This window comes from Nannobrachium achirus, assembly GCF_963921795.1.
Source record: "Nannobrachium achirus genome assembly, chromosome: 15".
Lineage (NCBI taxonomy): Eukaryota > Metazoa > Chordata > Actinopteri > Myctophiformes > Myctophidae > Nannobrachium > Nannobrachium achirus.
In genome coordinates this window covers 18,102,332-18,211,439 of record NC_137822.1, presented here as the reverse complement: position 1 = coordinate 18,211,439, position 109,108 = coordinate 18,102,332, and the positions used below count along the sequence as shown (strand labels likewise).

General features: G+C 40.2%; 6 protein-coding genes across 6 annotated transcripts; all 6 read left to right on the top strand.

Moving 5' to 3' along the window:
* Nucleotides 1-699: 699 nt before the first annotated feature.
* LOC308299656 (protein MIS12 homolog) lies at nt 700-12,499 on the top strand (the record flags this gene model as incomplete). The annotated part of the gene is given in 5 exon segments (XM_080743448.1): nt 700-987; nt 7,178-7,280; nt 7,283-7,392; nt 9,940-10,134; nt 12,443-12,499. Coding segments are annotated over 5 exon segments (753 nt in total).
* Nucleotides 12,500-34,940: 22,441 nt separating this feature from the next.
* On the top strand, nt 34,941-51,626 carry myo1hb (myosin IHb). The gene is made up of 31 exons (XM_080742583.1): nt 34,941-35,276; nt 37,495-37,610; nt 38,098-38,296; nt 38,850-38,930; nt 39,038-39,217; nt 39,509-39,607; nt 40,316-40,429; nt 40,540-40,611; nt 40,687-40,806; nt 40,954-41,021; nt 41,119-41,224; nt 41,526-41,606; nt 41,741-41,832; nt 41,929-42,023; nt 42,627-42,673; nt 43,961-44,041; nt 44,127-44,232; nt 44,924-45,041; nt 45,522-45,635; nt 46,310-46,386; nt 46,490-46,558; nt 46,648-46,732; nt 47,081-47,243; nt 47,862-47,945; nt 48,529-48,622; nt 48,728-48,783; nt 49,027-49,162; nt 49,339-49,409; nt 50,001-50,098; nt 50,540-50,639; nt 50,728-51,626. The coding sequence occupies exons 1-31, from the start codon at nt 35,151-35,153 to the stop codon at nt 50,752-50,754; spliced, it is 3,075 nt and encodes a 1,024-aa protein (XP_080598709.1). The 5' UTR covers nt 34,941-35,150; the 3' UTR covers nt 50,755-51,626.
* A 5,757-nt stretch (nt 51,627-57,383) lies between these two features.
* Nucleotides 57,384-69,040, top strand: susd2 (sushi domain containing 2). Its single transcript, XM_080743203.1, has 16 exons — nt 57,384-57,876; nt 57,981-58,179; nt 58,780-58,931; nt 59,070-59,237; nt 59,349-59,523; nt 59,919-60,123; nt 62,299-62,384; nt 62,582-62,850; nt 63,114-63,257; nt 63,703-63,861; nt 64,874-65,119; nt 65,697-65,880; nt 66,446-66,540; nt 66,656-66,832; nt 67,573-67,669; nt 68,863-69,040. The coding sequence occupies exons 1-16, from the start codon at nt 57,810-57,812 to the stop codon at nt 68,915-68,917; spliced, it is 2,478 nt and encodes an 825-aa protein (XP_080599329.1). The 5' UTR covers nt 57,384-57,809; the 3' UTR covers nt 68,918-69,040.
* A 4,877-nt stretch (nt 69,041-73,917) lies between these two features.
* On the top strand, nt 73,918-75,104 carry LOC308298797 (heat shock protein beta-1-like; the record flags this gene model as incomplete). Its single annotated transcript, XM_080742473.1, has 3 exons — nt 73,918-74,296; nt 74,548-74,611; nt 74,942-75,104. 3 exons carry the CDS (start codon nt 73,918-73,920, stop codon nt 75,102-75,104), a joined length of 606 nt encoding a protein of 201 aa, XP_080598599.1.
* A 6,146-nt stretch (nt 75,105-81,250) lies between these two features.
* Nucleotides 81,251-96,629, top strand: taok3b (TAO kinase 3b; the record flags this gene model as incomplete). Its single annotated transcript, XM_080743839.1, has 8 exons — nt 81,251-81,379; nt 82,851-83,087; nt 83,629-83,757; nt 84,599-84,802; nt 88,445-88,684; nt 90,712-90,924; nt 92,785-92,967; nt 96,468-96,629. Exons 2-8 carry the CDS (start codon nt 82,902-82,904, stop codon nt 96,627-96,629), a joined length of 1,317 nt encoding a protein of 438 aa, XP_080599965.1. The 5' UTR covers nt 81,251-81,379; nt 82,851-82,901.
* Nucleotides 96,630-103,303: 6,674 nt separating this feature from the next.
* On the top strand, nt 103,304-104,038 carry m17 (IL-6 subfamily cytokine M17; the record flags this gene model as incomplete). Its single annotated transcript, XM_080743447.1, has 2 exons — nt 103,304-103,429; nt 103,574-104,038. 2 exons carry the CDS (start codon nt 103,304-103,306, stop codon nt 104,036-104,038), a joined length of 591 nt encoding a protein of 196 aa, XP_080599573.1.
* Nucleotides 104,039-109,108: the final 5,070 nt, after the last annotated feature.

The following is a 109,108-nucleotide window of genomic DNA, read 5'->3' as shown; positions in this document are numbered from 1 at the left end:
CCAGAAAGGATTTATGTCGATTACGTCACGTACAGGGTCAGGCCATATGACAGGGGGCCACTCAGATGTTTCTCCTGTCAGGAGTACGGTCATGTTGCGGCGGTTTGTCGAGGAAGCAGAAAGTGTCGGAGATGTGGGGAGGAGAAATGTAGCGAGACGTGTGGCACTAAAGAAGAAGAACCAAAGTGCATTCACTGCAAGGGAACTCATTATGCAGGAGCGTCTGAGTGTCCTAGAAGGAAAAGGGAGGATCATGTTAAGAAGATCCGAGCAAGAGATGGAATGTCTTATGCGGAAGCAGTGAGGAGAGTGGAGGGGAACAATGACATGCCAGAGGCAGCAAAGCGTGAGGTGGCGGAAAAAACAAATAGAGAGGGGCAGAATATGTGGGTGGACAGGCGAAAGTTTCTGGCGTTTATCGCAATGGTGATAAACTGTGCAATTGAGATGAAAGGGAAATCTGAAAGGATTAAGATGGTACTGAACGCGGCCAGGATATTCCTGGGCATAGAGGACATTTCTGGAGAGGACATTGACAGTACCCTGAGGGAGGGGTTCGCGACTACTCAGACCACTGAGTCTGGGTAGTAGATGGACTGAAGAGATTACAGTAAGGGGATAAAGTGGGTGGGCACTGTAAATAAATTGCACTGAGGAATCACAAATTAGATATATTCCCAACCTGTGGAGGGCAGCAATATGTCACAAGGCATCCAGTCTGCCGGAAACTCACAAGAAGAAGAAGAAGAAGAAAGCAGATTCAACATGGCGCGGGAAACAACAACACGGGAGGTTGCTGCTGAGATGGCTGCTACTGTTGGCCGTAAAGTCCAAGACGAGGAGACCAGGGCTGTTTCTTTGGCCGATGTGGACGACGCTAAGCTGTACGAGGCCCAGTTCTTCCGCTACACCCCGGACACATGCCTGCTGAGGATCTGTGGGGCCTTCCAGGAGAGTCTGTACGAGATCCTGCTGGTCGTGGAGAAGGTGTGTGCACTCACTCGCTGCAGTGGTGTAAAGTAACTAAGTACATTTACTCAAGTACCGTACACTTTTGAGGTAATTGTACTTGAGTATTTTACAATTCCCAATTTTACTTCTACTCCACTACATTTCAGAGGCAAACATTGTTTTACTCCTCTACAATTTCATGAAAACTTTAATTACTAGCTACTTTGTACTTTTGTATTATTATTACAAAACATACATTAACCACTATATTCATTTTGGCCAAATATTTAGAAAATAGCCGATCTACAATTTTTACACATTTGAAAACTTGTGGAATGGGACATTCTGCACAATTAGTACTTTCTACTTATGGTACTATAAGTATATTTTTATACCAATAATTCTATGTACTTGTTTTAAGTACATTTTGAATTCTGTACTTTTACAGTATTTCTACATTGCAGTTGGAGCGCACACAATGTTCTGATAACACAAACCCATACCCAAGACGAATATGGGTAAATTCTCCTTCTAAAACACTGCCACCCAGGTGTGGAATTCCTTGACTACCTCCCTTAAAACATGTAGCTCGCTGTCATCCTTCAAAACTACCCTGAGTGTTGTAGTGCTAAATTTGGAAGTGTGGGCACGCACCGACGCACGCGCGTGCACGCACATTCGTGCACGCGCGCCAATGCGCGTGCTCGCGCGCCAATGTGCACGCGCATCGCGTGACGAAATGTGTTCAAAAATGCGCTATTTTAACGATTTCAAAAAGGAAAATACACCAGTTTTTCCCCATAATAAAGTGCCATATTTACACATTAAAAACAATAAAACTAGGAGAAAGAAGAATACAAATGTTTTCTAAAAGAAATGTGTTTTTGCAAAGAAACGGTGGGATTGAAATGATCAGTCTGTAATGTGATGCGCTGCCGCCAGGCACGTGCGCACATACAGCAAAGGGGGCTGGAGCTCTTAACTTTATCAACAGAATTGTCCACCAAAAGTCCCTTCAGCCCATGCCTCTCTAACATTCTGTGCACTCCCTGTCTGTCGCCTAACAAAACGGCCGCAGCGAGATGGCTCGCATGTAGAGCAATAACTTTCAATCGAATGACTTTAAACTTAAAATAGTACAGTGTCCAAATCAAAAGTGACCATAGCAGTCAATGCTAGTTAGTGCAACAAGTTGATATAGACCAGTGGTTCTCACTCAACCAATAATTTGATGACCAGATCATCAGCTAAACCATGCAAAATAGCTGCACAACTGATATTTCCAATTCATTAATCCATTCTCAATTATTCTATTACCATCTGCTGTGTCAATCATGCTCATTTCAGCACGGCAGGCGAGCCTATTTCAACCAATTGCTGGGTCAGAACGACCTGTAATATAATATCAATATTTCCTATAGACACAAGAGATATTTCACAATTCACATGGTTAATGCACGGCGGCATAACAGAACCGTTTTAGGCTTAATATAACCCACTGAGCATTTTGAGGTGTATTAGTTGCCTAATAGTCGTGTTTTTATCTTCTACACCACGCGTTGAAAATCAGTGTTGTAAAGGTATAGATTTGATATTTTTGACTAGTTGTTTAGTCGGCTATATTTACACGGGTTGCTACATAGACCACTATTAGTCGGATACAAAAAGTCTACATTTCACCGTTAGCGCCCGTCGAAAGTAGTGAAAAGTAGGGCGACGGTGAGATTCAATCCAGGGATCTCCCACACTCAAGTCGGCGACACTATCCACTCGGCCATCAATGCTGATATGATAGTAAAGACTTTCTATCCGTATTAAAGGGTGACATTGCCCACCTGTGTTCATTTTAGGGTAGTGCGCATTGTTGAGGAAACTACATGTATTGGGCGCCTAATAAGGCTATAGCGATTAGATTACAATTATTTTGTTTAATCAATACGTATGTGGCGGGGGCGGCGCCGCGGCTGTGTTTGACTGTGTGTGTTGCTGTCAGAAATGTAATTCAGAGTAGCTGAATTATCAATCAATCAATCAATGGACGTTTCCACTTTACAGTGAGTGACTACACACAATCACGGTAACACTCTACCGGCTTACCGCGCCTTAGTAGCCTATACCAAGGATAACTTTTACATGGTCTAAAGATAGTCGTTGAAAAGCTGTATTTAAAACGACTACACCCAGACCGTCCAGACGTATACCTTATAGTGATGAATGGCTATTCAAATAATTTTACACCAATATTTCGAGATCAGTTCTGCAACATGGAGTTGTTTTTTTAAAGAAATGTTTATTGAAATATGGATTAAATCTAATTGTCTAAATTCGGTGTAAATATAAACGTTGATACGGCGACTATAATTAGTTGGCTAAATCACGGCTAGATCTAAACTATACTTAATAATGATCAACGGATATTATAATTATGTTAGTCCAATATTAGGAGATCAGTTAAGCACCTTAGTGTTGTTTTTTTTAATAAATTGTTATCGAATCATGGAATAAATAGCAAAGTATATTTTCGGTGTGAATATAACCGGAATCTAGCCGGGTGAAATTAAGGCTAAAAAAAAACTAGTGGTGTAAAAAACGACTATTGCTCAGTGGGAATAGTTAATATAGGCATTATGTCTTACCTAACCAGCCCTCCAATAAGAATAAGACATGTTTATTTACTCACGTGTAGCACGTAGCACCATGTTGCCGTTGTACAGACAGTGCTGGTATAATACTTGGTAGCGGGGCAGTTAAGGAGAACAATACTTCAATTCTGGAAAGAAGCACCAAAATTTGACAGAGTGTACCTCTTGGGTCATTCTTTAGAAAAATCACATTAGACACTTAATTTTCAAAATGGCCACCAGTTTTAAAGATGGCCGCCTTTTCGGAAATGTTTTACAGTACGCCAGCCAGTTAATCGAATTTTCATAATATCAGAGTTGTTTTGCAGGTTTTAAAACATCCTGAGTTCATTTATTACACTTTTAGAGCAGCCAGAATGACCTTTCTGACTTTTGGTTGGGGTCTTTCCTCACCTGGGACCCCCAAGACAGACCCCTGAGCCTATTTCAGTAATCGCTCTGCTCCTGCTCCAGAACAATGTTAAATTAGATCTGAAATATGCTCTGAAATCAAAAATGAATAGTAGCAAATAACAGAGGTCTTCCACGGGGGGTCCGGGACCCCTGGGGGGGTCCTCAGAGCTACTACAGGGGGCCTGCCAAATCTCGATGAGATCTTTTTTTATTTTTTTATTTTTTTATTTGAAACTTCGAATGTTTTTATGTATCCTGGTTTTATGTATTGTTCTTTGATGGTTTATTAGTATTCTCAGTATTATTTATAATGTTTTTGTGTTAAACAGTTATGGTTGACAGCTGTTACTGCAGGGATTGCAATAATGAAGGTATTGCAACTTTTCACTTTGAGCACATTTATTGCACTGCACTCACACTGACCACACACACACACACACACACACACACACACATACACTCACCCCAAAACCCTCACCTTATCCTCTTATAGAGCCCATGGTCAATTACGCCTAAAGAGATTCACTACAATACAGTAACTTCAGACATGCAGGATATATTTGTCTTCATCATCATCATCTTCAATGTCCAACCTAATAGTGTTGACACAGTCTCCACCATAGCATAGAGTGAAAGGCAGGTTATTTGAGCAGCTGCACCGTCCCTTACAACCTGCTTTGCAGACACATTTGATGAGCTCATGTACTGCCTTTGGAGCAGGGAGAGCAAGAAACCTGACTGGAATATACCCTCCACTCTCTGAATTCCATCTATTTTCTTCGATTGGTGGAAGCACAGGGCAATTTGTCAGGTATGATTTATCCTGCATTGTGACGGAGTTGGCACAGAGGTAATGTGATAGCAGTGCAGCACGAGTTGGAGGTAGCATCTCACCCTCCAAGTTCTTTGACAGAAATAGTTCCCATCTGAGTAATCCCAGGGTTGTTGGACCTTTTGAACTGTAAACATGGCATGCAAAATGTTCCGACTGCAATGTTGATGGAAGCTCAACATTTATAAGCTCAGGAGGAATGGCCAATGACCTTGCCAAGGTCTTTGAAGCGGTTAATGGCTTGGTCATCATCATCATCATCAAGTAGACATTGACCCATGTATTTTTGGTGATTCCAACAAATGTTCTTCCCCAGTCAGCACCTGAAAAACTATGTACGCAAAGGAACCCTAGACATTTGTTACATCCAATAACTTGAACTCACTCGAATATATAAATTTCCTTTTTTTGTACCGGAGGCAAGGAGGATAAAGCATCGGGGTATCAGCCTCTTCATGTGTTTGCACTTCTTCAAAATCATGTCCCTTGATGAAGGTATCGTATTATGATGCCTACTTTGTCATACCTGACAAATTGCCCTGAGCTTCCATCAATTGAAAAAAAAAAGATGGAATTCAGAGAGTGGAGGGTATGTTCCAGTCAGGTTTCTTGCCCTCCCTGCTGCAAAGGCAGTACTTGAGCTCATCAAACGTGGCTGCCAAGCAGGTTACAAGGGACAGTGCAGCTGCTCAAACAATAACCTGCCTTGCACTCTCCGCCCTGCAAATGCTATAGTGGAAACTGTGAACACTATTAGGGAGGACATGTATAGTAGTGAATTTCTTTGGGTACAATTGACCTTTACTTTAAGAGGATATAGGGTGCGGGTTTTGGGGTGACGATAACAAAGAGGTGTGTGTATTGTGTTGTCAGTGTGAGTGCAGTACAATAAATGGACATGTTAGACTGCGCGCCCAAAGTGAGAAGTTGCAATACCTTAATTCTTGCAATCCCTGCAGTAACACCTGTGAACCTGTCTGTCTAACACACTCATGTTATAAATAATACTGAGAATACTAATAAAAACAGTTTCAAATGTAAAAAAAAAAAAAAAAAAAAGAGAGAGAAAGAGAAAAAAAAAACGTCCCCATCAAGATTCGGCAGGCCCCCTGTAGTAACTCTGAGGATCCCCTAGGGGTCCCGGACCCCCTGTGGAAGACCCCTGGGTATTTGCTACTACTCATTTTCGCTTTCAGAGCCCAGTTAACAACTTTAATGCTTCAGTTATGATCTAATCTAACATTGCTTTGGAGCAGGAGCAAAGCGATTACTGAGATAGGCTCAGGGGTCTGTTTGGGGGGTCCCAGATGAGGAAAGACCCCAACCAAAAGTCAGAAAGGTTATTCTGGCTGCTTTAAAAGTGTAATAAATGAACTCAGGATGTTTTAAAACCTACAAAACAACTCTAATATTATGAAAATCAGACATTAACTGGCTGGCGTGCTATTCAGAGGCAGCCATCTTGGAAACATGGCAGCCATTTTGATTTTTCAGTGTCTAACGTGTTTTATCATAGGAACAACCCCTAAGGAGTACTTGTGAAAAGTTTTAGGTTTCTTTCCACTTGTGAAGTATTTTAGTGCAAAAATGCATTTATCTGCACCGCTATGGGTAGATAATCCAAGGTAACAAAAATTCACAACAAACAAACAAACTGCTGCAGGCTACGAACCGCTAAAAGTTTGAAGAAGTAAACACAGACAGTGTAGTTGGTTGGTTGGTTGGTCAGTGAGTCTTATCCCATAGCCCGAAGGGACAGTCAGCTTGCTGGTTGGTGGTTGTCATGGCGATATTACAACCAATCGGTGGACGATCTGCTCTGTACTTGCTGTCTGCGGTACTGTAGGTACTTGATGACACGGACCCATAGCGCACGGACCAGCAGCCAGCCTGCCGGCACGCGCATCACTTGTGCACGCGCGTCAATGCGCGTGCACGCGACGTGAGAGAAGTGTGGGCACGCCGTGCCCACGCGTGCCCCCCCCACTACAACCCTGATTAAACTCACCTTTCAGGAGGCCAGAGAAGGAGTTAGTTATCACTTCTCCCATAGACAGGCAAGAAGTGAGCACCCACCCCACACACACACCTTAGCCCTACCCCCTTGTTTCCCCCATCCTCCGATATTATTGAATGTTTTCTTTGCTTGCTATTTGTTATGTCCATGAATTAAATACCCAGGACTTCCAACGTAAAAAGACCGTAAAAGGTCTTATTTGGGATGTTCCTTTTAGGCAGGGTGTTTAACTGTACTTGTACTATACTACATTTCTATTATATATTGGCTATACTTGTACATTTTTGTCTAATAAAATAATCAATCAATCAAAACATTTGAGTACTTTTCCCACCACTGAAGGTATTTGTGAGACAGACCAAAAACACTGAAGCAGAAGGCGAGGAGGTGCGCAGGGCGAGGGAGTGCAGCCAGAAGCTTCAGCAGTTCCTCGAAAAACAATTTCAGCTCTGGCGGATAGGATGAAGACGCTGCTGGTGAATAACTGCTTTACAATACCACCCAATGTGCTGTTGCCTGAAGACCAGCCACACAGAAAGTACCCTCAAGACGTACAGGTAAGGTTGGACGATCACACAGTTGATATAAGGCAGTGTTTTTCAACCCTTTTCATGTCAAGGTCCATTATTTATTCTGCATTTGGCAAACGTAGATCAAAATAGCAATTCTTCTACATTCTGTAATTCTTCTTCTACTAATTGTGTAGAATTCTTGTAAATTAAAGGAGCTATAGTCAACCTTTTCATTGTAGGGCCGACACTTTGTTTACATCCTAGTCTATTAGACTAGAATGTAAACAAAGTGTCGGTCTGACAATGGCCAAATGATTATTTTATCATTATTTTACGCTTTTTGTGGTCATTTTTGAATAGAAACACATTAAATGAAGCTTATTTTTTATAAAATATTTTCAAAACATTATTTTTATTTTAGCATCTGTTTTTCAAGAAAAAGTTGACTATAGCTCCTTAAAGTAATGTAGATATTAAACAATAATTTAACTCTTGAGAGTGTAAAATGAAACCAAATATTTTACGCTCTCAAGAGTTAAAGATCTAGGCTATTGGGGACCATTTGGTTACCAACTCCCATCATTTAGCTGGGGACCACCTGGAACCCCCTCAAGGACCACTAAGGAAAGCCACTGATATAAGGGGATGAAACCCTAGGCTGTTTTTTAATTTGTTTTCCGGTTAAAGAGCTACAGCGGGGTAAAAACATGGCATGCTGCCGATAACTGACTTTACAGTACACCATGATGTAAAGCATGCCTGTTTTGTCTGTGGCAAACTGACAACTCCCTTGGATGGTATTTTGATCCAAGAAGCCACCATTCTGCTGATGCATAACATAAGGTCTGTGTTCAAAAGGTGTGTCAGTCTTAATTGCGACCGTAGGTCGCATTTACTATCAAAAGCTCCAGGGCCTGTCTGTCAGTCCGTCAGTCAGTCACACTTTTGCCCTGCTCATATCTCCACAACCGTTGCCCCGATCCATGCCAAAATTTCCACACAAACTCCTTGCCTGCCAAACTACAACCTCCAAGGATCCCCGGAGTTCCAGGGACCCCCAGGTCCCTGGGGACCCCCAGGTGTAAAAACATTACCACATACACGTCACACTTTCCCCCTACTCATATCTCGGCCACCGTTGCCCCGATCCATGCCAAAATTTCCACACAAACTCCTTGCCTGCCAAACTACAACCTCCAAGGACCCCCGGAGTTCCAGGGACCCCCAGGTCCCTGCAGGTGTAAAAAAAATACCAAATGTGCAAAAATGACCAAATGACCACCCCCACGGGGCTGCTCACGGGGAATTCCCGGGGACCACCCACTCCTGGTACTCCAGAACGGATGCAAAAGTGGTGGCGCCCCCAGTGGAGGACCCCCTCCACTGCAGCTCACATAAAATGCCCTAACTCGGCCTAGGAGCGTTCGGGAGAGCCGGGGCCGGTACCTATTCGTCCGCCAAGGCAACGCGGAGACCCCACCCCTCATTTCTCACATGGCCCTCTTCTAGCGAGACCTACGGTCGCTTATCTCCCGATTAGGGAGTCTTACTGGTTCTCTAGACTGTTGTGTTCCTCCCTACAACCACAGACAATGAACCCCAGCAACAATTGGTTGGTGTAAATAGTATTTACATCTAATAAATTAGTTTCTTGTGTGTAGGCAGTGGGCACATTGGCATTATTTCGATAGTCCGACGCCCCATTAGTCCGACGGTGGTTAGGGTTTGGCTTAGGTACCGTAGGACTAATGGGAAATCGGAAACAATGCTACACTCCCAGGGACAATACACATTGTATAAATGTCAACTGTAACATCAGGCTATGTACCGTGTCATTTAGAATAACATACATGAGCAAGACAATATACACCGCACCCATATATATAATTATTGCATAAATAACCTAAATAACCTGCAAGAAAATAATAATGCCCGCATCAACTCCATGTTGACACCGAAGGAGGTATACTTCTATTAATTCACAATTTCTGTGAGTGTTTATGTCCGTATCTGTCCTTTTGGGTCGTATTTGGGTAACGAAATCTGATATGTGATTTGACTGGTCCTATTCCATCCAAGGAAGCTCTTTCTGAAGGAAGGGAAACACGTGACCTTTTACACATACATACCATGATGCGTCCATGATGCTCCCATGGACGCTCCCCATGGGTTCCAAAACTCGCACTGGAAGTGCGATGAAATACGTGACAGTGAATGGTGGCGGCTAGATCAGCTCATGAACAAACCTGGAAAAAACACTATTTATGAACGACTGAGACCGTTGTCATATAATCTGTTCAGGAATATAAAAGAACAATCACTTGCTTTTCGATGTGTACAGTACATACCGGTAAAGAAATAATAATAACAGTAAATAATAATCGTTTCTGTCTCCGAGCTGAGTATGTTATAAAGGTCTCAGAAATGGTGTTTATTCGTGAGCTGCTCCCAGGCTGCTCTACAGTCTTCCACTGACTCCAGTGCATTCTAACAGTTTGGCAACCATGGTGCGACCAATCTGCCGGTTGGAATTGCTAGACAGCGAAAATGACATTGGTGTCTTTACCTCCTATTTACCTTGATTCCATCCAGGAGGTGCTGAGGCTGGAGTCCTCCATTGCAGAGCTCCATAGGGCCTATGAGGCAGAGGTGTGTGCCAGACGGGCCCTACTGGCGGAGCTGGAGGAGCAGAAGGAGACACAGGAGCTGCTGGATGTGAAGTGGATGGAAGAGACCACCAAGATTACCAAGGATGGAACGGGAAGGTTCCAGGACGGCATCCAACAGGTGAAGGGAGCCGTTAAAAAACTTGAGGACTGTGTAGCGGAAATCCTATCGCAAAGCTCCCCATTATGTGTTTCAAGAGGTGCAAAATAAAATGAGTCGGTAGGTTAATGGGTTTTGATGTGGCTATTCTGGTGTGGAGACGGTGTTTTGTAGTTGAGGAATTGTGATGCTCAATTTATTATGTAAAATGTACAGTTCATCATTCATGCGTTGCTTAATTCAGTAGAAGAGTGAAAATAAACCTTGTTTAAAATATTTGTGTTAAAATATGAATAAATATAAATAGCCAATGTACCATATATGGGGTTAACGTAGTTAAACTGATTTTGATGCTACTGTATATATTAGCTAATTTTGCTGGGGAACCCCTGCAACCCTCCTGAGCCCTAACCCACTTGTTGAGAACTTGAGATACACTTTTCTAACTGCAAATAATCTCCAGCAGAGGGCCCTCTCTGCATGTTGAATGTTGATATAACTGGTCTACTACCTTTTCATAGTGAGTGTGTGTGTGGTGTATTTTAACTTAATAGATAGTATAACCTCTAGTCAAGTGTGGGTTTATTTAATTTCTCTCAAAATATTTTTGTTCCCTGTTCCATTATAAGATTTGATTGCAGGTTAATTTACAATTTACAACAGTAGCTTATTGCAGTTTTTTTTTTTATATTAACCACTTGAACCCTAGTGTCCATATTCTGAGAACTTTGGCCAAAAATAGCACATCTACAAGCTCACAACGCCTCACGCTGCGAGGCGTTGTGAGCTTGTAGATCGGCTATATTTCGTTAAAGTTCTGGTGTAGAGGTTTGGTGTAGAGGGGAAAAAGAGCAGACTAAGTACAGAGTGAAAGGTCAAGTTTATAAAGTATTGACGGTTCAAGTGGTTAAATATCTGAAAACACAAATTTACATAAATCGAAAATACACTGCTGATTGTGCTGTCAAACAATGAAACTACAGTATATGGAATCTATGAAAAGGTTGTGGGGGTCCCTACTTCATCTCTCACTCAACTAAGGGGTCCTTGGAAAACGTTGAAGACCCCTGATCTAAAGATTGGTGTGTGGACAAAGTGTAAGGAGCTGGTAGTTGTGGGAATTTACAGCATGGGTGGGGTTTACAAAAAAATAAAAGCTCAAACATTCACTCTTGGTTTTCTTGTTTTTACACGAGACATTCTAAATCATGCAATATGTTGTCCTATTAAATGTAATTTCAAATGATTTTGCACATTTGGGGAAAGCTTGAGTTGGTTCCTTTCATTGTGTGCTTTAGTTACATTACAGTTAATTCTTTGTTTATTATTGTTATTATTTATTATTTGTTGAATAATGCAAGAGGGAAATATTTAGAAAATAGCACCGTGAGCTTCTTTTTCTGAGCTATTGAGGTGACAGGCCCCCTTTAACTATTGAAAAATAGCAGATATACAAGCTCACAGTGCGGCACTCGCTGCAAGCTTGTAGATCTGCTATTTATGAAAAATCGTGAAAATTTGATTTGAAAGACTTTGAACATTTCAAATCCAAAATTTCTTTTTGTTTGTTTCTAGTCAGTGGTGCTCAAACCTTTTCATGTGAAGGACCCCCAAAATGATATGTATTTGGCCACAGACCCCATCGCAAAATATTTAGTTCCAGCGTAATCTCTGGAGACAGCCTCAGAGCGCTAAGAGAGACAGACCGATAGGTGTCGCCCTGCCTCAGAGCGCTAAGAGAGACAGACCGATAGGTGTCGCCCTTTCTTTGACGATGGGTTCCCAGATTGTTTCCAGGGAACCCCCAGAAGCAAAAAATTGAGTTACAAATGTTTGCTTAAAAAATACATATATTCAAAGAATTGCACACATTTTCACGACTTAATTCTTTTTAGCAGATCTACAAGCTCGCAGCGCGGCACTCAGAGCCGCGCTGTGAGCTTGTATATCTGCTATTTTTCAATAGCTAAAGTATAAAATAATTGAGGCCCCTCCACCTTGGGCCCTAGTAACTCAGTCCCACTCCCCCCCCCCCCCCCCCCCCCCCCACCCCTTGTGATGCCCCTGTGTGCAAGTGTGGTCCAAGTGTGGGCAGCACCCAGCCTACCCCTTTCCCAAAACCCAGGCAAAGTCAGAGGGCCAAGTCTGACCAACCCCATATCCTGGACAGTTTGTGTTGGCCAAAAAATAAAAGCTTCTTAACTCGTCTTTGGAGTCGATAATTATAATTAAATGCAATTCTTTTATTTCAATTTGTATAATGGAAAAGCATTTACAAATACAAGGGAATTCATTTTGTATACTTTTTGTGACTTATGACAATTTGAAGCCTTTTGAAGTGGCAGAGGTCCAGATGTTCAGCCCATCCTTGTCGACCTCCAGATGACCTTGGTCAGTGAGAGTCAGCCGCATCCTTTGGGATCCTTCACCAGCTTTCTTCTCAGTGGTCCAAACGGCCCTGCTGTGTACATCACCAGATTCATGTCCTCTTGCATAACCATGCGTATCCCAAGGCTATTGGCTGTGTCTGTGTGCCAGGTAGGCTTCTGGTCAGGCTGCTTGTCTTCATAGATGACCAAGTTACTATCAGTCTGTGGGTCAAAGGACAACAACAAGGGTTCATATTTTAGATTGTAATTGAAGAATATAAAAGATGAGTTAAAATTATTTCATTTACTTCTTTCTATTGTTTTAGAGATTCTTATTTCAGTGGCTGGGGGCATGCGTACAAGTGGCTAAATATGTAATTTTACACAGAATAAGCCCATTCCCAAGATACAACGCAACCTTTCATGGTTGGATGTTACTTATGGGGGCTAGAAGTGTTACTGTAAATAGCAATAAAGAAACTGCTGGCTTATTGTGTCTAAAAAGTCATATTTAGCCACTTGTACGCATGCCCCACATTTTAGCACTGTAAATGCGATAAAACAATAGAACGAAGCAAATGAAAACATTTTAACACTCACTTTTTCTTTTCTCTAATTACAATCTAAAATATGAATGAACCCTTGTTGTAAAAAAACAAAGTTGTCCTTTAAGGACAAGTGCTTTGTATGAGTAGAGTATATTTGAAACTTAACCACTTTCCCTCTGGTGTCCCTATTTTAGGCATGTCATAGTAGAAAATGAGATTTAAAAAATACATTTTTTGAATAGGACTGGATAGTTACTACATTGTGCGACGGTAACGACTAGCCTGAGAATCACTTGTACCATCATACTACGGAGTATGAATTAGGCTTTAGTTCAAAGTGTCTAGTAGGATTTGTTGGGGGGGAGGGCGGGCTAAGTATATACCTCCAGTTTCTGATAATTTACAGTTAATGTCATTCGCTCAAATTAAAATGGAAATATTTATTGCTTATTTATTAAACATGTGCAAGTTCCTCTTCCTTTTTCAACCCTTTTAATCTGTTAATTACATCTTAATATAATTCTATATCTCACCTGGAAGATAGCCTTGTATTTCCCATTGACACTAGTGAGGAATTCCCCCTGACGAATCTCCTCGTTCGTGGACACAGAGTTCTTGTTTAGAGTTTACTAGATGTTTCTTTTCTGTAAATCACTGGTGACATACACCCATATTTGACAGTCTGTTTTAAAAACTCTAAAATGGGTAAACAAAACTACTAGCTCTTTAACCCTCTCACAACCACACATATAGATATTACAGTGCTTCTCAACAATCTTTATGGACCCCCAAACAAGACGGATACCAGTAAGACTCCCTAATCTCCTGTCACACTGCTGACATCAGTATGACATCACACCGTACACAAATGACCCTTATATAAGACCGGCATTATCTACCGACAGATTAGTAACAAGATGTCAAAATCATTGAAGGTTTACCCTACTAACCAACTGTTTACCATAGCAACCATGTTTTTTACCTTAGCAACCAACTGTTTACCCTAGCAACCAACTTTTTACCACAGCAACCATGTTTTTTTTACCCTAGCAACCAACTGTTTACCCTAGCAACCAATTGTTTACCATAGCAACCATGTTTTCTTACCCTAGCAACCAACTGTTTACCCTAGCAACCAACTGTTTACCATAGCAACCATGTTTTTTACAGGGCCTGGGATTGATGACATCAGAAATCTCCATATATGGGCATGAAAGGGATTTTGTTTCTGGAAATATGTCTGTGGGGTGCCACATTTGGAATAAAACACTTACATCACACATCTGGATATCCATACAGCCCATCTAGTTTGCCTGTGTCCATTTATGCCCATATATCTGATGACATTGGGACAATGATCTCCATATATGGGCATAAAACTTATGTTAATTAGTAAAGCCTGGGGATCTCCATATATGGGCATGAGGGGTACCCTAAAAGGGCATCATCTGGGAATAGCAAATATAGTTATCCTAGAAAGTGAAAATCTTACATCAAAGGCCATAACTACCTACCTACCACCATACTGCATTCCTCATTAAACTACCTACCAGTAAGATGCCTAAGGGAGAAAAGCAAAGGGCGAGGTTGCACCATTTCTTGGTCTTCTGGCCAGTGATGTATATCGGACCATTTAACCATATATGGAGACATCTGGTACCCAAAGATATTCACAGATATGGGCTTAATATTGATGACATAAGGGATCTCCATATATGGGCGTAAAAGGGATTTGGTTCCCCTGGCATCACAGGGATCTCCATATATGGGCATAAAATGGATTTGGTTACCCTGGCAACACGGGGATCTCCATATCTCCATATATGGGCATAAAAGGGATTTGGTTCCCCTGGCATCACAGGGATCTCCATATATGGGCATAAAAGGGATTTGGTTCCCCTGACATTACAGTGATGTCAGTGGCTGGTTCTACAGAGGGGATCTCCATTTATGGGCATAAAAGGGAATGTATGTATGATGATGTCAGATATCATAGACGTCATAGGACTTTCACATAACGAATAACTGAGTAAGCATGTAAACCCGTAAAATCTATATTTGGGCATGGCTGATTTATGACCTCATCATGATGACACGAGCAAACACAGCTGAATTGTATAAATGATCAGTGCAGAAACCAACAGAAGTATTTGACCAAGACTCTTCGATTTAAACATCAACAAAGGTGTGACGTTTGTTGATGGTCACGTGTGACGTGTGACGGACGGACGGACGGACGGACGGACGGACGGCCGGTGGAGGTTTTCATAGTAAACTGCTCCCTGACGGTCGCAACAAATAGCCTTTTTTGTGTATATTGTATCCTTTTTCTGTTTCTTTTATTTTTTTAATTATTTTTTAATTCACTTCAGAGCATTTATTGTTTCTACCTAAGCTATGCATGCATTATTAGATTGTCTTACTTTAATTCAATTATGGATGTCAAGGCCATGAGTGAAAATTGTGATAAACAGACTACTTACTCACTCACTCACTTGCAGGTTATGATGTTATATGTCGTTGTGTTGTGACTTCTGCCTTCGTCTTCGTTGGAGCAGACCAGAGTGCTTTTCCCTTTGACACCTGCCGTGACCGTACAGGATGTACAGTAAGTACAGAAGTAGCAATGTGTTTCAGAATAGGCTTGTGAAACAAGGTTATGACTGACACACACACACACACACACACACACACACACACACACACACACACACACACACACACACACACACACACACACAGTTCAATTCAGCCCCCCACACACACATTTCCCGAATTTAGGGTTTACACATAATTCACACCAACTGGTCTGGAAGCCATCCAATACTGACTGACTTCTACTGTTCAACTTGAACAGAAGGGGGTTGCTCAAGGTCATAACTATTACACTATACTACTGTGGGGGGGGGGGGCTACTGATGTTTCAAAATTAACTGTTAAAACGTGTGGAGATTGGGACACTAGTCGAGAGTTTGAAGCACATATTCGGAGAATTGTACCTTTCAGTACATTTGTTCGTTTGAACCCCAAATGTAACAATTGGTGCCAGGATATGAACTGTAACTCTAAATGCTGTGCTTCATCATGGCGACTGGTTAAATGTCTATATTTAGAACATTTAACTTCATAAGGATATTATTTATGATAGATATTGTAGATTGCATACAGATTTGGAATTCTATTCTTGTGTTGTGGAATGCATAAACAAGACCTAGTGTCATTGAAACCATCACTGAAACCACATTGTGAGTTATCTTTCTAAACGTTTTAATAGTTTTGTAATCCATTTATTTCAGGATATGGATGAAATTATACAGATCAACTCTGCTCTAGTTTCATTTTTTTCTTTATTAGTTTTTGATTTATTTGAACCTGTATCTATTCTAACCAGTCTCATTGAGACAAAAACATTTTAAAGAGAGGCCTGGCTAAAATAGACAGGCAAAATTACATTAGGCTTAATAGGATTAATACAGACTACAAGTTCCTTACAAATGCCTTTCAATTTGTTCTTCTAAAATGGCCCCTTACATTTACAATTTACATTTCTCATATAAGTTAGGCAACACTATTCACAAATTCTGATCAACAAGTTTTATTTTAATCTGAGGTAACAATAAAAAAATAAGTTGCTGACCTAATGCAGGGGTCTTCAACAAGGGGTCCATAGAGTTACTACATGGGGTCCTCCAAATCTTTGTGTGATATAAACTTTTTTCCCTCCTTTTTTATATTAACCATTTGAGCCCTATTGTCCATATTCGGATTCTTTTTGGCGAAGAGGTTTGGTGTAGAGGGGAAAAAGAGCAGAATAAGTACACAGTGAAAGGTCAAGTGTATTAAGTATCGGTTCAAGTGGTTAAATATCTGAAAACACAAATTGACATGAATCCAAAATACACTGATGATCGTGCTGTCAAACGATGAAACTATATGGAATTTACGATAAGGTTGTGGGGGCCCCTGCTTCATCTCTGTCTCAACTAAGGGGTCCTTGGCCTGAAAACGTTGAAGACCGCCGACCTAAAGACTCAAATAAGTTTCAGCAGCATCCAAGTCAGCAGCATGGTACAAATAAGTGAATTATGTTTGCTCTGGGACCCAGGCTCCATCAAAACATACTGGGTTGTCAGGCCTGCAACTCATTTTGTATCCAAAATAATAGTTTGAGGAGTCAAAATGTACAGTGTACAATCCACATGGAAAACCACAGAATGTTTTCCAAGTCCCAGACAGGGTAATTTCTTTAGTCTGGAAAACGGCTTTGATGTAGTTAGTAATGACTGCTCTCTTTTGAACACTCCATTGACGAAGCAATCGTCATATTGATTTTGTTATGCAGACCTGACAGCAACTGCCACGGTTGTCAATCAGTTTATTCAATTAACTTGTTTTCAAATAGCCTCAGATCAATTAATCAAGTTTCCATTGAGATGAAAAATATGATTTATATGGCGTGGCTCTGAAAGAGGTAGCCGACTAAGGCTCTTTATGTCTGTCTGGAGCTAATCTCACAAACCACTGAACAGTGCCAAATTACCCCATTCCTTGTGCACACTAATAGGCTAACGCAGAATCCCACAAGTCTTTGTTCACATAATATCCTATACTTCTTTAAATATTTATCTTTTTATCTAAAAATAAATAATAATAGAAGTCAAAGGGAGTTGAATTGTCCAAGTTTGGGCATGGATGCCATCATTGGCTGGCCACTTCCAGAGCATTCACTACCATTCACTTCTATGAGAGGAAGTTAATGGCAGTTGAATCAGGCTGAAACTTTGCCCAAATATGGTGTCCGACCTACGTCATAGATACATCATAGACAACTATAGTCATACCGACCACACAAAGTCTGAGATCCAACATTATGCCACACCGTTATTAGACGCAGTCTTGTATATATTCTAGGATTTGGGTTGATAATCAGCCAGTGATCCAGCTACAGACAGACACAGACTGAGGCTAGTATGAACTACTGTATATTCTATCTACCTTGTGTTTTAAAGAGAAATACAGTACATAATGAGTGTCAGTGTCAAGCAGTACAATATCTGAGACGGGCATTCTTTTAATGTCCCTAAAGTCGCATATATCTCTGAAAAAAGCAACTGTCAGTTGACAAACAGATTAATCTCTCACCAACCCATAACATATTTTGCAAGCAAATCATTGATTGTGTCTTAAAACATCCCTTACAATCTATTAAACAGACTTAAGGTCTTTGCACACTGCTGCGTTTTTCGGGCCGAATATCGGAGTGAATTTCGGAGCGTGTGAAAAAAAAAAAAAAAATCAACCTCACGTTATGTCAATCACGTTTGCACACTGCTGCCCGTTTCGTATATATTTTTGGACCTGGGTTGTTTTTTTCCGATTTTCGCAGCTGTCGCACTGAGTTCCTTGCTCTCTCTCTCTCTTTCCTCTCTCTCTTCCTGGCCTGCGGCTTTCGGATTTCCAAAACGCAACGAAAACACGCAGTGCAGTGTGCAACCACCTTTAGACTAAGCAAAAACATGTTCTACTGATTTATTGAGGATACACCACATGTAAATTGGGCTTTGTGCAAAAAGAAGCATGTGTTGAAATTATGTCTCAACAGTTTACACTACTGGCTGATGTCCTTTTGCAGCTGTAAGTGGGTGATATTCTACATAGAAAACCCTGAGTGTTTAACTGTGCAAGTGTGACATTCTTTTTTTCTTTTCTTTTGTTTTTTAATATTATTGTGTGTGTGATGTGTTCAAACCTGCAGACTGGTTCTGTGCATAACTGTGCATAAAACTGTAGTCCCAGTTTTCAGGAGGACAGACAGACAGACAGACAGACAGACAGACAGACAGACAGACAGACCTTTATTCATCCCAGATTCCCAAGGGAAGTTCAGTTGACATTGCAGTACATGAAAGAATGAAACAATGTTGTCAAAATTCAGTCTCAGTTTCTCATACAGACTGCTTAACTAGACCAGGTCACCTGGTCGTGCCAGACCCGCAATGAAAACCAGTATGGCACTGAACTAACACATGAACACACAGGATTTTATAGTCTCAGCAACAAAGCGTAGTGAGCTTGTAGATCGGCTGTTTTCACTAGTATGGCACTGAACTAACACATGAACACACAGGATTGTATAGGCTGAGCAGCTGGAAATGTTTGTGAACTTGTAGATGGGCTGAGGAATTTATAGTGTCAGCAGCTCGTCAGCCAACTCAACTCAGCTGGTCCTGTACAGGTGACGGCACTCAAGGCAATCAGCCCAGCAAGGGAAGGGAGGGGCAGATGAGCAGGCACACTGAGGAAAAAAGGGACAGGCACACTGAGGAAAAGAGGGACCGACAGACCGACAGACCGACCGACAGACAAAGCCTTATGTAGGCCGACCCCCTGGGTCTGGCAAAAATAGGAATCTAACCAGATGTCTTTTAGTATTGTGTTGTCATCATTCTTAATTGAAACTGATGGCCATTATTAGTTGCAAGTGTTTCTCATTGTAACAAGTAGGGGGCAGCATCTGCGTGTTTGAACTAAATACTGGTGGTCTTTAAAAACTGCCCCTGGGAATCATCATTCATAGTAGGATGATTTAAGTAGGTTGTTAGAAAAACTGGAAACACATTTATTCAGCATACCTGAATGGTTACATATTGTATTTGGAAAATGACAGAGGCAATTTAAATTGTTAAATATAAATAATAATACTAATAATAATATATCATATAAAAATAATTCATGATAAACACAAAAGAAGATTGGTTGACCCACTGGGGAAATTCAGTTGTCATAAAAAAAGAGAGAAAAAAAACATTGATTAGGATCGAGGGTGCATGGAGAAATACACTTCCATGCAGCTAAAATGTTTTGTTACAAGATGCAAATGAAGCAATTTAAAGAAGTCCTTTAAAGAAGAAATTGAGTAAAAACTCCTTCTTTGAAACTACAATTGTATAATCTAAATGTGGTCGAGACATCATAACAGTGAAGTGAGAAGAGTTTATTTAGCTGGAGACAGAATCACTGTCACTGCTGATGTCAGCGATGTCAGATTTACAACTTTAACAACAACACAAACAATTCAGAGAAAGTAAGACAGCAGAAACGGCAACAATAACGGCTCCAAAACAAACACTTAACATTTGCTTTTAGCAGCAACATTCCTTTTGGAGAGCTTGTGTGCGTGCGTGCGTGCGTGCGTGCGAGAGAGCATGCGTGTTTGTTTGTTTGTTTGGGTGTGTGTATACACTCACTGCCCTGCTGTGATTGACATGTGGAATGACCAGTCCAGATGGGGAGGTGTGAAAAGACAGTTGTGTGTGTGTGTGTGTGTGTGTGTGTGTGTGTGTGTGTGTGTGTGTGTGTGTGTGTGTGTGTGTGTGTGTGTGTGTGTGTGTGTGTGTGTGTGTGTGTGTGTGTGTGTGTGTGTGTGTGTGTGGTTCCACGTTTGTCATCTGGAGATCAGACCTACACCAAGACTCCCCCTAAGAAGTAAAGTAAAACATTTTCAGAAAAGAATAATACATTTTGCAAGAAAAAGGTCTTTGCCATTGAATAATTTGAATTTCAAAATATGAGGAAAGCAAACAATGGGTTTATTTTCTATTTCAGAACACTTTGACATGTTTCCCTTCCCACTGTAAACGTTTTCCGGCAATTTTGCATTGTGTTTTGTTCCTGTTACTTGTCAGTATCTTGTTTTGTCTCCACCAGGCCTAAAGACATGGCCGAGACTATGTTTTGCACCGTGTCTGTCTGTCCGTCCGTCCGTCCGTCTGTGAACAGTTCATCTCCGGCACCATTGGCTTGATGGCAGCGAAACTGTGTACATACTAGAGGTTTGCGGGCCTTCGGCCCGCTCACATCTAGTTTAAAAAAAAAAAAAAAAAAAAAAAAAAGTTTAAAAAAATAATAATAATAATAAAAAAAGAAAGTTTTAAAAAAAAAAAAAAAAAGAGAAAAAAATATTTTTTGAGAAAAAAAATTTTTTGAGAAAAAAAAATGTTTGAGCAAAAAAAAATTGAGAAAAAAAGATTTTTGAGAAAAAAAAAATTTTGAGAAAAAAAATGTTTTGAGAAAAAAAGGTTTTTTGAGAAAAAAAAATTTTTTGAGAAAAAAAATTTTTGAGAAAAAAAATTTTTGAGAAAAAAAAATTTTTGAGAAAAAAAAAATTTTTGAGAAAAAAAAATTGAGAAAAAAAATTTTTTGAGAAAAAAAAATTAGGATAAAAAAAAGTTTTGAAAAAAATAAAAAATAAAACGTATTGGTGATGTGTGCGTCTCTCTCTGTGCATTTCCCCCCCCCCCAAAGTGTGCGTCTCTCTCTGTGAAGTCCGTTGACTGTGGACTGCCCTGTGCCCTGTGCCTATGCTCGAGTGTGGGCATGTCTCAAAGTCCGTTGACTGTCCTGTGTCCGTTGACTGTGGGCTGCCCTGTGTCCTGTGCCCTGTGCCAAAGTGGGCTGCGGCCTTAAGCCAATTGTAAATATAAGATACTCAGGGGTGTTGCACCAAATTCTGGGCCCTGTGTACAAGGATTCACTGCAGGCCCCCCATGAATGTTCTTCATAGGGGGAGGGGGTTTAACCCATTTAGACTGGGTATGCATGATTACACATTATTTTGTGCTTTTATTTGTGAGCTTGTAGATCTGCTATTTTTAAAAAATCGTGAAAAGTCTTTCACAGCACAAATCACTGGTACAAGGTCAACTAAAAGGAGATCCTAGAAAGCCTTACGGCTTATTTACACAGGAACCACTTTAAGTATCTCATACAGTATAACATTCAAAGACAGGCGGATAGAACATGATGCCCCTGTACACACTCACTGGATGCCAGAGCATGCCCTAAATCTTTCACATGGGCCTGTTATAGCGCCAGCAGGAGGAAGAGTTGTGCAAAACACATTTTTGTACAGCATTCCTACAGATTTTGTCCAAAAATCACGGAAATTGGTACACAGTATCTCTAGTCTTTCAGACTTTTCATACTCCATTCTAATTGGCTACGATTGGCTTTCAAGGTTTGCAGGTGTGCTCTGTTTTGAACAAAATGCTTAAAATCATGAACACTGCATGTGCATTTTGCATAATTTGCATGCATTCCACTAGGCCAGAGGAAAAAATGCCTCATGGTGGCGCTATAACAGACCAATTCGTGTTTTACCTAAAACGCCTCTGATCAGTGTAAAACATTGTAAGTGCACTCCCCAGAGGCACCGGTGTGTATTGGCTGGCTGATGACGTATTTGAAATCCTTACCTCAAAATGTACAAGTCAACTGAAATCTCAAATGAATGAAAACTCAACTCATCATTTTATATGGCTTTTTGAAAATAATTTGGCATCCTATTGGATTGCTGCAAATTAAACATATTTCCGCAACTTGGATTTCTTATAACCTTTAATATGTTGTTCTGGAAAAGAATCTGTTATAATTACTAGGTCCAAAATTGGCTAGTTTACCTGTACTATACCCGCTATAAAAATAATTGCTCAATGCTGACAGTCGGTCAGCAGGTGGTTTCAATAATGTATGTATATAGACATTATTATAGGCCAATAAAAAAAAAAACAATATACCAACATCTGTTTATTAAAGTTTTCCTTTTCATGTATATCGTCCTTAACAAATAATTGACGAATTCTGGACATTGCTGGCCCACAATAACCTACCCGACCTGGCGTTTGACCTGTGCTTCGAGGAGCACTTTTTCTATTGTTTTTAACTTTTTCTTTTACTGTGAGTTTTAGACAGATGGCTTATGAGTTTGAGGTCGTAGGCCTACATCATAGATACAGTATTTCATAGATTATTGGTTCCCAAACGTTTAAGTTCTTTTCAGAAATATTTCTGTGGAATTGATTTTGTAGCAATTTTAGAAAATCTCTTGAAAAAAGAATTGAAAACTAAATGTGTGAAAAAAAAATAAAGCGATATTTACTTGTGACCCATGAAATTCGGCCCGCGACTCACTAATGTGTCCCAAACAACCACTGTTTGGTAAACGGTGTCATCGGTGACTGACATTACAGGCTGGCCACATGAAGTGTGAGACCCACATCGGCTCTTCCCATTTGGGATCCACATGATTCCATTTCTGAGTTACATAAGGCCAAAACTGATGGAGCACGGCCCTCAAGGCCCTATGGGGGCCATAGCTGAATGGGTAGAGGCCTCCTGCATGGGAAACAGAAGGTCCCAGGTTTGATTCCCAGCCCTGAAAGTGTTCATGAGTGCTCAATATGAATACCTTCGGGCGGCCGAGCGTCTAGTCGGGAACCGGCCTACTCGGGAACGATATAGGGAATGGATGCCCCACCCTTTAATGTGAACGACATTATACCTGTTGCGGACCTGTTTTGACCATCTGTTTGCCTGTGTCCATTTAAGCCCTGTCTGTGTCCCTTTATGTCCATTATGGACATCTCTGTATCTGTCTGTGCCTCCGACTATGTCAGACTATGTTGCAGACACAGTGCTGGTTCCGGAATCCCTGATGTCGTCGCTGACGTCAGCAAATCTGGACAGCCTGTTTTGAGAACCCGTGGGATGCTTTTAACCTCCACCTTCCCAAAACCAGAGAAAGACACAACGGTCAGAAATGGGACTTTGTGAGGATAGAAGGTGCTAGTGGGACCCCAAAAAAAGTTTTTAAAATAGGAAAAGTGAAATTTCATGGTGTATCACCTTTAAAACTGTTGTCATAGGACCCGTTTTGACCATCTGTTTTCCTGTGTCCATTTATGCCCATATATGGAGATATCTGTATCTGTTTGTCTGCATCCATTTTATGCCCATATATGGAGATCTCTGTATCTGTCTGTTTGTGTCCCTTTTATGCCCCTATATGGAGATCTCTGTATCTGTCGGTGGTCTGTCCCTGTCCCTTTATGCCCATTATGGAGATCTCTGTATCTGTCTGTGCCTCTGACAGTGTTGAAGACACAGTGCCGGTTACGGAATACCCTGATGTCAGACATCCGCTCCGTATACAGAGATTCAGAAACTTTTGCGCCGGTGGGACGAACGGTTCTCGAGATACGTTGCGCACACTCACATACATTTCTCGCAAGATAATCATTCCTGCCTTGATTAGTCGCAGTTATTACTCTCTCTCTCTGTGTGTGTGTGTGTGTGTGTGTGTGTGTGTGTGTGTGTGTGTGTGTGTGTGTGTGTGTGTGTGTGTGTGTGTGTGTGTGTGTGTGTGTGTGTGTGTGTGTGTGTTGTGTACAGTACACCCTAACCAGGTGTATTCTTTGTATGTCTAAAGGCACTGCCCCCTTTGTGTGTGTGTGTGTGTGTGTGTGTGTGTGTGTGTGTGTGTGTGTGTGTGTGCGCGCCTATAAAAGACATTGTGGAATCGCTACAAGGACACAGCAGCTGTATGCAGCTGTCTGACAGTTACATACACGCCGGCTGTTGTCCAGCCGCTGGCTTCATGAGCTTGACAGCTGGAGCTTGCAGCTGGAGAGACTACTGGCATGGAAACAGGCCAGAGACAAAGAGAGAAAGGAAAGAAAATGATGAAAGCTCCAGGAAGGTGAATTTAGAAAGGTAAAGAATGGCTTAAATGGTCAAGTCAGTTCCATACACTCTATTCTCATCCAGAGAGAGAGAGACAATAGAGTAGACCGTGGTGGAAAGTTATACAACATATAAAGTTACAATTTAGTACAGTAAACTGAACTAGAGTATGTCAATTATTTTATACTTCTGCTTCTACTCCACTACATCTCAGAGGCACATTTTGACTCCAATAACTAAGTTACTTTGTAGATTTATATTGTATAGTAATTAAATGATTTATTAGCCTATTACTTTTGTACTGTAAGTATATTGATGCCACTTGAGTAAAATATTGAATACAGGCCTTGTACTTACAACACATTATAGGATATTGCTACTTTTATTTAAGTAAAACAAAAAGTACTTCCACCACTTGTGCGTAGACTGCATCAGTGTTGTTTTTGACAGCAAATTTTGATTTAGTTTTAGTCATAGTCTTGAATAAAATGTCTTTTAGTTTTAGTCATAATTTAGTCACCTGAAAAGTATTAGTTTTAGTCTAATTTTGGTCGACTTAAATATACGATTTTAGTCGACTAAATCTACAGTTGATTTAGTCAACTGAAATGTATTTTGGCAGGCCTTGATGGCATCGTAATGACTGATTTTACACTTGGTTGCGTGATGAAAATAGCCGATCTACAAGCTCACAACGCGTCGCAGTGCGACGCGTTGTGAGCTTGTAGATCTGCTATTTTCAGCATGCAAAACCTGAGAGCAACCAAATATAAAATTACTCTCTTCTCCACTAGTCCCTCCCTAACGTAGATCTGCTATTTTCAGCATGCAAAACCTGAGAGCAACCAAATATAAAATTACTCTCTTCTCCACTAGTCCCTCCATAACGTTTTAGTCTAGTTTTTATTTTGTTGATGAAATTGTCAATATATTTAGTCTTAGTTTTAGTCATCACAGCTTAGTTTTTATTTCGTTTTTATTTAGTTTTCGTCAGTGAAAAAAACGCAGTCGACAAACATTTTTAGTCATAGTTTTAGTCGACGAAATCAACACTGGACTGCATGTTATAGCCTTTGTGAAACCATTAACACCCCTGTTCTACTGAGCTGTGAGTGCGTGTATCTATGTACATTACAGTATGTACGCCTAACGGGTTAGATTATTATGTCTGTAGCTTTAATGTTATGTAGGCTATTTGTTTTTATATGAGGGTTTGTGTGTGATTGTATTTGTAATTGTTTAAGTTGCAAGGCGTGTGTGTGTGTGTGTGTGTGTGTGTGTGTGTGTGTGTGTGTGTGTGTGTGTGTGTGTGTGTGTGTGTGTGTGTGTGTGTGTGTGTGTGTGTGTGCGTGTGCGCGTGCGCGCGTGCGCACAGCCGCAGACTGCTGCACGCACAATCACATGCATTATGCACTCACATTTACGTGTGTGTAGGTGAGTGTATGTGAGTGAAGACAGCATATGGACAATGCCCTCCCTTCCTGTTGGGAGGGGAACAGCGTGGAACTCTGGGAACCACAGGTTGACCCCTGACCCCGTTAGGATCTCACACATACAGAGAGAGAGGTGTAGAGAAAGAGACATAGGACCTACTACAGTATGAGAACACACGCACATACACACGCAACGTATGCACGCATGCACAGTCAACCAGACATGCCTACTAAGTACCAGGGCCCAGGTAGAGAGAGAGAAGGTGAGAGGAAAGAGGACGGACAGACACACACACACACACACACACACACACACACACACACACACACACACACACACACACACACACACACACACACACACACACACACACACACACACACACACACACAGACAGACAGGCCCAGGTAGAGGCCATGGCCGCCGTTGCCCCTCAGTTTAACCTTGTGCCCCTCAAACCAATGGCATGACCACAGTGGCCTCAGGAAGGCCTCCTCTGTCTCTTTCATGTCAATATGTAGACACCAGTCAGTGTCTCTTTCTTGTCATGTAGACACCAGTGTCTTTTGTTGAGTTAACTGAGTCCCCATCTTTAAACCAATCCAGTGGTTTTGATTGCTGCAGGGCTGAGCATGGATCAGATTGTAAATACCATAATTTATCTATTTCACTGCAGATTAGGTTATCATCCCAAATCCTGAAATTCAACAAATTCTTTCAATGGACAAAAATCTTGTTTTATTTGATGGCCTTCCTGCCCTGGCATTTGGCCTTTGTGCCCCTCAAAAAATGGACAACACCAAAGGCCAAGTGGCCTTGCCCCTAAAATTAAGAAATTCCAGGCCTGCCTGCAAGTCTCATTATAATCCTGCATTATTTGCAGTGGACAGCAAGGAGAAAAATTACCCTATTCTCACTTGATTAATTAGCTCAACATTTTCCTAATAACGAGTTCATGTTTTCAGTCACTAGTTCAGGTCTTCATCAATACAAAATGATTTATTGAATTAGAAAATGATGGTTTAGAGTTAGACATTAAAGCGCAGTATGCATTAGGTTGGCTATGTTTTGTAATTGACAAGTCACTATCAGGGTACAGTCAGTGGTGAACAATAACTAAGTACTCTTAGTTACTGTCCACTATATCAAAGAGTATCTTTACTTGAGTAAAATACAAATATTGTACTCAACTTACGTTAAGGACATTATATAATATCAGTATTGTGACATCAGAGAATTCAGAGATCTCCATAGTCCATACATGGGGCATAAAAGAGACACAAACACACACAGGCAGACAAACAAACAGACAGACACGCACGCACGCACGCACACACACACACACACACACACACACACACACACACACACACACACACACACACACACACACACACACACACACACACACACACACACACACACACATATATTCCTGGATGTATAAATAAAGATAGATTTGATAGGTGGACAGGTCAAGGTGGCACAGTTGGACAGACTATTGTGTGAGTGCAACGCAGATGGGTGTCTAAAGAATGCTGTTTTTTACATCAGGGATTTGACTGTAGCTGCTAGAAGCTTTCTGGCTTCTGCAGTCCTGCAAAAAAAAGAATGAGGGTAACCTAAAAAATGCTGGAAATTAGGACACTATGACAGCAAGCAGAGGCTATTGCATTGTGGGATTATACGTACATTCACGTGCTATGATGAACTACGCTGCCCCCCCCCTCCCCCCCTCCCTCTCTCTCATTAGATACCCAGTCCTTACTAAGAATCTATTCTGTCCTCAGTTGTCCTACAAGCTCTGACTTCGAACACAATCATCAGCAATAACTGGACCTGACTTTGACTGGACAGAGCAGAAGAGAACTTCACCAGACTTGTGATTGATTTACACCAGACTAACAATGTATAAATCCTCAAAGGTAGGTTGTTTATCTTGTTGAATGGCAAAATATTGTGACTGTAGGGATAGAACTCTTATTTTCATATGTAGATGTAAGATGGGAAGATAACTATATGAAGAAAAAGAAACAAACATATAATGTGTTAAACTGAGGTAAGGCATGTTAATTTAAATAGCTAAAGGGTATAAGGAGACATGAATTTGATAAACTAATGTTCACTGCTAAAGGGTAAAACTGTGAGCTGCAACACCAAAGTCACCACAAGTGGGACAGTAGCATCACAGTGCATCTTGGTCCCCACTGGTCACTCAGAGGTCTATTTTGTTCACATGAATAAAGGATTAGTTGAACGTTTAGTTGTTCCGGACTAATTTGGCCTCTGAATATTTATTTGGATATCCTGTGATCCACCTTGAACACTGTCAAAATGCTCTGTGCTCATTTAAAGCCTTTGTAAGCCCCACTGTCTCAGACATCAAAGTCATTTTGACAAGGTTCATGACTGACTGTTCATGACTGAATGTGGAAAAACTATGTCTCTAACCTAATAGTTCAGGTTTATTTTCATTTGCATTGTATGTACTGTAAGAATGAAATAAAATCAGTTTGAAAAACAAACACGGAACCTATTTGAGACAATTTATTTTCCATTTCCAAGCTGGACACTTTAAGATAATGCAGTTTTCATCTCTACATTGTTGGCTGATGTCTTAAAGGGGACAGAGAGAGAGGCCACCATATATGCAGGTCAATGCATGTGCGTGCATGCGACGTGCGTGCTTGCTTGCGAGCGCGCGTGCGCGTGCGTGCGTGCGTGCGTGTGTGTGTTTGTCTTCTCTGTTAATTTCAAGTGCTCCTCTATTTCATTGGCCATTTCTCCACTTTTGAATCACCTTTGTTTTACAGTTATAATATTGAGTCCTGTTTATTTTTGTCAGTCTGTGTGTATGCATGCATCCGTATGTTTATTGTTGTTTATTGTACAAATACTAGAATTCCACCGCTTCTTGTCTGCCTGTCTAAAGTGTCTATGTGTGCATGTGTCCTTCATCTGTGCTTTAATCTGAGAGCATTGACTGTTTAATGATTCAATGAAGCCCAGAGAAACCCACAACTATTTGCATAATGGACTGCATCATCTTAATGACAATTTTCCAGTATAGTCTCTCATGTCATGTCTTTCCTGCCGCTGTCTGGAAGAAGTAATGTAAGATGACCTTGTTGATAGTGACCGGATGCACAGTGTTAAAATTTAAACAGACTGAACGAGAGGGCAATGTTACTGTTACCACAAGCCAGTCAAACCTAATCACCTCAACCACCACCTGACAAAATGTGCATTAAAAACATTGTGTGTGCAAGTGGAAGCAAATGGACCATGGATCATCCATTTGGTTCCATTTGTACAGGAGTTATATGAATACGGAGAATTTTACTGTGAGCTTTATTATGACTCCATTCTGGCCAAATGCATACATGAAAATGATATTATGTTAATGATGTTGGAATGTTGACTGATATTATTTGTTAGAATGTACATTTGTTTTTATATTCATTATTTATATTCATTATTTATTTACACAGTAAGAGTGATAGGAAAATCATACACATTTAGAGTGATGAGAAAATCTTCCCGGAATGAAACAACACACTTATACACACTAGACAGATCTAATGCATGAGGATTATACATTTAAAGAATAGGCAAACAGACGGTTCTAATGAACGGTTGGTAATTAGGTAGAAATGCATCAGCCTAATCAAAGATCAGTAATTGAATACCTGTGCTGTAATTTTGTGGGGAGGAAGAGGAGGGGTCCGGGGTGGATAGAGTTACAACATCCTTGTATTACATACCTGCACACACACGCGCACACCGACACAGTCAGAAAAACACACTTAACAATTAACTCTGTGGACTTTGCGGTGCAGACATGCAAGTGCACATGCGGTGTGAGCGTGCATGCACTCATTCACACTCATTCTCACACACACACACACACACACACACACACACACACACACACACACACACACACACACACACACACACACACACACACACACACACAGTGCCTGTGGCTGTTGGACACTCCAGTGTAGCACTGGAGGAGGCCTTGCTGCCTGGTCCTCATGAATGATTAACCTCCTAGTGCTTCCCGAGCCAGGTAGCTCATTACTGGTGTGGTTCATCACACACAATGCATGGACACCGGGCCAGCAGGAAGTGTCAGCGGTACCCGTGTCTTCTTCAAGACTCGCATCCCGTGCATCAGAACTGGGCCCGGCATGCCAACCAAACGGTGATGCAAGCCAGAAGACACAGAGGGAGAGAACGTTTGGGTGATGATAGCCTGCGGGTCTAAGCTGAAGAGGCTCTAGTATGGGACACCTGCTTGGCTACTGAAGTAGCCACCTGCGGCTGTGTCTCTTTGTATTGGCTACCGGAGGACTTTAACTGGAAATAGTTTGGATTTATAAAGTCAGTTTCACAAGACTTGACCATGACTCACAATACTTTGGAAGTGACAGAGGTAATGACCTGGAGTATGTATGTGATGTTGGTTGTAGTTGTAGATTTAGTTGTAGATTAGATTGCTATTGTATCCATGCTCACTTGATTCATTTTATACTTGTTTGCTTTATCCACCTAGTAAAAAAAGCAACAAGTTAGGTCCTACACCATATACTGTACAGAATATTTTATTTAGCAGCCAACTAATATTTCAGTTATTTTGAACCTGTTGACATTTTTGTTCATCTTAGTTAAACCAAGGCTACTCTATAGTATTGTTTACACTCTGACATGTCTGATATCAGCTTCTAAATTACATCTCACCTACACGTGAGACTATGCTCAAGGGATTATGTTTCTGCATGTTACTATGTTATTGCTATTGTTCATTATACAGTTATCAGCTGCTATTTAAAAAAATGTCCTTGTTTTCTTTTTATCTCTATTCTTTCCTCCTTTCTTGAAAACTGCAAATGATGGGAGCTTGTACGACAAAGAATTCACCCACTTCTTAACACTTAACTGCTGTGATGTGACCATTAAGATGAAGTTGAAGTTGAAGTCGATGAAAATACAGTAGTGTCCGAGAGGGTACTGTCCAATCCAATCCTCAGGTTTCTCTAGACACCTGGAACCCCCTAAATGTGTGTTGCCCTGGGTGATGTATGGTGTCAGTCAATGGCCCACGAAGAGTGCTATCTCTTTCAGGAATCTAACTGCCACTTTGTGCCCAAGTAACAGGATCCTATGCAATAGTGGAGAGTCATGGACAAAGGAGTGTCCTCTCGGGTGATGGTCTCCAGGTCAGATAGGCTTTCATGTTCCGTTTTAAACTGACATAAAACCTTTGGTGTCTAGTTGCCCATTTTTCAATTTTTCCAATGTAGACATAATTTTTCCCTCTCCAAGTACCCCATGTTTCCTTCTATGGGTTGTCACCTGTACTGTATGTCATCCCTCTTCTCTACAGCCTGATCTATATTTAGAAATAGCCAATCTACAAGCTTGTAGATCGTCCCTGGCTGCATGCTTCCATTGCTTTGACCGCAGCTTCTCAATCTGATTGAAGCATTGTGTTAGCTGCTGCAGAGACTAGAAGAAGAGTCCCGTTGAAAGAGTGTTAAATCTCTGCCAGCTCTGTGCTGTGCCAACCTGCCCATCACAAACTGCGTGACAGGACCAGGTGCTTTCAGAGCGATTGTTTTGGTTTCCAGAAATCGGTGTGGATGGAATTTCCATCCCATAGAGAAATGTAATCGTATTACAATATAATCCATATAATAATAATCTGCATTATATCTTGAGAGGTATGTAAGGATACTTTTGGTCTCAAAATTAATTAAGTATTATTAATGCTGTGACACCTATCTCTGAAATTGTCTTTTATGCACCAGTATGTTGTCACTTAAGGCCAATCACACAAGCAAATATCATCTGTTGGACTATATTAGTCCATTTGAAATGTCAACAACCGAAATAGTTGTTTTCTATGAAGTTTTACTTTTTTGGGGTTAGGTTAGATTTTTATTCATATCCTAGAATGATTTTGGCTTGGTTTGCCATTTGGACAATTTGCATAATCAAAGATGGCCACTGAATGGCGAGAAGAATTACGCTCGAACCGCTTGTTCTGCCCTGTGTTCATAACAAAACTATATATATATATATTAGTGCTGTCCAACGATTAAATATTTTAATCGCGATTAATCGCATGATTTATCTAGTTAATCGTGCGATTAATCGCACATAAGTCATACGTTTTTATCGGTTCACAATGTACCTTAGAGGGATATTTCTCAAGTCTCGTATACCTCTATTAACATGGGAGTGGAAAAATATGCTGGCTTTATGCAAAATTATGTTAATCTTTTATTGGAAATCAATTCAAACCCCAAATAAATCATAATGGTACGGCATTAAACAGGCAGCAGCAGATGTGTATAAGGATCTGCTTAATTTGCTTAATCTAAATGTACTTAGTAATATGAGTTCTGTAGTAGTTTGTTGAGTAGTTTTGTCACAATGAAAAAAAAAGAAAAGAAAAACATTTTAGAGGTATTAATAAAATAATTTAAATTCAATAAATTGTCACTTTAAAAATTTGCAGATCATTAAGCTGATCATATGGGGACCTCCCCCTCCCCAAAAATAATTGCTGTAATAACAATAATGTTGAAAACCACTGTCCTAAACCGCGGTTAGGCCAAATGGCTAAAATAAATAAATATGCGATTAATTGCGATTAAAATAATTAATCGCGATTAACATAGCGGTGAGTTAACTGCGATTAAATGAGTTAATTTGGACAGCCCTAATATATATATACTGTATATATCAGCCTGGTATAGAGGGACTGTGTGGTGTCTTGCAGAAACACATTGGCCTCTCGCTGTATTTTGGTGTTTTCACTGTTTGTTTTGCTTGGCCAAAGACATCCTCATCTACTAAAACAAGAGTGAGCGCACCAAACAGAGAGAATAGTGGCTGATAACTGCTGATACTGTGTGAAATGAAGGATTTATTGTTTTATTGTGTAAACACAGGGAAAATTTGCCTTTAAATCCATCACTGTGATGTTCTGATAACAAGTAGACCTACGGTATAAGGGCTGTGGACTGTTGAGTTTTCTGCATATTTCTAGCTCTTTGAGGAAACAGTTTAGTTTTTTTACACCCTTGATTCTGATGATGATTCTGAATATGTCGGTATTTGGTTCGCTCAACAGTCCTGCAGGGAGCCAAAATTGTATAGTCACTGAAATGTCTTTTGACTGTCCATTCTAATGATACCTTTGTCAACTCTCTCTCTCTCTCTCTCTCTCTCTCTCTCTCTCTCTCTCTCTCTCTCTCTCTCTCTCTCTCTCTCTCTCTCTCTCTCTCTCTCTCTCTCTCTCTCTCTCTCCCTCTCTCACATAATAATGTAGGCTAATATGTAGGCTACACTACAGTGTCAAGAAATCCTCTTTCCTCTTCCGTCTTTGGGAAATGGTACGAGGGCAACAAGAGGGCAACAATAAATGTGATGAATTAGCTTGTATTTTGTGCCCTTGGCCTATCTTCCACCCTGTATCTGGGAATGATAGAGCTTTCCTGTGTTTTGGGTTAAAAATATCTCAGTTTCCTTCTTATAGAACGTGTCCCCATGCACTTTTAACAAAAATGTTAATACAATAAAATGTTAGAAACATTCTATAAGACAGGTGATACCTCTAACATGTCCAGCTTTATACACACCTGCTTTCTTTCTCTGACATTATTAATGGTTTCCTATTGGAGGAAATGGTGGCTGTAATATATCAATGTTTCCTGCCATACTACTTTTCTTTCCCTTTGATAAAGCCAAAAATGTTCAGTTCAGAAAGGGAACTGAGACACATACTTTACCAGGGTTCATTAAGGGTAGGAACTGACAAATATTCTGGCAACACTATGTTGGCTATTTCCATTTTGAGACCATCTTATAGTAAATAATATTGTTGTCCTTTTTTGGTGGAGAAATCTTTTACAACATGCCTTTACTTGAATTGTGAGTGTCGCTTGAGATATGATTGGAATTTTGGTAGAGGTCAATTTGACAGTAAGTAAGTAAGTAAGTAAGTAGGTCGGGAGTGGCTTATTGTCGGTATCAGCCGGTAACACGCGGGAGTCTATCCCCGTTACAATGCGCTAGACCCCTGGGAGATGGACTGCTGAGGTGGAGCGCCACACTATTGAAGTGTAATACTCATAGCACTGTAATAAAAGTGCATATGTATTGTGAATACTGGTGTATTGTGACTGTATTTCCACACAATATTAGAATACATCGCATATATTTACCAGTAAGACGCCCTGTGGGCATTCCCAGATATGGGCTTAATATTGATGACATCAGGGATCTCCATATATGGGCATAGAGGACGGACAAGGACATAATTTCATTTTCAAGAGTGATTCGCGTCACGTTTGGTTGTTTAAGTTGGCCAAAATGTGGCCACAGACGTCATAGACCACATGAGACTGACACAATATGTCCATATATGGGGTTGAGGCTGACGCACACACGCACATGACTGCAGGTTTTCATACTAAATACGACCTACGGTCGCGATAACTCAGAGTATACAACACTTTATGCCATACAGTTGGTTTGGAAGCCTGTGTTATATTTATGACTTGAGTTGTGTATCTGTGGCGGTGAGGGATTGGCCTTCTCCTGATTAGATGATGAATGAAGGATGAGAGAAGTTAAAATTGTCATGGGCTTAGAGGATGTGGCCAAGGACACATCACATCACTGACTGGAAGTGAATGGAGGCACGCAGATATGGGGACAAATGCAGAGGAAATGAGTTGTCTCCTGGGGAATGAATGGTTTAAAGTTGTGTGTGTGTGTGTGTGTGTGTGTGTGTGTGTGTGTGTGTGTGTGTGTGTGTGTGTGTGTGTGTGTGTGTGTGTGTGTGTGTGCGTGCGTGTGCGTGTGTGTGTAGAGAGATAGAGAGAGACACAAAAAACAGATAACTCTGAAGAAAATAGGACAGAGGGGGACAGGGCAGGTCCCTGTGTTGACCAGTATAGAAATGTAGGGATACAGTAGGCATTGTAAAGTTAAAATACAGAAGAATACTTCCTCTGAGAATTGAGACTTTGTCAAATTAAGTTGTTAAAATACATATTTACTGTGTTGCAATACTGTATATCACTGACTTCTGGTTCCTGGTTGGCCACAGAGTCTGGAGGTGCGCTGTAATCGGATCCTGCGGAACATGGAGGGTTCCCTGACAGCCCGGGATCGCGTTGGCCTCCAGGATTTCGTTCTGCTGGATAACTACACGAGTGAGAGTGCCTTCCTCGACAACCTGAGGAAGCGCTTCCATGAGAATCTCATCTACGTGAGTCTATAGGCCTACTGTAGCAGTGGTTTTCAAACTTTAAAAATCTCTATAGTCACATCTCATATGGTTAAAATAGCCCATCTATGTATATATAAAAATGCTGTATAAAACAAATTACATTTGAATTAAATACTTAAATGTAAAAGTATTGCTATTGCCAAATTTTGGGTTATAGAATTTGCCTCTATATTGGGAACTGAGTTGCTCAAAGTACTTTAGCAGGATAACATGTCCGTAGGTCGAACTCCCTTTGGTCCGACCACCTAAACCTAACCTTAACCCTAACCTTAACCTCAGTAAAACTATGCCTAAACCTAACCCTAACCCTAACCTCAGTCGACCCAACGGGAGTTCGACCTATGGGGCAGTCCTATGGGGCAGTGTTTCTCAAACATTTTAATTTCACAGACTCCCATAACTCTGGGAGCATACAATGGTCCACGTGTACACTCTCAGAGTTACAGACATGTCAAAGGGTCCATTTGGAACCCACTCAAGGACCCCTGAGGGTCACGGATGCCACTTAGAGAACCACCTCTATATAGGAGCAGTAACTTTTACACATTTTATTATGTTTTGAAATCACACTTTAACTATACATATTTTGAGTAACTACTGTGTCTGTGAGAGCAGCCAATGACCATTGTCCTTTGATGTAGTGCGAATAAATAGAGATAGGCTTAATTGAATTGAATATGACTGCTTGACAATGCATACTGATCACAGCAGTTGCAAGCCACTTGTTTTGGTGCTTTAAGTTACATACATTTTCTTTGCTAAAATAAGTGTTATAGCTCTATTTTCTGCAGGAAATCGTCACTTTAGAGTGTTTGTTCATACTCCATCTCTCCAGCTCTTAAAGGAGTACTTCACCACTTTTCAACCTATCTTCATTGCGACCGTCAGGTCGCAGTTTAGTATCAAAACCTCCACCGGCCGTCCGTCGGTCGGTCGGTCACACGTCACACGTCACACCTTTGCCCTGCTCATATCTCCGCATCAGTATGACATCACACTGCTTGGTGTGTGCCGTCAGGGTCATTTGTGTACGGTGTGATGTCATACTGATGTCAGCAGTGTGATGTCATACTGATGTCAGCAGCTATGTCTCTATATATGGAGTTATATGTTGTTCGTGTCCAAATATGGGGCTTGTGATGACCTAGTGAGATTCGTCGGTTATCTCCATATATGGAGGGAGAACCAGCTTATGAGCCGATGAGTTGTGTCAGAGTCGAGATCCTGCTTGCATCTAATCTGTCGGTAGATAATGCCGGTCTTATATAAGGGTCATTTGTGTACGGTGTGATGTCATACTGATGTCAGCAGTGTGATGTCATACTGATGTCAGCAGCTATGTCTCTATATATGGAGTTATATGTTGTTCGTGTCCAAATATGGGGCTTGTGAGGTCAGACTTAGTGAGATTCGTCGGTTATCTCCATATATGGAGTGATGTGTTGGTTATCTCCATATCTGGAGATTCAACCTTCAACGATTTTGACATCTTGTTACTAATCTGTCGGTAGATAATGCCGGTCTTATATAAGGGTCATTTGTGTACGGTGTGATGTCATACTGATGTCAGCAGTGTGACAGGAGATAAGCGACCAACGGTCGCTTATCTCCGATTAGGGAGTCTTACTGGTATAATTGGTCCTCACAAAAAAATACTTTTTTTTTTTTTTTTAAGTTGCAATGTTAAAGTAGAAGCCATTGTTCTCACGATAATAAAAATCTAAATATTCTTTTCAAAAATATTGATTAATCTTTTTTTTGGGAAAATGATGATGTCACAAGACGATGGATTTCTGAACTTCCCACAGCTCTCCTAAGAGACTTGGACCGAGTAGATTTTTTTTTTGCTATTTTGTTATGAACATTAGTGAGGACCTATTATATGAAGATGGGTTGAAAAGTGGCAAAGTCCTCCTTTAAGTAAAGAGAAATTACATTTTCAGGTCAGGATACCAATTTCATCCAATCAGGAGAAGTATTCAGGTTACAGGATAAAAAGTATATACTGTAGGAAGTGGTGACACAAAAAGATTTGCAGACAAGATTGGAACTGGAACACTATACAATTGAATGGATTCTTTCATCTGATTGGATGCCATTTTCACCTCAAAGACAAAGATATCTCAAAAGACAATAAAATAAAAATAAATTGCTCTGTATAATAGACAATGTCTTCTTTTCTTTCTTTTTTCTTTAGACCTACATTGGAACTCTTCTGGTATCAGTCAATCCCTATAAAGAACTAGACATCTACAACAAGACAAATATGGATACATACATGGGTGTAAACTTTTTTGAGCTTCCACCTCACATGTAAGATGCCTCTTCTTTGTATAACACTTTTCACAAAAGGTTCTAAAATACTTTTTTTTTTAAAATGTAACAGAAAACTAGAATAGATAACAGAATAGATAACAATATGATACAACATATAGAAATATTTTGATAAACTGGATATACTGACTTGATATGCATAACTGGACAATGCCTGGTATTCATCATGGAACATTTTCAGATTGCCTTAAGAATAACCGAAAACCTCAGAGATCTTATACTGTTCTTTGGCTTTAATGTAAAAACAAGAGGTACTGTAGTGTAGACCTGACCAATTATTACTTAACCCTCCTTGTAAGACTGAAGAAAAGCAACTTAATCAAACTTTTGTTCTACTTTGGATATTACATTAAAGGACAATAGTTTGTCCACTGTTGTCATAAGATAAAGCCACCCCACAAATAGCCACATAAAAGCCTTAAAGCCAAAAAGGTATAGCTGGCAGTAATCAGTCACTGTCCTTCAGTTATGCCCTGGCAGACAACGTGTTTCGCACCATGCTGAGCGAGGTCAACAACCACTTCATCCTGATCTCAGGGGAGAGTGGAGCTGGGAAGACGGAGGCCTCCAAGAAAATCCTGCAATACTATGCTGTCAGCTGCCCCAGCACAAGACTCCTGAACAATGTCAGAGACCGACTGGTTCTTTCCAATCCAGTTCTTGAGGTGGGTTTCATTTGACTGGATCTTGAGTACCTGTGGCATCGCGGCTTCATTTATAAGATGTGGTCCAAGTAGGCCTACCGTAATACAAATCTCAAGCATCCCTATTTTGGGCTAGCCTAGCCCCATCTGTGGCCTCCCCCTTCGCTGTAGCCCAGGGACTTGGTGAGCTGCAGATTGGGAATGCACTGCCAAGTTCAAATCCGTCCAGGATGTTTTCCCAGCAGATTTTATTTTGAACACCATGGGGCTAAATAGATGTTTTTATTGAAGACATGTGAAGGAAGTTTGGAAGAAAGTTTGGACTATATACTACATTTTGATACGACAATACAACATTGGAAAATAGGTAAAAAATACACTGTTACGTCTGGCACCCACTATTCTGGATGGCAACATAAGACAGAGCCCCGAGCTACAGCGTGAAAAAAAGGGTTAGATCTAATCTAATAAATGTAATTAAAAAAGAAACATAATCTTTCAATTTTTCAAAAATAGTCTATTATACTATTACTACAAGCTCACAGCTTGTGTAACACTCCCTTTCCCCTGCCAGGCTTTTGGAAATGCCAAAACCCACAAGAATGACAACTCAAGTCGCTTTGGGAAGTACATGGACATCCAGTTTGACCACCAGGTTAAATTCAATTACTCCAGTCTATAATTATCTGTACAATTTCAACATGATGTCTGTAATGGCTGTTGGGACCATAAGTATATGAATCGAGCATCATTCCCCCACAGGGGGGAGCTGTTGGAGGCCACATCCTCAGTTACCTGCTGGAGAAGTCTCGTGTGGTAAATCAGAACCATGGAGAGAGGAACTTCCATATCTTTTACCAGCTAGTGGAAGGAGGAGATGAAGAACTGCTGCGTTGGCTGGGCCTGGAGAGGAACTGCCAGCACTACAATTACCTGGTACAGGTCAGAGGACAACACCTTATTTAAGTTATTTTCTCAGTGTCTATCGATTTGGGTGGCTGTAGCTGAGAGGGTAGAGAGCTAGCCCTCTGGGAGTCAGAGGGTCACTGGTTCTACCCCTGGCTTGAGCCTTCTGAGCAGCCATCTGCTCAGTGAAGCAATAGAAGTAAAATTCCCTCCCCCAGGGACCAGAAAATACTTCCCCTTTGGACTCAATTATGTGCTTCAATTTGGAACCAGTAAATGTGGCTATATCTTTGTATCTTTAATTGTCATCCTCTGTGTCTCAAAAAGGGGGATTGTGCCAAAGTGAGCTCCATCAACGACAAGAGTGACTGGAAGACAGTGAAGAACGCCCTCACTGTCATAGAGTTCAGCGAGAATGACGTGGAGGTGAGGTTCCTTAATTCTGCAATAGACTATAATGACTTTGGTTAGAAAAATAGGGATGTTGATTGTAAGCAGTAATTTATACCTCGGCCGTTGACAAAAAATATAGATTTTCAATTGAAAATCTTTTATGTTCGATGAGTGACACAGTTGTGTGATGAAGTATGAATTAGATAAAAATTCTATGTCACAGGGGGCTCATTTCCTATTGGGCCCCCTCGAGAACGGGGCGGTACTTTTTGGGAGGCTATATTCTGTTGAGACTATATAGGTGGAGCCATGAGGTAAAGTGGTGCTAAAATTGGAACGAGAAGATTACGATTGACTCTACATGGTTCTCATTGTGGTTCTCTGTATCGTTTCAATTTTAGCCCAAAGACAGCACCCTGTTGACAACAAAGGGCATTAACCCATGAAATTTCAATGTCTGAGTGGTTGTTTAGGCTAAAACCTGTATAAAGAAAATATATTTTTTAAAGCATGGTGGGGCCCCTTTAAAGGTTTACAGAGGAGCAAGTCACTTCAGCAGTCAACTCAACAGTCCAGTCCTTCAATTCTCTTATAGGATCATTTTAAGTTCATGGTACTTCAAGGGGGGAAATCATGCCCAGCTTACCATAAGCATTGTGGGATAGGGGCCTGTTTACGTACAAAACTAAAGTTCAATCTTTCTGGTCAATTACAATGTATTTCTTCCTGTGTATTATGCAGCACCTGTTTGGAATTATTGGAAGTGTTCTCCACCTCGGAAATATTAAATTTGAAAACGATTTTCGAGGATACGCCACCCTCAACAACAATCCAGAGTTACACTGGGTGTCGAAGGTGAGAGACCCCAGTACATTATAAATCATTGCACCCTCCTCTTTCAAAAAGAGAGCTACTACTGTAGGTATTTGGTGCCATGTGTTTGCTTGGGTTTTTCCTTTGTGCAGTTGCTGGGAATTCCTACTCAGGTGCTACAAAAGAGTTTAACCCACAGAAAGATTGAAGCCAAAGCAGAGGAGGTGAGATAACCACCGACCAATTTTTATGTTGGTCTACTGTAAACCACTCATTTAACTTGGTGTTCTATTGTTTAGCTGTTCAGTCCCTTCACAGTGGACCATGCAGTATATGCCAGGGACGCCCTAGCCAAAGCCATCTATGGTCGGACTTTCAATTGGCTGGTCAACAGAATTAATGAGTCGTTAGCTAACAAGGTGAGTATACATAGGCTATATCACAGTGCGCAGACAGAAGCAATTTACTCTCTCTTCTACCATCAGGTTTACCTACTGTACTGTACTGTCAGTACTGTCAAAACATGGTCGAGATGGAAGTGTCCTTTCTATATGATTTATGTATAGGATACCACCAGGAAGACAGTGATTGGTCTGCTGGACATCTATGGATTTGAGGTGTTTAATGTGAACAGGTGAGGACTTGCTTAACAGGACTGGTTCCTTGTAGAGTGACTACTGACTATATGAAACAAATAGCTTGATAATGACACTGGCTTTTGTTTATTTCAGGTTTGAGCAATTTTGCATCAACTACTGCAATGAGAAGCTCCAGCAGCTCTTCATCCAGCTGACCCTAAAGTCAGAACAGGAGGAGTATGAGATGGAGGGGATTGAAGTAAAGGCTCCTATACAACTCACTCACATAGCAATTTCCAATTTAGACGATTATCAGACATTGTCATTCAGAGTGACTTATAAAGTGTGGTAAGATTAACTATCAGAAACATTTGTCAAACAACAGGTTAAGTGCCCATGGTATTAAGTTAAGATGCAAATATGGTAGTTATGCGAGATTGAGTAAACTACACCCAAGTAGAAGTTAAAAATGTAAACATAAAGATTACTGTACAATAATTAAAATCAGGCTTGGTTGACATAGGGTCCACATTGTAACCCATGATCTCTGTTATGTTCAGTGGGAACCTGTGCCATTTTTCAACAATAAGATAATCTGTGACCTGGTGGAGGAGAAACACAGAGGCATCATTTCCACATTGGTAAAATCACAATTTATTGATTGATATATTGGCAGACTGACTCACTGGCTGACCGACTGACTCAATGACTGATGGCCAGCCAGGCAGATTAAAAGATTATTCACAAATTAGCTCAATTCTGTTTGCTTAAATAGGATGAAGAATGTTTACGCCCCGGTGGAGCCACGGATCTTACCTTCCTGGAAAAGCTGGAGGAAAAGCTGAGCGGTCATCCACATTTTGTCACGTGGGTTCAGTTAATTCATTGTAGTTTTCTGAATTATGGTCACTATCAATTTACAGAACAAAAATCATTCTGTCTACACCTTCGTACTTCCTGCAGACATAAACTGGCAGATCCAAAAACCAGGAAAACACTGGAACGAGAAGACTTCCGCCTTGTGCACTATGCTGGGGAAGTTACATACTGTGTGACTGGTGAGCAATGCAGCACACACTGCATGTCAACAAGCCATCACTCTCTCCTAACAATGTCTCATCACAAACTACAGCATGTTCTTTGAAGCATTTGAACATTTGATTGATTGATTGAATACTTTATGAAACAGAAATGCAAAGCAGCATGATTACAGTCAACATCAAAAAAGTCCTTGCTGTCTTAAGGGGTCCATCAATGACCCCCCAATTTATACAGTTTAGGCTACAGACCCTTTCGAAAAGACGTGCCATGGACGCTCATAAGAGAAGATTTTTGTTGTTAGATTAGATAAATCTATGGCCTAGAGGCCCTAGACCTAATAGTAAATGTTCATAAATTTCACTCATTGGGCTAACTTTGGGATGTTCTTTTCGCTGGGGAACCCATCAAGGACCCTGGGGTTCCCCAGACCCTACTTTGACAACCACTGCTATGAAGCAATACAGCTCAATAAAATAAATACTGTATGCTCTTGTACACACACACACACACACACACACACGCACACACGCACACACACACAGTAAATACTGTTGTAAATAGTGCCAATAAGCTACGGTCGGTTATCCCCTCAATTGTGCTCTTGAACAAATATTTTTCAGGGTTCTTGGACAAGAACAATGATCTGCTGTACAGGAATGTTAAAGAGGTAAGGGGTGCCCATACCCACAGCTAAAATTGGAAATGGAGACTGACATCGGTTTCCTGCCAAACTTATGTATTATTCATTGTTAAGCACACCTGTGAATTATAGAGGAGCTGATTGTTAAGCATTGCTTTGGAACAGACTGACAGGACTTTTGAGGGAAAAGATATTTGTTCCAGGCTGCAGAAGCGATTCTTTAACTCCTATCTGGGATTTCCTTTCATAAATAGCACTTTTAACCATTATACGTCAAATAGTGAAAATAGCTGATCGACAAGCTAACAATGCGTTGCAACAAGATGCACTGTGACCAGGTAGAACGGCTATTTTCACCAATGTTTGCCATATGTCCTTATTAGGGGTGTAACGATATAGTAACTGCATCGAAATATCTTTTCTAACTTAAAAAATCGAACCTCTGTTCGAAGTGGAGCTGTGTGTGTGTGTGTGTGTGTGTGTGTGTGTGTGTGTGTGTGTGTGTGTGTGTGTGTGTGTGTGTGTGTGTGTATTGCAGTTGAAAACAGCGCCCCTCCCTTAACATGTGTGGTCATAAAAGGTACTACACCACAGGCTTGAGGCTACATACAGACAGACCCACATACATACAAACATACATACCTACACACACGGCCACGTATAGGGAGCTTGTGTTCCACACAGCTCCAAAAATCGAAGTATATCGAAATGAAAACAGCTAAAATCGAATCGAATCGTTTAATTTTGTATCATATCGAATCGGCAGTGCAAAGAATCGATTGTATCGATACTACCTACTTGGGCATTGTATTTAGCATTTTTAAGAAGAAAAAATGAAAAGGAGGGGTTTAATTACTTTTCCTTTCCATATAGCTACACTGGTCTATCGATAAATGTGTGTAATCTCTAGGTTCATGTCAAGGTGCAGGTTTGTCCATATACAATGTCCATGTATTTAGCAGACAATCACTGTTTACTTATTTATATCCATAATAATACATGTTTCCCTTAAAAACCTGCACTATCCACACCTTTCACACAGATTTAATTTCTTTGCTAAATAGTTACTATATCGATTTTAAATCAATGAATCGAATCGTATCGTATCGCCATGAATTAACCAATATCGTCCATGTATCGTATCGTCAACCATGTATCGTGATATGTATCGAATCGCTATTGTATCGTTACACCCCTAGTCCTTATACTTTAACTGAATGTTATTCTGTAACTATTACATTATAAAACAGCATTAGTAAAGGGTATACGTGGTTAGATACAGTATTTTTAACAGATATATTTCATTCCCCTAAGGTCATGCGTGAGTCCAAGAATGCCATCATCAAGCACTGCTTTCCTGTGACCGAGCCAGACAGCAAGAAAAGACCTGAAACAGTAAGAAACACATTCAGATATTGCTGATACTGTAATGGCCTTATCATTGCTTACTAATTGTTATTGTTCTGCTACATCCTTTCAGGTAGTCACCCAATTTAAGAGCAGCTTGGTTGGTCTAACTGAGATCCTCATGTCTAAAGAGCCCTCGTACGTCCGCTGCATTAAACCCAATGATGGCAAGCAGCCAGGTGAGGGATTGTCCCATTTAGCGCCACCTTCAGGGCGATTTTTTAAAACACATTTTTGGACACTACTCCTACAGATTTTGCCCTAAAATCACGGAAATCGCTACACAGTATTTTTACACTCATGTCATCAACATGGATCTGTCCCATATAGCGCCACCATCAGGCCCATTTTTTTCAAACACATTTTTGGACACTACTCCTACAGATTGTGCCCTAGAATCACGCAAATCGGTACACAGTATGTCTACACTCATCACATCAACATGGATCTGTCCCATATAGCGCCACCATCGGGCCGATTTTTTCAAACACATTTTGCCCTAAAATCACGCTGACGGTCGCTTATCTCCCGATTAGGGAGTCTTACTGGTAATAATAATATTGTTACCTTAAAAGACGTGGAGCACTGGAATCCAAACAACCTTATAACGAAACTGAGCAAACTTTGGTGGTGAAAACATTTGTTTCATTAACATGAATAGTTTCAGCATGTGACTAAAAGTAGGCAAATACCATAGCTGAGAGCATAAGACTGTTGCCTTATGCCTGCTCATGTAACTCACATAGTTCATAGGTCGCATAAGTTCTGACAACTTCACCCATGTTCTGTCGGGATGTTGGCAGGACCATGGGCTTTGTTTACAGTGTATAACCTGATGCATGTTGCCTTCTGACCTGGCCTTGAACGCAGGGCGCTTTGACGATGTTCTGGTGAGACACCAAGTGAAGTACCTGGGACTAATGGAGCACCTGCGGGTCAGGAGGGCCGGCTTTGCTTACCGCCGCAGATACGAGCTCTTCCTCCAGAGGTACCTAAGCACGCCACTTAGCTCACTACTCTTGCTCTTATCCATTTGCAGTCAGTGAAAGTGCACTGCTTTACTCAGATGCAGAAAATAAATTGCATTTTGCCATACAATAGTTGTTAATTTGCTATGAAGCATGTTTGGCATTGTCACATAGATTGTTCCAGTGGTGTAAAGTAACTATTTCTCAAGTACTGCTATTTTAAAAAGGGTTTTGCAGAATGTGCCATTTCAAATTGTCAAATGTACAACGTACATTTTACAATTTGAAATGGCACATTCTGCACAATGAGTACTTTCTACTTTTGGTACTTTGAGTACTTTTGTACTTTTACTCAAGTCAATTTTGAATACAGGACTTCCACTTGTAACGGAGTATTTCGACATTGCAGTATCGATACTTTTACTTAGTACTATTCAGTAGTAAGAAATATGAATAAGTTTCCCACCACGGTCTGTTTTCTTATTTGTGTGTCCTCTCAGGTATAAGCCTCTCTGTCCAGACACCTGGCCTAACTGGAAGGGAACTCCAGCAGATGGAGTGCTGTGTCTGATTAAACACCTAGGCTATGAGCCTAATGACTACAAGATGGGCAGGTGAGGAGAACTTAAGGGAGAGTGTTTCCTGCAGGTCTTTCAGTCCGAGTGTATCAAAGGGTGCGTTCGGAAATGTGCACCGGGTCTGGTTAGGGTTAGGGTTAGGGTTAGTTTTAGGCATAGTTTTACTGAGGTTAGGGTTAGGGTTAGGGTTGGGTTCAGGCATAGTTTTACTGAGGTTAGGGTTAGGGTTGGGTTTAGGCACTCACTACACTGAGCACACACCCGGTGCGCATTTCCGAACGCACCCTTTTATACAGACTGAAAGACCTGCAGAAAAGAAAACACTCTCCCGAGAACTTAATGGACAGGACCCATTTTATCTATACATAGGTATACTGTAGATCACTGCTTCCCAAACACTGTTTCGGGACCCATTTGTGGGTCACAGACAAATATTTATGGGTCACGGCCAATACATTGCATTTTCTTTTCCTAGATTTAAAAAAATATATATATTTCAAAAGTTTTTTATATATATAATTTAAAATAATAATTTCATACATTTTAAAACAAACAAACAAATCTACGAAATTCCATGAATAGTAGTGAAAATAGCCGATCAAGCTTGTAGATCGCAGATGAAAACATCTGATGTCTCTTTTGGGTCTCGACCTGAAAGGTTTGGGTACCACTGCTGTAAATAGTAACCACATTTTCCTGTTCTCCTAAAGGACCAAGATCTTCATACGCCATCCCAAAACTCTGTTTGCCACAGAAGATGCATTTGAAATCTGCAAACATGAGCTAGGTGATTTATTGCTCTCTAAATGTTTTGTTATAGGATACAGTGAGGAGTAATGTAACATTTGCATCATATCATATGATTGAATGTCTCATTAACTATCTCATAGCAACACGGATCCAGGCCAAGTACAAAGGCTACAGGGTGCATGGAGAATACCAGAGACAGAGAGAAGCTGGTGAGACATTCTTTGATGAGATAAATGTTTATGTGGCGCCTATGCGATTCCTAAAAGTTACAATGAAATAACTTGTTTCATTTTATTAGCCACAAAGATTGAGAACTGCTGGAGAGGTATGAAGGCAAGGCAAGAGAAGGAAAAAAGGCAATGGGCTGTCAAGGTCATAAAGAAGTAAGTGATACATATCATGAATCGCCCCCATCAGGCGGAAACCTTGTATCTCAACATTTACTTTTGTTTTTTTTGTATGACAGTATTGTGCAAAAGAAGCAAAAATAGCTGATCTACATGCTAAACAATGCATTGTGAGTTGTGACTGAGCTTGCAGATCGGTATTTTCTCTATTTTGGATGAATAATAACTAGTTGGATCCAATGGAAACGTATGTACTTTTCCCCTTTTCCTGAAAAAAGTCACGGTTTTGGATATACAAGATTTCTGCCCGACAGCGACGAAATGTGACGTGATGTACAGAGATGTTACATCTCTGCTAACGTGATGTTGTGTCAACACACATAGGTTCATCAAAGGTTTCATGAACAGAAATGCTGAGGTTTCCTCAGACAACAGAGATTACCTTGCATACGTAAGGCAGAACTACCTGACACGTCTCAAGGAAAACCTGCCCAAGACGGTCCTGGAACGGAACAACTGGCTAACCCCTCCTCCGATCATGAAGGAGGTGAATGTGACTTCTGCTACCTGCACATTGTTAACAGGGTGCTAATGATTATACTCAGGGGTGGACAATAACTCAGTACATTTACTTGAATACTGCACTTACAGTACATTTAGTTAGTATCTGTACTCAACTAGCCTGACGCTCAGCCTGAATTGACATTTCGTTTCACTTCATTATTCCGCGATTCAGGGTCTGGAACTAGGCTAGTACTCAACTTGAATAAACTTTCTTTTTTGGGGGGGAAACAGAATACTTTAACTCCACTACACATACACAAGACACATATTTATACTTTTGACTCCACTACATTTCTAGGAACAGACCCCCGGCCAGGACCCAAATTTACATTTGTCCCGAGCCTATTTACATTTGAATACTAGCCTACAGCATTTTTAAAGCATGTACTTGAATACTATTTTTATTTAACTCAAGTAAAAGAAAATTACTGAGCAATTTCACTTGTATTTGAGTAATATAGTAAGTATCTATACTTACTATACTAAACTGACGCAAGTACTGGGGTTAAGTACTGGGGTTGAATACATTGTCCACCATTGATGATACTGTGTAAGTGCATCAGGTCAATCTAACTCTGCTGCTGACTCAATGTTTCTGTAGGCCTCCGAGATCTTACGTAAGATGTACATTCGCCACATGGTACAGAAGTATGTTCGAGCTATCACTCCACAAAGGACAGCGCTGGTATGGTCCAATCTTTGATTCTAAGATGGAAACTTGCCATTTTTGACACACTGCTAAAGCTATACAATCCAGAACATCTATTAATTTTACCGAATGTCTGTCCGTCTGACCTCTGTCTGCATGCTGACATCACAGATACTAAACAGTGTTGCCACCTCGGTAACAGCCGCATGCTGAAACAGTGCCCAAATTTGGTGATGAGCATACTGACATCACTGACATCACTGATACTAAACATTGTTGCTACCATGGTAACAGCCGCATGCTGAAACAATGCCTTATATAGACGGGTTTCTGGTCCACGTTACACTGATAAAACTAGATGCGTGCGCAGGGTCCGTACCAAAATTAGCTAATGAAACCAGCGCTCCCCAAAACAACAGGTTTGGGGATTGGACGGAATTGATTACATGATACAGTCAGCTGTGCATTTAGTCTCAATGTTTGTAAACAAGAAACCCGTCTATTGCAGAGTGGAAGAAATGGTCTCTCATGTGGACCAGGGTTTGACGTGAAACTTATAGGGATTGCAGCTTTAAAGACTTAACTGTTTTCATGCTGTTTCCCACGTTCTACATTCTAGATCCAGATGAAGTTGCTGACCAGCACAATGTTCAAGGGAAAGAAAGAAAACTATCCCTTCAGTGTGTGCAGGCCTTTCGTGGACACCAGGATAAGTAAGATTGTAGATTTTTTTTTTTTTACTTTTTCATTCATATTCATTATGTACTTTTGTACGCACATGCTATTTCCAAATACGCTTGTCCTGTTAATTTGTACAGGTGAGGAGGACATCAACATCAAAGTGCTTCAGCTGATTCGCCATGAGCGTATCAAGGTAAACTCATTTTATAGATTACTCAGGGCCTGCATAATATTGAGCTTTAACCACTTTCAAACTGCCGTCCTTATTTAGTGCCGGTAAAAAAAAAGAATGTCTGAAAAAACTCACACCATGTTGCGATGCGACGCATTGTGAGCTTGTAGATCAGCTTTCGTGTGACACTGTCATACAAGTATAAAATAGTGATTAATTGTGCTAATGACCTTATTTGATTCTTTGTTTGCATTTGTCACACAGTACAGTGTTCCTGTGGTGAAGTACGACCGGAATGGGTTCAGACCTCGTCTCAGGCAGCTCATCTTCACTCAGACTGCAGCTTACCTGGTGGAAGAGGCCAAGATCAAGCAGCGAGTTGAATACAATTCTCTGAAAAGTACAGTACTGTGATGATGAGATATTGGAAAGCTATTACTAATCCTACCCAAACATATAGAGGACATGTGTGTGCAAGTGTTGGAATAGTTTTGCTTTATCTCTGTTAAGTACCAGTATATTATCTATGTTTTTTTTTGTTTTGTTTACATCCTCAATAATTTTCTATTTTCATAGGTGTGTCGGTCAGCAATCTCAGTGACAACTTCATCATTCTTCATGTCACATGTGAGGACATCAAGCAAAAGGTACAGTAGACAACAGTAGTTTAATAGTAGTCAATAGATAGGCTGGTGTCTATGGTAGGCAGGCACAGATGAGATTAGTTAATGGGCAATTCTTATGTGTAGCTCCTCAGAGCTGAGCCGCCTAGAAGAGTGTATGTCTGTCTGTCTGTCTGTCTGTCTGTCTGTCTGTCTGTCTGTCTGTCTATCTGTGTGTCCGGAGCTAATCTCACAAACCGATGGACTGATCAGCACCAAAGTTCTCGAGTTTCTTGACATGTTATTGCGTTACACTTTCTGAAATATTTAACTTAAATTATAACAGAAGTCAATGAGGATTGGATAGGGATCATACCATTTTTACCTGACTGAGAATCAACTTTGTCACATCACAGGTTTACAGGTTGAAATTTGTTATTGTGCAAGCTCTATCCTTATCTTGTTTTCCTCTTATGGACAGCTATCGTATTTCAGAGCCATGCCATAAAAACTATATTGCATTAATATTTGTGTAATATCACTATTACACAATTTTACAAACATACTCCGTTCCAGACCAAGGCATAACAAACTCACATCTGAATAATCTAAGAATGATCATTTTGATTTATTCAGGGGGACCTGGTTCTGCAGTGTGACTACCTGTTTGAGGCCTTGACTAAGCTGACTGTCATAGCCAACAATCAGACCTGCATCAAAGTGGTCCAGGGCAGGTACTGTACCACATGTTCTCAGCTGAATCCTAGATTGTAAAACATGTGTTTTTGTTCCGTATGCATGTCTTACCTGGGATTTGAACCCAGGTCTCACACACAGAAGAAGATAAAATGTCTATCACTGAGCTAAGACACTTGACCTCTTGGGCAGGGGAGATATTGCAACTTTGAGCTTCAGTCAGTACCACTTGTCAACCAGTAGGTGTCCTACCTTCCCCACAAGGCCAAATGTGTTTAGTTGTAAAGCAGGAAGGCCACCTCCAAGCTCCAAGCACCCCAGTTGTGTTAGTTATAAATATTGTATGTACCAATGAGTCAAAAATAACACTATATTCACTAAAATAAGTTCTGGATTGCAGTTTTAAGTGGTAGACAATTCATAAAATTATGCTTAACATTGATGTTATAACCGAGTAAAACATTATGTCATTATTATAGTGTACGGTTTGATATCCAGCCTGGTCGAGAGGGGTTCATTGACTTTGTGAGCGGTCAGGAGTGCATGGTCTACAGGGCAAAGAATGGCCATTTGATGGTGGTGAGTATGAAGTCCAAGTTTAAGTCAATCTCATTCTTATTGTTCATACTGTATTATGTTCTATAGAATGTACACCTTGCCTTCTCAGGAATCTACAAGAGCCAAGTCAAGATGATGACTACACTGATGCTGAGAGGATGTTGCTCGTGTTCCTTATCGAGCCACTGCAAATTCCAGCCATGTGTAGCCTATACGGCAGTGGTTCTCAACCTGTGTAGGGTCCCCAAATTATTTTAGGGGGTCCCCAGATGATTAACTTAATGTGCAACAATGTTTTCTCTCTCAACAGTAAACAAACCAACATAGATTTTAAGTGTATAGCACATTTCTAAAGTGACAATTTAAGGACTTTTCAATACCAAATTGTCAAATATTAGAGGCAGAAATTGTGAAAATAGCCGATCTACATGCTCACAACGATCTGCTATTTTCAAAATAGAACCGTGTTATACAAAATGTAATGCCTCAACTCTTAGTGCTTGTCAGTGTGTGGGGTCCCCAGTCCCCAAATATGATTATTTTGGGGGTCGCGGCCTGAAAAGGTTAAGAACCACTGGCCTACGGGACAATCCAGCCTCGTGTTACTAGTACAGTAATATCTGTTTAATGTTGTAAATATAAGGCATCTCGATGATCTTGTGACAATGCTATACTGTATAGACAGTGGAGCGTTTTGTTAGTTAACCACAGCCAACACTTTATTTATAGACAAGAGACAACATGCATAGAGTAACCTGGCCAGAGTACATGAGTCTAATTGATAAAGTATTTGAGTAAGTAGACGCTGAACCTACATGATACATTTTTTTTATTAAATGAAAAGTCCTAACATTAAGTTACAGTCTAGCATTTTTTTCTTCTTTTTTTTACTAGATGAAACTAATGTCCTGTTTTATACAGCGGTAGAGAAAAAAACACTAGAATTTGTGAAGCCATATATGTCATAACTTTTATAATTTCTCACAATTTATGTACCTTATTTATACAGTAAAGGACAATAAAGCATAAAATAAATGTAAAACTTCAGCATGTCTTTTCTTCTAGTTGCATACCATACACTGAAAAAGCATGAATAAATCTGATCTGATTGATCTGAGCTGTAAAAGACTATTATGAGGGATTTCATTTCATTCTTTTTTTATGTTGGAACACAGTAATAGCTTAATGACACTGCTAGGTCCCCAGTAGCTTGGAGTAGGTTGCCATCTACAGGATACTTTTGAAACAACATCAAATAAGTACTACTGTACTTGTACTACTACTGTACAGTGTAGTACTGTGTGTAAAATAACTTGGCCCGCTCTTGGTATTTGACCATATCATAACTCAAGTTGTCGGAAGGAATCTTGCTGTCTGAGATTTCCTGTTACTCTCATCTTGATGAGCTGACTTAAGAATTTCAGATGGCCTGTCTTTAACATGTAACATTTCTATACATCACTGTCTTAGTTTTGATAGCAATGAAAACATTAGTGCAAGCTTTGCAACTTCTTTTAGGGGAACAAAAAAAAAAAAATGATGATTTTGCTGCCAGCTAAAGATTAAAAATCATCTAGGGCAAGGCTGACTTTGGTACAGCTGCAGCAAATGTAAATGATGGTGATGATGGCTAAGCTAAGACTAGAATACAGTAGAATACTTTTATTGGCAGTTTAATACAAAATCACAACGATGTGGATTATACACAAAAAAGAACAAAGTGTTTTTCCATTGTGGTCCACTTTGAGACATAGAACAACACGCAACAACTGTACAAACAAGCGTAAAACAAAGAAAATGTAATCCTTATATAGTATATAAAGTTAGAAGCGATACATATAGGACAAGTGGTACACGAAGAGAGGAATCCAATGCAGTCAGAGGAGTGGGCTATCCGGGGTATGGATCTAACTATGACCAGTAGTGTTAAGAACCCTTAGATTTAACCCATTTAGGACGGGAACCCCCTTTGGGATTTTTACCTTCCAAGACAGGAACCTTTTGAATAAATATCTTAAGTTTTTCAGAAAACTTAGGTCAGGATTTAGAAGACTTTCTTTTAGAATCAGCCTCAGTCCTAAGGTCATTCTTAAGTCTAGCAAGGAGAACATTTGGGGATTTCAAGACTGAAGGGAAGGCATTCCGCTGATAGTGAACCTGGCGAGCCGAGAACAAGAACATCTAGGATCCTGAAGACCAGACACAATGAAATCTGAGAATGGGATACTTTCTCCTCCACTCTTAGCCATCCCAGGCTACTGAAGAGGATGGAGGTTTCATGAGCCCTGGGAACGGTTCGGTTTTTTCCCCTTATTTTGGGAGGTCTGCAGCTTTGTCTTCAGTGTGATCATTCCATGTCAATAGTTAACAGTATTATTATGTCGTATTACCAGCATGCAGTGAAAGACAGTAGGCTAATGAAGCACATGGAGTATAGGCCTAGTATTCCTTAACATTTATTTGAGTGTCTTCACTTAACTTGGATTTTTGAGCTGTTGAGCAGCCTTCAAGTGGCACTACTAGTGTTGAGAGGACCATTCACATGCACTGAGGGCTATAACTATAACGAATTGCCACTGGCCACCTAAGGCACCGCTCACTTCACACTGGGTGTGATTTTTGTTAAATGAAATTAGTACATTTTGCCATAAAAAAGCAGGCTGCTCAACAACACCGCTGGGTGGCTGCAGCTGATGTTATCATACTCATGCGGACATATGGGCATGCATCACACTCTGTCAAATGTTGGTGCGGCAGGCAGCCCTCAAAAATGTAACCTCGCATCACCAGACTTTCCACCAACTTGGAGGAAATGTGAGTGATCCAGTGACCTTGCTTCTACTGCCACCGTCAGGCTAAAACGTAAACTTTGCACACATGATACAATCATGATAATCTAACAGGCAGATTGCAAGATGAACCTTTCTGATTTTAGTAACCTCATGGCCTTTCCTCTGTAGAGACTCCTTAGGGGAATATACAAATATCAAATAACAATAATAACTAGAAGCAGTACTCTTCCGAGCACAGGTCTCCACCAGACCGTGCGTCCTTGTGAACTGATCGGTGGAGTTATAGGTAAAACCACAAATCAGCCTGTTATAGCGCCACCATGAGGCTGATTTAAAAAAGAATACGTGGCATTTCTTCCTCGGCCTAGTGGGAACGTGTGTGCGCGATTTCATGATAATTGCACTTTGCGTTTGTGATTTGAGGCATTTTGTTCAAAACGGCTCAATCCTACAAACTTTGGAAGCCAATCTTAGCCAATCAGGATGGAATATGCCAAATCGGAAAGATCCGTGTCGATCACATGACTGTCGAGATACTGCCTAACGATTTGTAGGATTTTTGGACAAAATCTGTAAGAATAGTGCACAGAAATGTGTTTTGCAAACATCGGCCACTAGGTGGCGCTAGAAAAGGCCCATTTAAAAAATTTAGGGCAGAGGTTCTAGTTTGGCATCCAGGGAATGTGTGTGCTCACTTTGGCAGCGACCGGGCCAACGGCGACTGAGATTAGCTGCTCACAAACTGCGAGGACGCACGCAATCCTACAAACTTTGGAAGCCAATCTTAGCCAATCAGGATGGAATATGCAAAATCGGACAGATCCGTGTCGATCACATGACTGTCGAGATACTGCCTACCGATTTGTAGGATTTTTGGACAAAACCTGTAAGAATAGTGCACAGAAATGTGTTTTGCAAACATCGGCCACTAGGTGGCGCTAGAAAAGGCCCATTTGAAAAATTTAGGGCAGAGGTTCTAGATTGGCATCCAGGGAATGTGTGTGCTCACTTTGGCAGCGACCGGGCCAACGGCGACTGAGATTAGCTGCACACAAACTGCGAGGACACACGGACGGACACACATCGGCCACTAGGTGGCGCTAGAAAAAGCCCATTTGAAAAATTTAGGGCAGAGGTTCTAGATTGGCATCCAGGGAATGTGTGTGCTCACTTTGGCAGCGACCGGGCCAACGGCGACTGAGATTAGCTGCACACAAACTGCGAGGACACACGGACGGACGCACGCACGGACGGACGCACGGACGCACGGACGGACGGAGGGGAAAACATACTCTCCCCTCAGCCTTCGGCTGGTGGAGACAATAATAATTGCAGGAGAGAGAGAGAGAGGGGGGGGGGGGGGGTTACAGTGTCAGACAGTGGGAGTGTTATTACTGGGCATGCCTCCTAGCAGAGATTTGCACTCCACTGAGCGCACATTTCTAGTTAACCTTTGGATGGCAGCAAACAAACAAAATTAGCAAGTGCCTCAGGGTTTAGTTTTCCTTTAAATTTGAGACCTTAGGTTGCAGCTAACTACGGTCATAGTAAGGACTTAAAATGCAAACTTTAATATGGATTTACGAATTCCTGGTGAAACCCAATCTAGAATTCACTGTAGTCCAACAAGTATCGTATCTATAATATAGATATATGTATTTCTTTAAACTGAAGCATTTGATTACAAGAGTTTGATTGATTGATTGAAGGCTTTATTAGAAGTTTGCATAGGAAAATGTACAGATTCATGACGGTACAGTTCACTGGTACAAGGTCTACTAAAAGGAGATCCATGAAAAGACTAAGCTTATTTCAACAGGAAACCATTAAAGTATCTCATATAACATTGAATGACAGACAAATAGAACACAGTACTATGCAGTAGATATGTAAAGAAAAAAAGAAAACAGTAGGTCTATACAATCAGTAAGTACAGTATATACAATATATACAAGGAAGGGGCAGGTAACAGTAAGTCTAAACAATCAGTATGTACAGTATATACAAGGAAGGGGCAGGGAGGGTAGGGTTGGGCTAGGTTTTTACCAGTTGTGAACGGCTGCTGCCTGTAAGTGGTTTTTTAGGGCAATTTTAAAGGATGCTAGTGATCCACACTCCTTTATGGCCTTCGGTAAGGCATTCCACATTTTTGTGGTGTAGCAGAAGAACGAGTTCGACCCTTTCTTTGAGTTGACTCTGGGTTGAACGTGATCTGTGGCACTGCCTCTGGTGTTGTAATTATGGACATCCTTAACGTTTTTAAAGTATTTTGACAGGTACTTGGGTATCATAGTGGTGTAGTGTATCTTGTACACCAGGCCCATTGCAAGTTGCTGTACTCTGTCATCTACTCTGAGCCACCCCACTCTTAACTGGTGAGTAGCGGTGAGGTGAGTCTGATTGGGAAGGTTAAGCAGGACCCTAATTAGTTTATTTTGGGCTGTTTGGAGTTTAGTTTTTAGGGCTTGTGGGGCGTCACGATACCATACGTGGACTCCATAGTCAAAGAGGGGCTGGATTATTGCACCAGCTATGGTCTTCAGTGTGTTGAAGTTGACCATTGGGGCGATCCTCTGTAGGAAACGAGTTCGTTGGTTGATTTTTTGTATTACTTTTGAAGTCATCTTTTCGCTGGAAAGATTAGCTTCAAGGATACATCCTAAGTAGGAGATTTCGTTTTTTCGTGTTATGACCTTGTCACCCACTTTGATTGTGAAGTTCTCTACCTTTTTGAGGTTATGATTTGATCCAAAGAGGATGGACTCGGTTTTGCCCAGGTGAATTGATAATTTGTTGTCGTTAAGCCATGTGCAGATCTTACTCAGTTCAGAGTTAAGTGTCTTTTCAACCTGCAAGTGGTCCTTGCCCGAGACTAGGAGAGCCGAGTCATCCGCGAACAGGAACAGGTTGCAGTCGCAAGCAGATGCAGTTGTTACAGCCCCAGCTTAGGAGAACCAAGGTGCAACAATCTTAAAAGCTCCCAAAAACCACCAGCAACTAATATATATATACATCCATATAGTAATACGTATGCAAATGAAAGTAAACCCAAGACAAATCCTCAACTAACAAAACAACAGGAGGAAAAAGGTGATCAGACACAATTCTGTTAATTCAAGATACACTATCCATTAAAAAGAGAGCTGGCAGTCTGTCTGGGAGTGGGAAAAGAAAGGTAATTGCTGCCATTTGCTATAATTTAGTTGTTAATAAATAATTTAGCTTAATGTAAGTGCAATGATCAAAGGGGTTGTGGAGAAGTACAAATTCAGCTGACAGAATATATTTTTGGCTTGGCTCAATCTGGCCCTACAGTTGTCTTTGACGGTAATGAGAGACCAAGTTACAGGTAACGAAGTTACAGCATTGGTCAAAAGTGACCAAGTTAGTGGTCATGGGCTAGCTTCATCCCTCCAGGCTATGGTATTGAAGTCACCTAGTTGTCATCCCTCAGTGAATATGGGATTGTGGTCATTAAAAAACGTATATGATCAGAGGGTGGGATAAGATGAGAGGGGGGGGCAGAGGAAGATGGAGAGCGGTATAGGGAGAGAAAGGGAAGGAAAGTGAGAGAGGGAAAGGGAGTGAGAGAGAGGGAAGGGAAGGACTATACAGAGACCAGCCAGGTATCGAACCGTGAACATGCTAATCGACACGTTATCAATGCAATAACCCCGGCAACAAAAATGTTTTGTCAATTTGCGTTAGTTTTTTATCTTGTTACTGTAGTTTTACTTAAAGGAGTAGTTCACCCCCAAAATGACTTTTTTTCTATTGCCATGGAGAGTACAGTTCAATAATATTTTTAGTTTTTTGTCACATTCCTAAGACAAAAAATGTATTTGAGTAAATTTACCCCCATTGATTCCGGATGGGGACCCGTTTCGAAACGGGTCTCCATCCGGAACGAATGGGGGTAAATTTATTGTTATCACATTTTTGTCTTAGGAATGTGACAAAAAACTAAAAATATTATTGAACTCAAGTCTCCATGGCGAAGAAGGCGAAAGATGGCGTGACTAATCAATAGAAAAAAAGTCATTTTGTGGGTGAACTACTCCTTTAAATACAAAAACCCTGGCACCTAGTGTCTACAATGTTTTCCATCATCAGAAGACCAAGGATCAATATCATCCTCACATGTTCGTCACAAGACATCTTAACACAGACTAGTAGTAGTACACATGATAACAAAGACAGTAGGCACTCACATTAGAAGAAATTATTCCACATCATTATCACATTGACCTTTGCTTGTATCACTCACCACATATGTTAGTACTAGAATGGCAGTGACAAAAGGGAGTGACAAGTGGGTCAAGGTTTAGAAAATGCTGACTTTGAAGCAGATCAGCATTCTCACATGAGCAGGATCGTGAACCTCAGTTGGTGAATCATTATGGAAAGGAACACTTGCTCTGCTGTGATTGTCCTTCTCTTGGTTTCAAATTTATGCACATCATTAGGTAAGTGAGTGAGTTTCAATGCAAATTTCAAGTGCTGTTTGTGACACATACTGTATCTACACTGTATATACTGTATAGTGTATATCTTGTCTTATCTTTGACAGGACAGACATGTGCAGGAAACTGTGGTGCCAGATTAGACTTGTGTTCTTGCCATCCAACGTGTGTGTCGCTTGGGAGCTGCTGTACGGATTACAGTGACTACTGTGTGAACATCCGTCCCTATTCTGGGTCCATTTTTGGTGGAACTGATTTTGTTGTGCTTGATACAAGTTTCAATAAGAGTTCCCTGATTGTGTGCAGGTAAGACATTCTATTTTACCCTTCAGTTTAACATATATGCATTCCTGAATATAGTGCACCATGCTTTGTAAAATAGAACATCTTGAAGGGATTTGACACATTTCTTTCCATCATGTTTACAGCCTAAATACCAGAGGAGGCTGGTTTACGAGGCTTTAAATGAGGGGCTTAGTCATTACATTTTACCCTCTTAAACCCTACACGTACTTATACTTGGTCAGCTCCTTTGCTCCTCTACACCACGTCTCTTTGGCAAAAAAATAGCAAATCTACAAGCTCACAAGTCACAACACATCATGACACATTGTAAACTTATAGAGATGCTATTTTTGGTGAAGATATATATATAGATATATTCTATGTTGGCCATAGAATAGGGACGCTAGGTTTATGCTTAATGTATAGTATGTTTCATAATACAGAATACAATTATATGTGTTGTTTAAAACAAAAACATTACATACCAATATATATATATATATATATATATATATATATATATATATATATATATATATATATATATATATATATACTGTATATATTTAAAGTATATATATATATTTTTTCCTTTTTTTCCCCCTTTCCATATAATGCTAGGTTCAACGATAACATCAACACGGTGGGGTATGTCGATGAAAACAGCAGAGGCCATTGTATCTCACCCCTCTTGTATGAAACAGGATGGATTCCTTTTCAAATCTCTTCAGATAATGGCACAACATTCAACAGAAATGGAGCATGGCTATCAGGTATACATAAGTGTGCAGATGAGGCATTCTTATTATTCTGTGGTTTGGCCTCAGAAAACCCTGTACTACAGCATCTTTCTTTGAGTTCATATCATATGCTGAATGTTTTTCTTTTTGAATTCAAATGCATCCCAACAGTGCATACTGGCAAATTAAACGCTCAATTCAAGGCAGTTCTGGTCAACTCAACAAAATGGCAGTACTATGGCACACCTAACGTTGGAGGCAGTCTTCACATGACATGGACCCCCAACTTGGTCCGCGCCGAGAGGGTCAATATAGAGGTCTGGGGTTACGCGGAGACAGGTGAGTGCCAGTGAGTTGGTCCAACTCAATAACTTGCCTTAATCAATATAAATATAATAATAAAAACAAAGAAAATCATGTGAGAAATAGCATGGACTCTTATCTCTGTAGGAGAGCCCTACTCACAACATTGGCTGGCCAAGTGGGAGTACCTGTATTCTCTGCACAGGGATCATCCAAACAATGGCACCTTCACATTTGTACCAACACCAGCAGAAAAAGGTTTTTCAACGTGGGAGCTTGGCTCTATACGTATTAGCCCCAGCAGCTACTCAGATGGCATGTGGTATGTCTGTTTAAAATGGCATGTGTAGTCATAAACAATAGGCTATTTATTCATACTTAGTCGATCAGGGGTCCCCCTTTTTTCCACTAAATGTCTTTGCCAAAAATGGTCAACATAGAGCTGCTATTTTCACTGAATGTATCCCTCAGAATAGGGACACTAGTGGTTAAAACAATTACTGTAGCACTCTCATTCCATGAACACTTGCCCTGTTACAAACCTGTCCCTTTTCTCAAGTCAATGTGCAAAAGAGTAGCTTTAATGCCTCATTAGTAAAATGTCATATATGGTGTGATATGAATTCATTGGAATAGGTATTTAGTGATTTAAGAGATACTATATAAAAATGTGCAATGAATGAAGCTAATGAGGGATCTTTGTTGTGACTGGCCTAGTAATGTGCATGCTGTGTGGAGTGAAGACCATGCTCTTGCCTGGCATCTGGAGGAGGAGTTTAGGCAGGATTCAGCGACTTGGGCCTTGGAAAAGTGCTTGGCGTGGGACCAGCTGGAGAGGGAGCGTCTGCCTTACTTCCTCAATGAGACCATAGACTGTCCGTGCACTTTGGCCCAAGCAAGAGCAGACACAGGACGATTTCATGTAAGTATGCTGCGTAGAAAATGAAGATTTAGGTTAAAATCATTTATATTAAAGTCAGAGGCTGTCTCTCACTGCCCTGTTGTAAAACATGGACAACATTTAGTGCTCTTTGTGTATCCAGTGGTTGAGAATTGTCATTTGAATTTTCCCCATACTTGCTTATTATACTCAGAACTAAATGCATTAAGGTATTTTACTGGAAGCTCTCTGGTGAAAAGGTGTTCCCATAAAAGCAATTGGCAGATTGTGGAATGGAATTTGAGATAATTTAATTGTGACATTGCATACTTAAAACAACAAACACAGTGAAATGCACCTACGGCAGGGTTCCCTAACGTTTTTGGCTCGGGGCACCCCTATAAATATTTTTTTCATCCGAGGCACCCCTACATTATTATATTCCTAATTTTCACTCCCAGCACCTTATATTTATAGCATATTTTAGCGATTATGTTAGGTTAGAACTGACTGAAAATAACTTTGTACTTCAAGTTCAAAATGACTAAATATATTTAAAAATTTCCAAATAAATGTCAAATATTATCAAATCATCTCGCGGCACCCCTGGACTGCCGTCGCGGCACCTCAGGGTGCCCCGTCACCCACTTTGAAAACCCCTGACCTACGGAAGTGTTATCTATATACTGTACGCTAGCTGATAGCTGCTTCTCATTACACGTGATGCACGTCTTCACGTGAACTTATTTGCAAACATGACTTCATTCAGATATAAACTTTTATTGCTGGATGGGGTTATTTTCATGAAGAGAGGCCTTTGTGTCGTAACTGTTTACCACTCAGTTGAAACTAAAGTTACAAAGTCCCAGACAGTGTGGAACATAATAGTCACGCACGTTTTGTTTAGCTGAATACCTTTTTTTCAGGGGCTTTCATCAGTTTTGTGGCTGGTAACTGCTGAACGCTTATCAGCAGACTTGCTTTATTGCTTCTTACAGGTTTTCTTCCCAGTCACTTCATTAGATAGTATGCTGAAGAGAGACAGGGAAGTGCTGATTCATGATTATTATGGTTGACATATATTGGTTGAACCGCAGGACACTCAGATTACCCTTACTGTGACTTGGCAATTTTCGAGTGAATTTTCTGCACATGCAGAATTACATGAATACATTTAAAGTTGCATGCATGTACAGTACAGTTCTTCAATTTCCTGCCAGCCAAGGATGTGAATGATTGGCCTGTTCAATGAGGAGATTGTGTTCACATCTTATACATTATATTTAAGACATATTTATTACAAGTGCAATGATTCAACCTAGGTCTTCATCAGGCAAATGGTTTGTTGTGTCAGTTTAGTATGTGAAAAAGCACATGCTTACTCTGTCTGGACGTCTGGACGTGTACACTTTTTTGTGTACCGCTCTAACATCATGCTCTGACATCACTGTGATGTCAGGGAAACCACACTAACAGAATGAGTTTGCCACTCTGACATCACACTCTGACTGCTCTGTGATTTCAGGGGAACAACACTAACAGAATCCCTTTTATGCCCATATATGGAGTCAGGTCATAGGACTTTCACATAACGAATAACTGAGTAATGTTTGGGCTCTCGCAGCATATCTCCATATAGTACATGGTCTCCATATATGGGTACCAGGGGTCTCCATATATGTGTAACTGGTCCGATATACATCACTGGCCAGACGGCCAACACATGGCGCGACTTGAGGTCGCTTGTCGCCCTGAGGCGTCTTACTAGTGATAGACAAAGGAACATATTTATACCAAAGTCATTGGCTAAAGACAATGTACAGTATAAGACCTCTGAGCCAGAAGCATGACTCAATGTCAGGGCAAAAAGTGATCAGATAATCAATGACAACAAATAGCCAATGATCAATAGAAGATAAGTACAATTATCTAAGTAACCTAGTGGGAAGGTTTACATCAATGATGGTGGCCTGTCATGGCCAAAGCATGCCAACAGACCTTCTTAGCATTCAAATTCTGAACATGTCAACATTTGGAGAAAATAGTCAAACATTCAGCTAAAATACCAGATCTTTAAACTCACAACGGAAAAGGACCAAATATATAGACCCCTGTGGGACCCCAGTCAAAGAAGTACAGTATAGGGCTGTAGTTGATATGGTTGAACTTGCTGAATTAAACTTTTGGGAGGTATTGATACTATTTCTTTCACTTCAGACTGACTATGGCTGTGATATAGAGAAGGGCAGTGTGTGCACCTACCACCCTGGATGTGTTCACTGTGTCAGGGCCATACAAGCAAGGTGAGTCTTTGACCTGTAATACTTTTACCTGATATGTACAGAACTCATGATACTTCTTGCAATTTTCACACTGAAGGCTCTTGTTCTCACTGACCTACATTAGCAATTATATGGGAAATAAGGCCAGTGAAATACACTATAGCTAATTGCATTGATCGATATTATGGTTCAAAAACTTTAATATTTCTTTTTGGTAGCCCTAAATATGCGGCTGGGCAACAGTGCTGCTATGACAGCACAGGGGCCCAGGTCCTGACTGCCGACTCTATTGGAGGAAGTACCCCAGACAGAGCACATGACTGGGGCTCTCCTCCTTACAAGAAGCCCCCCAGGGTTCCTGGAGAATCCCACTGGGTCTATGATGTCCTTAGCTTCTACTACTGCTGCCTATGGTCCGACAACTGTCACTACTACTTTACTCACCGGCCCTCCAGTGACTGCAGAACCTACCTTCCGCCCAAACTGGGTGAGTGAGTAACCCAATCCCTATACTTCTTGGGCCTTATTTACCGTATTCCCATGGCCTCCGCTATACCTGTATATCTTCACCAAAAATAATCTGCTATGTTCCACTAAGGTTCCCCCAAGAATAGGTAATGCTTGGGTTCAAGTGGTTAAGTTCTCATTTTCACATAATGTTTGATACTATACTATACTATACTTTTTCTTCCTGTCGATAATGTCAATGCAGATACATTTTTTCACAGCAGCTTGGATGTCTTGTGTTAGGTGTGGTGTTTGGAGATCCCCACTTCATAACGTTTGATGGTGTCCGCTACTCCTTCAATGGCAAGGGGGAATACTCCCTGGTGATCTCAGCCAGCAAGCAGCTGACAGTTCAAGGTAGAACAGAGCCTGTAACTCTAATGAATGGTAAGTTGTTGGAGCCTGAGGTCTTTACTAAATAGGTTATAATGGCTAAATGACTCATTAACTACTAAAGGTAGGGTAAGTGATATTACTTAGTAAGTGTTAATACTCTTAAAACTGGATACTCTTTCCTGATGGCTGAAAATGTGTCACCCACATGTAAACGTATTTTCAGTTTATTAAAGAGCTGGAGGGACACTTTTTGTTTTCACCAGAAGAAAATCACTTACCCTACCTTTAAGCTCTACTATTTTATGCTTTGCAAAAAAAATTAATAGTGAAAGTAGCTCTACAAGCTCACAACACATTGCGACTTGTTGAGAGCTTGTAAATCGGCTATTTTCATGATTATTGAAAGATTTAGAAACATTTTTACAGACATAAAATCCTCAGGGAAAGTTTTTTTAAACACATTAATATTCACCTACTCTTATTTTCATGCTGATAGGAACTATGGTGAAAGCTACCAAAATGTCGTCAGTTGCGATGCGTGAAGGGCTCTCTGATGTTATAGAGGTGCGACTTGACAGCACAAAGCACATCCTTGAGGTGCTGCAGAATCAGAAATCCCTTTCCTTTGCAGAGCAAAGCTGGATGGACTTGAAAGGTAAGAAGAATACTCACTCATAGACAGGGACGTGTAGAGAATGTTAGAGAGGCAGGGGCTAAAATTTCTAAAAGGGCCTTTTGGTGGAAATATCGAAAACCAGCCGTCGCGCTGCGACGCATTGTGAGCATGGAGGTCGGCTATTTTCGGTGCTTGATACCACACTGAACTAAGCATACTGGAGATGTGACATAACGGCATGGTTTTCTACATAGAGAGGCACTTTTTACAGACGGATAAAAGGGCAGGGTCAAGCCCCCTTTGATGTCTATGTGTGCATGTGCCTGCTCATAGATATATGGGGTGGTACAGGGGTACAGTACCTGTCACTGCTGAGTCAGTGGTAAGCAAAAGGTGGGCCGGTGGCCAGAACTGGCCCGTCAGCAATAATATCTGGCCCTGCAAATTATTTTGTAAATAATTTACAATATCTGACTGACAGTACCACATAATAGGATAAGGACAACAATGACTTTGCATTGCACAAGGAAGATGAAAGATTTGAATGTTGAGTTCTCACTGTCATCTTCTTTCCAAACTGCTGTTTAAAAGAATCCCACCCAGTGGGAGAGAGCGGTGCCTTAGCCTATACCATACCATAGTACACATTTAGTATCACTTTAAGGCTGCTCAACAGCTCCACTTGAAGGTTGGTCACCCAGCGGTATTGCAGCTGATGAGGCTATACTGATACATATGGACAGACAGACATAAACACACGGTCAGTTGTTGGAGCAGCTGGTACCGCTCAAAATGTGTCAAAAACAAGCCAAAACTGTTTCACATGCCTTAAAGAATATATTATTTCTCTCTGTACTAAGATGAGACCATAAACCAAGGAAAGAGCTCTTGTTCGAAGAGGAGTGTTTAAGAAATTACAAGTTACTACCCAATACTGTGTGTCAAGATGTATTCAAGAGCACCTTACACATTTGAGCCTCGGTATGAACTTTAATAAAAGAGCACAGTGAAAATATATAATTTAACTAATTTAACTAACCCTCTGTTCTAGGTGTATTTGTGTTTTCTCCCAGTCCTACGAATGTGACTGTCATGTTCCCCACTGGCGCTGGCATTGAAGTGCGACTAAGGGAGGGAACCATGACAACTACTGTGCTTCTACCAGGGGAATTCAGCGGCTCCACACTCGGGCTGTTAGGGAAGATGGATGGGGACGCCCAAGATGACCTTGTTGCTGGTGATGGCACAGTTGTGTCCAATCAAAGCAATGAAGAGCTGTTCAGATTCGGAGGAAGCTGTAAGAAACAACACTTTAACATTAAAAGTGTGGTCCAAAGTGGCCCCGTATAGCCCACCCAAGGGGAATTGTTAATACGAGGAAAAGTATGAAACTGAGCCATATTGCAAAGTGTTACGGGAGTCCAATGTCTTGTGGAATGGACGATGCTCATATTAATTGGTCGTGTTGTCTCAGTGAAACATTCAACACATATCAGGGCTTGTGACTATCAAAAATATCAAACTATGCAACTTTAAATTATGTTTATTCTAACCTGCCTCTGTATCACAGAGGCAGGTATTGAAAGCACCACAGATTATTTGCATCATCTAAATCCATTGTCCTCGTGAACTTGCAGAGAATTAAGGGTATTATAGGATCAGACAGCAAGTGTTCAGAATGGCCACAAATGTTAATTTGACTGTGGAGTATTCCCATAAGTGTAATGCGATTTTGTGCTTAAAACATTCTATAACTAAAGTGTCTAATTTACTCAGGATAATTACTTAACCACTGTTGATGGATGCTTTTCATAGCATGTTTTTTCTTTTTCTTTTTTCTTCATAGCATGTTTTCTTTTTTTTTTTTTTTCTAGGGGCTATATCCAACGAGTCTTCCTTGTTTACATATGATTCAGACTATCTTCTGAATACATATCTCTATGCCTCCAAACATGACCCAAGTTTTGTTCCAGTGTACTCTGTACCTGATAATCCAGATGACCCCCTGGCCAATCAGGCATCTGAAATATGCTCTGGAGAAGGTTCTGCATACTGTAGGTATGGAAACATTTTCATACATAAAGAAAGAAAGAATATCCACTATTGAGCAGACATTTTACATCACTGTTGAGCAGACATTTGACATCGTCTTTATATCATCATTGACGGGTGGAAACCTTGTATGTTCAAAACCTTCTTTTTTTAAATTATTTTTTAAACGATTCAAATAGTGAAAATAGCCGATCTACAAGCACACAATGCCTCGCATCACGAGGCGTTGTGTCCTTGTAGATCTGCTATTTTCACTACTTTTGTGTGACACTTTTGTATAATGAAGTAGGGCTTTAATTTACGGGAAAAAATATATAAATATTTAACCAATTAAATATTATTCAGTTATTAACAAGCGCTTGTGGCTTAATAATTATAAAGGATCCATTGGAACACAGGTTCTTTCCCCCCCCCCCCCCCCCCATTTCCTGAAAAGTAACATTTTTGGACTACAAGGTTTCTGTCCGACTGCGTCAAAATTTGATGTATTTTTCCCTTAAATGTTTGCATAATGCTAGTAAAAAATACGAAGTCCACGTTGTAATTCATTATTGTTATGTTTGTGCTGTAGGTATGATATTCTGGTGGGCCGCAGCCCACAGTTGGGAAATGCTACCATGGTTTCATTCCAAAGTCATGTGTCTCTTGTAGATGACCTAGCACCAGGTGGGTGGATTAATAAATATTAAACAGATGAAAAATGTATAAACTTTGGAAAAGCCATTATACTGTGGTGTCAATTTACTAAAGCCTAAAATATTGTCACCTTCATCCTGTGCAGTGGTGTCATGCGGCTGGCTTTCTCCCCCAAAGAATGGGATGAAGGAAGGGACGAGGTATTTGAAAGGTGCTGTGGTGAAGTTGTCCTGTAACGCTGGCTATACCCTCATAGGATCTGAGGAGCGCGTATGCCAAGAGAACGGCCAGTGGTCTGGAGAACCCACAGATTGTGTGGCAGGTAAGTCAGGTGAAATGCAATCTAGGTCAGGGTTTCCCAATGTGGGCGCCGGTGATGCCAGTACAGGGGTGCCGCAGAATACTTTGATAATATTTTGAATTCATCAATATCACTACATCAATATCATGTCACTATGCTTAGTAAAACAGACCGGATTTGCACTGTACTTGATGACTTATTTTTTCATCAAGTTCAAACCAAACTCTCTTCACCAAAAAATAGCAGATCTACAAGCTCACAGCGCGTTAAAACGTTGTGAGCTTGTACATCGGCTATTATTGGTGAACCTACCCCCCAGAATAGGGATGCTGGGGTTCAAGTGGTTAAACGTCAAGTATAAAGTTATTTTCAGTCAGTTTGGATGGAAACGGATATTCCTCTGTGACATACTGTATCTCAGGTGTAAAGAAAAGATAAATAACAGCGTAATTCAGGGATGCCGTGGATAAAAATGTTATTTACAGGGGTGCCCTGAGTCAAAAAAGTTTGAAAACCCCTTATCTAGGTCATGTGACAAATTACTTTCCAGAACATGGATCAGTAGTCAGTACCGCCAACACCACATATAAGGGCTTGTATATTGTATACATTCACATCCTGAATAATTTTCATCTCTGATAAAATGCACAAAAGAAAAAAAACTTTGGGGAATATTGTTTAAATTAAAAGAAATCAACTATTATGACATGCCAGGGTTATTGAAACATGTGCATCAATGTACAATCTTTGTCATATTTCAGATAACCTCACTGGGATTGTGGTTGGCTCAGTAATCGGAAGTTTGGCTCTGATTACATTGGCAGCAGCAATCATACTCCACTCCAAAAAACAGAAAAGGTATGGCATTGTAAAGACACACCCAGCAGGCAGGCAAGTTGAGGCAACCGTTAATTGTACTAAGAATCGAAGCAAAATGTTTAAGCAAAACATAGCCACATGAAAAATAAAGTTCAGCAACAAACTTCAGAGTTCAATAGTTACTGATGTAACCCTGAGGGGAGGCTAGAAACATACCTGATGTAAACAATACTGCCAGGGTCTCAAGGGGGGTCCAGGGAACCTCAGTGTCCATTAAGATGGTTACAAATGGACCCTCATAGGTCTGTAACTATCAACAGTGAAGTCTGTAACTATTGACAGTGGGGAGTTACGGTGGTTTACCTAAAGTGAATGCAAACAGAGGATATATAAAGGAGAGTGAAGACATAATACTGTATGACTAGCTGACTACAAGGAGAGCTAATAAGGGACAGGTGAGAGGAATGAGGGGGAAGAGGTGAGTAGCACTGATTAACAACTGAGCTGAGGACAGGTGAGTGCAGTGTTATCAGATGGGAAATGTTGAATTATCGTACCGGAGGCTCAGAATTATCGTATTTGACATGAAACTATCGTACACAGCCAAAAAAGAGCTCGCGTAAAAACTTAATTTCACCAAAAAATGTGTCTTTAGTGTAAGAAACAACCTTGTTTTTAAGACTCTTGCGTGACAAAAACGCATCAGATATGCTGCGTGGGGGCAGGAAACTTCCTGGAGCTTACACAAATAAAAGCCTGAAACTGGTCTGGAAAGATGCAACCGGTGTTTTTAATGCCTCCAAGTACAGATCTAGGGTCAGATTGACTGATTTCCTGGCTTATCTTGAGAAGCCAAACCAGATCCCAGATCAGCAGCCAGGGAAAATAGTGAATTCACACTCTTTTTGGTGATATGCCGAAATAATCGTACATTTGGGCATTTTTGGAATTATTGATCGCACATCGTACAGAGGGTCAAATTATCGTACAAATACGATAATTATCGTACATCTGGCAACACTGGGTGAGTGTAGCCTTAGATTAAGACACCCATCGTTGTTGATCTATTGGCGTCATAATCTAAGGCTAAGGTGACAGTAAACACAGGAGATGATGATCACTGGAGGAGACTGCCTGGGCATGGTTGTGACAATTATAGATGTCTAAAGTGGATTGCTTGTCTTCGGCTGGTCATTCTTTCTCTCTCTCTTTGTCTTTTTCATCTCATTTAGAAAAATGGCACAGTCTGAGGATGAGGAAGATGAAGAAGCCACCGTGGCGTTCTAACCAGAAATCCGTAGCTGACTAAAGTCATGCCATGAGAAAATGAGAAATGCATGGATACGGAAGAAGTAGGCCTATGTCAAACTTGACCGGCACGGTTTCTGCATTAACCAAATTAGTGGTTCTCAAAGTGGGTTTCAGGGATCCCCAGGGGTCCTTGAGGAGGTTCCAGGGGGTCCCCATCAAAGATAAGATTTTAACACAATTAAATCTTGTCTTACTCTCTGCAAAACTTTTTCAGATGGGGGTCTGTGGCCAAATACATCCATGACAGAACCACTGGACCAAATGCAAATTTGTCCGTGTTCTTGTGAATATATAAGGTTATGGGCATGTGATAAACAAATTATTGCTCTGGCATTTGCCCTCTGTAACACCCTCAGGATACCTTTGGGCAATCACAACCACAAATTACCTATAAGTACTGGTACTGTATATGCAGCTACAGACTATTGCACTGTTTAACTTCATCTCTAAAATATGTACCGGTACAGTGTAGGTTCCAAAATTGCTAATTAGCTAATGTACAGTAGGACATTAGGTGATATTAGGTATTGGGTATAAACCTAATGCCGTGACAACTTACAGTATTGCATTTGCTCATTATGTGGAATACTGCAACACATTACTTAATAATATTATACTCATTAACAACAAGTAATATTATAGCCTACTTTGCTATTATTGCAAAATTGGTTTCATTCACTGCAATGCATGACTTTCAGCTGGTTCTTACACTTATATTTATACTATATTATTTTACCATGTGTTTTAGGTAGCTAAGTTGGTATGACAGAACCATTACATGGTGCCAGGTTTGTTAACACTCTCTGTATCACAGAGGCAGCTAACATTGTTGCATTCTTCTCTATTCCGTTACTCTACTCTATTTCAATTGCAATGATGTCAATTTCTTTATTACATTTTTTGCACATATCCTTCTATGGTGTTTTGGTCACTCACTCCAATATCTAGAATGAAGACAAACGTGATCATTCCCTTTCCACCAGGGCCCTGGACTTTGGAATGACCTGTCTAAGGACATCAGGCTAGCAATAGACCGTTTGTCAGCCTTCTGATTGGTCCCTGAGACTCCCTGACTGGCCAACCAGAAAAAAACATTCACTTTTTGCTATCGGGGGTGGAGTTTGTGCAGTGGAGAATGTTGAATGTGTCTTTCAAGAACTGTCCGCACTGCGCGACACGGAGATCGGCCGGTACGGTGATAGCGACGGCAAGCGTCAAGCGATCTCGCTCATCATAACGAATAAGCTTCAACAAACTAGTTCACATGTACCTTATCAATGGTCTAAGAGTCACGATTGGGTACATATAATTTAAATGGGCAGAATTACGAAAAGCCAGCCTATTATGTGAGGAGAAACATTCTCTCTGTCCTCTTCCTAGTACCCAAGATGCAATGCGCTTCTCTTTCTATCTCTGATCCAGAGGATTAAACTAATTAAAACATTTATTTTTCGGGGGAAAACTACTGTTTTGCTATGTAATTACTGTACCTTTTTCTTCCCTTTTTATTAATATCACGTAGATGTGTTTTTTGTGGTACTTTATATAGCTGTAATGAGGCTATGAAGGGAAAAAAAATCGCATCCACTACCACTATAAAAGAATCTGCAAAGAGGATTCTGTCCCACTGGGATTAAACAAATTAAAACATATATTTTCGGGTAAATCCCCTGTTTTGCAATGTAACTACTGTACCTTTGTCTTCCCTTTTTATTAATATCACTTAGGTGTTTTTCCTTTGGTACTTTATATAGCTGTAATGAGGCTATGAAGGGGAAAAAAAATCCCATCCACTTCCACTATAAAAACAATCTGCCCAGGGTTAATGTCCCATCATAGTAACAGGGCAGAATGGGGCGGGATTTGCAAAAGGGTTTATTAGTAGTGTTCTCTTATCACTCCTTTACAGACTTACTTTTACTACCTGATTACTGTTTGTTTTCATGTTCTTACCTTTTTATTTGCTCTTTTATTATGTCGATCCTTTGAATCTTTTATTGTGTTCCTCACACATGTTTGTGTTGTTGTGTTTATCTTTGAAGCGTCAAGCGCTTTGTAACTTGTACATTTAAAAGTGCTTTACATTTAAATTGTATTATTAAAATTGCTCAGCTCCAAAATATTCTTTGTATGTACAGTATGTATGTCTATGTACAGTATGTGTCTGTGTTTATGCCATGAGCCTGTAGACAATCAGAGAGGGGCAAAGGGAGAGGGGCTGTCTGCTCGTAGCCAATCAGAGAGGGGCAAAGGGTGACGTCATAATATCAAGGCATATATAATTGTAATAAAATACGAAGAAATAAAAATGTGGGTGTGCTGGTGGTTCACCTGATGCGTCCTACCTGACAGACGGTCAGAGGATGGGGCCGCCTGGGGCCGCCCACCCAGCCGTCCAGATCGGGTTCAACCCCATGAGCGGATCCGGAAACCCAACAAGTTTCCGGGTGCTGCGGGGTTTGAACCCAGACCAATTAGTCTGCAGGCATCAACACTACCAGCTGAGCCACCTGCACTCCCACAACCACTGCACATTTTATGACAGTATTTATGTCTAGAGATCGCCTATTTATAAACTGGATAAATACCCATATGCAACCTTATATACCGGTATGCCTTGATATGATGTCACCTGAAGACACCACCCTTTGCCCCTCTCTGATTGGCTATGGGCAATTTGGGCATACACGGCCCCTTCGCTGATTGGCTCTAATTTACTAAATGTTTTAGCTGGCAACTTTTTAATGCAATATAATGAATTTAGTTTAGTGCATCCTTCATGGAAATCTTTTAGACAAGGGTTCTTCGTTTTTCAGGCCAATTGAACACCTTGACTGAGAGACAGATGAAGTAGGGACCCCAACTACATAATGTGTGTGTTGCAGATTTAACTTATAGATTTAATAGATACTGTAGCTTAATTGACTATCAGTGTTTTGTAATGAATGTTTATTTCAGACAACCACTTAAACACTCAATACTTGGCCTTTGGCTCTGTACTTTGTTTGCTCCTTTTCCCCTCTACATGAAACCACTTTGCCGAAAAAGCTCACAATGCCTCACAAAGATTTGGTGGTCTGCTTGCTGTAACTCTGAGGACCTGGACCCCCTGTTGAAGACCCCTGCTTTAGACTAGCTGGCGGGTTGACACATGGAATTTAAAAAGTAAAGGTTTTTCAGGTTTGTAGGGTTTGTGTTTAGCCTATTTGCTATGCCACCATGTTGAGTGATCATATTGATTGCTTTAGAGTGGGCAAGTACATATGCCGTTACTAAAGCTGTTATTGCTTTACTGCCACATGTTTTGTAATTAGTGTCATTGAACATTCTGGGTGAATGAGTCATGATGACACATAGGCCTAAAATTAATTAGAGATGTATGTGGACAGTGCCAGAAATATTGTAGTGGTTAAAACAGAGAACATTAAATTAAAATGTCTGGTTCTGGGGCATACTGTATTACGGTATGATCCAAGTTGTAAATAGATGCCAATGTATTTCAGCCTTTAGGGTATCTTTTTGCAAATACTAACCTTAAGGTTAAAGGGATATATTCCACTTTCAACAGGGAGCAGTGGTAGGGCCTCTCTCCACATACAAACCCATTGTAACTTCAAACTCCATTTTATCCATGATAGATTCATTAAAAACACACATTATTTTTTCTGGTGACTCATTTTACCTTCCTAATACGTGAGCAGGCCGTGTTCTTTCGATAACTTATTTCATTATTAGACTGGGTGGAATATTTTAACCACTTCAGCCCTGTTTCAACAGTAGCTAAATGAGCAGATCTATAAAAGATGAATACTTTTTGTATTGAAATTAATTGAATTATTATTATTTACATTTTTCACATGCCCAAAACAGGGAAAGTGAAAGTGGTTAATAAACTTTACACATGCAGTTCATGAACTTTGCGTCAGCTTATAACCAGAGTGGAAAGGACTTCCACACAGCTTTACGTATGTGATAACTTATTAGATCATAGATCATCAGTTCTCAGTGTGCTGGTGATGTGGGTGTAGTACATTTGACCCCTTTGGCTGTTACAGGTCCAGTTTATTCTAGGACAGCTTGGTCTCATTCTTATGTAGAACAGTGGTCATGAAGATGCAGCTCTCGGTGTCAAAATTCCACACTACCTCTCTACCGCGTCAGTATTTCTGTGTCAATTCATCATTTGACCAAGGTTCCAATGGTCCAGACTTACAGTATGCCTCATTTATGCTTCATCGTGAGACAGTGCCACACACACCAGAAAAAACAACAGCTCACATTGCAAGCTTGTAGATTAAATGGTAAAACTGTGTGTGTACCCAGCATTCTCAGTCCTTCATTATGTCTTATTACTTAATACGGTAGTTTCCATTTAACATGGATTCCCAGACTATATAGTTTTTGTCATTTTATTTTAAATGTATTTATTTTTGTTTATGTTTAGGAGCTAAGTATTCCTGCTGTTTACTCTGCTGGAGACTGAATGCACATGCTGTTCCCTCACACTTTGCACAAAGCTGTGATCCAAGTGAAGAACACAAAGAACACCAGTATGTGACAAGACTGCAGAGGCCATCGGTGAAAAAAGGTCTCTGGTTGTTGCTGTTGGAGTCATCCACAAACAACTTGACATGTACGCCCCTGAGTTATAAATACAGATAATTAACATTACCCACTCTAGGTCCCAGGGCAACAGAAGAACAACAACCCAGCCCATGACACTGCGCTCATTCTCATCCCACAGACATTTTTACAGTTTGATAAGTGTTAAAGTGGATCTGCTGGGTATATAAAGATGCATCACAGCTGCACAAAGCTGGATTGTCCAGAAAACTCTTAACCATTGGGAGGAAATAACATAGCTGCCGCTTTGTGTGCTGTCTTGGTCATTAATTGTTTGTCAGGGTGGTGCAAAGGAACCACTGGCTTTGCAGTTACAACATCTTTTCCACATACAGTAGGGTGACTCCTTGGATATGGGCGACCAAAACAAAGAACTATGCCGTCCAATCTTCCGCAGGGATGTGAACTGGGATCCTTTCCCCAACTGGACACAACCAAACCGCATCTTTGAGCAAGACTTCGGCCTTCCTCCCTTACTGGAGCCTAGCGATCTGAACTGGCTGGACTGGGCTAAGAGGAGGCTAGCATCCTTCAACTGGCCAGGCTTCACGCATTCTCCTGTTCTTCTACCATTTCATGAGCAAGAGCCCAACAAGCAGCTCCAGACACAACTGTCTGTAGGAGTGTCTGAAATTATAGGACGGGACAGATGGAAGATCACCCTGGACGTCAAACAGTTCTCTCCTGAGGAGATTACAATCGCTACAAAGGAGGGGTACTTGCAAATATCAGGTACTCTTTTTTTTTTTTTTTTAAGATTTCTGATTAGACACAAGCAATAGCCTATATTGTGACATGATTACGAACGTAGAGAGTGTCAATAAGAATGAAATAACTAACATTTACTTCAAAGATTACATTTTAGACCTATATACTGTATGTTGCATCCACCCACCTTAAGACTATATGGAACTATATCTGTGTCCCGCAATTTGGAAAGTTGCCTTTTTAAAAAAAAAGAAATCCCCATTTATCATTTGAAGGAAATCATCAAGAAAGGCAGGACGAGCATGGAACAGTTTCAAGGTGCTTCACACGAAAATATAAGTAAGTTGTCACAGAAGAACTCATTAAATGTCTTGAAATCAAATGTTAGTTTGTAAACTATATATTCATGCCAATACAAATATTTAGTAGTTACTAAGATTTCCTTTTTAACAGTAGAATATAGGGCACACCGTAGGACAGAAATGGTTGTGATAGTGAAGGGGGGGAGGGGAGTATTTATGTTCTAGCTAAGGTTAAAAGTCTCCTAAAATTTACATGTACAATAATTAAAATGTACAACCTAATTTTAAAGGGTTTGAACATCTTGGTGGTTTCCAGAGTTGCTGAAGCACATTTGCTTTGTTTTCGTTTTCTTTCTTTCTGTGTAAGGATGCCAGACGGTGTTGACTTGCAGCAGATCAGCTCCTCCCTCTCTGCTGATGGAGTTTTGTCTGTGGAGGCCCCCATCATCCCTGGGACAATCACCAGCCAACCAACCAATGAGATTGTCATCCCTGTTCAGATCAGGCACAAGCAGGATGAGGAAAAGTGAACCTATAGCGACCAAAACGTACAGCGTGGTATCTGTCTCACAATTAGATAGATTTGTGGAATAGACTTGTGTGTGTATTTGTAACAATGTAATTTAAACAATACAGCATACTAAATGTAATGTGCTGTAATGGCATTGCACTGCTCTGGATTTTTTTTGTTAGTTTTTTTTGTGGATATTGTTGCCTTTGTTATTGTCAAGTCAATATTTTCAATACAACATTGACCACATACAAACATAGAAATATATAAGAAAATATTGTAAATATAATATCATTCAAGGCTTACCTGCTCAGAAAAAAAGAAAACAAATAACATGATTTCAACAAAATCACATAAATATTGATTCGCAGTCTGCATTTGACAAATTGCCTTACACTGTTGAAGGCTCCATTAGTTCTGATTATCTATTAACCGGCTCTCTACTATAATATTTTCCATGAGGACTTACATTATTAGCTTTTTTTTATAAATATATTTAATATAGCAGTCAGGTTTTCCTAATGTAAAATACAGTTTTCTGAAATTAGATGCACCTCTTACTGTTAAATTCTAATATTCTGCATCAATGTGAAGTCTAACAGGTTGTATAACATTTTAGAGAATGTTTCACTGTGTGATGAGGGAGTATGAATGAGGTTCAGTCAATCTGTTGACTAGAGAACACAAGACAGCAATATACACATTAGGGCATTCACGAATAGTGATTTTTAGTATTCGCATTATTCGACCTCAAAGTATTCGAATAGTCAAATATTCGACAGGACTGGCCAAACTGTCAAATATTAAGTAAGCAAGAGGCGAACATTGTGAAAATAGCCGAGATAGATCTGAAATAGATCTGCTATTTTCACAATATTTATCTGCGGAACCGAGTCACATTAAATGTAATACCTACAATTCCGTGAACAATGCCGAATAGTGACTTTGATATCCAAATATTCAAATATTCGAATATTTGGTGAATGCCCTAATACACGTATGGTATAGGTGAGAATGTTGCAGCCAGAAAGTCTGACTAGAAATGTACGTATTTTTCAAATACATTTTTAATTTGTGACCAACTGGCTCTTTGGTTATGTTTGAAAAGTATGGACTGAACGAGTGGCTGCTGTATGTGTTGACATTTAAAACGATGTAAAGTTTAAAAAGAATAATACATATTCAACAGAACACTCTATGTTGATGTCTTCATTAACAACTGTGATTAAGTTGTCTTGAATTAAGGTTTGTTGGACATATTACAAGTTTTATCATAAATCATAGACAAATATAGTGAAAATCATCTCAACACTGACATACTGACAGTATTAAAAATAAAATAATTTCAGTTTTTGGTGTGTTGTTCTTTGTCTTTTACATTTTATTTATTCTTTATGTTGTTTTGAGCTTTTCAGGGTACTTGACAGCTTTTCCTCAAGATGGCACTGTAGTCCTGCTTAATGATTCTCCATGCTGACATCTGACTTAACATGGTGTTAAAAAACAAATAAAAAAATCTTGAAAACATTTTTAAAGACAACATACCATGACATTTTAATCTTAGTGTGGCCACTTGCAGTATCCTTACAGCCCACCAGTGGGCCCCGGCCCACATGTTGAGAACCACTGGTGTACTGTGTGCCAAACATGTAGAAAGCTGATGTAAACACGTGGACTGGTTTGAAACTTATTGACCAATGCTACAGGTGTTGAAACTCTCTGGCCAGTTCACAGGTTGTCACTATTAGATAGCTACGCTAGAAAGGATGTACTGCACAAATTCAGGCATGAATTTAGTTAAAGGGATATTTCACTTTCAAAAACACTTTGGTCATTTTATCGTCTAATCAGGCTTTTATGAACACCATGGACAGATTTTGATTTGCTTGATTCAATATATAGAAATTTGATGTAAATGTCCTAATACGTGAGCTGGCCGTGTTTTTTCGATAACTTTTTTCATTTATTTATAATAATTATTTGGGAAGATCAAAACAATTAACAATAAGAATTATTACAAATAAATGAAAAAAGTTATTGAAAAAACACGGCCTGCTCACGTATTAGGAGGGTAGTATGTATGAGTCAACAGAAAATAAATAATGGGTGTTTTTAATGAATTTTTAAAATGGAGTTTGAAGTTACAATGGGTATGGCGAGGGGGACTGAGTTGACTGTGTACTTGCTTTTTCCATACTGTTTACAACATGTGGCTTTGCAAGCATTTTGAGTTTGAACATTGACTTTGGCTATGGCAGGATAGGCACTGTTAGTATGGTTAAGTATAGACATGGGTTTGGTATTATTTAATCGATTAATTGTATTTACGGTTATGCAATGGATATGGTTTAGACATGGCTTTGAAGTGGTTTAATAATTTGTTAATTTTCGTTAATTCGAGTTAAACCTTTGTAACCAGCTATAACCATTTGATTGTTATGGTGTACAATTCCATTTTGCACTGAGAGCAGTTTTGGTTAATGTGATACTGACACACACTGGATATGCTTCTAATAAATCAAATTTCACATTTACAATGGTGTGATTATACTGAGTAAAACTACATTCTATTGAGGTGTTTTATGGACAAAGATAACTGCAATTATTATGCCATATGTATACAAACATGTATTGAGCAGAAACTACTAGGAAAGTGTCCTCAATGGTACTGGACTGGTGGTAAGGTGATCTAGAGCAGTGGTTTTCAACCAGTGGTCCGGGGACCATCAGTGGTCCCTGAGGGGGTTCCAGGTGGTCCCCAGTTAAATGATGAAAATTGGCAACCAAATGGACCCTTATAGATATTTAAAGGACAACTTTGTTTTTTTACAACAAGGGTTCATATTTTAGATTGTAATTAGAGAAAAGAAAAAGTGAGTGTTAAAATGTTTTAATTTGCTTCGTTCTATTGTTTTATCGCATTTACGTGCTAAAATGTGGGGCATGCGTACGCATGGGGGCATGCAAGTGGCTAAATATGTCTTTTTAGACACAATAAGCCAGCAGTTTCTTTATTGCTATTTACAGTAACACTTCTAGCCCCCATATAAAGTCACATCCAACCGTGAAAGGTTGCGTTGTATCTTGGGAATGGGCTTATTCTGTGTAAAATGACATATTTAGCCACTTGTACGCATGCCCCCAACCACTGAAATAAGAATCTCTAAAACAATAGAAAGAAGAGAATGAAATAATTTTAATACTCATCTTTTATATTCTTTAATTACAATCTAAAATATGAACCCTTGTTGTAAAAAACTAAAAGTTGTCCTTTAACTCTTGAGAGTGTAAAATGAGTTCAATAAATTATTGTCAAACATCTGCATAACTTAATTTACAAGAAGTCTACACATAGAGAATGTAGAAGAATTGTTATTTTGATCAAGGTTTCCAATAGGAGAGATAACGATCACTCCTATTGGTATCACATCAATGGAATTGTGGACAAAGTCTTATCCAACAATAACAAAATATTCAAAGTTCTGGGTCTGAGAGGTTAAATCTCATCAAATGGTGGCCCGTGGCTCAAAGGCTGAATACGTAATGGACCTTGATGTGAAAGGGGTTGAGAACCACTGGTCCAGAAGAAAAGAAATGGCTCAAAACAACAAGGAGAGATGGAACCTAAATCAAACTAAAACCAGAAAAGAGGGAAGGAGCAACACTCCTTCAAGGCCAAGGGGAGAAGTGATCTACTCTACTGTAAGTCACACAAACTTGTTCAACAGCAAACAGTGGCATCCGGTGTTTGAGTTGAGTACTGCACAAAGAGATAGTAATGGAACATTTGGTTGAATAAGATTGCATATCAATTATTATGAATACATTATTATGGTAATACTATACGCAATACGCATATTACTTTGTCAGTCTGTCAGGCCAAGAGACGAAGACTATATTTTCGCCACTGTCTGTATGTATGTGTGTGTGTGTGTGTGTGTGTGTGTGTGTGTGTGTGTGTGTGTGTGTGTGTGTGTGTGTGTGTGTGTGTGTGTGTGTGTGTGTGTGTGTGTGTGTGTGTGATTGTTTTCTGGGTGACTTTTCACACCTCCAAAAGCGATTTCATTTCTGTCAATAGGGGACACTGATATAAATCAGAATAGTGGAAGCACATGTTGCTATCTCCCCCGACAACCCACGACTGACACAGCCCTCTGTAGGCCACCCAGCCTGGTGAAGAGGAACGCTGTTTTCTAGTTAGTTTTGAGAAAGCTCAGTTACAAGTGAGTTCAGTTCTAGATAGCTTTTCTGTTTAAAATTCTGAGTAAAATATGGACCAGAATTGTAACTGTACTTAGTGAGCACTTTTTTTCGCTCTATAACCAAATTTAGAATCTACAAGCTTACAATGTGTCGCGTTGCGCAATAGGCTACTCTTTATGATTAATATTTCTTCTCAAATCAAACAGGCCACAAGCCTATAGGACTGTGCATGTACGATCTGGTCATCTCTGAATACAAATCTGAGAAAGAACATGACTGGCGTGATCTAACTGTTGTTGGAGGTCCATGTACTGTATATGGAGATGTGCTGTGAGAGCCCAAGCATGCTTACCCAGTTATTCAAAAGTCCTATGACGTCTATGACATCTGACATTTTATGCCCATACATGGAGATCCCTGTATGTAGATCAGCTACACAGATATGGGCTGTCTTGGCCATATATGGATGCTGTTAGTGTGGTACAGTATGTGGCCGATGTAGCCTCCATATATGGGCATTCCCATATGAAGTCCTGTTAGATATGGGCTTAATATTGATGAGATCAGGGAACTCCATATATGGATGTCAGAGTGGCAAACCCATTCTGTTAAGAGTGGTTCCCCTGACATCACAGTGACATCAGAGCATGATGTCAGAGCGACAAACCCATAGAACCACAGTGTCAGGCGTGACAGAGATACATACATACGGACAAGCTGTGACTGTTTACATACTAATCTGCAACCTATGGTTGTAATAATTGTTCATTTAGTATGTTCACGTGTCTGTGTGTCTCTTTATTATGTGACATTGTATTGTGTTTCTTTCAATGTCCAATACAAATGTGAATATGTAGGTTTATATGTAGTTTTCAGGTATTATATATATGTTTTCTTGTTTGAATAACATTGCTTGTGATGATACATGTGCTGTTCAAAAGGTTTGTTTACAAGCTGTTCATAATATCTGTTTGTTTGTCCAGAAAATTAAAAGCAATAAAAAAATATTGTATTAATCACTAAAAAGAAAAGGTTTTCAGGTATTATACTGTACAGTAGACATAAAAAATTAATTTGTTGTATATTTCTATACGATAATATACTGTATACTGTAGTTTATGTTTATGGAAGCACATTACTCTTGTTTTATATTCCATAATGCCCATCCATGCCTATACTGTAGCCTATATACACATGGTGTGTTTCTTTTGCACCAGGTAATTATTGATTTTGTATGAATTACTTCTTTTAAATCTTACAACATATCTAACTTCTGAGCTCACAGAATTGTGATTCTTGCTACAGCATCGCTGCATGTCTCTTTAAAGAAAGGGGGAGTGTGAAAGACGGAGAGAGGAAAGAGATGAATAGAAGGCACTAGAAACAACCACCATGAACCAGTGAGCTCTAAATCTAGGACAAAATATTTGATTGGAATACAAACGGATCACCAACTGACATAGTCACAGGAAAAATATGTTTGGATGTGCCAGTCTTGATTTAAATACTTCTACATATGGTATCACATGTGATCATGGGAACACCGGGAAAGGATTTTTCCATTCAGTCATTTCTTGCATTCTGAAATGGAGAAGGAGACTGGCAGTGATCTCTCTTTTTAATTCCACACCGCTTCAATTCTCCTCTCGATTTTCAGTGATAGTCACTGCATAATTCAGCCACCTAAAGCAAAGGGTTGGGGACGGCAGAGGGAAAAAGGACTACCTCCTCCAGTGGCTGCTGGCTTCTTGATGGTGCCTGCAATTGCTCGGCGGTGCCCTGTTCCTTTTTAGCCTAGGAGGACCTGCAGGCGGTAGCAGAAGAGCAAAGCAGGGGAACGATGCATTTAAAGCAGGAAGTGTGCTGGATTCATGGAGACACGGCAGTAACAGTGAGTGCGGAGGGCCTGGGAAGCACCCACCCCCTGTCTCTCCTCTATTTCCTCCCCCCCTGCAGGACCATGCTTGCGTGAGGGATGAGGCTGTGCACAGGGACGCCAGGCCAGAGCTGCGGCCTACTTCTTCTCACAAGAGCCGGGCTCTCGACTGCAAGATCTGTGAACACATTGCCACCATCAAATCAGCATCTTTGGTAGGCTGCGCTCCCTCTCTCTCTCCCCACTGTTTGCATAAGAAATGGGGGTTGGGAAGGGGGGGTGGGGGGGGGGTGTAGGCTCTTTCTGTCCTCTCAGCTGTACATCAGTAGTCATGGCAACCGGATCCTGTTAATGGGTGTCATTTTTTCCCATCCTCCGTTCCCCCTCTCTGCCTCTGCCTCCTTTATTTGTGTGCATCTGCTTGTATCCAATATAAATCTCCGCCTCTGGTGTTGTTCTATCACATGACATCATTTCTTTTTGTCATCACATTCAAGTGGTTTGCTTCCATGTCTGATAGATTTCTATTCTTGAATATACAGGCTTGCAGATGAGGCTCAGGTCTCCATTTGTGGCTACATGATTCTGTGCTACAGTGCTGCACAATGCCCATGATACTATACGCTAGAAACAGTGCAGCCACAGACCAATTGTGGTATTTAATGAGACCTTTCTTGATAAGAATAATCAGAAATATATGGATCTGGTCTGTCAGCTGTGTGTACTCATAGGGCTTGAGTTACGATAAAGGAGGCAAATACAGGCTGCTGTTGCAAATGCACTAATAAACTACAGCAATTACTATGTGTTGGTTCATTCATTATTTAATGAGGAATATTAATTGGATTAGTCTCTATAGTGAATCTATGTGAATGGAGTTATAGATCCTATAATAACAATACTATACAATCTCCACAGAGATTTTAGTCATTGTTTTAACAATTTGAAAATATTGTATATTGCATTTGTGTAATGACACTACCAGAAATCTCTTTTACAGCGTTGGCTAAGTTTCTTAATGAAAGAAAGATTCCTGTACCACTAGCCTAAATTATTAGTTCCACGCGGGTGTCATGCATCCCACATAGATCTATAAGCTTTATTGTTAAATTAATGCATAAAGCAGGGGTCTTCAACGTTTTGAAGACCCCTTAGTTGAGAGTGAGATGAAGCAGGGACCCCCACAACCTGTTCATAGATTCCTTATAGTTTCATTGTTTGACAGCATAATCATCAGTGTATTTTGGATTCATATCAATTTGTGTTTTCAGATATTTAACCACGTAAACCGTCAATACTTAATAAACTTGACGTTTCACCATGTACTTAGTCTGCACTTTTTCCCCTCAACACCAAACCTCTTTGCCAAAAATAGCCGATCTACAAGCTCACAACGCCTCGTGCTGCGAGGCGTTGTGAGCTTGTAGATCGCTATTTTTGGCTAAAGTTCTCAGAATGAGGACACTATAGGGTTCAAGTGGTTAATATAAAAAAGGTTTATATCACAAAAAGATTTGGAGGACCCCCTATAGTAACTCTGAGGACCCCCTAGGGGTCCCGGACCCCCTGTTGAGACCCTTGGCATATGGTCTTTCTCTGACCACAAAGCCAATAGGCACTGACCTGCATGGTCACTGTCTCTGTGACCACTGTCTCTTTCTCTCACTTCCTGCTTCCTTTTTGCAGGTCACCAGGTAAATCCAGGAGCATGAGCAGGATTCTGAGCTGCGGGAGCAGATGTCTGGGTATAAGCGCATGCGGCGGCAGCACCAGAAGCAGCTGATCGCCCTGGAGAACCGGCTAAAGGCCGAGATGGATGAGCACAGGCTCCGGCTGCAGAAGGAATTAGAGACACATGCTAACAACACTTACATTGAACTGGAGAGACTGGCCAAACGGCACGCAGCTCAACAAGACAAAGAGGTAGACCCTGAACAGCATGTCTCATTCACTTCACTAAGGTGCAACTAAAGTGGAATGCCATTCACTGTCATTCAGTGACTGTCAACTGTTTTCATTTCAAGGACCCCCAGTTTGATTATGCATTAGGCCATGGATCCCCAATTGATATGATGTTTAACACTGGGACCCCAATCTACACTGTAAAATCCACAGAAAGTGTACCAAATGGACTCATGGTTACAGACCTGTAAAGGTCAATTTGGTTCCTAACTAGGCTATCATTCGTTTAGCTGGTACCCCCTGGATTGCCCCTGGAACCCGCATTGAGACCCACTACTGTAATTGACCGTACACAGAACAAATCCTAAAGTATCCTAATGCTTATGTAATACAAATTGACCAGGTCCATTCATACATTGACAACATTCAGGATTTGACTGTGTAAGACAGTCAGACAGAGACTTTACATGTTTTGAATTTGTGATGCCAAATGTCATAACGATATCCATAGTACACAGATTCATGATGGTTATTAATGGAATATTTGTGTGTCCACTCACAGATGAAGTCAGCTACAGCAGAGGAGAAGAGGATACAGCAACAGATTGTTGCCCAGCAGAGGAAGGAGCTAACTAACTTCTTAGACAGCCAGAAAAAGGAGTACAGGCACTGCAAAGACAAGATGAAAGAAGTAAATACAACACGAATGCCATATGAACAGATAAACTGTTGTCACTTAATTCATTTACAAAACACAGTTTCTCAAACAATTCTTAATGGGGTTGTTCTTTATTGATCGCAGGACTCACGTTAGTCATCCCGCCCAAGACGATCGACCAAATACACACTTTAAACAACATGCTTATTATAGGATTATGTACGTGATGGGCTGCATTCAACATTTGACACAAAGACACCTTCTGTCATCTTTGTGCATGTGCACATGTGTGTGTGTGTGTGTGTGTGTGTGTGTGTGTGTGTGTGTGTGTGTGTGTGTGTGTGTGTGTGTGTGTGTGTGTGTGTGTGTGTGTGCGCAGGCACGTACACACATAGACATCAAAGGGGGCTTGAGCCCCTGCCCTTATATCAGTCTGTAAAAAGTGCCCTCTCCAGACCATGAATGCAGTTTTTACTATGGTGAAAGAAATGCAAATGCCCTCTTTCCATGCCATACCTGAAGGCAGCATTTAAGAATTACCTCATCCAAACTGCCCTCTCTGTGTAGAAATCCATGCCGTTATGCCACACGTCCAGCATTCACTTGATTATACATAGTTTAATGTGGTTTCAAGTACAGAAAATAGCCGATCTCCAAGCTCACAACCCGTCGCAGCGCTTGGAGGTTTGCTATTTTCGATATTTCCACCAAAAGGCCCTTTTGGAAATTTCAGCCCTGCCTCTGTAACATTCTCTGCACGTCCCTGTGTGTGTGTGTGTGTGTGTGTGTGTGTGTGTGTGTGTGTGTGTGTGTGTGTGTGTGTGTGTGTGTGTGTGTGTGTGTGTGTGTGTGTGTACGCGTGCGTGTGTTAAAGGAGATGGGTGAAGACCCTAGTACACCCAAGGAGGAGAAGCAGGAACGTCTGTCCAGGCACAAAGAGACAATGCAACGCTCTCAGGCGGACGAGGAATCCCACTTGCTGGCACAGCAGAGACTGGTCTATGACCGGAGCTGCAGGGCCCTCCGACGCCGGACCGTGGTCAAGAGGCATGAGTTTGAACAGGAGCAAATGAGAGAGGTAATGAGCTTTTCTAACGTGGAAAAAAAAATAGAAACTGTCAAATGCTGCAATCCATAACTTCTATGTCCTATTATGCACAAGAGACCAAATTTCTACCCGTCATTCTCTCAAGACACGACTCTCTGCTTGACAGGGGAGATATTGCACTTATGATTTCAACCAGTAGGTGCAGTGGTGTAAAGTAACTAACTTTGAGGTACAGTATTTGTTGTGACTGTTAGGTCGCAGTTACTATGAAAATCTCCACCGGTTGTCCGTCACGTCACACTTTTGGCCTATTAGGCCAGTCAATCTAAGCTAAAAAGGGGCAAGCCAAAAGAAATTGCAATAGTAATCATTCAAGGTTTTTTATGATCCTTAGGGTCATCCAAAGCACATGTTAAAAATCTTCCAAAATATTCTTAGTGGATCAAGGTAAATTCAGGGGGTTCAAGTTTGGGTCCCTTCACTTACCATACAGGAAAAAAGACCCCCCAAAAAATATTCTGTAAGTAGCATGTGAGGGGTCTAACTAAGGGTTTTTCATGATTCTGAATCCATTGCAAGCATTTGTTTTGCACGAAAAACAATCCTCGGGCCAAAAACAGACCCACAACACTATGGTATAGTGATGGTTTAGCGATGAGTCATCACTTTTCACACTTTTGTGGGGTCCATTTTTAGCCCGAGGAATGTTTTTCGTGCAAAACAAATGCTTGCAATGGATTCAGAATCATGAAAAACCCCTAGTTAGACCACTCACATGCTACTTAAAGAAGCTTTTTTTAGGTCTTTTTTTCCCTGTATAGTAAGTGAAGGGACCCAAACTTGAACCCCCTGAATTTACCTTGATCCACTAAGAATATTTTGGAAGATTTTTAACATGTGTTTTGGATGACCCTAAGGATCATAAAAAACCTTGAACCATTACTATTGCAATTTCTTTTGGGTCAAACCTCAGATTGACTGGACTATATACTCTTATCTCCGGCACCATTGCCCCTATCCATGCCAAACTTTGCACACATTAGCTACTAGTTACTTTTTAGAGTTTGATTATTATTGCAAAACAACCATTAACCACTTCAGCTCTTATATGTACCCTACAAAGGCTTTTAATGTTCACAACAGAAGAATAGGGAAACCACTTCCAAGTTCCAACCACTGCATAACGCACTAGTTTTATTGTATTAACATAAACATATAGAGATTGGTTAAAATGGCATTTATGTATTGCAGCTTTATTCACTTGTAACTCTATGAGTGTACAAATGTGGTCTATTTGGTTACATTTGTATACACTGTGTTAAATTAACACAGTGTTTTACAGTGTACATACTACATACACATTCAGTTTAATTCCTAAACCAGGAAAGGTTAACATTCTGGAAATTCCAATTCAATAGAAAATGTACTCTATATCAAGATACAGATATTTCTTTGCATCGTATTTATTTAAAACTACCATTGGTAGAATGAAGGTATTTTTAATCTCTTGTAACACATTTCAGGCCTTTATAAAATACCCATTTTTGACTAACCAAAGTATGCCTACTTTGTCAGAAAATGTGTCAGAGAAGAGTGGGAAACATTTTCAGTTGTTCTTAAGTTGTAAAGCTATGAGTCTCCTGTGTGGGAGACCAAACATCAGGAGGGGACATAATATAGCCCTTGGGAATGTATCTCTACAGTCATGTCATCAACATGCCCATGCGTCTACACCCAAAAAAATAATCTCTCAGTTGAACACATTTTAAATGTGTGAAACTTTTCCACCCATTTTATATGAGTAAATTTATATATGGGATATATGTAGTCCCAAGTCAAATCTACATTCAATGCAATGCATGTTGTTCAATTAGTCCAACTCATTTTCATTAACTTAAGCCAAGTTAATTATATGAACTTAATTAATTTACGTTTGTCCAACTCAAACAAATGTTAACGTAAATGTGTTGGTTCAACTCATTTTTATGGAATTAAGCTAAGATAAATAAAATACTTTTACATTTACATAAGAAGAGTTCGGTTTCAGGTTTTCTTCTGGATGATTTGTTTCAAGTTTTACAATATCAACATACAGATGCATAATGGATATATGCAATAGCAGTGATTATTGAATAATCAGAACATTTAAGAGAAAACCAACGCAATAACCTTAAAGTTACCATGAGTTCTTCTCTTTTAGCCTAGCATGGGGAGGGAGCTCAAGCTTAAACTAGCAGCCTAGCAGTTAGGGTTAGGGTTTAGGCTCAAATACTGACAAATCAAATTCTGACATATGACAGTCATCTTGCCAAGGCAGACACATTGATATGATACATTTAGCATTTTTAGCTCCCGAAAGCTTAAACATTTCCCTGAAAACCTAGAAAAATGCTGTTCCCAGCATGCTTTGCATAACATGTGACCAACTTATTTGACCAATCAAGGGAAAGGGCTGGAGTCACTTCTCAGATCTGTAAAATGTACTTAATAAAATTGAGTTGGATTCAAACAATATTCTCAGAATGATTTCAGCCTTAAAAACTACTCAATAAAATTGGTGAGAGGCGTGGTTTATGGGACTCTGGGAGTTTTCATTGGAACTCATTTTCAATGTGTTTTTAAATTCCATTACTAAGATTTGAGTTACATGAATGTAATATAAATGCATAATGTTAAATGAATAGATTTTGTATAAGCACTATTAATTACATTTGAGTTGGAACAATTTAATACAAATGCATATATTGTAAATGTATATATTTAAGGTAAGCACGATTAATATTTGTTCAGTTACATCAATTCAATACATTTGCATATATTATAATTAAATACATTTAAATAAAGCAACATAATGTAAATGTATCACATCTGGCACTATTAATAATATTTGAGTTATATCAATTAAATGTATATGCTTATGCCTTGAAGTGAAGTAATTAAATAAAGCAAACATAATTTATATGTGTCACATTTATAGGGGGGTTGAATCAGTTTTTTGGGTGTAGCGCCACCATCAAGCCAATTTTTGAAACACATTTTTGGACACTGCTCCTACAGATTTTGCCCTAAAATCACGCAAAGCGGTACACAGTATCTCTAAAGTCATTTCATCAACATTTCCCATATTCCCTCCTGATTGGCTACCATTGCCTTCTAAAACTTGTGTATGCGACCTGACGGTCTCTTATCTCCCGATTAGGGAGTCTTACTCGTACACAGTAGAATGCTGTATTCAATATGTTTTTTGTTATTGCAAAATCAAGTTGTGTATCATCTGCGTATGAGTAAAAGTAAACACCAAATGTATGGGTAATATTACCAATGCAAAAGAGAAATAAAGACCCAAGAATGCATCTTGAGGAACCTGTCAGTCTGTTGTCTGACTGGAACAAACTGGAATCTGTCATGAATGGAACCATGTTTTTTTCTGTGCAACAAGATTGTGGTCAAGGAGAACCTCAAACTCGAAGAAATTCCAGAGCAGTGTTCAAATCAAGCAATGCAAATTATACAAATTGATCCAATTGATAGGTTGATTCCCTGGTACCTGGTCATGGTTGATTGATACAAATATCCTACTACAAGCAACATTCGATGGAAAGCTGTACTGTAGAGGTGTAGGCCTATGTGTGTTTGTCATTGAAAAAGTGTTTAATAAAGATCCTGCCTCAGGAGCTGAACAAGAAGAGGACCCAGAAGGAGATGGAACATGCCCTGATGATCCGGCAGGATGAGTCCACACAGGACCTGGAGCGTAGGCAGCTACATATGCTGCAGAGGCTACGCATGGAGCTTATCCGACTGCAGCACCAGACAGAGTTGGAAAACCAGGAGGAGTACAATGGCAGACGACAGAGAGAACTGCACAGAAAACACACCCTGGAGCAGCGGCAGCAGCCCAGGAATCTAAAGGTATACATGGACCTTTGGTTTATGGTTAATTTATTTTATTTTTCATTTGTAGACCTTGCTAATCCCACGGGAGGAATTTAGTCTCAGCTCCACACCGGCTGAAGACTGCATGGTCATGAACGCTTCAGGGCGGTATGGGTGTTCGCAACACTCAACACTGCGCCTCGCTCGCTTAAGCTCGCTTGGCGGTGTCTCACTTGGCTCAAGTCCGCTTGAGACGGTGCGTCTCCAACCAAAACAAGCGCTCCCTTACATGTCGCCTCCTATTACCAGACAGTAGCTCTTCAAAGGACGACTTCATCCATTTTCAACTTTTCATCTTCACATAACTGGTCCTCACTAATGCTCATTAGGTCGCAAGTTTACTATGAGAAACGTCACAGCTTGTCCGTGTCCATCTGTCTATCTGTCTGTACGTGTAATCGTGTACACATTTTTACGGTCTATGGGTTTGCCGCTCTGATATCAGGCTCTGTCATGTCCGGCACATCTTGTCCACATATCCGTGTATCTCTGAAGGTCACGCCTGACACTGTGGTTCCCCTGGCACATCATTGTGACATCACAGGTGATATCACAGGTGACATCACCTATGTAAAAGTCCATATATGGGTATTCCCCAGAATCCCTTTTATGCCCATATATGAAGGTCCCTGATGTCATTGATTTACATCACTGGCCAGATGGCCAAGATATCTGTGTGGCTGGTTCAGATAGGGATCTCCATGTATGGGCATAAAAGGGATGTTGTGATGTCACTCTAACCCTTTTATGCCAATACATGGAGATCCCTGATGTCATCAATATTAAGCCCATATCTAACAGGACTTCATATGGGAATGCCCATATATGGAGGAAGACAGCCCATATCTGTGTGGCTGGTTCAGATAGGGATCTCCATGTATGGGCATAAAAGGGATGTACCATATACAGTACATGGATCTCCATATATGGGTACCAGTAACTGGTCCGATATACATCACTGGCCAGATGGCCAAGAATTGGCGCAACCTCTCGATGTCACATGTCGCCCTGAGGCGTCTTACTAGTAATATTGTACCATTTTTGTCTACTCTGTCTGTGTCCCAGAGGAGGGCTGTGGACAGTTCAGAAACCAGTGACATCATCGATGGGGAATCCAAGCCACAGTAATAGAAACAGGCTTTTTATACCTGGAAAGTTAGCATGCTATAATAGAAGCTATTGTTCTCGCGTTAATTAATACAAATCTAAATCAAAATGATCTCCAAATTATACTCCGCTTTTAGTGTCACATGCCTAAAATCTTCAAGTTTCCAGACCGGCTAACTGACGCATTGTCCGATCACCCCGAAATTTGAAACAACACCCAGTCTTCACCAAATTATGTACACATGAATTCAGGAGTATAAATATATTTAATATTTATCTGTGATCCGTTATCACACCTTTTTTTTATATTATACCACTTGAACCCTAGTGTCCAACTTTAGCCGAAAATAGCCGATCTACAAGCTCACAACGCCTCCCGCTGTGAGGCGTTGTAAGCTTGTAGATCGGCTATTTTCGGCAAAGAGCTTTTGGTGTAGAGGGGGAAAAGAACATACTAAGTGCAGAGTGAAATGTCAAGTTTATTAAGTATTGACGGTTCAAGTGGTTAAATATCTGAAAACACAAATTGACGAGAATCCAAAATACACATGCTAGCATTGGACAAACGCTTTTTGGGAGGGGCATAGCTACAGGCTAATTGTGCTGTCAAACAATGAAACTATATGGAGGTTGTGGGGGTCCCTGCTTCATCTCTCTCTCAACTAAGGGGTCCTTGGCCTGAAAACGTTGAAGACCCCTGCTCTAACGTAATCATTTTATGTGGTCAATGTATGTAATACTTTTTCAATGAACCCAAGAATAGTTTAGGATCATGTATTGTTCAGAAGCAGAGATAATATTTACTGTTAACAGTTTCCCTCTTAGGCCAAAAAGAAAAAAATATAAAACAATCAGGAATTAACTTTCAAATGTATTTCTGTTTTAACCCTCTGTAGACACTGGAGATGCAGATTAAGAAACAATTTCAGGACACATGCAAGGTGCAAAATAAGCAGTACAAAGCTCTGAGGAACCACCAGCTGGAAGTTTCTCCCAAAGGCGATCATAAGACCATTCTGAAGACCCTGAAAGAAGAGCAGACACGCAAGCTGGCTATACTGGCTGAGCAGTATGAGCAGAGCATCAATGAAATGATGGCATCGCAAGCGGTACGAGGAACTTGATGCACATTGTTATCAATAGCAACAAGGAGCCTAATTTATCAGACCAAGTCCACAATTATTCAACTCGGTTAGCTAAATAATGTAGGTAAGCTGAGTTTATTTCAGCTGTCAAAGTCTCTACAATATGACATTCTTTTGCCGTCTTTCTACTGTGTTTCCTTTCCACACCCTGTACCTAGTAGCGTGATAGGAGGAAGTGTTATCAGTCAAGAAATTCAAAAATTTTAAAGTAACTCATCCCCCATGTTCAGCCTGGACATCACAAGTGCTGAAATAAATGCTACAGTTTCCTCTCAGTGGATTTCTCTCCAGTCTTTAACCACTTTCAGCCTGGCATCCCTATTTTTGGTCATTACAGGCGAACATTTTCAAAATATATATACTGTATAATATATCTCTGCTGTCGGGCCGAAACCTCCTAACTCCAAAATGTTCATTTTCAGGAAAATGAGCTCAAGTGGAGTTAGGAGGTTTTGACCGAAAGGCTTTTTACTACTTTTCATTGGTTCAATATTATTTTAACCAACACATAGACGTAAATGGTGTTCAATAGCACATATTTATGAAAAAAAGTTACGGCCAATCGGGTGTAGTTAGCTGGTTTGGCAGAAAGTGTGGAGTTAGGAGGTTTTGTCCCAAGCACTTTTTACTACTTTCCATTGGTTAGCTATTATTTTAACCAACACTCTGTAAAGGGCCTGATTTATGCCAAAAAAACAAAATAAATCTAAAATGGAGTTAAGAGGTTTTGGCCAGACAGTGACTGATCTGTTGCACCCCCTGTCAGAGAACTTAATGCGCTATCCATTGCCTTACTATTTGCTACATCAGGGTACTCAGTATATACATAATGGGCATAAAAGGAACACAGACAGACACTCTCACTCACACACACACACACACACACACACACACACACACACACACACACACACACACACACACACACACACACACACACACACACACACACACACACACACACACACACACACACACACACACACACACACACACACACACACTTGTGGATTTTCAGTTCTGGACAACCACTGCTGCGACTGACTTCGCAGCGTGACATGTTATGAGCTTACAGATCAGCTATATGCAGCGAAAATATACAAACATTTGCAAAATTTGCATGCTCACAACACACCATTGTGTGACGTGTTGTGAGCTTGTAGATTGTCTATCTTCAGCAAAGAGATTCAGTGTAGGGAAAAAGAAGCGACTAAGTATAGAGCCCTGGGGGACCCTGTTCAAGTATATAGGGTTTAAGTAGTTATTAAAACGGGTACACAGTATTGTGTATCATTATTTTATGCTCTAACTATTGAAAAATAGCAGATATACAAGCTCACAGCGCGGCACGAGTACCGCGCTGCAAGCTTGTAGATCTGTTATTTTTGAAAAACCGTGAAAATTAGAATTTTGACCCGATTCTATAAGTGTCTTTTGAATCCTTCTAAGGTTTTTTGAAAAACCTGTGTTTCTAGTCCGGGAGCCAAATGGTGATTTTTGGCTGAACGTGGATTCGCCTGTAAAAGTTTTTTTCTCAACTGATTCTTGTAGCTTGGGGTCACCTCTTAAGGATTCAAGATGATGACCAGTGATATCCATTGAGCATTTTTTATTATTAATAATAAAAAATGCTCAATGGATATCACTGCTAACAGTTAAAGCAGTCAATAATTCTAGGCCTACATGGGTTAATTAATACAAAATATTTAAAATTCTGATAAAAGCTAGATTACTTTTGTCTCTGTCTATGTTTATGATAAATGGGTCCCAGTGTAACCTTGCTACCGTGTTTCTGTAACCGCCTCTCTCTGGCCTGGTCTTCAGATGCGTTTAGATGCAGAACAAGAAACAGAATGTCAGGCGTTGAGGCAGCAGCTGCAACAAGAGATGGAGCTCCTGGACGCCTACCAGAGCAAAACCAAGGCCCAGATGGAGAGCCAACATGAGCGAGAACAGCAGAAACTGGAGCAGAAGGTGTCCATACGTAGAGCCCACCTCGAGCAGAAGGTGGGTTAAAGATTGACTGTGAAGTGTTACTATAACATTATTAACGGAAACACTTTTACTTAAAGAGGTGGCAGGGGCGTCAATTGGGTATGGCAGGGGTATGCAGCTGCCATACCCTGGGTCCAAGGGGGAAAATAAAAGTTACTTTTAAATATAAATCCATGAATGTCTTTTTGTCTATCAGCGCTGGTTATTATGTTGTTAAATTACAGCAAAATAACTACAAATGCAAAATTTAACAAAATGGTCACTTTAACAAGGTATTATAATTATATTCTCCACACTTGTATTCTCCCCATCTTGACAAAATGGTATATTCCCAGGTTCCACAGGTCAGCTGCACAGGTGCAATGCATTATTGTTATTTGTATCACGTTTACTAACATGCCAAGTTTAGCTGCACTTGAACAACCGTTCCAGGTTGCCATATCCAGCCCACGAAACCTGTGTAAAAAACTGAAAAAAAAAATAGTTTTTTTTTCAGACATTGTGAAAATAGCCGATCTACATGCTCACAACGCCTCGCAGCGCGAGGCGTTGTGAGCATGTAGATCGGCTATTTTCACAATAGAACCGTGTTATACAAAATGTAATGCCTCTTTTCCATGAGGACTCCCATCTTTGCCATACCCTAGCTTTTGCTAAACTGACGCCACTGAGAGGTGGTGCCATAGTTTTGTGCTTTTTCTGTTGTGTACGTGTCTATGGAGTTAACATTACTCTAATAGACCACCGGGTGGGGTTATAATGTGCAAATTTGCCTTCCCTGTGTATTTTTGGTTACTTCCTGAAAGTTGAAAGCCTCCGAGTCAAAAGGCCCGATCGAAAAACACAGATATAATGACATCATAAAATCATCCCCACCTTTTTTACCATACACCCAACACTGTGTGTATGGTTATGATGTCATACCACACACACATTATGTCAGAGCGACAAACCCATAGAACCACAGTGTCTTATAGCAACTTTTATAATGTATTATAAACAGTACATTATAACTACCTTATTTTTGTGTCAGCATGTTGGCACTGGAAAACTGTTATTTAAATTGTGTCTGAATAATCCTGTATAAGGGATGGGCTGTGAAAGGTAGCCAGACACGAAAAATAAAATCCTTCATTCATTCATTCATTCATTCATTCATTCATTGACCTTAACTTATTTATGTTAACTTATATATGTTATAACTTATAACATATTAATAACATTTATAACAAGTGTTATGAAACAGTGCATCATAATGCATTATAATACATGCATTATAAATGTGATAATAATGCATTATAGATCCGGCCTTTAAAGGACGACTTTGACACTTCTCAACCTATCTTCATATACTGTAATAGGTCCTCACTAATGTTCATAATAAAATAGCAAAAAAAAAAGAAATCTACTCTGTCTCTTAGGAGAGCTGTGGGAAGTTCAGAAAACCATCATCTTGTGACATCATCGTTTGACAGATTTCTTTTAAAACAATATCTTTTGAAAAAATGTTTCGATTTTTATTATCGCAAGAACAATGGCTTCCACTTTAACATTGCAACTTTTCAGGAATAGAAAGCCTGCATTTTCTATTAGGTTGGATTCCCCATCGATGATGACACAAGATGATGGGTTTCTGGCCTGCCCACAGCTCTCCTCTGAGACACAGACCAAGTAGAAAGAAATGATGCTATTTTATCATGAACATTAGTGAGGACCAATTATATGAAGATAGGTTGAAAAGTTGTGAAATCGTCCTTCAAGTAAAGTGTTACATGGTAGTTACGGTATAATGTGCGGTTTCACTGAGCTTATGATGCATTATGACCAGCACTTATACTGTAACACGTTGTTATAAGTTGTCATACATGATTATAAACATTTTTAACAAGTGTTATAATGCCCTATAAGCATATTATAATGCATTACAAATGCAATTATAATGCATTATAGAAGTGACCTTTATTAAAGGGTTACCACTTGGGGCTTACTAATGCTTATTATAAGATTCACACAGTGTCCGTCAACTCACTCACTCTCATTGGTGAGCTACGTGTAGTTCAGAAACCTGCCTACCAATTATATCATGGATGGGGATTTCAAGCTACAGTAAGTAAGGGATAACGTCTGGCCGAGCGGTCGTTATGGAGAAATAAAAGTCCCGACAGTCTGATAACCCCCGGGTTATTACACGGCTACTCAATAAAATTAATAATTTGACTAAAAACAAAACAATGTATTTCCTTGCTTACAGTATAGGGAAAGTATTCCATAAGTGTTGCGCGTATTCCATAAGTGTTGCGCTGGGTGCCCCCCCCCCCCAAATAGAATCCATTTTCTGTTACTGCATTGTCTATTCTCACTTCAAATATTTTTAAAAACATTCTTGAGAGCAGCGTTTAGTTGTAAATGACACTGTCAGGGCTCTATTTTGATTGTCTTAAGTACCAGCTCTTATGCCTTAACTTAAAGGCCTGTCCATACTGTCTCCGATCACCGAACTTTTCGTCGGAGAGTTCCGACTTTCCGATGTGCAGCTTTCCGAACTCTAATTCGGGGTAATGCTTTTCAGAAGATGCGAGTGATGTAATTTTGTAGTTTCCGAAAGAAAGGTTAGGTGGTCGGAGACAGTATGGACAGGCCTTTAAGTTAAGGAGTAAGAGCTGGTACTTAAAGTTATACCATGTAACTTTTTTTATAAAACAAATCTTAAAATTGTCCTAACTGTTAAATCGCTAAAGTTTTAGAACCCCCACTCCGTTATTTTCAGCTTCTGAAGCCTTCTCTTTATATGTTTTCTACTTAGCCGTGACAGGGGCGGGATTTCCCGGCAAAATTACGTCATCACACTACCGGCCAATCACAGCGAGGGTTATACACTGCCGGCCAATCACAGCGCATCTTGAAGTGGGGTCGCCATATGTGTAGTCGCCCGTGTGTCTCTATACTCAAAAGGTAATCTCGCCTACCAGGCAGGGTGAAGGAGTCCGTTTCTCCGGAATGCCTGAACGCACAGGAACCAGGGACCCTCTAAAGATAGCTCTCGGCGAGGTGGAGGCAGACGCGGGGGTGTGAAGGTACGAAAAACGGCCGAAGGACGCGGACGCGACCGCGGTTTGCTATAGGGCTAATGACCACTAGTTGAGCATCTTACACAGTATAGCTTTAAGACAATCAAAATAGAGCCCTGTGTGTTTGTTTACATGGCTCTCATGTTGGATATGGCACAATGCAGCGGGTGCTCTGAGCCTTTGATTCGGTCTGTTATAGAGCGGACTCAGTGGAGTGGTCTGTTATCACGAAATAACAGACCGCTGATTTCAGCGATTGACCGATCAGAATCAAGCATACAACCAAGCTGTGTAATAATCGAAACTATAGCCTTTCTCTTCTTGGAATGTTGTTAGAATGTTAGCTTGCTGAAATAGAAGCCATTGTTCTTGCATTAATAAGAAATGAAATGAAGTGCTCCTTTAATAAATGCCATAATATCACATGATCTTTTCAAATGACAGATTGAAGAGGAACTAGCCTCACTCCAGAAGGAACGCACCGAAAGGATCAAGCACCTGTTTGAACGCCAAGAGAGAGAGATGGATGCTTTTGATGTGGAAAGTGCTCGGCTTGGGTTTGGAAGCTTGGGATCTATGGACTTCCCCAAAGAGGATGACAGATGAAAGTGGATGTATTTTTGAGGGACAACTGTACGGCATACATGTCCGTGCACTTCCCGTGTCCACCTGACCATTATCACATCCATGGTGACAAAGCTGGATGACTCTCTCTTGCTTTCTTCCCTCCTTTAGGTATTGCATCTAAGAATCAAGGTGTTACAGTATGTGCAATGGGAACTTCTTTTTGTCAAACTTGAAGGGGGAAAAGTAAAACAAAATAACAAACAACAAACAACAATAAAAATCAAGCCTATAGTTGGTGTTAAACTTATGTGTTGGAGATAACAAGAAATTCAACCACTAAATCTTAACAGACTCTTTCCTCCATGTCATTTCCTCTTTTTGGTATGAATTGAATAAATTCAGGAAATTTTAGTAAAAATGGGCACTTTGATATGTTTAGGTATAAACCCATCATTTTCATATGATGCTTAATGTGTTACACTGAGGGACATTGCCATTGTGGAATGTGAGCTGCGGAATCCACCGTGGTATTTAGCTGCTTTGTCTATTTTATTTTTCTCTGAATGTGAATAATACTGTATTGGGTCATTGAATGAGGTCAGAGCTTGTTTGTAAACATTTTATTGAGACTTTTTTCATACTCCCATGCTGTGCTTTGCATACAGTATACTGCGGTCCCTCACCTTTTTTAGGCAACAGTACTTTCATTGTTCATTTCATTGTTCAATAATATTGTTGCTGTCAGGTGGAAACCTAGTATGTCCACAAAAAAAAAAAAAAAAAAAAAACACAAACAACAAGAAACACTTACTTTTCAGCAAATGGATGCAAAGTATATTATTTAGTCACAAGCCCTTGTTACTACTTTTCATTGGTTAAATATCGTCGTAGTCGGGTGGAAACCTTGTATGTCCAAGACTGTTCGTTTTATATTTATCATTTAAAAAATGAACTAAACTAGTGAAAATAGCAGATCTACAAGCACACAACGTTGTGTGCTTGTAGATCGGCTGTTTTCACTACTTTTGTGCGACAGCCTTGTATGATGAAGCAGGGCTTTACTCGGTGAAAAAACATACAAATTTGAAACTTGGAGATACGCGGTTTCTGCCCGACAGTGACGATATGTATAAAAACCCACAGACGGACATTCCTATTTTGGGCATGACATTATAGGAGAACATTTTTCTAATTGTTTTCAAAATAGCAGATGTACAAGCTTAGTATGGGACGCATTGTGAGCTTGTAGATCCTCTATTCCTGCCAATTTGCACGACACTATCACATGGCATTAATAGGGCATTAATTTATGAACAATATATATATATATATATATATATATATAAATATAAATGGAGATACAAGGTTTCTACCCACCAGCGACGATATGTAGGATCAATTGGCATTAGTTTTGGTCAACCTGTATCTTATCACAATTCAAGACTCCACTTGGTAAAACTGCTTATTATTGCATGCACTTTAAAGACAAATTCAGGTTGTGAAGTGACGCATGAATCTGTCAGAGATTTTAGCTGTTTGTAAATAAAAGTGGTCATAGCATTTTGTTTTAAGCCTATGGATACTGGACATAAGCGCCATATTTGAATATGATAATTTCACAAATGCCTTGATTTAAGTTGTGCCTACGAAGCAGCTTTTAGTTATTTATGTATGTATGTTTTATATATACAGTATAAATATAAATATAAATATATATATATATTATATTATTTTTTGTTTAACAAGGCCGGCACCATTGTTTCTTCCATCCAAAATGTGTGAATCATTTAATATTCAGCAATCAAAGGTCTTGTAAAGGAAAATGGTGAGAATTGTGCTGTATAACTTTTGATATGAATATTTGTACATGATAATATAGATAGAGCATACAGAGACACTGGTCTATTATTGATAACAGAACTTAATATTATATGATATGCTTCTGTTTTTCTTTCCTGTTTTCTTTTCTTTCTTTTTGTTTCTTTTTTTTTTTACAATATATGGTCATACATTAGCTCAATATGTTGCTATGTCAAACAAACTACTAGACTATAATATGGGGTTCTATAAATGCTGTTAAATCGAATCACAGACTTCCTATTAAGGTTAATGATCTTGAGATCTTTGGTTATACAACAGTAATACTAAAAAGTGTTCGGTCTGGGTTGCATTCGAGTAATTAGTGTCTAGTGACCAGATTTACATATTCGTTGCAATGTTCACCGTTGTCACTGGACAGAACATGTTGCACAATTTTTTCCATGATACAGAATGGAAAGACAATTGTTTGGTGCTTAATTTCAAATACCACCATTAGCCTTTGTAGTTTTTGTCTTGGAGAGGAAGACTGGATTAAATTCATGTTCATGGGTTTTACAAAATGTTTTGAAATGTTCATTGTGAAGCATTTTGAACCCCTCTTGATTCAAAATAGTATAATGTTTTTCAAACACTCATGGAATACACTTAGAGTATCCCATGCAATGACGCCCTCTAAAAAAAATGAAGTGAATGTATGAAAAAAATAAATTAAATGCTATTTTATCACAGATCAGTTTGAAATATATTGTTTAATGTTGTGGTCTTGAATGCAACCCTGTTACATTTGACAGGATCCCTTCAGAACGTCAATGAAATATCATGTTCCTCACAGGGTTGAGAGATATAGGATATAAAAAACTAAAACACAAGTCATTACTATTGGCTATCTGGAGTATATATTTCTCATGTTATATTTATACCTACAGTATGAGGCTCAATATTAATCTGGGGTGTGGAAAAGCCTAAATTATACAATGAATTGACATTATTATTAGTACTACTACTACTTGTTTGAAAAAAGCATGTGAAGAAATGAAATGGCTTCTCCAGATTTCAGCATTTCCACCTCCAAGCCAACGTTCTGAAATTTTGGTTATTGATCTAATGTTTTTCAGAAAGGCCTTTTGCCCAGTAATGAAATACTGCTAAACCAATAGTTCCACAACAGTGCTATTGAACTGCTTCACTATTGATAGTGGTTTGCTTGAGACTTTTTCAAAATTGTGTGACTTTAAAGATGTTAGAAATACATATTTAGGTAGAAATAACAGGGAGTTTCCTAAAAAAAAAGAAAGAAAAAAAATCATTCATCATTTCCTGTGTGGTTCAAAGGCAAAATAAAAGAGATTCTATTGAAATAATATGTATTTTGATCAACATCCTACATCCTATGGCAATGCTTTTTTTTTACGTGTGGGGTTGTCTTTTTATGTTGATATATGGTTCAGGACTGCAACATCATACTTTTGGCTTGCTTACAGTATGTGTTGTTACCATTTCCCTACACCATGAAAAATGTATGCTTCATATTATATTTAGCTTACACGTACACATACAGAACATGAAACCTGAACCAGAAACTTGAAAGAAAACATTTTTCAGTAAATCACCCTGCTGCTGCTGTGTAGTCGTTACGAGGGAAGTTACAGCTCTGAGCTTCCTGTGTTTCCTCGATCTCCTGCGGTCTGACCCAGACTGTTTGATTTGGGTTTGATTTGGGTGTTGATGACAAGCTTTTTTTCACTATGCCTGTGTAGATTGGCACGCATTCAACTATAAGTTCCTTGAACTGTTGACAGTCTGTGGCACCATCTGCAACAGTTACCTTCTACGTTTGAAACAACTGGAACAACTGGAAAGCCCCGGGGGAGGGTAGAGAGCTTGTGGTGTGCATGGCGGTCAAGGTTTACCTGAGATAATGCTGACAGAGTTGGGTGCTTCCCCCTTGCCTTTCTCAAGTAGTCAGTGGTATAACAAAAAAGAGCGTTTTCCTGAAAACCTACGTAGATGTGAAGGCCGGCCTGAACATCTACAGTAAGGTACTGATTAAAACTGATGCAGCCGCCTTCCTATTCCTGTAACCTTGCATACAATTCTGTTGGATTTCAACAAGATCACACATTTCTAATAATATTACAGTTGTCCCCCTTTCTTATAGGCGAACTCTTATTGTGTGTAATATGTGTATATTAATTAGAAGGAAGAAGACTAGACCTTTATTAATCCTGCAGGGGAAATTCAGTTTCAGCTTCACCCACCTGATGGCTGCACAGATGGGCTGACAACTGAACTGAAAAAGCTTAAAGTGTTTGGTATTTCAAGGCAGTCTCAACCATAATACATGCATAACTTCTGAGATGGGACGGGATAGGGCATGTTCAGAGTGCTATGGCTGTAAGATTGATAGAGATAATGTTTCTGATGAAGAGATGATGTTGTCATCTCAGGGACGGTGTTAACCTGACATACCTTTCCGAAGAAAAGACAGATTTCACAACCATGCTGCATTCACATCCGGTGTCGTGGGAGGCTACTGTGTGAAAAGACAGGAATGTGAAGCACAAAGATAAGGTATGCTAAGCTGGAAAAACATAATTCCCCCAAATACAACACATCCTACGTATGCATTGCAGGCTACTTCCTCCTTGGAAAGTTATATGAATGATGTTATCTAATGTAAGATGTATCACTGCTTAACTCACAATCAGGGACATGCTGGGCCCCTGATTCAGCCCGGGAAAAAGAGTTGGAGAGGCCCTCATTGCGCGCTATATAGATCTCTCTCTATAGCGCTGCTGCTACTCACAAGATGTTTTGTATTTATCATTTTAAAAACGATTTAAACTAGTGAAAACAGCTGATCTACAAGCACACAACGCCTCGCGGTGCGAGGCGTTGTGTGCTTGTAGATCGGCTGTTTTCACTACTTTTGTGCGAGGGCCTTGTATGATGAAGCAGGGATTTTTTCCTAATGGCCGGCCTGGACCGGCCGGGAATGAACCGGCCGTTCGGGAGTTGTTCTGCTTTTCCCAATGGCCAGCACGTCCCTGCTCACAATGTAATACAACAGCCTCATGAGAGCATGACCACAGCAAGGAAGTTTTAGTTTAGACTTTTGGAGTGATGACATAGCTGTATTGCCTGTACTGGTTAAGGTGACCCAACCCATTACAGTGAAGGCAAAAAAAGTATATGATTGAGAAATTCTATTCCTGTGACCACTACTTCCTGTAGTAGATGCTCAGGGTGAAAGTCATCATATAAAGAAGCTACGTAAATCAAGCAAACACACAGGCTAGATTCAAGTGCCAAAGATACAGGGGCCTTCTCAATAACAGACGGCCTCTCAACCCACCATTATTTTTACGGGCACCCGGTAAAATCGGATTCTCGTATGACGAAGTATATAGGGCTTAAGTGGTTAAAAAAATTATTGTAGACTCAGTCTGGCGTACTCTAGTGAACTCACTTCCCTTAATGGTATATCCAATTCTATATTCTCACATTCTCACCGATGCTCTCTAGAGGGCGACAGAGCAGCATTTCACGGTAAACTGTGCCATAGATCATTGACCTCATATAATATTGATCACCAAGTATTTCATATTTATTTGCTAAATTTGCCAGGTTGATTTTGCTTGAATATTTCAAACCTACCTGTGGGAGTGTGTAATCTGTGTATATCCTTTTCTCTACACAAATAAAACCGCCAATGAATGTTGTGTTATTGTATAATAAACTATGTGGTTAATCAGAAATGCTTTTCTTTGAACCCTTTTAATGTGGGCAAGGTGTGGGGTGTGGGGTAGACTTATAAGTAAAGGGAGGGATACAAAAAAAAACTCAGAAAAAAAAGAGGACATTCTGGGAAATTTTGTTGCCTCACAATGAGCACGTCATTTCCTCTTATGACAAATGTGTGGTTTTCAGTCTTTAAAAAGTTTTTAAGGGGTGTGATTATGACAAGTCTCTACAACTGGCCTGTGGCACTGTGCGGGGAATGAATGGTCACATAAAGAATATGCATTTACCTCTGTCAATACAACCAGCAACAAGTAAGTAACTTTACATCATTATCACCTGTCACTTCATCATATAATTACAATTAAAATGTCATGTTTTACAGTAAATGCATTTGCCATAATTGTCTGATGGATGCATTTTCAAAGTTTCATACTATGGAGAAAGGGAAGTTTTGATCGTCAGAAACCTGAGTATCTTTCCAACAAACCCATTGTAATGCACCTAAGAATGTGATGAACATACATGAGACCACTGCAAAAGTGGAGATTATGATGTTTGTATGGCTCTGCATGTCTGATGGAGCATTAGTGCATGGGTCTGTGAATCATGTACTGTACCTTTGTTATTATACAAATGTGTTGGTCTGATCATAGAATTATCTGATCCATTTAAGCCCTATATACTACTATACTATATCGTATGCCAAATTGTGAAAATAGCTGATCTACAAGCTGACAACGTGTCCCGATGGCACATATTGTGAGCTTGTAGATCAGCTATTTTTGAATGGTTTTGAACATTTGCCCAAAATAGGGATGTCAGGGTTAATGTGGTTAATAACTGCTGACCACTTCCAATCTTCTGCTTTCTAATTCTCTCTCTCACTCACACACACACACACACACACACACACACACACACACACACACACACACACACACACACACACACACACACACACACACACACACACACACACACACACACACACACACACACACACACACAGTAAGACATTTTCCTGGTACCATATTTTCCTAGTCACAATATCAAGTAATTAGCTCTCATAGAAGTGGTGTATGTTCTTCTTCTTCTTCTTGACTGACCAGTACATTTTCTCCTCAGCATTACTCTCCATTCTGTTGGTCATGACTGTTGATTCAACACGAGCTGTCCCACTATGCCGAAACCAACAGTGTGGGGTTTCTCTACAGCAGTCTTTGAAGTTAACCAGGCTCATACATAAGGAATCTGTTGATCTCATCAGAATATACGTAAGTACAGAGTCAGGTTTCTCTTTTTGAAACAGCATGTTAAATGTGATGAATTTGCAATTATATATCTAAATATTAACATTGGTGCATATGCCACTGTGGAATTAACACGTGATCTTTTTATTTGCTTTTTGCAACCTGCAGAAGGCCAGTCAAGGGGAGAGTTCAGAGCTGTTCTGCAAGACATCCTTCAACAATGTTCCTGACCCCAACATCGCAGGCCTGGACCCTGCAGAGAGAATAGCGAGCATCTACACGCATCTGCAAGCTTTCTTCCCACATTACAAAAGGGTATTTGAGCAGCAGACAGACTTACAGCTACCTGGAAGCACACTGCTCACAGAACTCGCGAAGGTCAGCGATCGCAGCGTCACGCTGGCCAAAAAGATAAACTGCCTTTATCAGAGTCTCTTCCCAAACCTACCTTTGCCAGAGCCAGCAGGAGGACCGACGCCACTGCCACCCTCTCAGAACATCTTCCAACAGAAGGTGTATGGCTGTGTGGTGCTTAAGAGATACAAGGAGTTCCTGTCAAATGTTGTCAGAGAAATGAGGACTCTGAAGGGCAAAGTTTGCAAGAAGAGGACACAAATGAATGAATTGTTTTGAGGATGAACAAAAATATGGCCTCGTATATTTTCAACAGTTACATACACTGGTAATAGAGGACTTAGGATAAATCAAGGTGGCTGGCTCATCATTGAATTTCTTTCAGTTTATATTTATGTTATTTATTATTTATTACATGTTTATGACAGAGGAATATATTAAATAATGCATTATTTTAATATTTAGTGCTTTTCTTTCTGCCAGGTCAAGTTGGTCCAATATGTTCAATTTGTCAATGTGTTGAGTGTGATGCATAAAGAATCATTAAAACCGACTAATTATAAGTCAATATTCATATGTATTTATTTCTGTAGTTACACAATGTACATAATGCACAACATGTCCTACAAAAGTTGCCCTCTTCAGTTATTGTCATGTTTCCATTTTGTACATCGCCATTGATTGGGTTTGATCCCAGGGCAGTAACATACATAATATATATATATATATATATATATATATATATATATATATATATATATATATATATACATACACACACACACACACACACACACACACACACACACACACACACACACAATTTTATAATAAATAAAACATATCAGACAGTCTACATTTCCCAAAGAAAATGCATGTATTCAATTACTGTATTGCTGACCAAAAGCAGGGATAAAGCATGACCCCACCGATGATCAAAAAAATTACCAAAATATCAAAAGCACAGTCACGGATTGATTTCCCCCAATTCTCCCCAGCAAATAGAACCCTGAAAACAACAACACAGCTGTGTTCTGCACAGAGGCAGTCCACGAGGTTAAAAGCAAATGGGGAAGCTGCTGAGACGCTGACTATGTGATATCAGTTCAGTGACGCACGTCTTGGAAGACAGATAGGAAAGATTTTGTGAAACAGGCAGGCTGTCTGGCCAGTCACAAGGTGTGGGTGTGTATGGGCCTGACTACTGTATGTGTATAAAGTGTATAGAGGTCTGTCCATGCATGAAAAAGGCATGTGAATGTCAATGTGTGTGCCACGGAGTGGGCTGGACTTGTGACCACGATATAGACACCAGGGATGATATGGTCAACTGCTTATCGTTAAGTTAGTCTTAATTTAACAGTTTTCCCTGGGTCACAAGCTTTTACCAAAAAACTGGAAGTTGGTGAGGGATTCACTCTGGGTCATGAATCAAGTTCCCTGTTATAACTCAACTGTTGAGTTTTATTTAGAGCAAAAACACAGAGGGTATGTCTGGCAGCACTGGTTGTACATTAATGTGAAATCAGTACAGTACATAAAACGTCTTTGTTTACATATTACATTTACAATCGACAGCAGAGTGAATAGATGTGGCTGTGTATCATGAGCTGATTTTGATATCATGCAGCATTCCTATCAAGCACAGTGACACCCAAACAAAGTTCCAACCACTATTTAACTTAACATCAATGAATGTCAAAATATCTAGAAACAAAATACAGTACATGCAGAGAGGCATGGCATCAAAACCAAATAGCTCCATATGGAAATGTGACAGTTCAGAGAGTACTTTTGAGAGCATACTGTACTATGAACTATGATGAAAATCACGCTTGTCAATGCTCCTGGATTTCCCAGGAGTCTCCTGGATTTTGACCCTGGGAATCTCCTGGGAATCTCTTGGATTGACAAATGTCCTGGATTTCTCCTGGATTTGGTATCAAACTCCCAACATTCACCAGAACACAGGAAATTACATCTACTATGTTAATACTTTTCTGGGGGAGGAACCCCAGACCCCCCGCTTTAGGGGTGGGGGCAATGCATGCAAGAAAGATCATACAGTTATTCACTTTAGTAATGACTTAAAGATGAGAAGTCATTATTAAAGATGTCCTTTGCTTCAGTTTAAGGCTGAAATTGTACCCATGCTAGTAAAGCAAGCCTGATAAAAGTATGTATCAAACATTCACAAAATTCACCAGAACACAGGAAATTAAATCTACTATGTTAAGACTCCCTAATCGGGAGATAAGCGACCGTAGGTCACTTATCTCCACAAATAGGGCAAAAATGTGTTTTTCCAAAATCTGCCTGAGCCATGTTGATGACATGAGTGTAGACATACTGTGTAGTGATTTTCGTGATTTTAGGGCAACATCTGTAGGAGCAGTGTCCAAAAATGCGTTTTTAAAAATGGGCCTGAAGGTGGCGCTATATGGGACAGATTCATGTTGATGGGATGAGTGTAGACATATTGTGTAGCAATTTGCGTGATTTTAGGGCCAAAACTGTAGGAGTAGTGGGCAAAAATGTGTTGTAAAAATCGGCCTGAAGGTGGCGCTAGAAGAGGGCCATGTGAGAAATGAGGGGTGGGGTCTCCGCGCCGCCGAGGCGGACGAATAGGTACCGGCCCCGGCTCTCCCGGTGGCTCCTAGGCCAAGTTAGGTCATTTTATGTGCGCTGCAGTGGCAGGGGGTCCTCCACTGGGGGCGCCACCACTTTTGCATCCGTTCTGGAGCACAAGGAGTCGGTGGTCCCCGGGAATTCCCCGTGAGCAGCCCCGTTGGGGTGGTCATTTGGTCATTTTTGCACATTTGGTCATTTTTTACATCTGGGGGTCCCCCAGGGACCTGGGGGTCCCTGGAGCTCCGGGGGTCCTTGGAGGTTGTAGTTTGGCAGGCAAGGAGTGTGTGTGCAAAATCTGGCATGGATCGGGGCAACGGTTGCGGAGATATGAGCAGGGCAAAAGTGTGACGTGTGACGTGTGACGGACTGACTGACGGACGCACGGACACCTGGTGGAGCTTTCTGTAGTAAGTGCGACCTACGGTCGCAATTATGTTTTGTTTTTACTTTTGGTTCAAATTATAAATGTATTTATTAAGAAGCCGTGTAATACAGAGGATAACGCCTGGCTAAGCGGTCATTATCGAGAAATAAAGATCCCTTCAGGGCAGGCTGATAGCCACGCACCTCTGCAAATCCCTTCAGGCTAATGCCACCTCCACTTCACGATTTTTATTTCTCGATAATGACCACTGAGCCAGACGTTATCCCTTACATATGGACGGGTCTTGAGACAAGGAACGAGAAGAAATACATAGCACACACACACACACACACACACACACACACACACACACACACACACACACACACACATATACTGCAAACGTACGTATATATTCATGAATGTACTCTTCAGTGCTCTCCAGATTATTAGATTATTAGTTGCAAATGTCATGATCAGTGTTAAGAACGTTTCGGGGTACAATGCCGGAACCCCATATATGGATATAATCCCATCGTGTCATACAAGACTTCTTCTTTACTGAATTTCCCCCTTGGGATAATAAAGGTATCTATCTATCTATCTATCTTCTTTCATGTATCATCGTCCTTGATGATTGGTTGGCGACATTTTATTTCACAAGATGTCTTGTTAATTAGGGGAGGCCAAGGGGCTGGCTGTCGTCTTCTCCCCCTTACTGAGACGTCTATCGTCATAGACAGCACGCGTTGCCGTGGCTGACATCATGGCCGTACAAGGGTCAACGGCCGTACAAGGGTCAACGGCACAAGGAGATATGGGTCATAAGCCATGTCATGCCTCGAAGGTGACTGACAGCTTCTGTCTGGCCAGAGCACCAACTCATTGGTTCAGGCTCTCGTCTCATCTGCTGCCAAAGGCATCTGAAGAATACTATGGGATCCTCCCAGTGAACCTTGTACACATTGTGCAACCAGCCTGTGAGCTCTCGATTTCAATCAGTCTCCACAGCAATCAAATTTTTAGCCTTTTATTTAAATTATATGTACAAAATGTTACATACAGGTAGCCGATACCTAAATCATAAAAGGTGCACAATGTAAACCTATATAGATTGTATGGGACTAATCTCTCAAGAACAGACTCTCAAAAGGAACTTTTCTTTGACGATGGCTAGCCAGATTGGTATGGGACTGACTATAATTCAATATGATATGCAAATGCAAAGAAATAACTCAAATGTATTTCACCATGCATACCTTCATAGAATACATATTTTGTGAAATAGTAGCCTACAGATGACAGATAAAAAGAAAACCCCCCCAAAAAACATTGACACTGTGATACATGTTTTAGTCTCTGGAGGGCAGCATAGACACATAACAAATAACAGTAAGTGCATAGGTTACAGGAAGGTTTATGTTTGATGCCAAGAAATATTAAAACAAAAAGATTATACACAGTGCCAAGTTATTACAAGTTTATTTAATTGAATGTAAACGTTTAGGCATGGGTTTTAATGTATTAATTTTAATTAGTTACTGTTAAATTAATAGATAAAATGTAGGCATGCGTTATTGCGTTTACTGTGGTTGGAGTAAACATATGGGTGGGTATACAGTCACACTTCCTGGGATCGAGCACTAACCTTGACACCTCAAAGGATAGATTATTCAAAATAAATGATAGGAAAATGAATTCTGACCTTGCATAATGATTGACTGAGAGACTCTAATGAGACTCTATGAGTGCCAGTATCTCAACGCATCCATCTTATTTACCTAGGCTAGAAATCCTATTGTAATATAATATTCTTCATTTGGTGATCATAAATATGAATAATGACTCTGTGGTGTAAATAATGCACTCAAGGTTATGATATAATGTGGTAATGGCACCTTTGGCTGTGTACTACAGTACACGTACACCAGTTTAAGTATTGACTCTCAAAATAGCATTCCCTTGTGTATTGCGTAGAAAAATAACATGAATTGAATTGCTCAATTTTGCATTGACAAATCGCCACATCCCAACTTTAATCTGTACAGTTGCACATACAAGTATTTTGACATCCTGACATCCTATGCTATGCTGCTGGAAAATACACATACAGTTGGTGATACATGCTATACAGTCCTGTGGACATCATGCCAGTGCTTCAGTTATCCTTTTTTAATCTATTAACACCATGCAGATTGAAAATAGGAGATCTACAGGCTTGCAATGTGTTGTGCAACCCGATGTGATTGTAGCATTTGACATACAAATATAAAGGGTTTAAATGGCTAAACACTGATCATTCCCTGTGACTTCAGCTCTCAGTATAAGAGTACTGATCTGTACTCTTAAGATGT

Coding starts and splice junctions, on each gene's coding strand:
- myo1hb (XM_080742583.1), top strand. CDS start 35,151: ATGGAGGGTTCCCTGACAGCCCGGGATCGCGTTGGCCTCCAGGATTTC. Junction 37,611..38,097: donor TTTGAGCTTCCACCTCACAT/GTAAGATGCCTC, acceptor ACTGTCCTTCAG/TTATGCCCTGGCAGACAACG. Junction 45,042..45,521: donor TACGAGCTCTTCCTCCAGAG/GTACCTAAGCAC, acceptor GTGTCCTCTCAG/GTATAAGCCTCTCTGTCCAG.
- susd2 (XM_080743203.1), top strand. CDS start 57,810: ATGGAAAGGAACACTTGCTCTGCTGTGATTGTCCTTCTCTTGGTTTCA. Junction 62,851..63,113: donor CTACCTTCCGCCCAAACTGG/GTGAGTGAGTAA, acceptor GTCTTGTGTTAG/GTGTGGTGTTTGGAGATCCC. Junction 66,833..67,572: donor ACCCACAGATTGTGTGGCAG/GTAAGTCAGGTG, acceptor GTCATATTTCAG/ATAACCTCACTGGGATTGTG.